The following is a 105,722-nucleotide window of genomic DNA, read 5'->3' on the forward strand; positions in this document are numbered from 1 at the left end:
ATAAAGAAAATCTGGGTAAAAGATCGGGCTCCCCCCTTCATAACACCCCTCCTACTTAGGTGCATTTTAGAAAGCCCCCCAAAATTCTGAGATGACATGTGTGCGTTACTTTTTTTAATCAGAAAAAGCAATAAAGATCATTTTTACCTTCAAGGACTGAATCCTTATCAGAAAGGACTACAGTGGGGCACAAGAAGGAATTTTTTTTTTTTTCCTTTTTTTTTTTTTTTTTTTTTTTAGATTTTATTTATTTATTTGACACACAGAGAGAGCGAGAGAGCGAGCGAGAGAGAGAGAGAGAGAGAGAGAGAGAGGGAGAGAGCACGAGCAGGGGGAGCGGCAGGCAGAGGGAGAAGCAGGCTTCCTGCATGAGGAGGGAGCCCGACGTGGGGCTCGATCCCAGGACCCTGGGACCATGGCCTGAGCTGAAGGCAGCGGTTTAACCAACTGAGCCACCCAGGCGCCCCGGGGCACAAGAGAAAGAAGCAAAGTAACTCCAGAACATGTCTGTCAACACCAGTGACCATTGTGGAACTGGGATCTGATACAGAACATCAAAACGTCATGCCCTGCTTCCTGAGCCTTTTCCCAAGAGTCCTTCATGAGCTGTAGACAAGATAATTCCTTTTACTGGAAAAACATCTCCAAATGATCTACATATCAGAGGCCACAGTCTCTGTGAAGGTAGTTTGAATTGGGCTGCTGATAATCTACCAGTCTTTCAGCATCACATGAAAACAATTGGGAAATTTCTGTGCATACTCTTCTCTGCCATATTTAAGTGTGAGGCCATCAGAATCCTGTAGAAGCTTTGACTCAGCCTCTGAACATCTTTATAGGGTACAAGGAATACTGGCAATTTCACCATCACCAGCTGACTTGTCACTGACATTAGGAAATTCCAAGCTGTGGAGCAAAACGACAGAGGCACCAAATGTATCATGGGATAGGGAATTGTGTTTCTCAATCACTGAGTAGGGAGTGGTTGGGAGCAAGGCCTTCGCTGCCAAGAGAGCTCCTGACTGCTGAATTCAGTCCTTCTACTGCCTGAAATGTCTCCCAGCTGGTTGGATGGGTCGTTTTGAAAGAACTCCTCTGCTGAAACCCAAGTCACTCACTGCTTACGTTAGATTTTAGGCGTTGGGATTGTACTACTACTTTCAGTTATATTCCTTGGCATTTAAGCCATGAAGACAGTCCATTTGTTGAGGTTCTTAAAAGTTGTAAAATCCGTGATTTGATTTCCAAAGCTATTGGTCTGTCCTGTCACCACTCTATTGGGAAATGTTCCCCCAGAAATTGTATTAATACTCTTCACTAATAGGGGCATCATATTCTTTGGGGATATGGGTGATGAAGAAAGGCTAAAAACATATGGAAAATGTAAAACCATACTATTTCATTGGAACTGTTAAATCATATTTTTATTTCAGCATTTTAAAAATACCACAAAAAATAGAGATTTATATTCATTCATTCACGTATTCACTATGTCTGAGTTCCTACAATGTGCCGGGCACTGTTTCAGTCACTGGAATATTTTAGGAGAAAAAACAAAGTCTCTGTTCCCAGGAGCTGACATCCTAGTAAGGAAGGAGACAGCAAGCCAACTAAACACAAAAGTATATATAGCTTATCAGGTGGTAATTGAGTGTTGGGAAGAAAAGTAGAAGAAGGAAAAGGAGCAGATGGTGGGGACAGGGATGCTGTTTCGGCTCAGGTGGCCAGGGAAGTGACATTTGAGTAAACAATCTGAGTCAAATAAAAGAGTAACTGGGGGAGGATCTTCTAAGCTGATGGAATAATGGCCCCTGTGAAAGCCTGAGGTGAACACATGATTGCCACGCCCAGGGAACATGGGAAGGAGGCCTGTGCCTGTGTTCTCTAGAGCAGAGTGACTGAAAGGGAGAGGGAGGAAATGGGTTTGGACACAGAGAGGAGAAGAGCTCTTTAGGTCACATTATGGGTCATGGGATTTGGATTTTACTCTGAATTGGCTGAAAATGTATTAGAAAGCTTTGAGAGTGTGTCAAGATAATAGGTTAAAGCATCTCTCTGGCCACTGTGTAGGTAGCAGAATGGCATGGGGGTAGGTGTGGAGTGAAAGCAGGAAAACCAGTTCGGAAGCTTGCAATACCCTAGGAGAAAATAAATAAATGTGGTTGATACAAAGCTTGGCACATGGTGTCATTCGACAAGTACTTGTTGAAGGAGTAAATGGACGAGAAAGTAAAACTAAGCTTCATAAGTTATTCGTCTCCTAAAGATTCATTCAATTCATTCTGCCTCTAAATATATGTCTTACATGCGTATACTCTGCAGTATAAGAGCTAACTTTTATATTTTCAGTATAACCTATAAAATTTGCTCCTGAACCTACTATTCTGCTTTGTCTTGTTAAAGAATTATCCACACTCACTCCTCCCTTCTGAGAAGACACAATCCATACCCAGTGCCTTGTGTTATAATCACACACACACACACACACACACACACACACACACCTCCTGCCACTTCACAATCAAACCATTAGAGTTCTAAGTTAGCATAATAAAACCTTTGCCAAGGATACAGCTGAATGGATTCTCATATTGGATTCTCATATTTGGGCATAAGTTCAGTTTCTCGCACATCAGGACAGGGCTTCTTTGTTGCTATCGCTAACTATAATTCTTTGTATCTAGGAAAGCCACTTGATGACAAAAAAAATTTTAACCAACATTGGTCTGGCCAAGGAATATCGAATAAATTCAAGGAAGAACATCATGGAGACAGGAAAGCCACTTAGAAGGTAGTTGAATGAATACAGACATGAAAATCCAAGAGCAGTGGAGTGTCATGAAAACAACTGTGTCACCTTGGGCAAGACTCTTCTCCTGTGTGTCAGTTTCTAATTAAAAAAAAAAAAAGGAAATAACAGTGATATCTGTTTCATAGTGCTATTGAAAGACTTACTTAAGGAAATACACGCAGATTTCTTAGAATTCTGCTTCCCTTACACGGTAGGCAGAATTCCAAGATGGTCTCCAAGATTCCCAGACCCAGTGTATCTACTACTCCCCCCATTTTTTCAGTCAAACACGACCCCAGGTGCTGCTGTAAAGGGAATTTGCCTATGATATTAAGGTTCCAAATCAGCTGACCTTGGAATAGGGAGATTATCTAGATGAGCCTGACTTAATCACATGAGCCCTTTAAGAGGAGAGTTTTCTCCAGCTGGTGGCAGAAGTCAGAGATTCGAAGAGGAAGTGAATTCTGTCACCCTGAATGAACATGGAAGCAGATTTTTCCCCAGAGCCTCCACAGGGGAAATCAGCCTGGCTGAGGTCTTGATTTCAGGCTTCCAACACCTAATTCACTGAGCAGAGAGCACAGTCACCCAACTCCAGACTTCTGCCCAGCTAATAAGCTAATAAACCAGTGCTGTTTTTAATCATTAAATGTATTGTAATTCCAAATATGACAATAGGAAACTGATACATCTTGTATACACAAGCTCTCGATTAATGTTTGTTCTAGCTATTACATGGCAGGAGAGGGGATAGTAGAAATGTCAGTACTTAGTGAATGGTTACCCACAAAGGATGAGGGAGGGGAAAAAGCCAGATGTGGCTCTAAATGTCACCTAGAAGACTGGCAGAAAGATTGCACCATTAGTCACAGTGAAACAGGCTTTGTCTGGGTAAGCAAGAAGGAACAAAGAGAAGGGACTTGACTATTCATAAGAATCACCACAGTAGCTTGTTTAAAATTCAGTTTTATGGATTCCTCCCACAGAGGTACATACAGGTATCTATATTCCATTGGTTTTTATGGCTTGACTCCTTACCAGTGACTCCAGAGATCCGTGACTTGCGCAGATTACTAGTTTTGATGAGGCAAAACCTTAAAACTTCCCCCCGCCTGGAGGCTGGATTAAGAACATGTCATCCAGCTTGGAAGTGAGCCTAGGCACCAGCTAGGATTCGCCCACTCAATATGCCTCTGACATTCTTTCCCCTTCATGTTTATGCACATCGTGGGGAAAATATTGACTGGTATTTGAGAATTCACCTGAGTCACTGGACCTGTTCCTCCTAAACAGCAAAGGACAAAAGAAGTTGGGGTTTGGACAAGCAGCATTTGACTGGCAGTGAAACATCCAAATAGGGGTGACCTGTGGTTGAAAATATTAGATCGAGGGGCGCCTGGGTGGCTGAGTCGTTGGGCGTCTGCCTTCGGCTCAGGTCATGATCCCAGGGTCCTGGGATCGAGTCCCGCATTGGGCTCCCTGCTCAGTGGGAAGCCTGCTTCTCCCTTTCCCACTCCCCCTGCTTGTGTTCCCTCTCTCGCTGTGTCTCTGTCAAATAAATAAATAAAATCTTAAAAAAAAAGAAAATATTAGATCGAAAGGGTGGGGGAAATAGAATTGGGTATGCTGGAGCCCTACAGGTACATGAGGACTTTGAGGAAGGAAGAATATAGAACGAACAGAGGGCTTCTCCACTGTCCCACTTCAGCCCTTTGGGCTGACTACTCTGACTGACCTCTTTCTCTGGCTCTCAATCCTGCTGCTTCACCCCTGAACCTAGGCTTCCCTGCCCACTCCTGCCACTTCACTTACCTTATTTCCCCAGCCTGCCCTGAGTCAGTGACAGCTTGATTAGGAGCCTGTCCCATTCTCGGTTCCCTCTCTGTAGGCTTAAGCTCTGGACCTCCATCAAAGACCTTCTCTTCCATTTTACTGCAAAGGCATCAGATTCCAGTTCTAGCCTCAGCAGAATTACAAATCAATACATGCTACTGAACTTTTGGGTAGCTCCCAGGTAGTCAAATGATAAACCCCAGTATCAGCAGATCAATTGTCTTGACCTGTAGCACCTAAGCTCACTTTGAGGAAACATCTCAAAACTAGGATGACATCCATCATCTGCCTTTTAAAAAGATTCATTACAAATAGCCCGTGAGATAGCAACTGCAGTTAATATAGACAAGGAGAATTCAATTTACCAGAAAAGTAGAGGAGGGGGAGAATGGGCAGAAGTTTCAGAAAACATGGCTGCCAGGTCTCACTGCCGCACACTTGTAAGTCGTGCTTACTGCCAGGTAAGCTCTTTGACGGGGTGTTTCCTGCAGCAGCAGCAGAGGATGCTGGTGGCCAAGCCCTGTGGACCACCAACGAACATGAGAGCCCAGAAAGGGAGAAGTGGGGCAGGGTGAGGCTTTGGAAGCCAGAGCAGGGGTGAAAACGAGACTGCGCGGCAGGAGCTGTAGCAGAGCTGTAGCAGAGCAAGGAAGGTCTGTGAGCTGGGGTTGGGGCCGGCTGTCTGTACAGCTTGAGCCCTCTTGAAGGGCTATTGTGTTTGCCTACAACACCGCCGCTTTTCTTTTCTTTCAGAGTCAAGAAGCTGAAACTAGCCTGGATACCTATTTTAAAAAATCATTTTCAGCACTTGTCCTTACTAATGATGATTATTTTATATTTTGTATTTTTCTTTTCTTCATTCCTGACACAGATCCCCTTCTTCACCCCTCCATCCTTTCTCTCACTCTCCTTCCTTTCTTCTTTCTCTCAACTTTTCATTGGTTGTAACATGTACGACAGAAGCACACCCATTATCTGTAGAGGGTTTGAGGAATGTTCACAAACTGAACACACCCTTGCAACCAGCACTCCAATCAAGAAACAACATGGCCAGCACCCGTGCCGACATTCTCACACCCCCTCTGGTCTCCACCCCCCAAGAATAATTGTCACAGGTCTTTGGCTGTGTGAGAAAAAAAGAAAGAAAGAAAGAAAGAAAGAAAGAAACAAGGAGTTTACCCCAAACCAAAAAGGAACAGGAGCCAACTCACAGATTGCTAGGAATTTAGTCCATCTACATGGTAATCCAAACACCAACTATGAATATGGAGCGGGAAGGGATCAAAGGATTTCATTTAGTGGACAAAACGCAGCATTCAGTTTCCAGCTTGATTGGATATACCATTTGTGACTTTTCATTTAAAATTAAAGAGAGACTTTCTAGACATTCAAACCTGTTTGACCACATTTTCTTATCTAGCTCTCTCTGGAAAAATCTCTGATTAGGTTGCGCCTGGAATTAACAATGGGACAATGTTTAGTTTAGTTTTCTTTTGTTTTTTACAATAAATTATCAAATGCACAGTTTTTATTCAAGATCCAAGGAGGGAATAGGAGGGAGAGTGTCCATGCAGATTTCACTCTGAAGTGGCCCCCCAGCCTGTCCACACTCCGGAACCCTCAAAACTTATGAAAACACAGAGGCCAGTCCTGACTCCAGGACCCCTGAAAGTAGATGCTCCGCAGAGAAGGGACAAGAGGCTAGACCGCCTAGAACCTAAACCTGAGCACACCTCATTGTTACGATCCAGCGACCAATTTTCAGGAAATGCAGAGGGTAGGAGACCATGGGGGGTTGCAACCAGCAAAATCTGGAATGTGGGAGAGTCTGCAATGAGCAGGTATTTGCAACTGCAAGGAAGAGGGAGAGTAGAGGATGGAGGGAGAATCCAGAAGACTTGTTATGTTGGAAATTTCCATTTTTAGAAGTTTTTTTTTTAAATAAGGGAAAAGAAAAAAAGCATTTGACCGTATCCAACATTCATTCCTGATTTAAACACACACACACACACACACACACACACACACACACACACCCCTCAACAAATCAGAGAATAGAAGGGAGGTTTCTCAACTTAATAAGAATCTATGAACACCCGACAGCTAACATCATAATTAATGGTGAAAGAGTGAACACTTTCTCTGCAAGATCAACAAGACAAGGATGTCTGCTCCCATCAGTTTTTTTTAAATGTTTTATTTATTTATTCATGAGAGACAGAGAGAGAGAGAGAGAGAGAGAGAGAGGCAGAGGGGGAAGCAGGCTCCCAAGGAGCAGGGAGCCCGATGCGGGACTCAATCCCAGGATCCTGGGATCATGACCTGAGCCGAAGGCAGACGCTTAACCATCTGAGCCACCCAGGCGCCCAGCTCCCATCATTTTTATTCAACATTGTGCTACTGGAGATTCTAACTAGTGTAACGAGGCAAAATACATACATAAACAAACAAACAAACAAAAACAAATAGCATCCAGATTAGAAAGAATAACTAAAACAGTTTTTTATTTGTAGACCACATGATTGTCCATGCAGAAATTCCCATGAGGTCTACAAAATAGCTGCTAAAGCTAGTAAGAAAAGTTTTTCGCTTCTAAGCCTGCATCCTATCACAACCTGGGGGTCCCAGGTGGGTTGCTTTTCTTCTCTGACTGATGTCGGGAGTGAATACTCCAGTCCTCATTTAATCCTATTCCCATGTAGACAGACTTCTTTAGGGTAGCGGTTTTCAAACCTGTCTGCACACTGGAATCAATTGGAGAGCGTCAAAAACTACTGATGCCTCAGGGCACCTGGGTGGCTCAGTAGGTTCCGCTCAGGTCATGATCTCAGGGTCCTGGGATCGAGCTCCGTATCAGGCTCCCTGCTCAGCAGGGAGTCTGCTTCTTCCTCTGCCCCTCCTCCCGCTCCTGTGCTCTCTCTCTTCAAATAAATAAATAAAACCTTAAAAAACAAACAAAAAAACTACCGATGCCTGGATTCCTCTTCCATACCTTGCACTTTAGTTGTTCTGGGAATGAACAGCCTGGGTATCAGATTTTCAAGAGATTCTAATGTGCAGTCTAGTTTGAGAAACATTGCCCTGGAGGCATATTTCTGGCCTTGGAACTTCTCTGAACAGTGAGCCCTGTTGGGTTTTCTTTGGGATCTGCCTGCCCACAATGTTGACCAAATCTGTTCCGCTACTCTGAACCACCACTTTTATAATAATAGGCCCTGTGGCAAGGGGTACAGGGAACAGGAGCTGGGAGAAGCCTGTGGTTGTCACGGGGTGACTAGGACAAGGTAAGTCTATCTGATCTAGGGATAAGGAAGTTTCAGCAAGCCCTCTTAGTGAACAGGCTTAAAGCCATCTTGTCTTAACATTTACCTCCCCAACTTTTGTTTGAAAGTATTTCAAACCTGCAGAAAAGTTCATAGATTAGTCCAATGACACCTACATACTCTCCACATACCTTCATCAGATGTTAACATTGCGCTTCATTTACTATCCCCCAGCTTCCCCTGCTGAAGCCCCGTAGTTCATTGTCATCTCCTAAAAACAAGGGTATTTGTCTACTTCGCCATGATATAATTTTACCCTCAAGAAGTTTAACATTGATACATTAATATTACCTAATCTATAATCCGTATTTAAATTTCTCCAATTATGCAAAATTTCTTTTATACCTATTTTAAGGACCCCACTCTGCATTTACTTGTCTCTTTACTCTCCATGATCTAGAATAATCTCCCTCCTTTTTACAAGACAATGACAAACGTGAAAAGGCCAGAGTGTGTTGCAGAATACGTCAAAGGTAAAGATGCTTCCTTATGATTAGATTCATCTTAAATATTTAGCAAGAATACCATATTGATGATGTTGTATGCTTCCAACTGCATCCCATCAGGAAGATCAGGTCAATTTGTCCCATTTTCTCTGATGCAGGCACCCACCTGAACTCTTCATTTTAAAGTATCTTTTTCCTTCATACTTAATAAATAAATAATCTGTAGGGTGAACCTATGAGACCATATGACTACCCTGTTCCCCTACAAACTTATACCCGATGGTTTTAACATTCCATGGTAATCAGTTATTACAATAGTGGTTGCAAATAGCAATATTCTAATGCTACCATTCCTTCCACATGTTTTAGCCGACGTTCCACTATAAATAAGACCTTTTGTCCCCTCTACACCACTTCCGGCTTTTTTCCCCCATCTGCTGCTTTTTTGAGTATCATTATGGACTCATGAATCTTTGCTTATTCAACAAATTATGATTCATTATTGTTATTTGTCTTTTTGAAACCAGCTTTTGTGTTCTTTCAATATGTCCTCTTTAGCCTTTAAGCAGCCTTTATTTTTCCTGCAAGATCTGTCAAGCTGACTTTGTATACTCTGTGCAGGGTTAAGCTAAGCACCCAGGATAAAATCTGAAAAAAAACAAATGCCCCTGTGGCTTTCATGGCGCTTACAGTCTAGGGTGGAGGGCAAATATAAACCAGATGATCATACAAATATATAAAAATACTGTAAGTGCACTAAAAACAGGCACACTATTCTAGAGTTCTAAGCGTACAACAGGGAATCTGATATACTCTGAGTAGTTGGGAAGGCTTCCTTAAACATGTGAACTGAAAAATAGGAATTACTCAGTTCAAGGGTAAGGGGTTTGTGTATATGCTGGGGGCAGTGGTGGTGGTAGTAGAAGGTAAGGGAGGTAGTCAGTTGAGGGGGTTCCAGACAGAGAATAAGAGAGGAACTTGAGAAACCAGAAGAGGGTGGAGGTCTTTATTCAGCCAAGAGCTAGGGTAAGGAACTATCTGTGTGGCAGGAAGGCTGGGCAGATGCTAACTCCGTAGAGCCCTGAAGGCAAGTTAGAGGTTTTCGTCTTTATCTTCCAAGTAATAGGAAGCCATTAAAGGGCTTAAGCTGGAGAGAGAGTCATAATTAGATCTGCATTTTCAAAGGAATAATGGCTAACACAGAGAAGATCGACTGGGGAAAGGATGCAGGTTAGCATCCAAATGGAAGGCTCTCTGCAGTAGTTCATAGAGAGCTGCCAAGTCATGCGTTATAGAGTGGTGGCTGTGACACATCACTGTCACTTCCTGCCACTGTAGCTCGCACACACCCATTCTGGGCTCTCTAAAGATTTCTACAGACAATGGGGAATCTAGTTATTGGGCTCCTCCCTAAGCTCTCCCTCCCAGTCCCCACTCTCTCTGCTCCCTGTTTTTCTTTTATATCCAGTAGGGAAACATAAAGGTGAGATTAGAGTTGATTAAGCTTAGAGAGTTCAAGAGCAGAAGGGTACACAAAGGCAAAAACCAAACACTTCAAAAGTAGGGTGGAGGTCTCTGGAGGAAGGGAAAGAGACGGGATAGAGGCCAAAAATCTGGCTCTTTTGTGAGGGGAAGAATGGATGAGAGGTTAACAGGGGTGCTGAGCACCTTTACCCAACCCTTACTCCATAGGACCTGCTCTTCTGCCAAAAGAAGATGTGGCATCATCCCAAACCCAGTCCGTCCCAGCTGTGGAAATGGTTTGAAATAGAAAGCAGGGGCAATGGGAAAAGAAGAGCAGGAAGGAATGGGGTCTATAGTAAGCTGGGGGCAGGGAATGTGTGAGAGATGAATTTTAGCAGTGATGGCTAGGAGGAAGGGAGCCAGAGAATAACCTGAATGATTCCTTCAAACCACATACAATTCATAAGCTATTTCCAAGTGTTGTAAAAGATTTTTAAAAGCTTTCCAACTCCTTTAAGAACACTAGTGTAACTCGGACACCAGATCTGACGGGCATAGTAAATGCAAAGGGGAAGGAGGCAATATAAAAGTTTTATCTTCACCATTTTGAGCATACAGTTCAGTCGTGTTAAGTATATTCACAATGCTGTGCAACCAATCTCCAGAACTCTTTTCATCTTGCAAAACTGAAACTCTGTACCCAGTAAATAACTCCCCAGTCTTCCCTTCCCACAGCCCCTGGCAACCACCCTCTGCTTTCTGTCTCTGAATCTGACTCTTCTAAGTACCTCATATATGTGGCATCACACAGTATTTGCCATTTTGTGACTGGGTTATTTTACTTACCATAATGTCCTCAAAGTTCATCCGAGTCATTGCATGTGCCATTTTTTCCCTTTTTAAGGATGAATCATATTCTACTGTGAATATGTACCACACTTTGATTACCCATTCATCAGTCAATGCACACTTGTGTTGCTTTGGCCTTTTGGCAGGTATAACAAACAAATGCTGCTATGAACATGAGTGTGCAAATATCTCTTTGAGTCCCTTCAATTCTTTTGTGTCTATACCTAAGGGTGGAATTGCTGGATCACAGGGTACTTGCATTTTTAATTTTTTGAGGAAATACCATCATTTTCTCCACTGGAGCTACGCGAGGTTCCACTTTCTCCATACCTTCACCCACACATGTTATTTTCTTAATAGTAGCCATCCTCATTGGGTGTGTGCCTATTTTCTAAAATTATAAAAGTAGATATGTTTACTGTGAAAATTGTAGCTTCAGAAAAATAAAAATAAATGAAAGTGGAAAGTTAAACTTTTAAAACATGTTTCATTTCAAAATGAAGCAAAGTGTTGCTATGTAGATGTAAAAAACAGGATTTACTTAAAAAATACAAAGATATTAATAGAAAAATGGGCCAAGGATGGGTACAAGAAGGGCGCCAGGGATGAAATAGAAGCAGCCAAAAGAAATAGGATGGGAGCCGGGGTAGTTCTCTGGCTACTTCCAGCCAGTGAGGACACAGAGTGCAGGGGCCTCGTGTGGCTACTGCAGCAGGAGGGGTGTCAAAAATGCTTCAGTTCTGCTCTGCAAGGACTAGAACCCAAATTGGCTTATCCATTTAATATGAGAAAATGGAGGCTGGATGGCCAGAGGAAACATTTCCTTCCCTACCGTCAACACCAGTGATATATTTGAAATGCTCCAGAGACGTGGAAGAAAATTGAACCCTTAAAAAGTTCTGAAAACACAAGTAAGATGGTTGAACTACACATTTTGTTTCAGAGAAAGAATGCTGGGATCATTATGGAAAAAAAGAAAGACTCTTAAAGCGTTCTGTTCAGACTTCAGTGTCAGAGGGCAGTTAAGATGCACACATGTTGGTTATCATGCCCATAGCAAAGCACCTCCCCTGGGGAGTTCCAAAGGCACAGGAGCTCCCACTGAAATCTGAAGCTATGTGGTGGTTTTAAAACATGCCCCAAAACACTTTGAAACACCTCCCACCAAGAGGTGAGTTCTATGTCTCCTCCTGTGACTCTGGTAGGTTTGTGACTTCCTTCAACCAACAGTATGGCAGAAATGATACCGAGTGATTTCTGGAATTAGGTCCTAAAAGGCCTCACAGCTTCGCCCCAATTTTCTTAGACTGCTCACACTATGTAAGTCCTTTCACTGGGTACTCCCCCTTGGGCCCCAGCCGCCATGCTGTGAAAAGCCAAGCTGGAGGGAGGTCAAGTACTGGTGCATGAATGATGGTCCCAGCTGAGCCCAGCTCAGGAGTTGTCTCAGCCCAGGTGCCAGATGTATGAATGAAGAAGCCTCCAGATGATTTCAGCCTTCAGCCTTTCAAGACATTCCAGCTTTTTAAGTCTTCCTAACTGAGGCTCCAGACATCAGAGTAGACATGAGCAATGTATGCTGTGTCCTGTCTGAACACGTGATGCTCAGAACCCGAAAGCATAACACACAGTTTGTTGTCTTTCAGTGCTACAGGTTTGGGGCGGTGTGTTGTGCAACCGTAGATAACCAAAACAAATAGTTAAATTATTAGCACTACAAAGAAAGTAACTTTCACTACTGATTAAACATATTGATTCACCTGTGTCTGGTAGAAGACTTGAGAGTTAGAGGTGCTTCACAAATCAAAGAACTTAGAATATCCAGCTAGTCAAATTTTCTATGAATGCTGTCTTCATTCCACTGGTAGAATTATTCTTATGGATGAAATCCTGATAGGATTTGGAGGCAGACCCTTGTTGATCTTATGACTGAGGTTCCCATCAGTGGAAATGTCTGTGGGATTTTACAATGTTTGATGACAAACAAGATGCCCTATAGGATTCTGCATGTGGGAAAAAGGAGATATGGTCCTACTGGCTGTGAGCTCCTTAGAGCTCAGACTGGAAGACCGTGTGATGATATAGTCCCTCATTAAGGACTCGATATCTCCTTGATGCAGTTGTAGTTGGAGTAGGGTTGGGTCAGAGTAGAGGGCCCAGTCCCCACTTACAGGGGTTCTCTTGAGGCTTAGCAGAACGGAATGACTAGTTATAGTGCCAACAAACTCTGGGATTCTGTAGTAAAAACATAGGGTAGCAGATGGGGTATGAACAAACCATAGAATTACTTTGGATATGATTATTCCTGGGAGAGGTGGAGGGGAGAGTGGCTTATGTAGTGATCCTGATGGGTCCACCACTAAAACACTTTCCACAGATCTGTCTAGCTCTATTACTGTAAAATACAGTGAATCAAACAAATATAAGTCAGGAGCTTCAATACAAATTGCTGGACCTTTGATGGGCCCTTTGGTCTGAAGAGTAGCTCACGACCATTAGAGGATCACAGACTAGATAACTGATGTAGAGTATTTAACAACAACAACAACTACTACTACTTCTACAGTATATAGATATTAAAGATTGGTTTAAAAGAAACTTTTAACAGTAAAAGCAGTATTCTGGATACAAATTTAGCCTTTTACTATGTAAAAGTTTAAACATATACAAGAGTAGAAAGAACACGATAACAAACTCAGTGTCAGTAATTATCAACCTAAGGCCAATGTTGTTTCACCTACAGACCCAGCCACTGTTCCCCAGCCCAGCTTACATCCCATCAGATCATCACCCTGGAAAACTGTAGTACCCTTCAGTTCTTCAGTCTTATTTGGGGCCCCAAAATAAATCACATGAAGGAGACCTAACCCCATCTGCGGCTTGGCGCCAAACCTAACTGAGTCCAGCCAAAATCAGTCCAACCAATCCACAGACCCAGGAGTGGAAAGATAAATATTTGTTGCTGCAAACTGCTGAGACTTCGAAGTTGATTGATATGTAGCATCATTTGCCAATAGTTATCTGAAACTTACAACAAAGTACTAACAGTGGATTTCTTTTGATGAATAGAATATGGTAGATTTTTCACTTTGCATTTGGGCTTTTTGTATTTTCCACATTTTCTACTTTTAGCCTGTGTTACCTTTTAAATTGAGGTGGGCAAAAATAATATAATTTAAAAGTCAAATTAGGAGAAAAATAAAACAATGGAAATAATTGTGTTTCTTCTCATGCTACAAAGTAGAACAAAATTGCTTATTTTCCACAGTGTGTGCAAGGTTACTTACAATCAGTCAAGCATCGGAGGTACGACAACTAACAACAAATGTTATAAAAAGGTATGACAACTAACAACAAAACCATTAGGGGCCTGTCTTGGTGTTCTTCTCCTTGAAGGCTTCCTTAATTAGGCAGATGCAGAGACCCTTCTTTTTTCCACTGCCTCTAAACACACAAACCACACATTTCTGCCTTGTCTAACAACTTTTTTCTTCTTTTATTATAAACATAAAGTAGAAACTGTGAAGGATCAATACATTATTCAATCATCAACTACTTAGAGGGAAAGAATTAAAAATGTAGCTCTCACAAAACTGAAGAATTACACCCACCTCTTCATAAGCCATGGTAATTCTCTGGCCCATCTTCTCACTTCATGTATCAAAGTAAAAAGTTATTTCTCTGTATAGTCCATGTCTTTTTCCATATTAGCCCATTTTGTCTTTGGTTGTAAGACCGTCTTATGTATGTTTGCCACCTGGGTATGTACAGCCATAATAACATATCCCCTATGAGGATACATTTGAAAAAGTTAATTTAAGAACATTCTGTAATCTGGGACACATGGCTGCCCCTCCCCACCATTCGTGCTCTCTCTCTCTCTCTCAAATAAATAAATAAATAATCTTTAAAAAAAAAAAAAGAAAAAAAAACTCGGGGGTTTCTGTGTAGGTCCTCAGCTTCAATCTGGCTCAAACTGGCTCATATAAGGGATTATCAGGCAAAACACCTAGCAAGGGGCTATCAGGTGAAACACCTAGCTGGGCATTTCCTTGGCTGGAACTGTTGGGTCTGCAAAACAAAACACATTCCTTCCCTGCTTTTACCCTTTCCCCTCCTCTCTTCTGCTGAGAGCTTTTAGCCTTGATTTGTGTAACTTCCTTAGTTACATCCTGGCTCATAATATCATTGTGCAATTTTTAGAACGGCTATTATCAAAAAGACAAAAGATAACAAGGGTTGGCAAAGAAGTGGAGAAAAGAGAACACTTTCACAATGTTGATGGGAATATAAATCGGTACCACCATTATGGAAAATAGTATGGAGTTTCCTCAAAAAATTAAAAAAAGAACTACCATATGATCTAGCAATCTCACTTCTGACTATATATTCAAAGGAAACGAAATCATTATCTCAACAAGATATCTGCATTCCCATGCATGTTCACTGCAGTATTCACAAGAGCGAAGATATGGACACAACTTAAGTGTCCATTGATGGATGAATGGGTAAAGAAAATGTGGTGTGTATATATACAATGGAGTATTATTGAGCTTTAAAAAAGGACTTCCTGTCATTAGTGACAACACGAATGAACCTGGAAGATATTATATAAACTGAAATAAGCCAGCCACTGAAAGACGAATACTGCATGATCTCACTTATATGTGGAATGTGAAACGGTCAAACCCAGAGAAGCAGAAAGTAGAATGGTGGTTGCCAGGGGCTGGGGCTGGGGGTCATGGGGAGTGGGGAGATATTGGTCAAAGGGTACAAAGTTTCAATTATGCAAGATGAATAAGTTCTAGAGATTTAACGTACAGTGGGGTGACTATAGTTAACAGTACTATATTGTATACTTGATATTTACTAAGAGCATAGATCTTAAGTATTCTTACCCCAAAAAGGAAAGAAAATGGTAATTATGTGAGATAATGAATATGCTAATTAGCTTGATTGTGGTGATCTATTCATAATATACAAACATCAAGGGGCGCCCGCCCGGGTGGCTCAGTCCGTGAAGCGTCTGCCTTCGGCTCAGGTCATGATCCCAGGGTCCTGGGATCGAGCCCCACATCAGGCTCCCTGCTCAGTGGAGAGTCTGCTTCTCCTTCTCCCTCTGCTTGCTGCTCTGCCTACTTTTGCTCTCTGTCAAATAAACAAATAAAATCTTAAAAAAAATAAAACATCAAGTTGTACACCTTAAAGACGTACAATTCCTATTTGTCGATTATACCTCAATAAAGCTGAAAAAAAGGAAAAAATTATACAAGCATACAATAATGAATTAAACAAAGATAAAATTAATTGTAGTACAGGTCTCACAACCCTAAAGTATTAGAGACTATTAAGAAATGACAACAAAGACTCCTGTACAAAATGACAGTGTGATTATTAATCACAGATAACAAAAGATTCTAAAAGCAGTGGTTATATTCAGTTTGGAGATGTATGTGTCCCACCCTGGGAGAGAAGACCAAGAAGAGTCTGCATCATTCGTCCACAGTAATCAGGAGTAGCCCAGAAGGAAGAAACTGGAAGTTACCAAAGTGGGGAAGGAGGCCACTAGATATGAAAAACAATTACATATCACACCCTTACCACCATCACCACCACCACCACCACCATCCAGTAGCAACAGACACTCCCCTTCCTCTTGTACCCAGGAACAAGAAATTAAATGCTACTCCCTCAAAGTAAACCTTTGTTTGATTTGACTAGGACAAAATATATTGCAGTTTTAGGCAAAAGTGCTCTCCAGTGAATGAAGTAACTAATGACAAAGGAAATGTTGCAAAGATTTGTTTATTTATTAGAAAGAGAGAGAGAGAGAGAGAGTGCACAAGTGGGGGGTGGGGCAGGAGAGAATCTTCAAGCAGACTCCCCTCAGAGCCCAACTTGGGGTTGAATCTCACGACCCACGAGATCACAACCCATAAGATCACGACCCGAGCCGAAACCAAGAGTAGGACACTCAACCAAGTGAGCCACCCAGGCGGCCCCGGGTGTATTTTAAATGAGGAATTGCCATGCTAGGCTACTTTGCCTGTAGGTATGACACTGATTCATACTCTTAAAATCACAGTCTTAAAGCATCTTTCCTGGCAACTGTGATTACTCTTACAATGAGTAGGAGACTTATGGAAAGAATTTATCTTGATTCACCTGCAAAATGGTACAAGGAAGAAAGTTGGAGAGTTACACAGTACACAGGTGGAGAAAAATACATGGATAAGAACCATAATGTAAATAATCAGTCCACAGGACACCAGAGGGCTATGAACTAACAGAAACCAGAAGAGACTGCATTGAGCTCTCAGTCGGTAGCCTCAGGTTTGATTCAAAGACCTTCAAGACGTGAGACCCAGAGCAGTTTATTTCAATAAAATGGAAAAAATAAGACCAAGAATAAAATCCTCCCTGTGAGGACTAGATGTAATTTTACCTTTATATGTCAGACATGATTCTTACTCCACAAATTCACGATTCCAAAAATTTCTTTAAAAAATTTTAATAGTTCAATTTCTAACCCTGATCTTTATTCTTACTGGCTTGACCTTACTTATTTTAACAAATGAAAATATACCCTCAGTCCTTTCCAGATTTCTCAAGGTATGGGAAGGTGGGCAGTAGGGTGGGGAAGAGGGGTGGACATGTGCCTTTTGTCATCTGACTTTCCAGATAGTCCTTGTGATGTCTATTGACCTTCCCTTCCTCTCCCCATGAATTCAACAGCTCCTTTCTACATTAGGACTAGTCTAAAAGTCCAGGTTCTTCCTCGCCCTGTTTGACCAAATGCCCCTTGCAGCCATTTCTCCTGGAGTACCACCTTTTCAGAAATACTATCAGAAGAAAGGTGAAGGTCCTCTCTGCTCTCAGGAGCCAAAGGTAGCTCTCATCCTCTTCAGATTCATTCCCTACCTGTCCTTAGAAAATTAAAATACTTCCATTGCCCTGAGGATTACTAAGTGCATTCTAGGATTTTTCTGAGAGGATTATGTTGTACATATACCATATATTATTCAACATCACAGCAGGGTTCAGGCAGCATCCCCCAGTTAAACACATTCATATTTCTGCAGTGAAATATATTAATACTTACTTTATGTGGATGAATAAAAAGACAAATGGTCTCTCAGTGCCAAAGTCAGGCTTGGCAACCAAATATTTGTGCTGCCAACTTATAAACTCTGGGTTTCAGGGACTTTGGATTTCATAATCACAGGAAAAGATTGTGAATCTGTAACTGAGTTTGAGTAAGTTACATATGGGATGACTAACCGTGGTATAGTGCAATAGAAATTCCAAAGAGGAAGGTGTTGCTAAGAGGGCTAATATCTGTAAAGATTTCATGGAGGAGAAAGCGCTTAAACAAAGACTGGAGAATCTATGGAAATTGGCGAAGATCAGAAAATAAAAGGCATCCCATGTGAGGAATAAAAAGAACTCAATTTTATTACATCATTTGTCATGGGATAAATGCAATAAAATAAATAAAATAAGAACAATAAGAAACAGACCCTTAACTACAGAGAACACACTGATGGTTACCAGGGGGGAGGTGGGAGGGGTAGTGGGTGACACAGGTGATGTGGATTAGGGAGGGCAGTCGTAATGAGCACCAGGTGTTATATGGAAGTGTTGAATCACTACTATACACCTGAACGTAGTACTACACTAAATGCTAACTGGAATTTAAATAAAAACTTAAAACCTTCCCATTTATACGATGTTTTGGAAAAGGCACAACTATAGAGATAAGTAACCAGGTCAGTGGATGCCAGGGGCTCAGGGTGGGGAAGGGTTGAACCAGTGAAACACAGAGGATTTTTTTTAGGACAGTGAAACTATTCTGTATGATATGGTAATGATGAATATATGACACCATGCATTTGTCAAAACTCAAAGAGCTTTAGAGCACAAACTTATAAGATGCAAAACTTGTAAAAATCATTTAGAAGGTGGGAGAGTCCTACAAAGGAATGTAGAATGATAGAAGAACCTAACTGTATTATAAATATATGAAACAACCTCATTGAAGCGGGTGAGAGGGAAAGGTGCTGATGTAAGTAATTTTGGAAATGAGTAGAGTCTGTAAATAAAAAACAAAAGGAACTCTAGTTGATAAAGTGTGCTATGGGTTAACAATTCTGAAATCATTACACATGTATATTAGAATTGAACTATTAAATAAATTCCTGGCAGATGTGAGAGCCAGGTTTCTCACTACAGGAGTTACAGGCAAGCAAGAGGCAGAGGCTAGAATGATCCATGTGGTAATAGATTAGAAATGGAGGTATCAACATGAACTCATGTTTACCTTAAAATATATACAGATGGTTATATATAGAAATATTTACAGGTATGTGTCTATGTACGAATTAGTATACACACATACAATTCTTTGCTGTCAGCTAAGAGGGCCTAGAAGCAATGACACTCCAGTAGCCATGAGCACAGCTATGGCCAGCTCTGGGCTTCTAATACCATTCCCCAGTGAAAGGAATCAGGACCCCTTGGAGAATTGGCTCATTCTAGAAGTAGGGCAGGAAATATGCAAGATGAGTCTGGAGCATCTTGCAGTGCCAGAAGGTAAGGACGTGGGAATACATTAAAATGACACAGAAACTATGCAGAAGACTCTCAAAGGCTAAAGCCGGAAGAATTTGAGCAATTAAATAAGTAATGTAGTATTAGATTATATCCCAAAGTAGCAAATAGATATTCATGAGTCCATACTAATGTAAACAGATCACTGAATAAATAAATGGGAGAGAATAGGCAACTAACCTAGGCAGAAGAATTCCAAATAATTTGTGTAGATACTTTGCACTCAAGGAGCTATTCTTAAGTGTGACTGCAGAGTGACTCCCTTCCAAAGAATAAAGTATAAAAGGAGAAAAAGAGTAACATTACCTCAACCAGGTGATTCAGGTTAATATCAACAGTGAAAAGTCATAATAATAGTATATACCCTTGATATAAGAATGATAGTTTACCTCTACTGTCTTCCTCCTAAAAACTAATAACCCCTGTCTAATCATGAGAAAAACATCAGATAAATTCCAATTGAGGGACATTCTACAAAATACTTGAGCAGTATTCCCTAAAACTGTCAAGGTCATCAAAAATAAGAAAAGCCTGGGGCAGCTGGGTAGCTGAGTCGGCGAGTGTCTGACTCTGATTTCGGCTCGGGTCATGACCTCAGGATTCTAAGATGGAGCCCCACTTTGGACTCCCCCCTGGACATGGAGCCTAATTAAGATCTTTCTTTCCCTCTTCCTCTGCCCCTTCCCCCTCTCTCCCTCACTCTCTCTAGAATAAGTAAATCTTTAAAAAAAAAAAAAAAAAAAGGAAAGTCTGAGAAACCATGACAGCCAAAATGAGCTTAAGGACACAGGACAACTAAATATAGTGGCATCCTGATGGATGGAATCCTGGAACAGAAAAAGAACATTAGGTAGAAACTGAGGAAATCTGAATTAAGTATGGACTTTAGTTAATAATAAAGTATCAACATTGGCACATCAATTGTAATAAATGTATGTATTTATGTAAGATGTTAGTAATAGGGAAACTGGGTATGCGTATATGGCAATTCTCTGCACTAACTTCATAATTTTTCTGTAAATCTGAACTATTCTAAAATCAGGTTTATTTTTAAAAAAGAACTCCATTCATGCACAATCCCAGATTTTGAGGCTTGTGTCACATTGCTCTTCTCATTATTATCACCCACTGTCTTCTTGGAGATATACCCATATTCAGAGTACTTTATCATCTAGCTCATCTTCATTCCAAGACTCATCATCACTGAGGCTCTTCCACATTCATGTGGACATTCCGTCCAACACCATGCCTAACACTTCACCTGTTCAATTCCAATAACCATCATACTTTCTGCATCAGCCACTCACTTACAGAGCCATAGAGTACCTCTACACTTTGAATTGCTGACCAGACTACAGCCCTCTATTCCCATGCACCTCCTTCCAGAGTCATAGAATTCCTGACTTTAGCTTGAGAGTCACCTAGGACAAAGTATACTTCCCCGATTTCCTTCTGCTACATTGTGACCCATATGACTAAATTCTGGCCAGTGATGTATCACTTTTGTTATAGGTCCTGAAAGGAGAGAATAGGTCCTTCTCTTACCCTCTTCCTCCTTCATACTGACTGAAAGGTGTATTAATGGCTGGAGTTCCAACATCCATTTTGGATCATGAGGTGACTATGGGAATGGAAGCCACATATGGGGGAACTGCGAGGCAAAATTCCTGGGTCTCTGATACTATAGTACAACTGACCCAACTCTGCGTACCTCTGGAACCTTATATAAGAAGAACTTCTATCTTAAGTAACTGTTTTTAGGTTTTCATCAATCTTAGTTAAACTTACAAATCAGTTTACTCCCTTGTTCCATCAACCTCTCTTGGCAGTGTAGCACGATGGTTGAGTAAGAGCTTTGAAATCAAAGAAAGTTGGTTTGACACCCAGCTCTAACAGCTAATAACTTCCTGATCTTGGTCAAAATTTATGTAAATGGTATAAGCATCAATTTCCTTATCTGTAGCTACCTCATTGTATCTACCTTGTAGGGATATTGTGAGGATCTTATTGCATGAGACATATAAGGAGCTTAGTAAGAACCATTGTCCTTTGAGAGTCTCAGTCTCAGCTCCCATAATACATCACTGCATCCTGTCTTGCTGGCATTGTCAACGTCCTCCCTTGTCCTGCTGCATCTTCCTTGTAAATCCCCACCTTGGTCAGTGCAAGTCTTCTCCATGCCCACATGATGGGCCTAACAAAATTATGCAGATTGGGACTACTACAAACGTATGGTCTCCAGCCTCAACGGGGCTCTGCTAGAGGCTGGGAAATATTTGAAATCTGTGTCTATCCCTAAGCACATCCATTTCCCAGTTTATGTAACTTTTTCACTTGTCAAGTCATTCCTAAAATAAACACATTTATGCTGCTTCTTTAAAAGAAAAAAAAATTTCCCTCGATCCATTTATCCCATGGCTGCTCTACAATCATCACATACCTTACCCCACCTAGAGAGAACCATAAACTTTGTTCTCTTTTGAGCTAGGGACTCACCTTCTTTTCCTCCCCATTTAAATCTGCTGAGTCTATTTTCTCTGTGCATATGTTCATATTTTTACCAATTACTACAAAAGGCTTCATTATTTCATTTAAGCCACTGAACAATCCAGCAAGGAAAACTTATACTATTGTTCTCATTTTATAGATTTAGAAACAGAAGCTGAGAGAGGTTAACTGGCTTGTCCAAGGTCACCTGGCATCTAACATCCATGCCTCATGGCTTTAGATTTAGCCCACTTTCCACACCACCCCACCATTTCCTTGGATGCTGCTAGCCATCCCATCCATGGTTGGTCTCGATGAGACTCTCCCTTCAGAAATGTTCACATCCCCCTTTCTTTCTAGGCACACATGCTGGCTCTCCTCCATCATCCTTAATCAACCAATTTAGCTCTGCTGTTAGTGTCTAAAGCCACCACCCTAACCCACCCCAATCCACCCCACCAGATGACTTTTACGGTACTGCTTAGATCAAACCTCACTTCTCTTAAAAACCATTTAATGCTCTCAATTTCCTGGAGAATCAAGCCCAGATACCACAGCCAAGTGCCTCCAAGGTCTGAGCCCACCTCCCCTTCTGGTCTCATCTCTCTGTATCAAATGCAGGAAGCCTTGCTCTAATTTGGTCTATTGGCCATTCCTTCCTTTCCCTAGACCTTGATTTGTTACTTCTTTTCACTTAACAGTACCTTGCCCACTAACCCACCACCTATTTTGAAGTTCCGTACATCTTAAACACACAAGTTCTAATTCCTTCATAAAGCCTTCCCTGCTTTCTAAGTGACAGAACTTTCACACATATGGCACCTAGCTGCCCTATTACATAGCTTCCTCTGTCAGTCTGTAAGTTTCAGGAGGCCCCAACTATGTCCGAGGCATCTTCGTATCACTCTAATATCTAGCAGGGGCTCTGAATATACCAAGTGTGCAACAAACGTGTAAAATGCTTTGGTTAAATGGGTATTCAGGATTAAAACCACCTACACATGCACACATATGCAGTTATATTCCAAAATAAAAGACACACACACACCCACACTACCACAAATTTATTATAATACACACACACACAAACACACACACACACAGACTTTGACAATATTCAGTTTTCCATAGTCTTTAAAAATTTAACAGAAATAAGATAATTGAGGAAACTCATAATTTTATAATTTAGGTAACAATGTAGTCCATTCAATTAAGAATTCAACTCAATTAAGACTAAACTGGCAATGTCCCATAGAGACTTAAAATTTTCTATTTGTATTTTACAGTAGACATTGGTTTTCAAGGATTCATAGAACTTCATGTCATAAACCAGATTTTATAACTGGTCTCTTTATTTGTTAGGTAAGCAGACCCAAGGGCAATAAAGTCCTGAAAAATGGATGAAACCCCAATAGAAACTCTATGTGACCCACAGAGCCCTTTAATAAAATACTGTCCATGCACATCCTACATCCAGTGATATGCATTTTGATCTAATGATGTTCATATGGAGGATACTTTTGTTAGCTGTGATTTCTTTTCACATAACATTCCAGCTCTCCACTTCTATTCACATAATTTAGAACATAGTTCCATCACACACTGCTGCGAGTTCATAGGCAAGTCAGACATTTTAAAGACTACAGTGATGTTAGGAGAGGTTGTACAGTGCAAGACAGAAAGTATTGCAAAAACCAAACTCTCCTGTTTCATCTTCTTCTCTTTGTGCTTCCTTTTGGTCTTTGCCTTTCTTGGGTCTTCAGGAATTTTGTGCACTGTGTAACAGCACACACTACACAGTCTCATTTTAGTGCAGGTTGGATGTGAAGAGCCAAAACCGGAAAACACTTTAGGAACGCTGAGGTCCTCAGAGAAATAAATTATAACGGCTGTTCTTTTAGCTCTGCTTTCTGCTTTTTTTTTTATTTGAGAAAAATAAGATATTTCCCCCATATATCAAATCTTGTCTTCCCATATTGTAAGCAAGTGAAATCAGTAAAGGTCACTTAAAGGCAAGTAACATTATAAATCTGATAAGTGCGAGAGAAAAGGCCATGGTATAGATTAAATGCCTGGGGTGACACATCGAACTACAGGAGTTTACAGTGAGGAAAAACTCAGGCTCTGATGGACAATGCTATCACTGTGTGTTACATAACTGAGACCCATAAGTACTGATTGTTTAAAGTCATATAAGCATAAGCAGTCCTTCAAAATCAAGTATAAATATAACAAGAAAGAAAAGCAATAGGGAAAAATTCAGAAATGTCCAAATATCATTGTTTCTGGGACAAAACTCTATTGACCAGTAGTTTTGGTTAGCCAACAAGAAAATATGAGAACAAGAGAATTTCAGAAAGCAGTAATTGTGAAAAAACAAAAGTAGGCAAAATGAATTTCAGGTCTTCATTATATAGTTTATAGGTTTGAAAAAAAGAAATCCAGGCTATTAATTAATTAATTCATTCATAATTCTGGGAAATGTCTTTCCATGCAGTGTATCTATAACAACTATTAAATAGGCTCTCTCTTTCTCTCTTTATTAAGAGACCCCTACAAAACCCAACAGTCTCTGGATAATTTCTGTGCCACCATTTTCCTCCAGTTGCTTCACAAATAACTCTAAGCCATCTCTGGAAACTGTGTATAGTGAGAGGTCTGAAATCATTTATGATTTAAAGGTACTTGCATGAACATTTATATATCTAACCAATACATATTTAACAAGATAATCCTTTAAGCCACGACAATATGAGAAAGTGACAATATAATACAACAGACAACAGATTTTTCCCACTGAACTACAGAGTACTTTTTCCAGTGACAAATTTCACCTCTTTCCAGAAATCTACAAAGTTAACTACAAAGTAGTAATAGCACAGTGCTTGTTAATTCACAGAACAAATCATCTTGTTTTCAAAATATTAACTTATACTTAGTGTCAAGTGCATGAATGTACTAACCAAAAGAATTGTTACTTTTAAACAGTATATACAACAAAAATGTTGTAGGGAAGTCTTATCAGTAAAGCTGGTGGTGGCTACACAAGAGATCCATTAACAATTTTTGTTAGTGATGTTAAATGACAACTTATCAAAAATTCACTTAATGTCCACCAGTGTTAACTCTTTAGAATGGGCATTTAACTTTAGAATAAATATAGTGTCTTCTGAATATAATCAACAAGCAACAAAGCCAAAACCCTCAGTTTGAGGTTTTCAGAGCTGGCAGAAGGAATCTATAGTAGGGCGTGGATCTCTGTCCACGGTCAAAATATCTGATGATATTTTTCATCTATACTGGACTTCTTTGAAAAGTACTATACTGTTTCATATTCTTCTTTCACTGTAACAAAATGTATTAAATAAAACCTTTATATTAGGTTTAAAAGCAGCTGAAAAACTGCCTGCTTTAGGCTCCAATTAGACTCTGTTATCTGGGATCTTTGGGCTCTCAAATATCAGAAACTCCAGTAACTTATCATAAAAATACAAGCTCTTGGTTTTGAAAAATATACAAAATGCACTTCACATGGAAATAGCTCTTGATTGTCAAAGAAAGTAAGATACCAGTCTCATTCATAGATTCATGTCGTGCTTGCATTTCAGTGATCTTTGTTTTTGCAGATTCCATTTTTCACAGTTTTGGGCAGTCTCTGGCCTTTGGTGTAAGCACGGTACCAAAAATGGAGAAAGAGCAGCAGAAAGATGCACCCATAACTCATAATGATGTACAGAAAGACTGGAAACTGGTACTTGCAATCTTCCATGAAAAAGAACTGGCCTATGTGGATGGTGACAATAATGAACTGGGCCTAACAGATGAAAGAATGAAAAATATTATTCAGATATGAAGTCACAAAGGAGCAATCATTTAATGCATTCTTTGGCTGCTTATGCTTAAACACTCTGCAACCACATCTAGGCTACTGTTGGGTAGGGAATTTTATCTTTAAATCTAGCCTCCATGGGTGTGAGAGTGGGTGGGACAGTGTCAAAATCCACTATTCAGTCCTGCCCAACTGTACAACTCCAGCAGCCCTTCATAAATGGCCCGGGAGCTGTGTGGGGCAGCAAGCCTTTCGTACCCAGAGAAAGAACCATCAGAGCAAATTTTCTTGGTAAGTCTCTGTCTTGAGTCCTTGACTTGATGAAATACACATGGGACCACTATCTTATGGCCTCATTTTCTAGAAGACTTTTAGTTTCAAATATTCTGTCTTGTTATTAGACAAGGTATTTCAATTTTGGGGAAATACAAACATTTAAATTAGAGTCCCAGCAATTCTGTAGGAGACAAAGCACGCCTGAGTCCTGGTATCTGCCACTTGTCACCCAGTTATATCAGGGTAAAAATCTATCCTGCCAATGGCAGCAGAGAATCTGTAAAGAGTAAAACAGTATTGATGACCTTCCTTGTAATGCCCAAAGGCTCTTTGTTCCAGAACATTCTACACAGTCTTAAGAGGAACACTTCCCAGGCTAATGTCCAGATTTTTTGCATATCTTTCTTCTCCTGATTAAAAGGCAACATGTGCTCTGCGGGAATGTTAGACAAGTAAAATTCCATAAATAAAAATAAACAACAATTACCTATAGTCTTCTAGTTATAACCATAGTTAAGCTTTTCACAGTTTCTTTTATGATCATCCTCAACTTTCCTTGCATTATCTTAAGAAACTTCTATGACATCCCTGTGCAGTAGCTACCCTTATTTCTCTCATTTTACAGACACAAAGATGACACCTTTGGAAGCCTTGGTGACACCTTCAATATCCGACTCAGGCATGTTTGCATATAACCAGCATGTTCGAGATAATAAATATCTATTCTTTCTTCTATTTTAGTATTTTGCCACATCGTTAAAAAGCTTTTATAACATTTAAGAGTAGGCAAGTGGGGAAAAAAAGCCCAATACAAAATTGTCTATGCAGCATAATGCAAATCATGCAACAGGTATACACATATATGTGGAATTATGCTTATTTTTCTTTCTCTTTGCTTAATTAGATGTTCTAATTTCTCAGCGATGAGCATGTTACTTTACAATTAGAAAAAAATACTTAAAAAGAAGGCAACTGTGAATAATTTTCTTGATTTCATAATATTGCAAAGTAGGAATCAAAATAATTTATTTCACTATTTCCTTACACTTGGTTATTTAGAGCATTGTCAATTCTGTCAGTAAATACAATATGCCATCCCCCTACCTCTTTCATCCGCATGTATGTTTACCATTTGGAGGAAAAACAGACTTAGAGGCAGGCATAGAGGAAGACTCATAATGCCCTCAAAGTTACATTCCCTCCCTCAAAGTCATTTAGATCTAGAATATGGAACTTCTAACTTCTAATTTAATATTATGCCTGCTGCAGTTCAAATAAATTTGATATTATCTTGATCATAAGTATATTTATTTTATAGAAAAGCATAAAATATTATAAAGATGGCCTAAAGATACACATTCTGCTTTACCTGTCTGAGGCTCTTGGCTACCAAATAGACTTTGTTTTCAACACAGTTCTTGACAAGAGTTTAAATAACATGGAAAGGGGCGCCTGGGTGGCTCAGTCGTTAAGCATCTGCCTTCAGCTCAGGTCATGATCCTGGGGTCCTGGGATCGAGCCCCACATCGGGCTCCCTGCTTGGCAGGAAGCCTGCTTCTCCCTCTCCCACTCCCCCTGCTTGTGTTCCCTCTCTGGCTGTGTCTCTCTCTGTCAAATAAATAAATAAAATCTTTAATAAATAAATAAATAAATAAATAACACGGAAAGGATAATGATGGGATGCAATATAGGGGCCACACACTCTATATTCCTATTGTTTTGTAACTTTTGTTCTTTAGTTAGTATTCTGATTCACAGGGAAGAGAAATGACTCCAGTTTAGTTTTACATCTGGTTTTAAAGAAAATTAATTACTCACAAGCTGTAATGATGTCAAATATTTTTTCCACCACAGATATTTCTGGAAGGCTGGTCCCAGTGCAGATAGCCCATAGTAGGAATACATTACTACATGTACAGCTGTATTTAGAAAGGCATGGAATGTTCCCAAACCACCTGGAAAATAAAATTATTGTAAAATGGGGGAAATGCTCCTTAAAATGAGATTCATTTTTGTCTGAACTGAGATTTTAGAATAATTATTTCTTTAATTTTAGTAGAAAGAAAAACACATACAACATCAATTTGTTAAACAGCTACCAAATTAGAGGGAGCCGGATAACATATTCATTCAGTAAAATGTAAGATGCACATCTTCAAAAATAAATTAGAATGCCTTTATTTATTATTATATCTTAACCTTAAGATGGTCTTTTGATTTGAGTTCACTTTAACAAACTAAGTTATTTTTTTAAATGGTATATATTTAATAATAGTAATCAAATTCATTTTTTTTAGCGAGGGTTCACATGTATAAAGTACACAAATGCAATCTTAAGTGATGATTGTGTACATAGGTATACACCCACATAACCATCCACCAAGGTCAAGATATAGAACATTTCCAACATCATGTACAGTTCCTATGTCCCCCTTCCAAGAATATACCCCTCTCAACGCAACCTTTATGCTGACTTCTATCATCAACTATTAGCTTTGCCTGATATTAAACTTCATATAAAATCTTTTGGTCCTAAATTCTTTCAATCAACATAATGTTTTTAAGATTTGTCCATGTTGCTGTGCATATTAGTAGTTTGCTTTCTTACTGGCTGTGTAGTATTATAGTATTGCACTGTATGAATGCATCACAATCCATTCTCTTGTGCTATAAAACTTTGGCAGTAAAACCACTGGCTTTCATTAGTAGGCTATGCTAAGTTTGCTTTAATTATTTAAAAACAATTATTTTTCTTCCAAAATAAACATTTATTAATTGTTAAGCTGTCTTTGTTTACTGCCTCCATTTATTATCAATTGTGTCTTCCTATCTTGATTTTCCTCTTCTAACCACTACATCTCCTACTGACCACATTCAATTTAGAGTAGAAGCAAAGAACCCTGGGGGAACAGAAGCAAAGATCATTTCAATTATCTTTAGCTGAACCTGTAGTACAGTGGAAGGGGTAACAAGGTGACCAGCTGATAGCAGGAGAAAAAAACCGAAACACTCTTCCTTAGCATTTTTCCTAAGAGGCACAATCTAGAAGAAGCTGCATTCTTTATGTATAGCCTGATTCAGCTTAGTGATGTTGATCTGGGATTTAAATTTTTCTCCAAAATATTCTACTTTGTTTATTCCAGTATTCTTTAATTCCAGAAATAAAGTGAAATCTCAAAATGTGGAATTACATTAGAAAAGGGACCAAATTCATAAACGCTATGTATTACAGAAAGTTTAAAGCAAAATAAAAATTGCTGCACAGTAGAAACTAATTACATTTTAATAATCATTCATAATTGCGGAAATTCCAGATACTTCTAGATACTACCACTGCTAAAGTACTCCTTTAAAATAACGTGTTTTAAATAATTATTTTTTTAAAGATTTTATTTATTTATTTGACAGAGAGAGACACAGCGAGAGAGGGAACACAAGCAGGGGGAGTGGGAGAGGGAGAAGCAGGCTCCCACAGAGCAGGGAGCCCGATGCGGGGCTCGATCCCAGGACCTTGGGATCATGACCTGAGCCGAAGGCAGACGCCTAACGACTGAGCCACCCAGGCGCCCCTTAAGTAATTATTTTTGTGTAATTTAAATATTCCCCCAATGCCTCATTTATGCATTTTCTAAGTAGAATAAATAAATTGCAGCCAATTCTTTAATTATCATAAATTTCAAGTCAGAAGAAACTGAATTAGTGAAGCTTATTAACAACCTCCCGCCTTTTATTATTTACATTTGGATTAGTCTTTTTTCCCAAAAGAAACTTGAATAAATAAATTATAGTGGTGTGAAAACACCTTTTCTAGGTTGATTTAAAAATATAGTAGTTGTCTATCCTGATAGTTTAGGAGTCAAGCTGCTTAATAGGGGCATAAGCCAAATACCTCTCATGTCCATTTATGTCTTGTGATTATATAAACACACAGGAAACAAACACATCAGAGACTTTCTCATTAAGACACTTGTCCCACTTTTTGGTAGAAGAATATTTTCCATCCAGAATCTTTCATTATTTAAATGTCCTAAAATGCGGATTTTAAGGACAGGAATTTAACAAAGCACTAGTGTAGCTAACAGGGTTTAGTAAGGATTACTAATCAAAATCAGCTATCAAATAAAATTAACTTGCTGGTTTTGTCTAGGTATTATTTTCTCAGATATATTAGTAAGTTTGTTCATAGAACATTTTAATTAGTAATGTTTTTCACATCTTCTTTGGAAGGCTTTCCTGATAAAGTATTTTCTAAGCTTGCTTTCTTCTTTACAACAATAGTTTTGCAAAGCTAACATCTCGTAACGAATTGCAATTAGTACCATCTCATTTTATTCCTGTTTAGAAAAATAAAGGGATCACCTGGGTAATTACCACAATTCTCCATATCTCTGGAAGGGAGTATGTGCAAAATGAATATAAAAACCTGCCAGAGAAACATTCGCATCATATTCCAAAGAAAAGTTGGAATGTTTTTTTATGCCAGAGAATTGTGCAACAGGCAAACAGGAAATTAAATACTAGATAGAGATTAGCTGTGCTCAAGTTTTTGAAAGAAAAGTGTAAACTGGACAGTTTCAATACAGGAATGAAAGCCAATGCCAAACCACATTTCTGGAAATATCTCAACTGTTATTGCTGTACTTGTCACTAAATAAATATTTAGGTGTCACTAAATAAATATTATAAAAAAAATAACTAAAAGAATAAGTACTTACTAGATCCCACATGCAAGACTTAACAGAAATGCCAACTCATGGGACATATGACAGAAGAAAGTATTTACATTTTGTAAAGCAGAAGGGGGATTAAGGTGTGGACAATGAACCCACTACAAAGTGTTTGATGTCCATAAACAGGGTAACATTAAAAACCAAGGAGTTTCATGTTTAAATTTTCATTATTGAAAGCAATGCTTGTTAGAAAATGGAAGTCAGACTCTCAGTGGGCACAAAGATAGACATTAGAAAAGTGCTCAACTCTATTCTTCAAATAAAGTTCATTTTTCCCATTATAGAACTTACAGCTATTCAATATATAAAAATTAGAAAATACAGAGAAGGATAAAGATGGAGAGAGAAAGCACTTTTTGTGTTAGTCCCTCTAAGTCACTGTATTTTGGGGTAATGCCTCCCAATCTTTTTCCTATTTATATTTATTTTTCAGTGTTGTGATGCAATATTCTGGTCTCAGAGAAGAAGTCTGAATCAATAAATTTAAGAGTGTGAAAGAACTTTTTCTAGCATACTTTAAAATAGAATAGACACCTATTTCTGATAATTTTGGAGTCAAACTGCTTAAAAGAGAAGACAAGCTAAATGTCTCTCAGTATCATTTGCATTTCACAATTATATATACACAAGAATTCATAACCATTTTATTAATGGATGGTTAGGTATTCTCCCATTTTTGGCCAACACAAATAAGATGTCAATGAATATCACTATACAGAGAACTGATGTGCATGTGAGAGAAAACATAAACATATAAAGAGAAGTAAAATAATGGAGATTAAATAATATGGCTATCCTTGATTTGTAAAATGGACAGATGAGACTATCTTATCATAACGTGAGTTAAATTTTTACATTAACATACATTATCAGAAAAACCAGCGACATTTACTTTTTAAAAGTCCAACATACAAAGGCCAATTTGAGAAAAGGAAACACCTCATATACTGCAAAATCTGATGCCCACAGGCCATGGTAGGGACAGTTCTTCTGGCTCCTCTAGGTTCTGGTATCTCTTTCATGCCAATGGCTTATTCATGCCCTCTCATACTCTGAGACATGAGGATTTTTTCCCCGTGCTTAGAGACTCTAAAACTCAAACAAGTGTTCCTCAGTTGTGGTTTCTCTTTTTTGTCCTACAAAGTCAGAATGCCTAATATAAATGAGCTCTTCACAAAAATTTTAAAGCTTTGTCTAACACGGGCTGCAGATCTACTCAAAGACTTCTCAAATTTAGGAAACTCGTATTAATTAATCTCCCAACCAATGTCTGCTAATAAGTATATGTCCTTGGGGACACCATTTATTTAACACTTTATGATAGGGTAAAATTACTTACCCCGTTTTTTCTGATTCTAGATGTTCAGAGGCATAAAGCCAAAATCAAAGGAACAAAAGAGGCTGTTTGCCAAGCTTTTGCTTTAAACCAGTTTCAACTTCCAAAAAGATCAAAACAATATCCTTCAACCACAATTTGACACATCTTTAAAGAGTTGGTAGGGGATGAGGTGTGTTCTCAGTTATTGGAATTTTTAATACAAAGAAGACTGGAACTTGAGATACACATTCTAACTTTCTGGAAACCTATAAGGAATATATATCTAACTATATTTCTATAAAACTAAGGCTTCTACCATATTATTTGTTTATTATTTATTTAATGCTATTTAATAGAACTATATGGGAAAAGAGTAAAATCCAAACAAACTAACTAAAGGATATGGGTAGAAGACTGTATGCAAAAGTCATGTGTCTCTAAAGAATGAAGGGATCTAGGTTAAAGCCTTACATTTATGTTTCAGGTAATGATGAAAGTCAGACGTTCGAACAAAGTCATCCTTTGATGTTTTGAGTTTCTTCTAAATCACATTTAAGGACAGAATTTGTGTTTACAACATACAGAAATGTAATAGTTTATAACACATGTTCCCAACTCTCCCTTGGCTACCTGCGGCAAATTTGACTCCAAACCACCAGGTCCATGGCATGATGGTATGATGGAAGACATGCAGGAAAGTCACTTGGCTATTTTTCTTACGCAGAACAAAAAAGATCTGAAATAATTTTAAAAAAATCAAGTTCATAGAAAATCATGCAATGACTGAGCTACTGATTTATCTACAAAAATACTGGCAAAGTACAAACTATTTCACATCATAATTTGCATTAAAAGGGCTGCCTTAGAGAATGCTCATAGAAGCAGCTGATTCTCCAAGGGGCAGCTGAAAAGCTAATTAGTGTGAAGGAAATTAGGTACGATGACTAGTCATGGGAGAATCAATAAAAAGGTGTTAAAGAAAATGTATGCAGATTGGAAAATCAAAAATGGAAAGTGAAGAACATAGCCAAATACTACTGAAAGAAATGTTACTGGCAGGAAAACATCCATGTGGATTTTGAAGTATATGGGAAAGCATAGAGTCTCAATTCTTAGGACAGAAATCATTCTATATTGCTAAGACATCCTACTAATTTAGATAAGGGATGAAGCAAACTGAAAAGAGGACTTGCAACAAAGCAAAAGTTAGCATATTATTAGTAAAGAAAGATTTCTGAAAAGGGAAAAACTCAGGATTTGGAGAAATAGGATGAGAGAAAAGAAGTGGCCTAGGAACAAAGGCACCATCCAGACTGAATGTATCTGTGGTTTGCAGAAACCCTACAGACAAACAAAGAGGAGAACACGAAGGCTTTGGCAGGGGGAAATTTTTTTCAAAAGCAGAATTAAGTGTTCAAAAAATATTCAAAATTCAGAATACCCGTGATGAGTCAGACTTCTAAGTATAGGACTAAGCAGAGCACCACAAACAAAAGTATCCATAATGGTATTTAAGAAATGTGGTTTAGAAAAGGACACAGAGGTAGCAAGTTTCCTTATGGAACCTGGAAATGAGAACATGCAAAGCAAAAACAATGAAGCTAAAATGCATTTGCTTATGCACATGGAAGATGGCAGCATCATGCAATGAAAAAGCCCCAAACCAACTCTCTGGGGTCCTGGTCCCAAGCAGTAGTGGCATTCCTCTGGGTGAGTTACTTACCTTCCTGGCTTCAATTTATTTTCAGATTGAGAACTCTGGCCCAGATCAGTGGTTCACAACCCTGGCTGCATATTACGGTGTCCAAGAAGCTTTATAAAAGTAGCCATGCCTAGGCTCTAACTGTAGACCACCTGGCACCAAATCTCTGGAGGTGGGGCCCAGGTTTTGGGGGTTTTTCTAATGCAGTCAAGGCTCCTGTACCATGATGGCTGAGAACCAGTGAACTATAGCAGGGGTCTCCAAGTGTGGACCCTGGACCAACAGCAATAACAACACCTGAGAACTTAAAAGAAATGAACTTCTTGAGCCCAACACACTGAATCAGAAACTCTAGGGGTGGGGTCCAGGCGTCTGCATGTTTAACAAGCCCTCTAGGTGATTCTAAGGCAATCCCAAGTTTGAGAACCACCGTACTCTATGCTCACTAAAGCCCTTTCCAATTCTAACATTATGTGATTATTCAGCTGAGAAGGTGAAGCATGTTGAGATTTGCGGCAAGAAATGTGTAGTCTGTCACCGACCTCTACCTCTGAAACTAGTAATACATTATATATTAATTCATTGAATTTAAATAAAAAAATAATAATTAAGCAGAAAGAAAAGAAATATGTATTCTGTAATATGTAATGAATATGTACCCTGAAGAGAGAAGACACTTGTCTGTCTTAGACCCAGAACTGGTTCCAGATATCTGAGACCCACATGTCCCAAATATATGATAAATATCCAGCTTTCCTAGGCTACTACGAAAACAGAAGTACACGCCTTTCTCCTCTCATCAAGGACCCTAATCCATGACACTGGCTTCTCCCAGAGCCCATCACCCAAATCCAAAGTTGATCCTCAACAGGATCTTAAGTTGAAAGAGAGAAGGTCTAATAAGCATAAACTTGAGAAAGGCAGCTGGAGTTAGTTTTGATATTACCTAAATTACTGATATCCCAGGGATAACATCCTAATGTAAGTTTATGAATTTTGAAGCACTTATCCTCTTAAAGGAATATGGATGACATAGTGCTTTGGTTTATACCGAAAGAATCCACAGTAAAATGTTCTCTGCTCTTTGCTCCGTGAACTTGCTTTCCCAAACACCTGTCATCCATCTCCATAAAGATGCAGTTTTGCAGCAACAGTTACATGCTTATCTTAGGTGGTAGATACATAAGAAAACCTTTTGGCATTTGCAAAAGACTGAAAAAAAATGCTTATCTTACCTATGCTCTAAAACTACTGATAATAAAAGGTAAAAGATAACAGGAGGTCGGCCTGAAGTGGAGAGATAACTAGAGTTATCAGACAACTGAACTCTAGCAGTTTATTGCTTCTAGTGATACATCAAACATTCACCAAATGTGGTGACCACATACTCACAGTATCTAATAGCTCAATAAATTTGGAGAAGTAATAAAGCCAGCAGGTGCGTGCCATCTGCAGAAACACACATAGATATGAATTTATTTTATTTTTTATATGGAGGAAAATTTCATTTTTTTAATTTTGGCAAAATATACGTAACCCAATTTACCACTGTAACCATTTCTACGTGTTTGGTTTGGTGGCATTTAGTTCATCAACACTGTTGTGCCACTATCTCCATCCATCTGTAGAACTCTTTTCATCTTGCAGAAGTGAGACTCTGTATCTATTAAACAATAACTCGTGATCTCCCTTCCCCACCAGCCCCTGACAACTACCATTTTACTTTCTGTCCCTGAATCTGTCTACTCCAGATACCCCATATAATAGAATCATACAATATTTGTCTTTTTGTGCCTGGATGATTTCAGTTAGCATAATGTCCTCAAGGCTCATCCATACTACAGCACATGTCAGAATTTCCTTCCTTGCTAAGGCTTGATAGTATTCCATTGTATAAACATACCACATTTTCTTTATCCATTCACCTGTCCATGGACATCTGGGTTCCTCTACTTTTTGGCTATTATGAATAATGCTGCTATGAATACAGGTATACAAATAACTCTTTGAGTCCCTGTTTTCAGTTACTTCTAGGTATATACCCAGAAATGGAATTGCCAGATCATATGGTAATTCTATTTTTAATTTTTTGAGGAACAAGATATGAATTTATTTTTAAATCCAGGAAGTTAAACAATAAAAGCACCAATTTTCATTTAACAGAAAACTATGCCCCTGACTTTATTTGATTCTTTCTGATAATTTTTAGCTTTTTTTCTCTCAGGCCATGTAATTTGATAATTGTGTCATTTACTTCTTCTGAGTTCACATTAAGTGTTAAAAAAAAAAGTCTAAAAGTTTTAACATTTGGGTTACAAGTTTTTCCAAAGAAAAACTCACCCTCAATGCTGAAGGTGACCGTGAGTAGTCAACAATTTCGCATCGAAGTGAATAACCTGTACCCCAGCCAGACATCACAAACTGTAAGAGAGCACATGTATATTAAAGAAGGAAGAATTTGCTCAACAGCTACAATGGTACCTTTGACTGTGTCTCTTTACCACAATCTCAGCTGACTCAGCATGCAGTGCGGAAGAAAAGGCAGGCTAGCACAATCATAACTGGGAACTCGGCTTGATAAAACAACAGGAATTTTCAAAATCATACAGCTATATATTACTTGTATCAACTGTGTTCTGACTCAAATATCCATGGAGAATAAAATGCTGGGAGTGTTTTGCATAGATAGCAAATACTGGTAGGTATATGCCAGTATATGTACATATATGTGTATCTATATATGCCCATGAATAACAGAGTCTGAAAACAGTCTTTTCTGGTAATTTCTAATCTTCTCCATCAGCCAATAAATAAATGGGCAAACCAAAATTCCTTACTGTACTATTAGTGGCTGCCACACTGGGTTTTCCCGTCCTTAGCTAGTGCGTGTAAAGTGAAGTGGTAGCCTATGGCTCTTAAAATCAAGATTGATCAAACACAAGACTCAGAGACTAGTTCAGTTTGGATTCATGTGACAAGGAAGAGACAAAAATGTTAACAATAAGAGTGCAATCTGGCATGCCTTAATTCCAGCACACCCACAAAGTGACCTTAGACTAGTGGTGACAACAAAGAGGCTATTGTTGTTATCTGAACCTTAACTCAAAGATTATATTGACATTCTTTTAGTATGATGGTGAGAAGTTCTTTTAAAACAGTATCTGATTCAAATAAAAACTCCAAAAAAGGTAAAAAAAAAAATAAAACAGTATCTGAAAATGAAGAGCTAAGGGTTCTAATTTTAATTTAATGTATATATTAAATGGTTGGCTTAACTGAGTGTTCTGACAATATGATCAGCTCTTCTTTGACATCCTGTTTTCACAAATGCCAACATCTTCCCCGGAATGTCTTCTTTCTCAGTATAATGGTTATATCATTTTCTGCCATTAGTACACATTTTAAATTTCTATCTTTAATTACTGTTAAAGCTAAAATGAAAACTTTACCATAAATTAATTTTTAAAGGCAAAAATTTATGAGGTTTATCAGAATGATATTTTGAGAAAGAACAACTATTTAGACTGTGGTATTCAAAAATCACACCATCCTTTCCTGATACTAGCTCCTAGCTTGATTCACAAGATATTTAATCCCACTGTTAACCTGATAAACGATGAAATCTTTAAAAAGATTATCTTAAGATTCAGGAAAGTATAAGACATATTTTATGGGTAAGAAAAATGACTTACAAAAACAAGGTCAACAAATATTTCTCAAAGGATCGAGGGAATGTGGTAGAAAAACAGCTGATTCTACAAAATCCTGATCTGCCAGTGAGCGTCATATTCTCTTCCATTCAGACCTCTACTGACTGTGGCAAGTAAAACAGAAGGTCCACTTACTTAACTGGGATGATTGGTTCTCCACTATACCCTACCCCAAATAAGGACTGAGCTGAACAGGAGAAGCTCTGTGACATGGCCTTCTGTGAGATCTTCACGAGTCTCTCTTTATTGATGTCTGACTGGTGCCAATTAACTAGCACATTCAAAACCACTGCTTTACAATAAGGCCTGTGGGTTCCTTTAGTCTACGTACTTCCCTTTCATCTTGTTCATATTTTCCCTAACATCCGTAAGTGGAGGTGTTTCCTCTGTATATCTAATGCAATTGTGCTCTACCCAATAAACCATGTGATGTGTTCAGTGTCCTGGAGATGACATGCTGACTGGCTGCCAAAACTGTTTGTTTAAAGAGATAGTGGAGGGGCGCCTGGGTGGCTCAGTCGTTAAGCGTCTGCCTTAGGCTCAGGTCATGATCCCAGGGTCCTGGGATCAAGCCCCACATCGGGCTCCCTGCTCCGCGGGAAGCCTGCTTCTCCCTCTCCCACTCCCCCGCTTGTGTTTCCTCTCTGCTTTGTCTCTCTCTGTTAAATAAATAAAAACTTAAAAAAAAAGAGAGAGAATGGAAATTAGTGCTTTCCTGATATTAAGTTTAAGAACATTCTAATAGTCTATGAAGCTTTTGACATTTCTGTATTTCAGGCTATCAAGAAGAACAGCAATAATTTATATTTGGCAGGTAATCAACCCCAACACTGGCATATAAGTAACTCTAGTATGAGTGATTAATAAGTTACAGAAACTGCCAAATTCAGATATTTTCACAACTTCTTTTATATTGTATTTGCTAAAATAGGAACCCAAATTTACCGGCTATAATTAAATTCCCTCCTGAGAAACATATTTAGGGACATTACACTGAGCGACATAATCAGACACTGAGCATAAAGGGATGTGAGAAACAATTTGGTTTAATCCTGATTCTATAAAATGGGAGAACTAAGGCCCAGAGAGGTTAAATAACTTGCTCAAAAATCAGGCAGCTGGTTAATAGCATAACTGATACTAATTAGCCCCTAGTCTCCTGGCTTCTAGGTCTGCGCTTAACATGGTCCTATAGGCTATTTCCTCTCTGTCATAACTTGATAAGAGCATGTATTATTTTTTTTGGCTCCCCACCTCTGTTACTCCTTCCCTTTCAGTTACTCATGATCCAGAAGGGATAGTACGATAGCTTGTAGTTAATTTTGGTAATAAAAGGAGAAATAGAAGATAGCAAGGTAAGTCCAGACTTGAGGGGGGGCCGGTGAGACATGAGGTTACAGCAGAATAAGGTGACTCAATCAGGTGGATCTGAGCAGGAATCAAGCTGGAGGGATGCACGTGGAGAGGTCACAGTGTCAAGAGGGGCCAGAGGGGTCATGGTGGGCCCCCGAGAGTTCCAGTTATGAGGAAGCACAAGCTATACTGCAAATAAGGAGTAGAAGATGAGGAAGCCAGCCGGTACTGGAAAAGAAGCAAGGAATCCCAGAAAAGCAGGTAAGTGAGGCTAGGTGAAGATTGTTAACAGCACAGTGGGTGAGAGAGAATCCACGAGTCTCCTCTTGGGTCCTGGAAGATCCCCATCTCCCTTACTGACAAGGGACAGGCTCCCTCACCTACTGCTTTCTATGAGTCTAAATTCTCTGTCCCCTCAAGGCCCAGCTAAACCAAACCTAAACAGTCTACCATCTTACAGCTCATCCAAGGTTCCTACCATGATGATGATAACTCATTACAGGGTCAAGATGAGCTCCCAATGTCAGACAGACCTGGATTCAAATATCAGTCCTCCCATAACCAGCTATGTTACTTCAAGTAAGTTACTTAATTTCTCCATGTATGAGTTGCCTTAAAACACAGATTCATTCAATCCTCTATTAAGATTAACTGTGTGCAAGTTCCTGGACTTAATGTTCTTTTTTCTCACTACTTGTGAGGTAGACTATACTGAGATCCTCTAAATAGTTCAATATCAGGTCCATATATAACAATTTTTTGGCAAGAATTTTCGCTAAATTTCTAAAATTCCTTAAATCTCAGCATTACCATTATAATCATAGCAAGAAACGTAATGACAGAAAAACAGGAAGATTCAGGCAAAATTCTCCCATTAGGAATACTGAAGACACTTACCTCATAACACATATACACAGAAAAGAGAACTATGGAAAAATTGTATGTTATCATCGCTTTCTTGAGTTCAAAGGGCTTTCGATTCTCCATGAGCTTTGGTCCTAGAGAAGTGACAAAATAGACATAGAGTCCCAGGATGATCGTTTGTGGCAGAGGTGAGGACATGAGGAACCAGTCTTCAACTCTTGGATCTAAAAACAAAAAGTAAGTGCACATCCATTTAGCCAAGAAATAACTGACAGCAACCAGCATTCCTTTAAGCAAGCACCTAGATCCTAATGTTGACAGCAGTCTATTCAGTCAATGATCTACTATCTTTGGGAAGGATAAAGGGAAATCACCACGGACAGCGATGGGGCTAGGAAGAGTGGGGCTCTTATCACCACAGGCCTCAAAGGACACAGGGACATAGTGGTTACTAGAAACCAGGAGTCAAATGGAGAAACCCTCCTGGAGAGGCACTGTGATCTTCTGTGGAGGGACTGGGCCAGCACAAGGCAATTCTGGAAGTAAGTGGCTGGGTAATCAATATCTCAGTACCACCCCAATCTCCTACGACTCTCCAATGGCTGAACCCAATCAGAAACCAGAGGGTAGGGGAGCAAGCCCACAGTTACAGTCTATACTGGTCATTCCCCAGGGTCCGGCACAGGGTGCAGAATGGATCTGGGGAACAGAAGACACCCAGCAAAGTTCCACCATTCATCTATAACCACTAGTAACATTTTAGAGTTTCTCTATCCAGACATTCTTTTATATAAAAAAATATGCCTCTGTTTGCTTTCCCCCCGTCTTTCCCCCAAGGAAATTAGGACATTTCCATATATACTGTATCACAGAATCATAGAATTGAAAGGGACCATAGCATCATCTACCTAAAGTATGGGTTCTAGGTGTCCAAAATAGGCTAATCAATGTGAGTACAACAAAAAAACACAACAAAAAAACTGTATTAGCCTCACAACCATGTAAGAAGAAATTCACTGGTCACTGCTCATTCCAATTACATCAATTAAAAATTGCAACTCAGGATAAAATGTGACTTGGAAATGAAAAGCACAGCACAGGGTATATAGTCAATAATTCTGTAATAATACTGTATGGTGACACTTATGGTGAGTGTTGAGTAATGTACAGAATTGCTGAAACAATATCTTGTACCCCTAAGGCTAATATAACATTGTATGTTAATTATTCTTCAATAATGAAGTTTTTTTAAAAGTATTTGAGAAAAAAATATATATGCCAAATAAACAGGGGACCTGCAAATATAATAGGTATTCCTGAACAGAAGTAAAATGAAGAGAAAAAACAGAAAAGTATTCAAATAGATCATAAAATATTTTTCTGAAAAATGAAAATCAAAACTAAATCTTTATATCAAAGTACTTACCATGTATCAGGAAGTAAATACTAATGAATAAGCAAATCTAGCTGCATGTAGGTAAAATTCTTGTATTGCAAAGATAAACAAAAATTCTATAAGCATGATGAAAGAAGCAACAAATCTCAAAATGGAAAAATGTCAGACTTATCCCAGAAGACTCTTAAGACCACTTGACCACAAAAAAAGGATCCATGTGTACAGAGACATATAGAAAAATTGATGTAATCTAAGTATTCTTAATATACTTAGAACATTGTTCAAGTAGAAAAGGAAAAAAATAAAGTCGAAATTGTTATTATTATTTCTGACATGGGCTATTATTAAGGATAAATCATTTGAGTAATTATTTTAATGCCTCAAATATAAAAAAATGACCAAACTAGCAGTTAAAAATACTCTTATGAGATACGTGGGAAAATATGAATACTGGTGAAATTCTTGATGATGATGTTTTATTATGGTGTGATTATAATATTATGGCTATGTTTTAATGTCTGAAAATATTTTTTAAAGATTTATTTATTTGAGAGAGACAGAGAGAGAGAGTGAGCGAGCACGAGTGGGAGAGGCAGAGGGAGAGAGAATCTGAAGCAGACTTTGTGCTGAGCGTGGGGAGCCCCACACGGGGCTCGATCTCATGAGCCTGACATAACAATCTGAGCCCAAACCAAGAGTCGGATGCTCAACCAACTGTGCCACCCCTGAAAATATTATTAAAATAAAGAATGACACAATAAAAAAATAAGATATGATTAATTCTATAATCTTAAGTAGTTCAGGTGTAATTTTACTAAATTGCCTCCTGAAACCAGAGCATTACAAAGGAAGACAAGTATGAACAGTTTTCTAAGTATATCTGACTGAAAACTGAGTCTTGACTAACCTTACGTTGCCAAACACCATCACTTTTGTCGATTGGAAAAGAGGGGTGAGAGGAATACAGCCCTTGCTCATTTAAACTGCTAATGATGTAACCAATTACCAAAACACTTTGAATACCCCCTCAAGTCTGACTTCCTACGCAGCGCAAAAATTTCTTCAACAGACTTCATGGCTGAGGACTCACTTGGCCTCAATTTTATTGCTGCAGAGCTCATATCTGATACTCGGGTATACTAAGGCATGGCTTTAGCTATGAAAGATGATGTATTCTATATACAGATCGGTTTCCATCAAAAATACCAAGAGATGCCCTATCCTTTTTTTAAATTGTAATGTAATTTATTTAATTTTTTAAATTTTATTGTTATGTTAATCACCATACATGATTAGTTTTTGATGTAGTAGTCCATGATTAATTATTTGCCTATAACACCCAGTGCGCCTTTCAATACCTGCCCTCTTTAATACGCATCACTAGGCTAATCCATCCCCCCACCCCTCTCCCCTCTAGAACCCTCTGTTTGTTTCTCAGAGTCCATAGTCTCTCATGGTTCGTCTCCCCCTCCGATTCCCCCCCCTTTATTTTTCCCTTCCTACTTTTTTTTTTTTAACATATAAGGTATTATTTGTGGCAGATCTTGAAAAACTAAATAAAAAAGCCAAACGTCAGCTCTAAAACAGACCCCAAGATATTTAGGAATTTAATATATGATAAAGGAAGACCCATAAACAAGCAAGGAAAGGAGAGATTATTCAACAAATGTTGATAGGAAAAATGAATATTTGGAAGAAAAATGAGCATGTTCCTTACCTCATATCCTATACAAACTTGGCCCAATCTATACAATGGAAGCAAGACATTTAAAATCTGTCCACAGAAAAAGTAGGGTGAGGCTAATGAGAATGCTAAACAAGCAAACTGTTTTTCTGCAGGATTTTCGTGCTTTGTGTTCATTGTGAATTGCCAAGATGAGAATGATGGTATGCAACATTCCTCAAACTTATTTGGCCATTCCTCAAACTGATATTGTGTAGAATACACTGTGGAACAGAGTTTGGGAAAGAGCTCTCTGCTGAAATAAATCTTTAAGTTAAGCCATTAAAAATTAGGTAGTGTTACAAAAATTAGGTAGTGATAGGGGATTCAGAGTATACTTATTATGAGCACTGAGTAATGTATATATGTTGAGTCACTATATTGTACACGTGACACTAATATAATACTATATGTTAATTATCCTGGAATTAACATTTAAAAATCAGGTAGTGATGAAGATAAATAGGATCTGATCATTTTGAGATACAGTAAGGAGGCAGAGTACATAAAATTTTGTAAATGCTTAAACACAGAGAATGAGAACAGGTGGAAGTTAAGGAAAAACTGAGATTTTTGTTTAGATAATTGTACTATCACTGAGACTAGGAATGCAGGATATGGAGCAACACTGGTCAGGGAGAGATGGCTTAGGTTTTCGAACATCTTACATGTCTAAAACATGTCTACGGAGACCCCTCTAGGCACCTGGAGATTTGAATGTGGAAGCAGGAGAGAGATCTGGGCCAGAGATGTACTATTTGGGATCTTTATCACATGAAAGGTGAACAACCAAGCCAGGAAAGTGGCTTAGGAAAGTGGGTAGAGTAGGGAGAGTAAGTGGTTTAAGTCAGAATCTTGAGGACTCAATCTTCTCAGGAGGGATGGTAGATGAGAAAACTGTTTAAAAAGAAAAAAAAAAAAAAAAAAGACCAAGGAGTGACCGGAGAGAGAGAAGGAAAACCACAGAAGTGAGCCATCCTGAGGTTAAGGGAAGAGTGAATCTTTGGAAGGAGTCAAAGGATAAAATGAAGCAGAGAGAGAAAGTTAAAATGTAGTCTGAAAAGGGACACTGGCTTGAACAAAAGGAAGTCACTGATGCTCTTAGCAGGAACAATTTTAGTCAAGTATCCTGCACAAGATAGAAAATTCAACAGAAGTCTGCTGACAGATATTTATAAAAATACAAAGTTCTCAAAATTAATTTTTCCCCTCGTATTAAGATTGTCACAGCTTGAAATCAGAACAAGTTTCAAAATCAGCGATCCAGGTACACAGCACTGAAATTTTTTATTGCTTCTATTAGGTACCCTCCTTCCTTTCCACACGTTCCCCAGGACATCTGGGCGCCATGTGCAGTTTCAACAGCCACAAGGTGCACTAGCCACGGGCCGGTAACTCACCAGGGAAGTCACAGGAAATAAAAGTTGCCACACAAATGGGGACTAAGGGATAGAATCAGAACTGCTCCAACTTTGTTGAATTTCTTCTATCAGTGGGTAATCTGAAGTTTGAAAACAGGAACATCATAAGCCATATGGATATGTCTAGTTTCTACCTCCAATGAAATAAGGACTTTCAGCCAGTACCAAAGAAGACCCCTGGTAGGATGTTAATTAACATGGTTACCTTTGGATGGTGATGGCATGGATGATTTTAATTTTTTTTCTCCTCTTTAAGCAATTTAAAATGTTTCTGTTCTTAACAGATATCATGGGTATGACTGAAAACTAGGGTTTTTTTGTGTGTGTATGTCCTTAAAGGAATTCCTGAATTAAAGACATATTTTATTTTATTCTTTTATTGACTCAGCAGGGGGAAAAAATATCAAATGACATCATCTTTCTGTTCTTCCTCTGGTAGCAGTAGAAAGAAAACAAGCCAGGAAAAGCATGCTGGGTTGGCTCAGGAAGCAGAAAAAAATAACTTTAAAATAAATATTTTTTTCCCATAATTTAATATTTTAAGCATACACCTTCTTTTATTTTTTTTTAAATTTTATTTATTTATTCATGAGAGACAGAGAGAGAGAGAGAAGCAGAGGGAGAAGCAGGCTCCCAAGGAGCAGGGAGCCTGATGTGGGACTCGATCCCAGGACCCTGGGATTATGACCTGAGCTGAAGGCAGACGCTTAACCATCTGAGCCACCCAGGTGCCCTAAGCATACACCTTCTTTTAAAACCCTACATGTATGTGACTTCTGAGTTCTATAAATTTGAAAATATCACTGTATCTTTTGGGAAAAGCTGGCTAATTTCATGTTATTCTCATAAAACAGTACATCAGGTTTGTTTGTTTGTTTGTTTTTAAATCCTATTTTAGCAAAGCTTTGGAATCAGCCCGCCTGGGTTCTGATCCTGGCTCTCCCACTGACTCATGGAATCTGGGGCCACTGACTTCACTTCTCTGTGCTTAGTTTCCCCATCTGTGAATTGGGCATAAAGCAGCACGTATCTCATAGGGGATTTAATGAGTTACTATATGTAAAGAGCCCAGCACAACCCAAGGGCTCAGTAATTATGCACTGCTACTATTACAGCAGATGTGAATTCTGTCAGCATAGCAGAATCAGCTCTGCAGTATTTAAAAATCAAATGGTCCAAAAATGACCCTGTTCTAACTGCATCAGAATTCTAGGGCATGGGTCCCAGGTATCCATAAAAGCTGAGGTAACCACAATGAGCTGTCAGAGTTAAGAACCAGGGGTTCAGTGCTTCCCTCACCTACACTGGGGGCCTCAGCATCCCTCACTAGGTGCTCTGCAGTTGTCTCTTATGTGTTTTCCCTACCCTGATCCAATCTGTTACATCTTGTCTTCCACACAACCTCCAAATTCACTTTCTAAAAGTACAGCTCTGCCCAGATTATTCCTCTGCTTACATCAGCTCTCTCTAATGAGCAAATGAAATTCTAAGTCTTTAATACGATGTTCATGACTCCGGCTATCGTTAATGAGTGACAACTGTTCATGTTGCTTGCCTTCTTGCTCAGTAACAGTTATACCTTTCTGAAGAGAGAGCCTACTTCTACGTGAGGTAGGGGGCTCCCCCTGACAAGCTGTCTACAAGTCAGGTATAGATGGTGACTTGATCAGGGAAGTTGTAGGAGGGCCTGCTCAATGACATTTAAAGTCTGTGATCAGACTACATTTAAAGTCTGTGATAAAGACTCACTCTGTGATGCCACAGATTACAAAAGATTCGGGGTGAGCTCTGTTTTCCCCAGACACAATAGGCTGAGGAAAGAGTGTTTCATGTACCTTCTATTTGGCATCAGGGTTGGGTTTAAGTGTCATGAGTCGAGACAAGATGACATAACAGGATGGGAAGGCAGGTTGTCTGAAGTCCATACCCCACTCATTACCAAAGTTCTGACTTATTGCTAGCCTAATAATTCTTTTCTAAGAGTGTTCCAGAGAGAGTACAGGGAAAGTAGAAGTGCCACAAACATAGAATTTTAATGAGTTTTTCCATCAGCTACTTGTAAGAGGGTGTTCTCTTAAGTAGCATATACTAGCTCAAGTACACCCTTTAAAATTCAGTGCACCAACAAGATAAAGGCTCCAGCCTTTTGTGAAGTACTAAAGGTTCAGAATGGCAGCATCCCGACTCATACTCCATCTTCTTGTAAAAAGATCATAACTAGGTTTGAAAAGTTATTACTAACCAAACACAAGGAAAATTGCTTTTAAAACATTAACAAGTTTCCATTTCTGTACAGTCCAAAATGCTACTAGAGCATGACTTCAAAATTTGACATCTCATATCCAGGAATCATAATAAATCCTCTTATAGCTTAGGTGTTAATTAAACCATATTTAAATCTGTAGCTGTGGAATTTTCCACATGAAATAATTATGTATGACCACTACTTCTTCAGCAATCAGGAAACCAATGAATAAGAGTAAGTTTCCCGAATGCTACTCAGAAATACGGCCAAAGCCAAGAATACACTTGAAATTCTTGGCCCTTGACCATGGGTTCAGACCCTCCAAGGGTAAGCAAAATTAAACTGGACTAAGATGGCCAGGAGTGATTTCTAATGGCTCTCCAAGATCAATACCACACTGAACAGAAGGAAAAAAACCTCTCCTATTATACCTGATAGTGTTCTCACAAAGTTGTAAATCTAACACAAAACATTTTAACTCTCTAGACCCCGATTTAAAAAAAAAATTATATATATATGAATAGACATTTTTAAAAAGCATATGCTATGTTAAAAGTATTTTCAGATGACAGCACTCTTTCCATCATCTGTAACAACTACCACCATCTGTGTTGGATTACTTCCTAAGTCACAGAGCACTTTCATGCATATTGGTACCATCCTCACCTCTGTTTTCCTGAAAAAGAAATGCCTTTTTAACACAGACAATAATTAGTTCAAGACCACCTAGCCAGTCCATCGAAATGGTATAACTGAAATCTAGGTCTTCTCATTATACATCCCTGTACCCTCTCCCCTCTCTCATGACTTCAAATTAGCATAACAGAGATGTAGCACTGCCTGCCCCGCTCGCTCACTTTCCCTGTACTGTTTGTAGTGCTGTTCTGGGGGCTCCCTTTGTCTCTCCCTAACCACCTCCAGCCCTTCATCATTCCTTTTTCTGACCTAATATTGCTCAACTTTTCAATATAAGTATTCCTAATAAAAAGCAGAGAGTCATTACATGGATAACAGTGGAAGTAGAAATCAGAAGTTGTTCATTTAAAAACATCTTATACTTCCAGCTCTATACAGATATTCATCATCATCTAAATCAATTTGGCTCTTGAGTTAGGATACTGATTATCTGCCTCTCTTGAGTTCCTGCATTTGGTATAGTGAATAGCAAGGGACCTGTGCTTCCAAACAGGTCCATTTCTAAACATGCAACCAGATCTACTTGGCTCCCAAGTTCAAATCATGACATTTCAGGTAGCAAGCCATACCTCTATTTGAAAAGCAATTAAAATATTAATATTTTTAAAAATACAAAAAAGTGAAAGCCATTAAAACAAACAGTATTTAAGTTAAATACTGAATTTATGAGAACTACTGTAAACCTTCAGAGAAGGCGGACCTCTAGAGAAATATACACGTTCTTAGCATCATTACATAAGTTGAAAAACTAAGAAAAAAAGGAAGAAACATGGAAACAGTCATTCTCCATTTCCCTACCAGATAGAAGCTTCACTATTTACAGGCTACTAAAAAAACCCTCGGTGCTCTTCCAGGGCAAATCTGTTGGGACATTTTTTAGTGAAATAAAATTGGTCTTTAGCAGTCTCCTAAGAAAGACAGCAACGATGACACAGTGTATCTTTGCTGATATCTGCATAAATTGGAAAATAATTCCAGTTGTGTTAAATGCCAAGAGATAGCACTTTTTCTTCCTGAATTTGGAGGACACATGATTTCTGGTTGATAGGGAAGAGCTAAGCTGATGTGGTGATGCTGACGAATATGTGTAAAACAATTCAAATGTGAAATACCAGAAATCTAATCAAAATCAGGAAACATAGGTTCTAATTTTTCCTGCCAACAACTAGCCACATTCTGAACAAGGTCACATCTCTGAGCCTCAGTCTTTAATTCTAAAATGCGCAGTTAGCTTTGATGATACCATCTTTGATGAGGTCTGCCTCAGCTCTACAACACTCTGACTCCTTGTTTATTTAAAAATTGGTTTACCTTTGTCATATATATATGGGTGTCTGGGTGGCTCAGTCTGATAAGCGTCTGCCTTTGGCTCAGGTCATGCATGATCCCAGAGTCCCAGGATGGAGCCCTGGATTGGATTCCCTGCTTAGCAGGGAGTCTGCTTCTCCCTCTGCCCCCACCCCACTAGTGTTCTCTCTTACTCTCTGTCTCTCTCACAAATAAAAAAAATCTTTAAAAAAATTGTTTTACCTTTCTCATATATATATATATATATATGGGAGAGGGGCAAAGGGAGAGGGAGAGAGAATCTTAAGCTGGCTCCGCGGGGAGCCTGGCACAGAGCCCAATGAAGGGCTAAATCTCATGACCCTGAGATCATGACCTGAGCTGAAATCAAGAGTTGGATGCTCAACCAACTGAGCCACCCAGGAGTCCCATCTTTGTTACATTTTTAAAATGTTCTGTGATGGTTATAAAAGCAACACACATTTGAGTGGTATTAAAAAAAATAGATACAGATAAGTAAACAGAAATTACCCATAATCCTATCACACAGAGACAATGGCTCTCACAAAAGTAATGTAGGTGGTGTTTTATAACCTGTTTTTCATTTAATGTATTTAAACCTGATGTGGCATTAAATTGTTCCTAGAATACTGATTTTTTTTTTTAATGGGCACAGCAAGAAGGCAGACATTTCAGAATTACTTAGGGATGCCCTATGAAACGCTCCCTTTCTGATACACCCCTAAGGGTGCAGCCCCTCCCATTCAAGAATCATCACTGTTGGCATTAACTGCTATTTCCCTTAGGAGCATTAGGGCAGGAGCAAGCCTAAGAGCACTGTGCCTCCAAAAATCACTTTTAATGACTACTGAGTTGGAATGTACCACCATCTATTAACCAATTTCCTTCACTGGATATTAAAGCTATTTTCATTATTATAAACATCATAATAAACATCTGTGTAGCTCTATCTTTGAACATATTTGTAATGAGAAATTTGATACTTCTCCTTTGTTAACTAGTAATAAAAATTAATATTTGAGGTGTCTATGAGGGAGTGTTAACTTGCAATCTCTCATTCTGTTTCAGTGAAATCCTATTAAATACTGGAATCGGACATAAAAAGAAAAGAAGTGCCTTAAGTAGGAAGTTTGGTTACTTACCAGCATCTTTGATCCAATTATCATAAAGACGCACGGTTCTTGATGTAAGATCACTGAAGGCCATTTTCCACAGGATTTACTGGCTCTTACAATGGGTTCTTCAGTACAAGAAAAAAAGAAATGAGTTTATAATCTATAAATGCAAATAAAGCCAAGTTCTAATAAAACAATATGACAAATGCTAAATATTTAATAGGAATACTTGGCAAAACAACAAACCTGTACTAAGGGTAAATGCATTAGTGAACCACATTAAACCCTGATACAGTGGCAAACATTTAAGATTTTTCATCATTATAAGAACAATGCTTACTTTGCTGAAAAGGGCTAACATTCTATGTGCAAGATATAAAAGGAGTAAATGATTCTAAGAATGTTCATAAGTGCATCTCCTTTTTATAGCAACAATGCAGATCAGGAAAGGACTACCTTCGATGGCAATTCTAAAATAAAAACCCAGTAGAAGAAAAGTCAAGAAGATATACAAACATTCAGAGAAGCTACTCTGAACCAGGACTTATAGCTGATCCTCAGGCATAACAAGGTCTTCTATATGCAAGTCTTTACAATTTAAGTGGAATACAGATAGAAAGAGGAAAGGAAAGAAGATCTACAGTAGCCAGGGAAAAGTTGCCTCATTTATCTGGACAGATGGGTAAGAATAGTTGGAAAAAGAAGTGTTCTGAAAAAAAAACAAACTAGTGAAAGGAAACGAGCTCTATTATATATTAAAAGATAATCTAAATCTTTAATAATTAAAACAATGTGACACTGACACATGAAGAAGCAAACCAATGGAATACAGCAAAACATCCAGAAATACATCAAATACAGTTAGGAACTTAGAACTGTATTTTGTGGGCGCCTGGGTGGCTCAGTTGGTTAAGCGACTGCCTTCGGCTCAGGTCATGATCTTGGAGTCCCGGGATTGAGTCCCGCATCGGGCTCCCTGCTTGGCAGGGAGTCTGCTTCTCCCTCTGACCCTCCCCCTTCTCATGTGCTCTCTCTCTCTCATTCTCTCTCTCTCAAATAAAGAAATAAAAATCTTTAAAAAAAAAGAACTGTATTTTGTAAATTCTCAGATGTACACTCTCCCACATTTTAACATCTCTGAAATCAGCATACGTCTTACAAATGTATGGCATCCCATAAAATGAACAGTGTATTTGATTCAAAGTCATAGAGTGGGAAGATGAAATAGTTCTGGAGATGGATGGTGGTGATGGTTGCACAACAATGTAAGTGTACTTAATGTCACTGAACTTCACACTTAAAAATGGTTAAAATGGTAAATTTTACATTATATAGGTTTTATCACAAAAAATAAATCCTTTAAGCCTGCAACAGGAAAATTCAAACTTTCTTCTAGCATTCTAAAAGTCATTTTAGAATACAAACATATATATATATATTTAGAATATAAAATATTTATTTTTAAGACATATAGTATATGATAAAGGTGGCATCTCAAACCAGTGGGCACTGAATTACCAGCAGTTCTTCAAAAAATGGTGTGATACAACTAAATAGCCACCTGGGAAAAAGAAGTTGGATCCAAACATTACACTATAAACCAAGATAAATTCCAAGTAGATCTAAAATTTAAATAAGAAAAACAGAAAAAAAGAAAAGAAAAGAAAAACAGAACCATGAAAGTATTAGATGACAACAGAGAGAACACTTTTCTAGCCTTCGAGTGGGAAAGGACTTTCTAACTTTGACTTAAAATACAAAAGATGTAAGAGAAGACTAACAAATGTAACCACATGAAAATCAAGAGGAAAAAATTAAAAAGTAAAAAATGACATACAGGAAAAAATATGTTCAGTTCATACGACAGACAAGTGCTACTCTCCTTAATATATAAAGAGTTCTAAGAAATTGGTAAGAAGACCTATAAGCCATGAAAAGCATGGGCAAATTTCATAGGAAAGGAAATACGAATGGCTCTTAAACGTATGAAAAGTTGCTTACCTTTAATCATAGTAAGAAATTTACAATATTTTATTGCAGTGGATGTGCCAAAGTCCAAACATTTTTATCAGTCCGATTGGCCTAAATCCAAAAATGTGTTGAGAAGACTGTGGCAAACTCATACATTGCTGGTGGGAGTGCAAATGATCATAACCCTTAGTAATGCCAATTTGGCACTATTAGGAGAAAGTATAAATGCCTATTTTTTAACCTAGCAATGCTACTTTTAGAAACTCATCCTATAGATACACATGCACATATGCAGAATGACAGATTCAAGGTCATTCATTGCATCAGTTAGTAACAGCAAAAGACTGGAAACAAGCCAAATGTCTAATAAAAGTGGACTGGTTAATAAATGATAATACATCTAAACCATGAAATATTATGCTATTTTAAGTAAGAATGAGGAAGTTCTCCATGTGCTGATATGGAAAGGTATCCAAGATAAATCTCTATGTGAATAAAGCAAAGGAAGTTACATAATTTTTAAAATGACTTTTATATAAAAAAGGAGGGAAGGAATGAGAATATAAATTTGCATTTATTTATACTAGCACAAAACAAATTCTGAAAAGATATCCATGAGTAAGGGAATGAGGTACAAAATGGGCTGAAGGGGTAGAAGGCAGAGCTCATACTGTTTGGTTTTTAACTCATGTGAATATATTATCTATCCAAAAATAAAGATTTAAAATATTTCAAAGAAAAAAAAATAGGATCAGCAGCACCTTTGCTGGAACATTCCTACTTAAACATCTATACACAAATGCACATACACACAAAAGAGAGATTTTTATCTTAATTCCTCAAGGGTCCATCCCCTCCAGAGGATGTCTCCAAGTTCAGGGAAGTATCTCAGCATGGCTTTGGTATATCTTATGTCCTCAAGCTAAGCTCAGACTCAAGATTGGCTGTGGTGAAGCCAGGGTCTTACTTGAGTCAGCCTGGGCTCTTGCTTCCCTATAGATCTTTTCTACAAAGAAGGTGTGATGTGGGTCCAGGAGTAGGGCCTGTAGGGTCACAAAGGCCTTGGTTTCAATCTCACCATTTAACAGCTGTATGACCCTGAGCAAACTGAAAGCTCAATTTCCTAATCTGTAAAATGGTGATTCTACCACCCACCAAGATAAGATAAAGTAACTCAGAGTTGTTTTGAGGACCATGTGAGATAATATATACTTGTGAAATTGAGAGCACAGAATTCGATAAAGAATGAACATTTAATCAAAGTCAGACATCATCACTTGCAGAGATAAATTGTGCCAATTTTATCAGAAAGTATCTGCCCAAACTCATTATCTAGTAGAGCTGAATGGCATTTTATGCAACAAATCTAGAGAAAACTCTACTACTTTTATTTTAAGAACTGGAATGTCAGATTATACATGATTCTTCCCTTGATGTTTTCCAACTATTTTGGTGTGAGTGCTTTTTTGAAATTTTTTATTTTATTTTTTTAAAAGATTTATTTTAGAGAGAGAGAGTGAGTGAACGAGCAGGAGGGGCAGAGGAAGCAGGAGAGAGAATCTCAAGCAACCTTCACACCGAGGGCAGAACCCAATGTGGAGGTCAATCTCACCACCCTGAGATCGCGACCTGAGCAGAAACCAAGAATCGGATGCCTAACCGACTGCACCACCCAAGTGCCCCGATATAAGTGTTTAGACCATGCTAAAAGCTACTTACCCATGCACCTTAACCACAGATAAAACAGACCTCAATTATTCTTTATTCTTATAATTAAACTCCCAAAATAATGCTGTTTAAATTACTCCAAACCAGAGTAAAAGATTCTAATTATATATGGTATATGGTGAGGTTACATTTCAAAGTATTATTCTGTTTTCTGCGCAATTCCCTCCTCTTCTTTTTCCCCACACTCATTCCACACAGGACATTTTCCTCTCCCTAAACTCCCAAAAGCACAAAAAAAATTCAAGAAACCACAGTCTAACACAGGTCAGAAATATTAACGGGCAGTAAACAGAGCTGGTTTCTCTAAACCCAAACACTACACAAGTCTGAAATGAAGGGAGAAGAGAAAGGCAGTCAGAGGAGCAGCTCATGCTGGATGGGAAGCAGGAGCAGATGTTCTCCAGGGAGGTGAGAGATGGAACACTGGCGAGGTAGGAAAGGGATCCATTAGCCCAAGTTCCTGGAGTGTGGACTCTCTCATTGATCCTTTACTTTTATATAACCTGACATCCAACAGTCCTTAACACTTTGTGGGCCCACCAGAAGAGAAGGAGTGTGCATAGTGTGCATCACTGTGTGGGGATGGGGCATGAAAAGAAAATCTGATCCTTTAACCTTGTTGGAAATGACAGCACACAGCTGAGAATTTTCTAGGTTGGACAGTACTCGACTGGATGCCAATATGACATTGTAGGGGTTGGTCTAGGAAACTGTTAACAACCGAATTTGGGGCAGCCTGGGTTGTCCTGCAAAAGATGGCACTTAGACTAGAATCAGGCATCTCATTGACCCCTAACTACAATATGATTTAACATGGACACTTGACTGCTAGACAGTGGTACACAGAGATGAGAAGAAACTTACTCCATGTGGTGAAGGTATAGAGATATCTTCTAGCTAACAGCAGAACTGGGGCATTGATGACCAATTTAAAATGCTTAATAACATAAAATTTCAGGGCTAGTGATGCCACAAAAATCAGGGTTCTCCTGTAGGTGAAGCAGACTTAAAACTCAAAAACGGTAGACAAATGACCACACTTGCATCAAGGGAAGAGACAAGGGAGGCACTGGAGGGGTCCACCTCCAAGGGCCTCAAAACTATGTAGCAGTCAACAGGAGCTTGTTGATGGAGGACTGGTACTGGAATTCTACTACCTACAACTGACCCATGAATTCGTCTTGTTTTTGACAGCATCACATGGTGACTGGGTCACTTGGTAAAGAAAAGGCTGAAACTGTCCAGACTAACTTCGTAGGCCTACATTAAAGATGTCAAGTTAAATATGAGAAATGTGCCTGTGGCCAACAGAAGGCCCTTTCCATGGGCAGCTTCCCTGGAGACTACTCAAAGCCACAAGTGGCTTATGTCAGTGCAGCATGGATAGAACACCAGAACACAGAGGGTATGCTTGGGGTATCTGATCACTTCATCCATTTGGCTCAAAGTTATCTTAACAGTAATCGCAAGGCAGAACTCATCTGAAAGAACTTGGTGGAATGCACCCAGACAAGGATGGGACCTTAGAATTGCCTGTGATAGGAAGTACCTAGCAGGAGTCTAGAAATCTAAAACTGTGGCCCACCATTTCCAGGTTAACCCTTATGTGTAGAGATTTATCCAAATCCTGTAACATATGTACGGGACACCTTCTCTGGGGGAAAGGAGTGGTAGAGTCAGCATATGGCTTTCCTAGGGCGTGTCTATGATCCAGGAACAAGGCCATATGGTTTTCCCTTTCTCTTGGCTGTTTGGAAGGTTTTGGGCTCCCCACTGATCTTTTCTTTGGAAATCAGACATCAGGGACAAAACCCGCAAGAACACATCTGGCTAGCCGCAGATACTGCTGGGGGACACACAAAAGGAGCTACAGGAAGGTAGGTCTATGGTGGAGGTCTATGGTGGAAATGACGACAGCAGGGTAAGAACAAAACAGCTGGCCTTCCTGTGGAAAGCCATACCTGGCCCCATAATGAGGTGGCAGTTTGAAACTTTACCCTTGTACAAAGCAAGGAAGGAGAGAGGGACAGAGCAAATCAGGCTATTCCATAGAAATCATAATTGCTCATTGGAGAACTGATAAGGGAAACGTGTCTTCAAATGCAGATGGTATTTCAAAGGAGGACAGCAGAGCCAGCTTGAGAAGCAAAAGGAAAAGGCACTCAATCCTGACTCATTAGAAGAGGACAGGGGAGTTTCAGCAGTAAGTCCAGAACGGGGCAGGGGGACCTCAGGCTATCGGGTGGTAAAAGGTCTTCAAGTGAAAAGTGCCAGACTCTCTCTGAGTAATGACGCTGGAAAACCAGAGTTCACATGGAGTCTTGAGAAGAAAAAACACTGAGATAAGAAGTAAAAATCTCAGGAAGAATTCAAAGACTGCTGGGGAAACCTCCACCTAGATATTAATCTGCAGGTTTCCTGTGTATTCCCCGCCCCGCCTGTTTCCTCCCTGGATCCAGTTTCCCTTTCCACCCCCATCCTCTGTATGTAAGCAGAAAGCTAGCCTCAAAGAGCTCATGAGTCTGTGGACAGAAAGTTTGGGTGCCTGAGTTTGTTCCATCCCAATGGTTTAGTTAGACTGAGGTTCGGGGAAAGGGATCAGAAACTTTTAAGCACATTAACATGTGAGGAATGACTATAAATTTGTTTAAACCTGGATTTCTCAACCTTGGTTGTACTGACATTTGGAGACAGACAATTCTTAGTTTGGGAAGCTGTCCTAAGCAATGTAGTATGTTCAGCACCGACCCTGGCCTCTACCCACTAGATGCCAGGAACTCCCCAGTTGAGACAACCAAAAAATTTCGAGAAATTGCCAAATTGCCAATCTCTAGTTTAAACTAAACTACCAACATTTATTCATCCAGATAGGAGTAGTTAGTTCAGAGTCATCACTTTAGCAATTATACATTTATTTCGGTGATGCTGTCATCGAGCTTTTCTTCACAAAATGATTTCAGAGTTTTTCAGAATGTCATTTAAGTGGCTCTAAGGGAAAAAAAATCTTTGCCTACTACTTCTAAGATCAGGTGATAACCAATCATAAGTTAAGAATGATTCTGGGGGAAGCGCCTGGGTGGCTCAGTCATTAAGCATCTGCCTTCGGCTCAGGTCATGATCCCAGGATCCTGGGATTGAGCCCCACATTGGGCTCCCTGCTCAGTGGGGAGTCTGCTTCTCCTTCTCCCTCTGCACCTCCGTCTGCTTGTGCTCTCTGGCTGTATTTCTCTGTCAAGTAAACAAACAAAATCTTAAAAAAAAAAAAGTGATTCTGGGGGTGTCTGGATGGTTCAGTCAGTTAAGTGTCTGACTTTGGCTCAGGATCTCGGGGTCTGAGCCCCAAGTTGGGCTCCCTGCTCAGCAGGGAGTCTGCTTCACCCTCTCTCTCTCCCCCCTCTCTGCCCCTCCCCCAACCCCCCTCAAATAAATAAATACAATCTTAAAAAAAAAAAAGAATGATTCTGAAGGTAAATGGATGAAGCTGAGCTCCACCTTGTTAAGTGGGGTGGGACGCAGGGGCAACAGAGTCGCTTTACTCATAATTTACTATTAACATTTTCAACATGCTTTGTAACATTAAGACAATTAAAAAAAATCCAGAAATGTTTAGAGTCATAGCAATATTAGTGAAATAAATGTATAGTAGCCTGAGGTAACTGAGGAAACATTCATTTATATGTATATTCCAGCATATTAGTTTAAATCTTTTTCTCTATCATCTACTGTGAACTCCAATTAAAAGAAAGTGAATTTAGAACCTGAAATAGACTCAGTGAAAAATGATTTCAAATGAGATTTTCAACGTTGCTGATTACATACAAGTATGTGTGAATGTACTACAATACATACATACCTACACACACACACACACACACACACACACACACACACACACACACTGCAGAAGCAAAAATACATTCCATACAGGATGTCAAACATGTATTTTTGTCTACTACAAATCTGTCATTTAAAATATATATATGCTTCTTCTTGGGATTTCCTTTATCACTCCCCCCACCCTTTGGGGCCATTTCTATTCCATAGCTAGGTTGTATAAATTGTCTCAGGAATGAAACAGAACAGGAGAAGGCAGAGAAACAGAAAGTTTTATCCCAGCTTTGGCGTTAGGAAAGCTTAGGCACTTTAGCCATACAGAAGAGCAGAAGGACATAAACAAGAGATCTGAGAGGAAACATCTGAGGTTTCCATGCCTCCGAGCACAGAAGAGCAAGCTTCAGGACTGATGGAGGAGGAGTTGGAGGGAAAGCAACTAGTGCCAATCTCAAAGAGAAGGGCAAGAAGTCCTGGCAAGATGTCAGGTAGGCTTATGGGAAGAGAGAGCAGGTGTGATCAGGCTCAGTTGCCTGGGTAGAGGGGCAGGTGGGTGATGGCGCCTCAGGGTGGCACAGAGAGTTTCTCTCACTCGGGCATAGAGAGGAGCAGCAGAGACACTTCCGAGCACCCTCGACAGACCCGGAAGAACCGCAGAGGAGCTGTAGAAAATGAAGGGGTCATGCAGCCATAGCAACAACACAGATCCGTGGGGACAAGTGGCCGAAGAGTTGACGCGACCCTAGATTGTCTCAGGGGATAGCCATGTAGACAAAGGACATCAAGGACTAAAGGGCTCCTCCTTCCAACGAACTTGATCTTACATAAGCTAGTTTTAACTTGCTGAGGGGGATGGAGTGGGGTAGTCATATTTAGAATTGCTTGAAATAGGTTCCTGCCACCCAAGAGAATAAAGAAACCTTTATTAAAAAAATAAAAATTAAGCTATAAAAAAATACAATTTTGTTCTTACATAGCTGACTTTGTCAGCTGAGGTTCGGAACCATTTACTTTAGGTATGGAATCAGGTCACTACAATTTTTCCCCTTTTCCTACCCCTTATCTCAGTGGTTGACAGGCCTGGTTGAAAATCAGAATTACCTGGAGAGAATCCTGGATTCAATTAGTATATTTGGGGAGATTCTGATGATGGCCAGATTTGGGAACCTTTCTCAATGCTGCATAAGCCATTCTCAGACACAACACCCACAACATGAGGAAATGGCCTAAAATTCATGACAAAGGATCCGGTTAATGAATGTCACCTGGATATGATAAGACATCTGGGTCAAGAAGGGCAGGAACAGGCGGCGCAATCAATACTGGAAAGTCTTCTCTGGTGATGCAAAACATCCCATAAGAGATGTGAAATCTGGTAGACCTTTTAGTCAGCACATACACCCAATATACAAGGAAACTAACCTCCTATTTTGAGAGTGAAATAAGCTTGAAGTTCCCAAACAGTTGGGAAAGGGAAAATCACTGCTACATTTTAGGTCTTGGTAAATCACAGAAAATTAGAATATTAGCCTTGTCTTTTAGGCAAACAAAACTGACCACAAATATCAAATAAAGAAACTAACTTTCTGTTTTGCACACAGGAATGTTATTGTATCAGGGAAGAGATATTTGTCTGTAAGAGAACGCTCAATTCGAAGTGGCTTAAGCAATAAGAGGATGAGTTCTAGAAAAAGAGGTCTAAAGGTAGGGAAACGTCATCTTCTGAGTTGATCAATATCTATCTTGTCATTTTGGTGGAAAAAGATAGGTGGCAGTCATTCCAAATATCACATTCTCATACACCTTCATCCAGATCAGTAAAGGGGGCTTTTCTTTGTGTCTCCTTTTTAGGAGCTTCAAATCCATTCCCAATGCTCCCCAGAAGCCCTTGAAACGTCCCTTCCCAGAGGTGCATCCCATGCCAATATCTAAGCCAAGCATGAGAGATGACAGGGACCCCAGTGGTTTCTTTAGGGTAACTGGTAGTGCGCTTACCACACAGTGACATGGGGAAGCACAGGGCTTCAGAGAGGAAGAGGAGGCTGAAGTAGGAGTGGAGAGTGGTAATCCCACAAGGAAGAAGGGATTAACTTTGAGAAACAATGTCTGCTGAAACTGTGCGCTGAAGAGATTACTCTGTAGTGACATTCCTAATATGGACCGAAGCTCTGAGAGTGAGCCCAGCCATCTAAGTGCTGCTTGTCCCGCTGATAGGTGCTCAGGATAAGCTAATCATGACTTTGTTTAAATAAGACATAATTACTATGTTAAGCATGCTTTGCAGCACCATACAAGACTTTCTAGTGGCTTTTATATATCTGCTATTTAGAATTATCTTGTGCCACAGTCTCTTTGATGATGCAGATGACACACACTTAATTCATAAACACAGGACAGCATAGGGTTGAACTCACAAGAGTAACTGTTAGGCCACTTTCACGAACTTATGTTTTTCTGACTGCTATACAGCATGTTTAAATAAAATGGGTGTTTCTCACTCCCAATAACAATGACCTGATAGTACATATCAACACTCTCTCTATATGGATAGACTCAGGCCTGCCCTTCGATCAAGTTTAAGAGTTGTAATTTCCATGTCAAGCAGGACCTCAATACAAGTATCTTTACCAGCCACTCCATTTCTTACTGTTCCATTATTTCATCTTGATTTCCACTTCTTTACTTACCCTTAATAGAGGTACTTTTTAATATCAGATGCCTCAGGAAAAGATAACACGATACATGCAAGACCCACCAGACGAATTCAGATTACATTTCTGTTTGGCTTGAGCTCTGCAACTTTATCAGTACTCGTGAGTTTGAGCAAAAAAGCAGGTAAACTTTAGACGTTCATTCAACAACTTCAATGTATTAATATGACAAGAAACCAGTGATATTAGCAACAGGCTCCAGCAGGAAACAGAAGTCATGCAAACCGTTAGCACAATGTTAAGCATGCTATATATTGCGCTTACTGTCACTCTTGTCGTAACAGAGGGCTTCCCAATCTAAGCAGAGCCATTAGTATCCTTGCCAATCTCTGGCTCCAATCCAGCATTTATCACTGGAAACACCAGGCAAATTTAGACAAGACTCAGAGAACATTTAGGGTAAATAAAGAATCTGCTTAAATTATTAGCAGGTATAAAACTCTGTCCAATGCAGTAGGGAACGGGACAATGAAGACGGGAACCCTGCCCTCAGATAGCCTCAACCCATGGAAAGATTCTAGAAAATGGGATGAGTAAGTCTGAGAAAAGCATCCAAAAAACTGTACAGATGGAAGTGACCACCAGGACCAATAGGACTTGATTCTCTGTCACAAGAAGAGAGGAATACCTCAAGGACAGTTTAATTCCTATTTGTAACCTGCGTCCTAGAACAATGCCTTGAGTAAAATCAGTGCTCGATAAGTATCTGCTGAATGAATTTTGAAATGTTGTAAACTCAGAAAAAAAAAAAAAAAGGCAAGGCAAAGGGGCCAGACCAAATACCCCACCCCTTAGGTCTTCTCCACTTCTTTCCAATGAATGCCATACTCCCCTCATTCATTTTCTCTTCAAACCAAAGGTATTTTTTGAGCATTTGTCACTGTGCAAGAAGTGCTGAGCAGGATACAATATCATTTTAAAACCGTGGTCCCTCACTCTGAAAAACAAACTGAGGGTTCTGGGGGGGGTGGGGGGATGGGTTAGCCTGGTGATGGGTATTAAAGAGGGCACGTTCTGCGTGGAGCACTGGGTTTTATGCACAAACAACGAATCATGGAACGCTACATCAAAAACTAATGATGTAATGTATGGTGATTAACATAACAATAAAAAGAATAAAAAATAAACCGTGGTCCCTCAATTCAAACAACTTTCGATTTGGCAGGAAAAATAATTGCCTACACGGATATCTAAAATGCAAAGCAGAACACAGGGTCAGGCAAACAGCTGACAGAGAGTACTACACCTTCTAGGAATGAAGGCTCACTTCCGGCCCATGTGACCAGGAAGAAAGGCATGATGGAGGGGAGGATACATGACCTGAACTTTGAGAATAAGATTTCAATAGGCAAAAATGTGTGCACCTGGCAGAGAGTAGGGACATGCACTGCAAGCAAAGGGACCTCCAAGGGAAAACTCATTCGTTTACTCAACTAATACTATTGCTTTTTTTCTTTTTATTGGATAGGATTGATTGATTTTTACTTATTAAGATACATTATGTTAGTTTCAGGTGTACAACCATAGTGATTTGACGTTTCTATACATCATGTAATCGTTACTACAATAAATCTGGTTAGCCATCTGTCATCTTACAAAGGTAATACAATGCTATTGACCATATTCCCCATGCTGTACAGTATATCCCTGTGACTTACTTATTTTATAACTGGTTTGTACCTCCTAATCCCCTTCACTCATTTCACCCCCCCATTTCCCCTCCCTGTGGCAATGACCAATCTTTTTTCTGTATCTATAAGTCTGTGTTTTGTTTTTTTTAGATTCCACGTATAAGTGAGACCAGGCAATATTTGTTCTTCCGTGTCTGACTTATTTCACTTAGCACAGTGCCTTCAAGTTCCACACACACAAACACATATATACACCATATCTTCTTTATCCATTTACCTGTTGATCATTGATGAACACTTAGATTGCTTCCATATCTTGTTTTTTTTTTTTACTGGATATGATTGATTTTTATTTATTGTGGTATAATTGACATACAATATTATATTAGTTTTAGATGTACAACAATGATAAGTAATGCTGCAGTTAACATATTTTTTTTTATATTAGTGTTTTTGTTTTCTTCAGATCGATACCTGGTAGAATTGCTGGATTATATGGTAGCTCTGTTTTTAATTTTTTGAGGAAGCTCTACTGTTTTCCACAGTGGTTAAACCAATTTATGTTCCCACAACTGTACTCAAAGATTTCCTTTTCTTCACATCCTGGCCAATACTTCTTATTTTTTGTCTTTTTGATGATAACCATTCTGATAGGTGTAAGGTGATACCTCACTTTTGTTTTGATTTGAGTTTTCTTGATGATTAGTGATGTTGAGCATCTTTTCTTGTGCCTGGTGGCCATTTGTGTGTCTTCTTTGGAAAAATGTCTATTCAAATCCTCTGCCCATTTTTAATTGGATTGTTCATTTTTTACTGAGTTCTATGAGTTCTTTATACATTTTGGATATTTATTTCTTATCGGATATATGATTTGTAAATATCTTCTCCCATTCAGTAGGCTGCCTTTTCATTTTGTTGATGGTTTCTTTCACTCTGTAGAAGTTTTTTTTTTTTTTTTTAAGATTTATCTATTTTAGGGAGAGAGACAGAGTGAGCCAGGGAGGGGCAGAGGGAGAGGGAGAGGGGAAGCAGACTCCCCACTGAGCAAAGAGCCCAACACAGGGCTCAATCCCAGGACTCCAAGATCACCACCTGAGCCAAAACCAAGAGTTGGACGCTCAACCGACTGAGCCACCCAGCTGCCCTCTGAAGAAGCTTTTTAGTTTGATGTAGTTCTGTTTGTTTACTTTTGCTTTTTTTTTCCTTGCCTTTGGAGTCAGAACCAAAAAACGAAACAAAACATAGCTAAGGCTGATGTCAAGGAGTTTACTGCTGATATTTTCTTCTAGGAGGATTATGGTTTCAAGTCTTACATTCAAGTCTCTAATCCATTTTGAGTTGATTTTGCATAAGGTATAAGATAGTGACCCAGTTTTCCCAATACCATTTATTGAAGAGACAGTCCTTTCCCCATCATATATTCTTGACTCCTTTGACCATATATGTGTGGGCTTATTTCTGGACTCTCCATTCTGTCCCATTGATCAATGTGTCTGTTTTTATGACAATATCATACTGTTTTGATTACTATAGCTTTGTAGTATAGTTTGATATCTGAATGTGCGATAACTCTGATTTTGTTTTTTCTCAAGATTGTTTTGGCTAGTCAAGGTCCTTTGTGGCTCCATACAAATATAATTATTTGCTCTAGTTTTGTGAAAAATGTCATTGGAATTTTGATAGGGATTGTATTGAATCTGTAGATTGCTTTGGTAGTATGGACACTTTAACAATATTAATTCTTCCAATCCATAAGCACAGGATATGTTCAATTTCTTTCTTCAATGCCTTATACTTTTTAGTGTACAGATCTTTCACCTACTTGGTCAAATTTATTCCTACATATTTTATTCTTTTCGATGTGGTTGTAAATGTAATATTTTCTTGATTTCTCTTTCTGATACTTTGTTATCATTGTATAGTAATGCAACAGATTTTTGCATATTAAGTTTGTATCCTGAAACTTTACTGAATTCATTGATCACTTTAGTAGTTTTTTAGTGGAGTCTTTAGGGTTTTCTATATACAGTATCATGTCATCTGCAAATGGTGGCAGTTTTACTTCCTCTTTTCCAATTTGGATGCCTTTTATTTTTTCTGGGTTAGGTGATGTGGCTAGGAGTTCTAATATCATGTTTAATAAAGTGGGGATAGTGCATATCCTTGTCTTGTTATTTACCTTAAAGGAAAAACCTTCAGCTTTTCACAGTTAAGGTAGATATTAGCTATGGGTTTTTAATATATGGCCTTTATACGTTGAGATATGTTCCCTCTATATCTACTTTGTTGAGAGTTTTTATTATAAATGGATGTTGAATTTTGTCAAATGCTTTTTGTCCATCTACTGAGATGATCATATAATTTTTATTTTCATTTTGTTAATATGCTGTATCACATTGATTGTTTTGTGGATGCTGAACCATCTTTGCATCCCTGGAGTAAATTCCACTTGATCACAGGGTATGATCATTTTAATTTATTGTTGAATTCAGTTTGCTAATATTTTGTTGCTAGTTTTTGCATCTAGGTTTATAAGGGATATTAACATGTAATTCCCTGTCTGGCTTGGGTGAAATGAGTTTGGAAGCCTTCCCTCCTCTTTAGTTTTTGGAAGAGTTAGAGAAGGATAGGTATTAAATCTTCTTTGAGTGTTTGGTAGAATTCACAAGTGAAGCTGTCTGGTCGTGGACTTTTGTTTGTTGGAAGGTTTTGATTAATGATTCAATATCCTTACTAGCAATTACTCTATTAGGACTTTCTATTTCTCCCTGATTCAGTACTGGAAGACTGTAAATGCCTAGGAATTTATCTCTTCTAGACTGTCCAATTTATTGGACAGTTAATAGTCTCATGATCCTTTGTATTTCTACGGTATGAGTTGTGACTTCTTTTTCATTTCTGATCTTTTATTGGCATCCTCTCTTTTTTTCTTGGTGAGTCTAGTTCAAGGTTTGTCAATTTTGTTTATCTTTTCAAAGAACCAGCTCTTAGTTTCATTGACCTTTTTGGCCTTTATTTATTTCTGCTCTGATCTTTTTTTCTTCCTTCTACTAACATTGGACTTGATTTGTTCTTTTTCTACTTCCTTTCAATATAAAATTAAATTGTTTGAGATTTCTCTTGTTTCTTGAGGTAGGCCTGTATTGCTATGGACTTCCCTCTTAGAACTGCTTTTGCTGCATCCCAAAGTTTTGGTAGGCTGTATTTTTGTTTTCATTCTAGGTGTTTTTATTTCTCCTCTGACTTCTATCACTTAGTAGCTGTTCAGTAACATGTTGTTTAATCTGTGTTATTTGTAGTTTTCCAGTTATTTTATTTTATTTTTATTTCTTTGAGAGATAGATAGCAAGAGAGAGCCTGAGTGGGGAGAAGAGGGAGAAGCAGGCTCCCCATGAACAGGGAGCCTAATGCGGGGTTCAATCCCAGGACCCTGGGATCATGACCTGAGACAAAGGCAGATGCTTAACCGACTGAGCCACCCAGGCGCCCCTCCAGTTTTCTTCTTAAAATTGATTTCTAGTTTCATACCATTGGGGTCAGAAAAGATGCTTGATATGATTTCAATCTTCTTGAACTTACTGAGACTTGTTTTGTGGTCTAACATGTAATCTATCCTGGAATTGTTCCATATGCACTTGAAAAGAATGTGAATTCTGCTGCTTTTGGATGGAATGTTCTGTATCTATCTACTAAGTCTACCTGGTCTAATGTGTCATTTAAGGCTGATGTTTCTTTATTAATTTTCTGTCTAACCTATCTATCGATCAAGTGGGATGTTAAAATCCCTACTATTATTGTATTGCTGTCATTTTTTCCCTCTTGATCTGTTAATATTTGCTTTCTATATTTTGGTAATCCTATGCTGGGTGCATATATATCAACTAATATTCTTAAGAATCTGTTAGATGTCAAGCACTGTTTTAGGCGCCAGTGATATAATAGAAAACAAACAAACAAACAAATCCTGCCCTCATGCAATTATAGAAGAGCTCCTGGCACATGTCCAAAATGTTTGTTAATCTATTTTGATAATACATAGAATTAAGGAGGGCAACAAAAGAAAGACCAAAACAGGAACGGTAGATTCTAATGGTGGTACTTGATTGTGGAGGCACCAAAAGCCAGGATAAAGAATTTTTTTGGAGTTAGTTCTGTTGATGATAAGGAGTCATTAGAGGTTTCTCAACCAGGGAATGTCTTAACTAAGGTGGTGGTTGGAAAGATTAACTGGGTGGCAGAGTCCAGGGCTGGGTAACTGAGGGTGTGGTTTGGAAGCAGGGAGAACAATTATGCAGCTATTGCATCCTATTGGGAAGGATCCAGCATAAACTCTTCCTCTGAGATGCCATCCCTGATCTAATCAAGTCAGGATTAGATGTCTCATGGAGGTGGACTCATAATAAGTTGGCTTACCTATGATAGCATTTATTGCATAACATTGCAAATGCCTGTTTATTAATTCCTATCTTTCCATTCACCAAAAGGGAAGACACTGAGCCTCATTATCTCTGTGTTCCTAGTACCTAGATTAGTGCCTGGCATGTAGCAGATAATATTTGTGGTGTCAGTGAAAAATCAAGGGTTACACATTGAACTGAATCCCCTTAAAATTCATATGCTGAAGTTCAGGCCCCCAGTACATCCGAATGTGATCTTATTTGGAGAAAGAATCTTTACAGAAGGCAAATTAAATATATCCAGAAAATATTCACACAACACCTATATACATATGTTTATGGTGACTTTATTCATAATCACCCCAAACTGCAAACAACCCAAATGTTCTATAACTAATAAACGGATGAACAAACTATGGTATATACTTTCAATGAAATGCTACTCAGCAATAAAAACAGAGACTATTGATAGTCACAGCATGGATGAATCTCAAATACATTTATGCTAAGTAAAATATACCAGACTCAAAAGACCACATACTATGTGATTCCATTTGTGACATCCTGAATAAAAGCAAGGCTATAAAGAGAGGGCGTATTAGTGGTTGCCACGGAATGGAGTTCGGAAGAAGGAGTGATTATAAAACACAACACAAGGAAATGTTTTATGGTGACAGAAATATCTATCTTTATTCTGATGGAGGTTACATGACTCTATGAGTCAAAAGTCACAGAACTATCAACCAAAAAAACTGTGAATTTACACGATGTAAAAAGAGTTAATTTACTGAGTATTAATTTAAAAGATTTTAAAATCCCCCCAAAAGCACATCATATACAAAAGAGAATTTAGGCTGCATCAGACTTCTCTAAAGCAACATTCAATGATAAATGAATTAACACATTTTGAAAGAAACAAATTATAACCCAGGAATATTATACCTAAGACCTTGCTCAAGTATAAGAGCAGCAGAAATACCTCTTCAAAATTGGAAGTACTTAGGGACTGTAACATCAGCTTTCTTGAAAAAATTATATGGTAACAAAATCAAGCCAATATAGAGATGAATCAAAAAATTCAGAAATAGAGAAGCCCTTTTAAAAAGACTGGTTGGTCGTGGGCAGAATCCATTTAAATATGGAAAGAATATCAGGATTATAGAACAGAATGTAAGTATTATAAATCCCTACAACATAAAGGCATAACTATAAATAATGTTTGCTGAATGCTTATTATACACCCGATTCTTTATGTCTATTAACTCATTTACATTCCCCAACAACTCTATCCTTCTTTACAGATGAGGAAAACCAAGACATAGAGTTGAGTAACCTGGTGGTCTGGTCACTGAACCCAGGGTTCCACTAACCACCATGTTACACTGCCTTCCCAAATTAAAATAACTTAACTGACAAAAATCTGAAGGTGGGGATAAGGAAGGGGAAAGAAATGTGAGATGTCAGTATCCTCATATTTTACATTAGTGAGTCAATTAATATGGCCCCAAATTATGATTGTCTAAAATTTTTTAAAAAGAGTAACTCCAACCTTTTCATGTTTTTCACAATCTCTTTTCATAATTTAAGGGCTCATTTAAGAAACCTGTGTGGAAAAACATTTGTTTGAAGTTCAGCAATCTCTTCAGGTTCACTTCAGTTTCTTTTTTGCTTCATAAAGTCAAGCAGAATTAACTTGAATATGTTTTTATTTACAGGTAGCATAAATGATCAACTTTGTAAAAATGTATCTGTCTAACTATCCAGCTAGTCAGCCAGAACCAGCATTTCATCTGTACACACGTCTAGAACAGTTATCTGGAATGATGTTGATATAATAATAACATTTAATAATATTTCTATGATTATTATAATATTTCTGGGTGGCTGGATTTGAGGTGATTTATTTAAAAAAAAACACATATTTTTCCTTGGGTTTTCCTCCATTGCTTAAATCCTCTAGAATGAGTATATACTATTTTATGAGAAAAAGATGATTTTTTTCTTTAAAAAATGATATTAAGAAACTGGCAAAATGTTGATAATTTTTGAGGAAACATGGTGGTACATGGATATCAATTATATATCTCTTCTACTTTAAAATATTTTTTAAAAAGAAAGAAAATAGGGGTGCCTGAGTGGCACAGTCAGTTAAGCAATGACTCTTGGTTTCAGTTCAGGTCACGATCTCAAGGTTGTGGGAATGAGCCCCATGACAGGCTCTGGGCTCGGTGCAGAGTCTGCTTGAGATTCTCTCTCCCTCTGCCCCTCCCCACCCCTCTCTCAAATAAGAAACAAATCTAGAAAGGGAGAAAGGAAGGAAGGAAGGAAGAAGGAAGGAAGGAAAGAAGGCAAAGCAAAGAATGTTAAGCCAACAGCTAGTATTGGCAGTGTGCAAGAAGCTACAAAGGAAAACTAGTTCTCCAGTGTGAGAACTAGTCAAAACGAATTAAAATGAAGAAAAAAATAATGAATTCTGAAACTAGCACATAATTTGGAAACTTTCAAGTATACTGCACAGTTGAGTAGTAAAAATCAAATCTAGGTCTCTAAGTGTTAAGGAGGAACTGAAACTAGTTAGCATAAATATACATAAATTCTATCCTTGAGGAAGGTTTAAGCTGGAGGGACCCCCAAGAGTTGGTCCAGTTGTGAGGACTGAAGCTCTGAAAATTTTTCCAAAGAAGAGTTTGGCTCAACTCTCTGGTCAAATGATCTCTGGGCTCTTTCCCATCCTATGCTGTCTGTTACTCAAGATATTTACTTATAGGAGGAAGGGGATATAATGTGGTAGAGTGAAAGATTTATTTCAAACCCAAAAACATCCTGAATACATTTGTAGGACCAGGAAAAGCTGGTGGTAGAAGAGAGGCTGAAATCATGTGAATACATGTGTATATGTATAAAACGAGAATTTGGACTTCACAGGAAGTCAGAACAAAGTAGGAAAAAAATGAAACCACAGCCCCAAGTGAAGATGCACTGGCCACATCCGCATGGAAGTCCAGCAAGAAGTCTCTATTTCAACACCTATAACTCAACCTGTAAGGAGCTGGGTTTCTAAAGTGCATTTATATTTGAGTTGTTGAGAAATTCAAAGTATTCCATCAAAACAAAAGTATAATGGACACTTAGTTTTCTAGAAAAGCCACAAATACTGATTTAGCCCACCAAGTGAGTAAATATAGTTTTAATTGGAGTTCTGGCTCTGAGAAACAGAGACATCTGGTACAACAGAGGAGAGAGAATACCTTCCTTAGGTCCTCCAGATAAACCATATTTGGGTACATCTTATGCCCAGAGCATTCTGCCGTTAAATCCCCCAGCACAACTATCTACCAGGGCCTTAACTCCACCAAAAATGTTCCAAGTACACAATTACCTAATTCATTAAATTGCAACTCATGAAAGAAAATTCATCATTTAGAATAAGAGAGTAATTCTTGGGACACCTGGGTGGTTCATCGGTAAAATCTTTCAAAAAAATTAAACAACAAAATGACGAAAAGTTGACATTGTCATGTGAGTTATTTACAGATAAGTATGTATTATAGGCTTGTGCTTGTAAGATAGATTTGAAACTCTGAAAACTGGATCTTCCTGCTAGCCAGTACCACAAAATGTGATCACCAGCTATGGGAGTTTTCTTTACTTATTGACTGATTGATACCATAGGCATTTCTTGCTTCACCACCCCTCAGTTAGTTCAGTATAAGGTATAAATTTGTATGCAACATCCCTCTCACCATACCCCACAAGAACTTAGAGTTTTAGGTGATGTAAGACAAGTTTACAAGTAACATAAAATGCAGAATGGTGGCTACCAAATATAGAAGTATATGCATGAGTGAGAACCAAAATATTAACAACCAGTGTGGCATGGATGTCCAACCTACCAGATAAGATGCCAGGCATGAAAAACTGACCTGGCTGTCCCAAAGCAGAAAAGCAGAATGTCAGTACTGGTTATATACACTGTGCCCTAGGACTGCATATAATTTGTATAATTTAGTAATTTATTCACCTGAATAATAATATATGGTACTAAACTAGTCTGTCATCAGTTTTAGACAGAACAGTATTCTCCACGGAATCTCTTTAAGTAGAAGTTGAGATAAGCTAAGCAAGCAGGGTTAGAAACACCCATGTGTGTGAAAAGCCTCTAATGAATGAATGAACTCATCTTCTGCCTTTCCCTTTCATATGGAATCACCCATGAATGTGAAATGAAGGTGTGTATTAAGTATTAATACCTAGCAGGAAGAGGATCCTAGGGGCACTACCCTAGGCTGGGCCAACCTGCTTCTGTAGTTCTGTCCCAAAACATTTTTCTTCACACTATAAGAAATGCTTTATTTCATTTTCCTAAGTACCTAAAACACTCAGTTAAACATTCATTTGTGTTAACAAGCATTATCTTAAAACAAGTCAGAAAATAAGAGTGTAGTGTTTACCTAAATATGATTGGAGGCCCACTGGAATGAGATTACCATGGCAGTGGTAGAGGCAGGGAGTCCTAGAAATATGCCTTTTCAACAAGTATCTTAGGAAAGTCTAAGGCACATTAAAGTTTAAGAATTACTCTCTCTCTCTTTTTTTTAAAGATTTTATTTATTTATCAGAGAGAGAGCACAAGCAGGGGGAGCGGCAGGCAGAGGGAGAAGCAGGCTCCCCGCTGAGCCGGGAGCCCGATGCAGGACTCGATCCCAGGACCCCGGGATCATGAGCTGAGCCGAAGGCAGACGCTCAACCGACTGAGCCACCCAGGTGCCCCTTGTTGTTTAACTTTATTCTGCTTGCGCTCTTGACTTTTACTAAGAAGCTATATTTGATCTTCTCAAAAGATTTCCTTTAATGGGATTTGATTCTGAGAAACTTGAGGAATGAGTTTTCATTAAGATCAGTTGCACTTTTTTTTTTTTTAAACTATAGGGATAAGATTAGTTGCATTTTACTCATTTGAATTACGACCACTTAACTAAATCCTCATGGATTAGAGGGAGACAAAATGCATTTATTTTATTTTTTTTATATTTTTTAATGTATACTATTTTTTTAATTTTAATTTTTTATTGTTATGTTAATCACCATATATTACATCATTTGTTTTGGTGTAGTGTTCCATGATTCATTGTTTGTTCATAACACCCAGTGCTCCATGCAGAATGTGCCCTCTTTAATACCTATCACCAGGCTAACCCATCCCCCCACCCCCCTCCCCTCTAGAAACCAAGTTTGTTTTTCAGTCCATCATCTCTCCTGGTTCGTCTCCCCCTCTGACTTACTCCCCTTCATTCTTCCTCTCCTGCTATCTTCTTCTTTTTCTTTTTTCTTAAAATATGTTGCGTTATTTGTTTCAGAAGTACAGATCGAGACAAAATGCATTTAAATTACAGTGTGTATGTATGTATCTATATATATATACTATAATACATATGTACTATATATGTATATACCATATTATAATTAGTAATAATCATACTGTATAATATAATAATATATACATATACAATACTATCATATACTATATATGTATTTAATCTTGTATGCTTAATATTATGTATAATAATAGTCTAGAAGATAGTATGTTGAGCTACTGTACTGGGAATTCTAAGCTTTCTCTTTACTGGCTCCAGTGTCTGTTAGTTCATTTAAAATGGTTCCTGATAAGTAGCAGGACTAATCTGAGTTTTCTTTCTCTCTTTCCCAATATACTCTGTTAGAAAGGCTAATGAATAACGAAATACCAAGAATAAAGATCAGAAACTGAGAAACCGGGGCCTGGATAACTTGTACAGGGGTAGTCAACCTTTGTCTTCATTGGGCTTTACCTTTGAGATTTACTTGCAAAAATACAAAAAGGTACCAAAATTCAGTACTGCTACACATTGGATTTATCAGAAACACATTCCTTCCTATTGCCAATATAAATTTCCCCCAAATTTGGTGTGTTTTCCCCTTTGAACAGTTAATTGAAGGATAGTGTACTGTAAATCTAAAGAATTCATAATTAACCAAATTGTACATAAAAACATTTCCTTACCCTTTGTTTACTGTATATTACTAAGTGGACCAAACATAAATCCAGGATATATCTAAAATTTTTTAAGTGAATTAAAATCTACAAAAATAATTTTGGCATAAATAAGTTACAGAATCTTCAGAGTAACCAAAGCCATACAAGATCTTTTCAGAATAGCTTTCTACAGAGATACTTATCACCTACAAATTCCCAAGTTTCAGATACCCACATAGCATAGTAGCTAGCTACTTTTTTGTCATCTACAACTTCTTGATAGTCTTCAGTAGCTCAAAAAATCAATCATTATATAAAATAATCAATCATTATATAAAAATGCAGCCCTACCACTAAGCCACACCATTTAAACAACACCTTTGCTCTTTCACTTTTTTCCCACGCAAGACAGGTGCAGTATTTATTGGATTCCCTCCGATGTGTCATCTGAGCTATAGGGTTTGTAATCCTTCCAAATAAAATTTAGGAATATAACTTTGAATCACACTTATATGAAGTGTGTTGATTTACATCTCTCACTCAAACATCATTCATGGAGTTCTTAGAAGGCTGAGCTATGGTTTTAAGGATAGTAACCATGCAAACTCTTCTCCAATTCTATAAAATCTCTTCTCCAAGCCACCACTGTCATCCTACCCTTCTTATGACCCCAGCTCCCCTTTATTCTCTACTGAGAATGCTTCTTTATTTACCTAGTCTCAATCTTAATCTAAGACAAGTCCTAGAAAAAAGCAAAAATGAGAAATATAAACAACAAAAACTGATCTTGAGAGGAAAGGAAAGAGCATGAAGTAACAGAGGGGTCCTTGCCAATAAGTTTGACAATGGAGAGCCAAACTTATTGTCTGGTATATATTTACTTTTCATTAGAAAACATAGGTCGTGACATGACAAAGTTTAACTGTTTGTGGCCTATGTTGGTAACTCAGTATCAGGGACAAGACCCTCACTGGGTTGGAGCAGGCCAGCTGCTCAATCTAAATGGAAAAACTAAGAATAGGCATACGATGATAAAATAAGGGAAAGGGATTATTCCTGAATAGATCCAAAATAACTGTGATTCATAACAGTGGGGATTCTGGACCCCCGCATCTCTAGGTGGTACTTAGAGGAGGGTGTGACTGTCCTCAGATAACCATCTTGCTTGGTTAAAGGTGTCCTCCGTCACTGGAGTTGTACACAAAGTTTAGGGACTGCCCTCTTGCTAAACTCAAAGGCTTTTCCAGAGTTCTTACCTACCCTGATTTCACTGCAGTCCCACACTGCTGATCTCTCCTTCCTTTCTGAAGCCTTGACTTTGGCTTTCAGAACATAGCATTCTTCTAACTGGCCTCGGGCCTGTCCATCGGTCAGCCCTTTATTATTTTGTTCTGCTGGGTTTGTTCTTCATACTCCTGCACTGGGGCTTTCTCCCCTCAATTGGTGGCATTTTTTTTTTTTTAATCTACTTGCTCCTACTACTATAGTAACACTCCAAATCTACACTCTGAACCCCAACCCTGTACCCGTGCCAGAGTCCACCATTCCCAACTGCCAATAAACACTATAACCTGGACATTCCACTGTCACACGAAACTAACTAATCCCAAAAGGAACTCATCTTACCCAACTCCTCCCACCAACTGGCTTCTTTGCCCACCACCAATATTAGTGCCTTGATTTTTCTTCTGACCCACAACATGACAATCATATTTGACTCTGCTCTTTCACCTCTAACCTGTGAACTGTTACAAATTCTGACTTTTCTTAGATGAAACCTTTCCCCACCATCCTCACTGCTAACGAATAGAACCCTACTGCATACCTGTCTTACTGCAACTAGGCCTGGATAACTCCTGCCTCTACTCTTTTATTTCCTTTAAATTCATGCTTATGGTTAATATTATTCCCAGGGAAAAAAAAAAAAAACGTTTATCTTCTTTTCCTTCTTTTCCAGAACCTACAATGGTGCCCTATTATAAATCACATCAAGTCCCAAGTTCTCAGCTCCATTGTCTGAGTCCACTCTCCCCATTCACATTTACTTTCCACAACTCTCTTCCACTCTTTGATGTTAAAACCCCCCTTTTTCCCCTTTTTTTTCCAGTGAGCTATTTCCCACCTGTCCCTACCCACCCTTCCCAACCCCAAAAGTCATCAACTGTTTGGTTTTGTTCTTATCACATTTTTTCTTCTTAAAAAATGCGGATTTGGAAATTTCAGAGGGTGCCTGTTCCCAGCCCATGAGCCCAGTTGTAGCACATGAGGATCTGGAAAGAGAAGCGGCAGCTAACCTGGACAGGCAGATTGGGGCTGAATAACGAAGAGGCAAATGTGTCACATTTATTTCTCTTAGAGACTTAGCTCTCAGGTGAAAACACTGATACAATCACAAAATCACAATAAAGCACAAACAAGTAAACCAAAATATCATCTCCTTTGTGACCACTACATCTGAGATTGGTATGAACAAACACTTCCTGCCATGGGCACTTGGCCACTGTGTGCCTCTGATGAAAGCAGTTCCTCTGCTTTCATAAGTTAACCAAAAGCTTCAAAAGCAAGGCAGCAACAAGCTGTACTAGTCAAAGCAGACCTTTTCTCTGACAGAGGTCAGAAAGACTTTTCTCCATTTCCCAAATCAACCTATGACAACCTGGACTCCTTCCTGGGGATTTTTGCAATTAAAAAGCTATCTTGATTAAAGTTTTAAAAGTTGGTACTCCTGAAAAGAATACCATTTTAATAATGAGTTAATAGATGCAAGCAAATTTGTGAAACAGTTGGTTAAAGCCTGAGTAGGGACTGATAAGAAGCAGAACTATAGATGATAATGGGCTCTCTTGTCAGGCCTCGGGAGTCTTGGAGTATTGCTCAGAAACCCAAGAGGTGTTAACAAATCCTGTGAGGAGGGAGTCTTCTTGAAGAAACAAAGACGTCACATAACCACTAGCAGCGCAACCAGGCACGTCTGAAATCAAATGTTGCCTCTGTTTCCTGAGACAAGGGAGAGCTGGGTGCCACCCAAATAATCCAAGAGATAACAACAGCGCCCACTTATCAGGGCTCTGTATCAAGTACTACACTAGGTGTTTCACTCATATTATCTAGTTAATCTTCACAGCAACACTATGAAAGAGATCTCATTATTTCAGTGTCACAGATAAGGAAACTGAAGCTCAGGGGTACCTGGGTGGCTCAGTCGTTAAGCGTCTGCCTTTGGCTCAGGTCATGATCCCAGGGTCCTGGGATCGAGCCCCGTGTCGGGCTCCCTGCTCCGCAGGAAGCCTGCTTCTCCCTCTCCCACTCCCCCTGCTTGTGTTCCCTCTCTCGCTGTCTCTGTCAAATAAATAAATAAAATCTTAAAAAAAAAAAAAAAGGAAACTGAAGCTCAGAAAAGTTAAGTAACTTGCTCCCAATCACACAGTTATGTCGCAAAGCAGCTGTTCGACACACAACAGGACTCTAGTCTTTGCTCATCCATTATTGCACCCAGCTTTCCAGTGTTGAGGGTGGTAAGAGGAGCAAGACAGCAAAAAAGACTTAGCCAATCAACTAACATTGGTTAGCCCCATAGTAGGTCCTATGCTGGGGATTCCAAAAGTGGACCAAAAAACCACTTCATACTCACCAGGATGACTGTAATAAAAAAGACAGACAATAATTAGTCTTGGCAAGGATGTGAGGGCATTGGAACATTCATATATTGCTGTTGGGACTGTAAAATGGTGCAGTCACTGTAAAAAGCAGTTCGACATAGAGTTACCACATGACCCTACTCATAGGTATGTCCCTAAGAGAACTGAAAACATGGGTCCACACAAAAACTTGTATCTAAATGTTCATAGCTGCCTTATTTGTAACAACCAAAAAGTAGAAACAACCCAAATGTCCATCAACTGAGCCAATAAATATAATATGGCATATCCATACGATGAAATATTATTGGGCTATAAAAAGGAATGAAGTACTGACTCAGGCTACAACATGGTTGAAACTTGAAAACATGCTAAGTAAAAGAAGCAAGTCACACAAGGTCCATATCTTATGTTTTCATTTACATGAAATGTCCAGAAAAGGCAAACACATAGAGGTGGACCACAGACTGGTAATTTGCTCAGCTGGGGAACTGGAGGGGGAAGTGAGGAGTGACTGCTAATGGCCCCTGGGTTTCCTTCGGGGGTAAGGAAAACATTTTAAAGTTGACTGCAGTGCTGCTTGTACAACTCTGTGAACATACTCACAACCACTGGTTTGTGCTCTTTGAATGGGTGGATTGTGTGGTATGTGAATTGTATCTCAATGGAGTTATTTTTTTAAAATGTAGACTAGACAGGGCGCCTGGGTGGCTCAGTCAGGTGTCTGCCTTCGGCTCGGGTCATGATCTCAGGGTCCTGGGATTGAGCCCCGCATCGGGCTCTCTGCTCAGCGGGAAGCCTGCTTCTCCCTTTCCCACTCCCCCTGCTTGTGTTCCCTCTCTCGCTGTGTCTCTCTCTGTTGAAAAATAAATAAAATCTTTAAATAAATAAATAAATAAATAAATAAATAAATAAATAAATAAATAAATAAATAAAATGTAGACTAGACAGAGTGCTTGCCCTCTTGGAGTGCATACACAAGTAAACAGTTCTACAGCATATGGTCTACAATAGCAATGAGCCTAGAGTGCTTTTGCAGCAAAGAGGAGATTGTAGTTAATCCAGGCTGGTAGCTAGACTCATGGGCAGAGATGAAGAAAGTCTTCCTGGAGGAAGTCATGTCTGAGCAGATCTTTGAAAGGATAAGTAGGAGCGAGGCTGGTGTATCCTGAAGAAATGTAACCTGGGGATATCTAGTAAGAGCAAGTTAACACAGACTAGTCCAGCTGAGACTTTTACACTTGAGATGGCTTGTGGTTCTCCGTACTGCTAACCTCCCTAGTCCACCATACAGAAAAGTCTCAAAAAGGAGTAAAGGTAGACTCAGGGAAAGAAAGTTCAAGTCCCCTAGTGGGACAAATCTCCAAATTCAGGAACAAAATCTAGAAGTGTTGACCACCCACCTTCATAGAGAGGTTAACACAGAGCCAAAAATCATTGCATGAAGAGGACTGTCCATACAATAGATGGGGAAAGAAAGACAGCCTGCCTATTTTAGCAATTAGATGCCACCCTTCATATAAAAGAAATAATTTAAAATTTATATGGTGAGTAAACTTTAGTAGACTGTGATAGTTCTGTTAAAATTACAGAAGCTGACGTGAAACTGAATGCAAACTGTAAGGCAGAAATCTCTTTAAAATCACAAAAACAAAGGGGCACCTGGGTGGCTCAGTCGGTTAAGTGTCTGACTCTTGCTTTCAGCTTAGGTCATGATCTCATGGGTTGTGGGACTGAGTCCTGTGTTGGGCGCCGCATGGAATCTGTTTAAGATTTTCTCTCCCTCTGCCCTTCTTCCCCCCTCTCTAAAATAAACAAATCTTTAAAAAAAAAATCTCAAAAACACAGTTGGTTACTCACCGGAATTTTCTAGCACTGCACAGAAGGGTGTGCAGGGTAAAGGTTTTAAAAGACAGAATGACCTCTAGAGAGGAGAACAAGATTAATCAAGCTCTTTTTGCTTTAATTTCACCAATTTTCCCATCTAGCTCTAGAACTCCTAAGCAGAATTACCTACTTGCAACTTTGCTCAATCTTCACTTTGTCTACATATATAAACAATTTTAAATGAATGACTGGGGTATTCTAGTTTATGGACCAGTTTCCTGAGTGTGGCTGGCCTTGCATTAACTCACTTAGGCCCTAAGAACATATTTTTCCCTTCCAAGCACACTAAGTGACTTTTGTATCTAGGTATCCAAATTGGCCAGTTTGAGGACTATCCAAGGAGACCTTAGACACAGCTTCCAAGAGAAGTGGGTAAAATTCCCTGAAAGATCTTACTTTGCTATAGCGATAACTCTTAACACTGAAGTAGAAAATTCAGAGCTGGAGACCCACCTGCTTTACTTATCCTAAAACCCCTGTCCTGTGAAAAGCAACACATCGACTACACTGCAGCTAACAAGAACCTAGAGGATCTTAAAAGGGTGTGTGAACTGATAACCTTAGACTCAAAGTGCATACAGAATTTTAAGTGGTGGCCTTTAAATATAATCTTAACAAGCTGATATAATGAACTAAAATTGAGAGTACTTTTTATTATACAATAACCAGCCTACATGACTTCTCCTAACAGATGTGATTTCTAATTGGATTAAAGAATTTCTAACATGTTTTCCCTCTAAATAACCCACATGAAAATACTTGTCATTCTTTAAATGCTTTTGTTCACTCCCTCCTATATGAGAACATAAAACTACAGAAAATACAAGTGAGACAAAACAACAACAACATATATCTAGAATCACAGAGCTGGGGAAGCATTTAAGAATTATCTAAATCTACCCCCTAAATTCAGACAACCAGATGGGCAAATGAGTGTTGTATTTTTCCTTTAGCATTCTTCAGAGCAAAGTAAAAAAAGCCTTAGAGAAGTCATCTGTCTTTCCCTGAACTTTCCGCTGAAAAGGAGGAGCTAAAAATGGTCAAAGCCTTTAGGTTTGCTAAAGGAGAGATGGAACAGTGGAGTTATGTTCTAGCCCGGAAGTTAACAGTAGTTTTTATTTCAGATCACTGGAGGGAAGAGGCATCTCAGGCAGATCGACAGCATGTCCTGCAATACTGTGGGCTGATACCAATCACAAGGCCAGGACCTGTCTGAGTTCTGCCAACTTGCTCTTAGACCTGAGTTCTGGGCAGTTTCAATATTTCTGAGTCTCTATTTTCTATCTACAAAAATGAGGATAATATACACCCCTCTGAAAGGTTTTGTAAGGATTAATTGCATGGTTAACCTTAAGCACTAAATAAGGTAAAGGCTTTACCTTAATAGAGTGAGATCAATAAGCTAAGATGCACTCCTGGAGGCTAAGAACTGAATTATTTACCTGTACCCTAGCATAACCCACAACACCACAAAGTCAATCCTAGACAAATAGGCCAAATTACACCATAATACAATTTTGAAAGAGGGCCAGTCCTAGTCATCTCAACACAAAGCTCTTGGAAAAATATACAGTGACATTTCACCTTCTTTGCAAGCTGTGGCACTTTAAATATTTTTTAAAAAATGACCAGTATACTTAGGAATTTAACACATGATTGATGTACATTCATTTTACATTATTGGAGAAAATGTAGCTTATTCAGTAAATAATGTTAGGGCGAATAGGTAACCAAGTGGAAAAAAAATAAATTGGAATACATATCTCATCTTATACCAGAATAAATCTTCAGGTGCATCAACAATTTAAACACAAAAAATAAAACCTTAAAAATATCTGGTGGTTAGGGGAACTGAGTAAAGAAGAGTACATGGAATCTTTCTGTACTAACTTTACAAGTTCCTGTAAATCTATAATTATTTCAAAATAAAAAGGTAAAAAAACATTTTAGTGAAACCTGAGGTAATTTTTTTTTAATACTGAAACAAGGAAGGCCTTTCCAATAATGACACAAAACAAAGAAGAAAAAGATGTTAATTAAATATGCCCACCTAACGGGGCACCTGGGTGGCTCAGTTGTTAAGCGTCTGCCTTCGGCTCAGGTCGTGATCCCGGGGTCCTGGGATCGAGCCCTGCATTGGGCTCCCTTCTCAGCGGGAAGCCTACTTCTCCCTCTCTCACTTCCCCTGTTTGTGTTCCCTCTCTCACTGTGTCTCTCTCTGTCAAATAAATAAATAAAATCTTCTAAAAATATGCCCACCTACAATTAAATGTTTATGCATGTCAAAAGCCTAAGCATACAAAATCAAAAGACAAAACACAGAAAAATATATGCATCTTATATTCCATCTCATATCCTGAAATACATGCTTCTCATAAGCTAATTTCCTTAATATATAGGCTACCAGCAAATTAGTAAGAAAAAAGCCAATACTCAACAGAGAAATAGATAAAAGATATGAACAGTTTATAGAAAATGAAACAGAAATGGTGCTAAAAAACATACAAAAAAGACAACCAACCTTAGTCAGCCATGTGACAAATGCAAATTCAAGCTAGAAAAATAGAAATACCACTTTTTCCTGATCAGATTGGTTAAGACCATAAAGTTTGATGACATATTTTGTTGGCCAAGGTTTGGAGAAACAGTTAGTCTCCTACATTGCTGACGGGAATGTGAATTGGCACAACCTCTAATTTGGCAATAACTGTTGCAATACAATTGTTCTATGTGTATGCTTAATATTTGTGTGAAAGATGCATGTACAAGATTTTGTACCACAATCTTCTAATAGCAAAAGAAGTAGAAACTATCCAAATGTCCACCAAGGTGAGACTTCTTAACAAGCTGGTATATTCATACCAGGTAATCCTATGTAGTTATAAAAAAGAATGAAGCAGCTTTATTTATCTGCTATGGTGTAACTGCTACAATGTATTATTAATGCCCAGTACAAGACAAATATTTCTTTGTTATATGCATAAAATATCTCTGGAAAGACCAATAAAAAACTGGTAACATTGGTTACTTATTTGAATACAGTTAAAATTTAAAGCAATGATATATATTTATTAATGTTTCCTACATATTATGGCCAAACATGGAGGGAGTGAACCAAGCAGCAATGATCATAATTAAATACATTTACTGAGTCCTTGGTACAGGCCTGAGACCACATCATACCTAAAAACAGATTATTCACTAAATAGGGACGGTAACATCATCCACACAAGCCAAAGTCATCAGAAGATTGCATGGATTTAAGAAAATTTGATGGGAGACCCCAAAATATTGAAAATTAGCTGACACAAATCAGGTGTTATTTATCTCTGTAGCTCAATTTCTTCCTCATTTCCCAAACTAGCACAGATCCTTGAAATAAAGCTCATGAATGAATGAATGACAGAAAGGATGAATGGATGGGATAGATGGATAGACAGACAGATGGAATGAAAAAAACAGATGGGTGATCAGAAGAAAGAATAGAACTGAAGGCCGTGATCTACCTCTGCTCCTATTTCCTTGTGACAGTGGGTAAGACTTACCTGCCTGTACTTCCCTGTACAAATAGGAGGTGCCAGAATGTATACGTGTTTAAGAACCATGATGATCCCAACATGACTTGATGGATAATTACTAATATGGTCGGCAAAATAATGCTCAAAATAATGCCCCTGAAATGTTCATGCCCTAATCCTTGGAATCTGTGACTGTGTTATACTGCAAAAGGGACTCTACAGATATAATTAAGGTTATAGACCTTAAGGTAGGGAGATTAGTCTGGATTACCCAGGTAGGCCCAATGTAATTACATGAGCCTTTATAAACAGAGAACTGTTTCTGGCTGCAAGAAGAAAAAGACAAAAGAGATGTGGCAGAGGAGGAAGGCAAAGAGATTCGAAGCATGAAGATTCAAAGCACCATTGCTGGCTCTGAGATGTAGGGGACCATGTTTGAGGAGTGGAGAGAGGCCCCTAAGCATATCCTCTAGCTGACAGCCAGCAAAGATACAGGGACCTCAGTCCTAACAACCACAAAGAACTATTCTGCCAGAAACCTGAATGAGCTTGGAAACAGATTCATTCTAGAGCCTTCTGAGGAAAGGCCGGACGGCCAGCACCTTGTGAAACACACAGCAGGGCAATCACCCTTGCCAACCTGGACTTCTGACTTAGAGAAGAAAAGAAAGAAATAATATGAATTTTAAATTTGTGTTGTTTTAATCCACTAAGTGTGTGATGATTTGTGACTACATGTTAGGCCCTGCGCCAAGTACTGAGGATAGAAAACTGGGTACAGGTTCTCAAGGGGTTCGCAAATACAGAAACTCACTGACCAGTACAAGGATAGAGGTTGGCACAGCACACTCCAGACTGCAGAGGGCAGGCACCTAACTGGTGCGACCTCCTCAGACTGTTTGCTTATCACTGCTTTAATCCCCTCCCCATTGAAAAAGCCCTTCCCCCAATGAATTAGACCATCAACCTTATCACAAGTCAGAAATTGCAAGCCATCCTAAACTTCACTGACCCCTCAAGACCTGTGGTTTATATATCCCCCTAATAATATTTCTCATAAAAGTCCCTTTCCCTACTACTTCCCTCAACCCCTGACCGCTCCTTCCTGACACTGATCATCTCTTACCTGGCTTACTTAGCTCTCAACTAACTTTCCAGATCCAGTAGCCATCATTTCCCATAATCCACCTGAGCCACCTCTCAAGAATTAAATTGATCGTGCTGTGCGCCAGGTCAAAAATCCTTCGAAGATGGCTTACAAGAAAAAGTGTAACTCCTTAACTACCCTTAGCAATGCTGCTAAACTCCAGTAGGGCAAAAACTGTCTCTTCTTGGCTTCTAATCCCAGGGCCTAGGAAGGATCTGCTACATAGCTGACTCTTAGAAACTATCTGTTGAGTTAATAAAATCAACCCCTGACTCCAGCCTCATCCCTAACCTTATAGTGGCCCCCTTGCACTATGCACCTACTACAACAGACTTAGCAGTCCCAGTCTGCTCCAATGGCCCTCACTCTATGCTCTAATTTTTCCTCGTGGCTAAAAAGCCATGTTCCTCTAGCTGGTAAGCAGATCTCATTTTTTTTTTAAGATTTTGCCCTTCTCTAATAGGGTTTCTCCTGCCCTTACAGCTCAACCAATCAGGAAAAGTGTCTGGTCTCTTCTGAGCCCCTGATGTAAGCTGCCCCCTCTTCTACCATTGCACTGACAGCAACCCTCTAGTGCAATGCTACTCAAAGGTGGCCTGTGGACTGGTGCTAAAGCACAAATGGTTTATTACCTGTCTGGATCCAGCTAAGCTCAGAAATCAAATGCAAGCATTTAGAAATGTTTATGGCAATTGGAACTGCAGTGACATCCAAGTATGTAATACTCGTTAAACAAGATATAGACCAGTTTGGGTGTTGCTGAATTTGTGTGGTGAGTCACATGTGGCACAAACTGCATTTTAATCATGTACAACAAGACCACTTCTTGGTCCATGATAGAGCAAGACCAAACAAACAAAAAACCCTATTGGTCCACTACTACAGAGAGTCTGAAAAGCATTGCTCTAATGTGCTCAGTCAGGTATGTTCTCATCTCCCACTTTCTGGGATGTTATTGGCTGCCTAAAACAATGCAGTTGTCCAATAGACATCAGTGAGTAAATCAATAAGGACATGAATGATTAGAGACTTCCTGAAAGACATGAGATCTAAGCTAATTTGGTAAAACCTTAAGTATGTTTACAGTGAGAGGAAGAAACAATAGAGAGATTCAGCAACAAAAGCTTCAATTTTTCTAGCAAAGTAGGAAGTGAGGCCAATTGCTGAGAGTTTATAAAATCAGGTTCAGTGGGGTGGTTCTGGAGAGCATGGGAAGGATAGGGTAGCTTTTGAGAGGAATGGAAAAATGAAATCCTTCAAGGACAAATCTAAAGCAGTGGTACTCAATCTTGGTTGCACAATGGAATCACCTGGAGATTAAGAAATACTGATGTCTGAGTTCCACCCCCAAAGTTCAGATTTACTAGACCTTGGCAGCCAAGGCATTGGGTTTTTTAAAGTTCCCAAAGGCTTCTGCTATGCAATCAAGGTTGAGAGTCACTGAGTGGAAGGATGAGGTAATTGGAGGTCAGAGTTAAATTGCTGGAAACCATGAACTGATAGATTCACCATTCCACCCAATTTTCTGCAATAGTGTTCAGCTGCCTGGATATATGTGCAGAGGACGACTGGAGGGTCAATTTGGAGTGGGTGCTTTGCCAGATACATATGAAAGTGAAAAAAATATATTGCTGAGAAACTGAGGGAAAACTAAGGTCTCTCTGAATGTGAAGAGAGGGAAGTGTAGGACAGCTGAAGGGAGTGTCACTATGGTTGGAAGAGGCGTCAGTATAGTTACTTCTTCTTGACACATGTTCAGATGATAAGGCTCAGTGACTGGTCATGAAAACAAGTGGCCCCAGTGCTGTAGACATGATCACAGATGGGTCAGACAAGGAACTCTGTCTGACAAAGCTACTCACACGCTGGCATCAAAAAGGATTTTTGAAGTCTCCCAGCGTGAAAGTAGATGTGGGGATGGAGAGGTGGACAAGCCAGATGCTAAAATCCACAATGCATTATTGGACTAAAGAGGAAAATGATAAACAAAGAGGGTTAAGAGATGCAGGGCGCAGAGAGCCTGAGAGGGAGACATTCAGAAAAGGAGAGTTTTGTTTTGTTTTATCGTGGAAGTGAAAAAGTAAGTTTGATTCAGATGTGGCAATGGGAAGAGAGGCAAATTCTGGCCAGTCTCGCTTAATACGTTTCAATATGGGAGAAAGCATCCATTTCTCTCACCTCCTCATCAAACCCATCAGGAAATCCTGACAAATCTGTCTTCCCTAAATATATTCTAGAAGACACTAATTTTTCATTCCAACTGTGGTCCAAACCACTGTCATCCCTTATCTGATTTACTACAATAGCCTCCTCACTGGTCTTCCCAATGTCACCTTTGTCCTCCTTCAACATATTTTTTTTTTCAAAAATTTTTTTATTGCTATGTTAATCACCATACATTGGTCAACGTATTCTTCACTAGAGCAAAAAAACAAAATAAAAAATACCCAAGTCCTACCACTTCTCTGCCTAAAACATGCCAATGTCTTTTTACCTTGCAACGGGGCATCCAGCGCTCCACAATCTGGGCCCTGACAACCTCTCCTCTCCGTCCTCCTGTCCTTCCCACCTCTTTTCTTAGCTTCAGCCACATTGGGTTCCTCGCCCTTCCGTGAACACATCAAGAATGCTCTTGCCTCGAAGCATTTGAAACTACTACCCCCACCACTTGGAATTTTCTTCTTCAAGATATCTGCCATGGCTGTGGCTTTCCTTCTGTCAGATCTCTGTTAACACGTCACCTTCAGCACCTCACTACTATGTACTTCCCTAGCTGTATTGCTTTATTTTTCTCCCTAGCACTTTTTAACGTAATTTATCTGTATCTCACCAATATTCTATATTTATCTGTTTGTGTGATCCCCCCACTCCTCCATAACACTCTAGAATATAAGCTCTTCAGAGGAAGGGACCTTTATCCATTTTGTGCATTGCTGCCTCTCTAGCACCAAGACAGTACCTGAGATGTGGCAGACACTCAAATATTTGTTGAGTGGGTGAATGGATGAACCTTCTCCTGCAGTGTAGGGACACGGGGTAGCGAGAAAGAGCCATATTCAGTTATGCATGGAAGGTGATGGGACTGGGGACCGAAGAGAATTTGTAAAAACAATGGAAGATGGTTTCAAAGGATAGAAGACAAGAGATGAAAGTGTAGTTAACAGTAGGAGACAACAGAAAGGCTGTAATACCCAGTAAGGGGTTTCTCTTTTAGGCCATAACTGAGAATCACAAGAATGAGAGGAAGAGTGGGAGTCAACTGGTCTCCAATTACCTTGCCTTTCAGACAAACCAGAATTGGCAATAACAGATTCAGTCCAGGTAGGAAGAGGGATAGGGTAGGAGCCCCATTAGGGGAGGGAGATGGTACCCAGAGGTGGGTCATGTGGATTGATGAATCCTAGAGAACACAACAATCATACTTGTCTTTCCCATTACCTATTTAAACATGGAGAAAGTATCATACAATACATAATACTCATCCATGAAATATACAGATAAGCCCATAAAAGGAAGAAAAACAAGTGGTCCCAAAGAAAACTGTGAATAAGAAAAGTAACCAATAATAAGATTAAATTACTTCATCCTGCTTTTCTATTTATGGGTGCAATTCATTTATTCAGCCTTATCCACTGGAATACAGTGTTCCATGGAAGTAAACATTTTAGATAACAGAAATGCTTATCTGTAGGTGTAATTACTTTAAAAAGTACTTCTGGAAAAAAAAGAAAACATCTTTTGAAAGATTACAATCATCTAATACACTGCACTTGCCTGGATGATTTGGGGCTATTACTGAGAGCAATGGTATTAGAGCAGTGCCCTCTGTGACTACCAGGGCTGGAGCTCTGATCTTTGCCCTACACTAACAATTTCCAAATTGCCAAGCATTTCAAACACCTGCATCTACTGTAAGTAGATTTCCTGTCTCCTCCCTATCAGCTGGTTAGCCACCACACTTGGCTTGTTACCAGCGTTCCCATTTCTATAAGATCATACTTATTCTCATTTGCTGTCCCTAATCTGCTATGGGACAGGAAATAAAATAACCAATGATGTTGGAATATTTAAAATAATGCTAAATAGACTATGATTAAACATCAGAGGCTCTCCCTATGGGTCAAATACAGATTTATTCAATGGACTTCAGGATACAGTTTCCTCTGCTCGGGGATGATTTCTCTGCTTTCCTACTGATTTCCAACAGCATTTTAGGTACTGAACCTTCATGATAAATGTCCTCTGAGTTAGCAGCTGTTCCTGTATCTACACAACCTTCTTCATTCAGTTTTAATAAAATGATTACTATTAAGGTGTCTCAGTTTTGTTTAACAAATTAAAAACTAATATAGAGATAGGACAAGACTTGCATTTATTCCATGTCTGCGAAAGACATCTCCAGTTGAGGACTAAATCTATAATTTGGTTATTTTAACCAGAGAAAAGATTTTCCCAAGGAAAGTGCAGTTACACGGAGACATATTTATTTAATGCATAATGTATATAAAATATATTTGTAATAAAGATATTATTGCTAAATAGCATTACTTAATTTTTAGGTAAAATAATTTTGGTATGAAAGATTCCAGAAGCAACAACTTAAACTAATATTTCCCCCCACTATTTATCTGGACAGAAAAATAAAGCTTAGTTCAATACTGTCTCAGTGTGAGCCTTTCCAGCTATAGCCCTTGCAAACAATAGCCCAGTATCAGCCAACAGAAATGGCAGGTAATACAAGATAAGAACAATGACTGCCCTATAAAAGTGGTCATGGCGAATATTTACAAATGTATTTCTAGGGAAACAAAGAAAGACTTTTCTTCCTAGTTAGTTTTACATGAGATATTTAAATAACTTCCATGGATTCTCCTCCTGGTGGGAGAGGAGGTAGACAAGGGAGAAATTCTAGTTCTTCTGGCTTTAGCTACCATTGTGAGTTTTTTTTTTTTTTTTTTTTTAAGGGTAGCACTAGGATTTACTGAACTGTGCCTAGTACAGGCGCTGGGGCTTGCCCATGGTGCTCTTGATGTATAAAGCCCGGACGTTCTGCCAATTCTTCTTGAGCAAGGACATCAGGAAATTGACCGCTAAGTGGATGTTGTACACAAGCTCGTCATCTGTCATCTTCACATGGCCAACAACCACTGCCAGACACAGCACTTTCTTCATCTGGAATTTGATGGTGGACTTCACTTCATCCACTTTGGCCACATGTTCTCATTGTGGGTCAGCAAGGAAGGGAACTTGCCAGCCTTATTCAGGCCTGAGCCCAGGATTCGTGGGATCTGCTTGATCAGAGATTCTGAAGCCAAAAAGGCATCATACTTCTTGGCCAACTTCTTGACTAATTTCTTATTCTTGTTGAGTTTCTTCAGCGCCTCAATATCCATGTGGGGAATATCCACTCCCTTGGCCTCATCACAGTGCTGCTGATCCCCCAAAACACATACGGAGAACTTGGGGCAGGGCATGGACTTAAGCCTGACGGTGCCCGAGAAGCGTTTGTCCTTCTGAGGGTCATAGTTCTTCAGACTGATCTGCAGCTCCACCGTCTCCAAAAACTTCCGGCACTTGCGCTGGTTCCCGTGCAGGATTCCCCGCACCGCCTCGTACAGGGTGTCGCGGGAGACTTTGCTGCTCATGGTTCTTTGCGCCGCAGTCACCACTGTGAGTTTTAACCACCTGATTTGTGAAATATCTCACAAGTACAAATTCTAACTGCCCCACCATAAAGGAATTGCCTGGAAGAGGCTACCTTGGTTAAAAGTCTCAAATTCTACAAATGGGCTTTTTCACTAACCTGCAATGATTACCAATGAATAGAAATGAAGAAATTCCCAGAGTCTCAAAGCATTTCCCAACCCAGTTTCTCCGAGACCAATTTGGGCATCACAATCCACCCATGTTTCTAGGCTTGGAACCTTGACCTCCTAACTTTCCCTCTTCCAGATCTTCTTTTCCACTCTGCACTATCTCTGCCCTTCTCAGTCCATCAAGGCTTTGTGCTGCTTCAAGGGAATCAAGCTCCCCCATTTTACACCCTAGTTTCCTCTCCACTGACAGTGTGACAAGCCAGCAACCTGAATTGCCCAATTCAGAACGCTCTGACCAGGTCTTTTCTCTTTTCAGAACCCTCTAGCAATATGTAATGGAATTTTGAACCAAGTTGGAATTCCTGATCATAGACTAGATTAACTAGACCCCACTTATCCTTTACCCTCCCCTCTCACTCTGATTCCTAATCAAATATTCTCTGAGCCAAGTAGATGTTCTTGCTGTTCCCTGAATTCTCTCTGATACATGCTCACAATAATTGAAACAGATATAAGTTATTCAGAGATTCTCAGGATGTTGCCTTTTTCTTTAAAAGTTATCATGTACCTTTAAGAGCATTAAATTATTATTTTATTACAAGGTGTAATAATTGTAGTAATTTTTTAAGTCCTTATCTTTTGAAGATATACTGAAATATTTATAGATGAAATAAGATTAGTCATGAGCCTGGGTGATGTGTTTATCCAGTTCATTATATTATTCTCTCTACTTTTACAAATGTTTGGAAATTTCCTTAATACGAGTTTTCTTTAAAGGAAGAAATAAAACTTCCATGTTGCAAATGCTTGTAAAGGTTTTTTTTTTTTTTAAAGTATACCAGATGACCCTTATTCTTCACTTAAATAGCTGTCAATTCTTTTTCCTCAAGAAAAACTTCAGCGTTTTAAAAATGCCTTTAAGAGGCTGCAAAGCAATTTATCAAAATGTTAGCAATGGTAATTTCCGGTTGGTGGGATTATGTGTGAGGTCTGTTTTTTGTTACAAGTTTTTTTGGTTTTGTGTTGTTATCTTCTGTTATGTTTTTCAATCTAAAATCAGCATATACTATTATGATAGTCAGAAAATAATCTGATTTTTCTGATTATATGAAAGTATGATTTTTCACAGTAGACAGAGAAAAATATACTTTTATATTTGCCATGAAAAATAATAATGAAAAACATGAACATGAAACTCCAGTTATCTACAAAATGGCCGGTAGTTTGACAGCAGGATGGAAAGGGTGAATTCTGACGGTCACTGGGGAAGTGTGTGCTAGAGAAGATAATTCTGGAATGATAGAAAGATTGGGAGGATTATGGACTCATTTTGGCAGGACAGTCTTATTGACTAACACAACTGAGGGCTCATAATGGACCCTCTAAGAGCAAATGGCCCAGAGGAGTCAGGCATTTCTGGGAATGTGATACACAATATCATATACAATTTTCATTTTAAGCTTGGTTTGGGCAGGGTTCATGACTGAATGCTGATATGTAGCTATATTTTTGTTTTCTCTTTGTTTTTTTTGTTTTTGTTGTTTTGTTTTGCTTTTTTTAGGTGAAGAGGGAGATAGAAGAGAGGAAAAGTTTCTCTCCAACCTTGAATGAGAGGAAATATTTCATGTGTTTTTGACTCTTTGGGCCCCAATGTCATTCTCTCCTCCTCCTCCTTCCCAACATCACTTTATTTGGTGCAGAACTATTTGCCCATTCTCTATATGAGACCAAGCTGGGAAGCTTGATACATACAGCAAGATCTTTATTTTCATGCAGTCTACTTGTATGGGAAGATACACAAGCAAAGACAAACACAAACATAAATAAGACAAATAGTGGTAAAAGTTTGGAAGAAAATGAAACAGAACAGAGTGATATGACAGGGTCACCAAGGGCAGAGGGCTGCAAGAGTACAAGTGTAGTCAGAAAGAGCTAGAACATTTGAGAGGATCTGAAGGGCAAGCGGTCCTGGAGAAGACAACGAGGGCAAAGGCCTGGAGGCAGGAACAAACTCACTGAGTCAGAGGAACAGAAAGCAGAGCACAAGGGAGAGTAATGCTGGATGCCTCAGGGGCCTGGACACACAGGGTCTCGAGGCCTCAGTCAAAGAGCAGGGGTTTTATTCTAGGTCCAGCTCGGGAAACCACCAGAGGTTTTTTTGTTGTTGTTGCAGATGATTTATTTTCCTTTTTTAAATTTATGGTAAAATACACATAACAAAATTTACCTCCTAACCATTTTTTAAGTGTATTATTCAGCAGTATTTAGTATGTTCATATTGTTGGTGCAAACACAGCCACCATCTATCTCTAGAAATCCACATCTTGCAAAATTGCAATTCTCATCAGAGGCTTTTGAGCAAAGTAGTGACAGGATCTTTTAAGCAAAGGAGTGACAGGACTTATGTTTTTAAAAACTAACTTGGTTGCTCAGTAAAGAATTGATTGTAGTGAGACAGAAGGATTAGGAGTTTACTGAAGTAGAGAGATTCAGGATACGTTTTGTGGATGTAGCTGACCAGTTGCTGCTAATTTGGATGTGGGCATAAGATAAAGACAGAAATGAGGAGACAATGTGACTTCTCTATGTTTACAACTCCCGTGTCCAGCCCATAGCAAAGAGGCAATGTTTAGTTCGTAAAAAAGTAGAAGCCTTTATTCCCAGAGAGTTAGGACAACAGAAATGAAAACTACCATGCATGCTGGAGATGATATCTTTTCACCAGGGTCTAACTATCTGTACTAATTGTATCCTTGTAAGATGGATAAAGTCCACACAGTTGGGTCACGTCAACATTATATGCTTAACTCCACATTCACATTAAAGACAAATCCTTAACCAAGTAGAAAAAAAATAAATTGGAATACATATCTCATCTTATACCAAAATAAATTTCAGGTGCATCAACAATTTAAACACAAAAAATAAAACCATAAAAATATCTGGTGGTTAGGGGAACTGAGTAAAGAAGAGTACGTGGAATCTTTCTGTACTAACTTTACAAGTTCCTGTAAATCTGTAATTATTTCAAAATAAAAAGATAAAAAACACTTAGTGAAACCTGAGGTAATTATTTTTTAATACTAAAACAAGGAAGGCCTTTCCAATAATGACACAAAACAAAGAAGAAAAAGATGTTAATTAAATATGGCCACCTACGGGGCACCTGTGTGGCTCAGTCATTAAGCGTCTGCCTTTGGCTCAGGTCATGGTCCCGGGGTCCTGGGATTGAGCCCCACATCGGGCTCCCTGCTCTGCAGGAGGCCTGCTTCTCCCTCTCCCACTCCCACTGCTTGTGTTCCCTCTCTCACTGTCTCTCTCAAATAAATAAAATCTTAAAAAAAAAGACAAATCCTTTTCCATGTACACAGTCAAATTTTATTAAGCATTTTACTTGAATGAAATATATTATTTCATGTCTTTCCTAAATCAATAGCTCTTATCCTTTGAGACTCAACTGCTATGGGCCATGTTTCTGATCACATGTATATACAAATCTGATGTTTTGGAGAGTTATGGACCTTCTGAATTCCATCCATAGGCCAACCTTAGATTAAAAAGCCCTACTCTACTTCATGTAAGTTATTATTGTCTATCATTATGAGAATCTAGACTTTATTAGCCCAGCCCTGGAGACTCTGGAGAAACGTTTCAAAGAGTTTACTTTAATTAACATCCACAATAAATGTGTTATCAAGAACCAATACTAATTTAAAAAATATCTTTGCATCTTCAGCAAAACTGTTATTCAAAGTATTATACACGGAGTTATTCAAAATCCTCTTTCAAAGGACCTACATGATAAATCCCTTCTACAATTCATTCCTGGGGGAAAATATTATCTGTGTAATGTGTAAACATTACACATTTACGTTTTATTTTTTAAAAAACAAACCATAAGAATTGTGAAAACATTCTCTTACTTTTTCAATATGAGCTCCCAGCTAATAGTTAAAATTTAGTGTTCCACTTACCACAGCTACATTACCTACATGTTCCCTTCTACACTTGGATCTTACTATATTTATTATGAGCATTTCAAATCCTTTTTGAAAAAGTGGAACGTAAATTATACATTATCACATGCAAACTTTGCCAACTGTCCTATTTCCTAAGCATATCGTCTGCCCTCCTCCATGCTGTTTTTCTAAAGTTTCTCAAAGGCCACACAGAGTCCGTGGCAGGATGTACAGTCAGAATATATGTACTGCAGACCCAGGTTTACCACTCACCACTTAGTGACCTTGGCAAAAATAATTTACATTTCCTGGAGTCTACTATAGTAGCCCCACAGATGTTACTTCCCTGAGATTGTCAGGCAGTCACCTACAGGGGATGAACTTGGGCTAACGAAAGAGAACAAGCACAGGAAGGGATTGCTAAATGAGACAACATGGCTTGTGCTGGATGGTTTAGTCATCTTTGCTAACATAATGTATTTTTCTTCCTTTACATTTCCAGTCATAGCTCAGGGTTGGGTTTTATAATACATGGGCCTGAGGACATCATTGTATTGCTTTGAGCTTCAGGTGTTCCACACATAACACAGGGGAAACATGATCCTTGCCCCATTCATATTCTACAGTAAGGTACAGGGAGTAATCAATATTGTTACTGATAGACAAAGATGGGGTGGGGTAATTTAGGTACTTCAAAATTCAGTAGTGAAGGCATGTTCAGAGTTAAGGCTAACAAAGAAAAAATAATGAGGAGGTTAGAAAGCACCTGAACTCTGATAAGGAGAAATTTGTTTCTGGCCCAGGATGATCGACAGGCCTGTGGCCTTGGCTAAATGACTTGGCCTCACTGGGCCTCAGGTTCCTCATCTGTCAAAGAGGAGGTTGGCCTAAATGATCACTAAGGTCCTTTCCAGGTCAAAACACTTTAATATGTTATTAATAAATTATCTACATGCTCATGTCCCAGCAAAGGTTCTACCTCTTCACCCCTTAGGTGCTAGGACAACAATGAGGCATAACCCGGTGTGAGTGAAGCAGGTGTCTACAGGAGTGTGAGTAGCATCTTCATGAACACATCCTATACTGGCTGCCTCCTTTCTCTCTTCCTCCTGATAATGTCTAGAATCACCTCTTCAATAAACTGCTTACCAAAAAAACAAAAAAAACCTTTACTGAAAATTCAGGTGAAAATACTACCTTATAAAGCGGTAAGAGCAGGGTCGCCTGGGTGGCTCACTGGGTTAAGCATCTGCCTTGGGCTCAGCTCATGAGCCCAGGGTCCTGGGATCAAGCCCTGCATCAGTCACCCCACTCAGTGAGGAGTCTGCTCCTCCCTCTGCCCTTCCCCCTGCTTGTGCTCTCTCTCTCAAATATTTTTTTAAAAAGTGGTAAGAGCATGGGCATATGGGCACTAGGGTTCAGAATAAAATGGATCTGATGCCCAGTTCTGTTACTAACCACTTGACTTAGGGCACATTACTTAACATCTATACTGCATCAGTTTCCTTGTCTAGGAAATGGGAACAATATAACCTTCCCAATAGGGCTGCTATGAAGATTAAATGAGATAAGGCATATGTAAAATTTATTCCAAAGCCTGGCATATAGCAAGTATTCAATAAATGCTATTACTCTAAAAATGTACTTTTATTTTTTTCCATTTTACAAGTTTGGTCTTTTTCCACTAACTTGTTATAATGCTTCAGAAAATACTTATTATGCTTCTAAATAGTATATTTAGTATTTGAATCTAGAATAAGTTACACCCTGCCTAATTCAACTTGTCCAGCTTAGTAACACTAAGAAATTTATTAAGTTTAACAGACTCTAGCTAATACTATACTATAGATTTTTTTTTTCAATTTTTGCTTTCAATTTTTATGGAAGTCACTTAAAGGAGGTGGAAATCAGCCCTAGGATCTACATACTGGTTCACATTATTAAAATAAACTTGAATGTTATATGGTTGCTAAAAGCTTAATTTAAAACAAGAAATATGAATTATGTGCCATTAGCGTGATATGGTAAGCAAAGAAAAAAAAAATTTCCATGTATCCTGCTTCTCACATTCTCAAAGGCAAAGTTTTCCTTTGTTAACGTAGGCCCATAGAATAACAACAGAGGCAAACGCTGTGAATGCTCACCATGCTATGGTATCAACTATTACAGTCAGACTAATAGCAGCAGGAATTTTGACTGGTTCTGGCTGGTTAATCAAAAAAAAAATTGTCTGGGGCTTGAGCGTCTGATTCTTGGTTTTGGCTCAGGTCGTGATCTCAGGGTTGTGGGAAAGAACCCTACATCAGGCTCCACGCTCAGCGCGGAGTCTGCTTAGGATTCTCTCTCCCTTTCCCTCTACCCCTCCCACCATGCGTGCACTCTCTCTCTCAAATAAATCAATCTTTAATAAAAAAATTTGTTTAAAGAATCAAAAAACTGTGTACACCCCATAACATTTACTTTACCTTAAGACATATATGAATTCCCCAATTTCCTAAAGTAATTCCAACATTTTCCTTGAAGAATTCCTCTCCCCAATTTTTCTTATACAAATCATAGTCAGAATTTATCTTCTACAATTTCTAGTTTTAATTTTCTAAGTGGACTGAAAACTAAAAAACAAAGACAATAAACTTGTAAAGCAAGGGCAGGATATTTTCTTTCAAATGTTCACAATTTTCTCTCTAATCTTGCACAGTTTTCCTGCCCACTTTTTTAGTTGCTCACTTTTATGGACTCTTTCTAAAGAATTCAATATTCCTTTCACAGAAACAATATTCTTTCCTCTTGCACTTACATTTCATAGATTTACACAACTATTACTGGTATTTAAATGATCTCATCACAATAACAAGTGTAACTGGCACCAACAGGTTTATGATAAATACAATAGACTGCTGTTGAGCCAGTAACCCAGAGGGGATCAGGCTACTAGCAGCCCGTGTTCACCAGGCCTGGCTGCACTCAGTCTGCTTTAAGGGGAAATGAAGAGTATAGGCTCAGCTCATTGGGTCAACCTGTTAGATGTCAAGAGGACTGTCCTTTATTAGGATAAACCAAATGCAATTGCCAACATCTAACTGTCTCTTACCTAGAGAAATGGCAAGTGCCTATGTCCAACCTATTTTTTAAGAAACATGAGCCACGTTTAATGTTAAGTTATTATCTACTACCTATTTATTTTTCTCCCTTTGAACAATGAATAATACTTCCTGCCACGTTATTTTTTAAATTCCACTCTACATTTACTCAGGAACTCATTCTAAGCTGCTGGATAATCGGTATCTGGACTCTGGTTTCCTAGGAATGTTACTTCTACCTCCTATCTTTCTTCACGTTAACGTCACACCTGTTAGAATTTCAGAGGCCGAAGGTATAAGCAGGTGCCTTCTGGCTAACCGAATGAAAAACAGCAGAGGGATTAAAATGTGAGGTCAGCACTAGTTTGTTTATTTGCTTGCTTCTGAGACACAAATCATTTTAACCCACAGGAACCAACACAGCACTGTCTGCCTAGAGAAGGCAGGAAAAAGCTAAGAAGGGGAGTGGGTAGAGAAGCCCCTGGACAGACCTAGGATAAGTCGTCCTTAAATATGAGCACCCTTTACTGTCCTTATGCTGTCCTTGTTCTATCATTTGATTGTAATAAACAAACAAATACATCCCAAATGTGCTATTAAGACAAAACCCAGACATTCGGGACAGAAAGGAGAACAGGCTGTATTTACGTAAGGAACTACTAGCCAAACCCTCTTGCTCTAGTTCCCTCCCATTTCTACCACTGACCCTAAACAATCTAAATCTTGTTTAACTTTAGGGTTGCCCTTATGCCCTCATCAAACTACCACATGATATCAGAACCCTAGTGTGTCTTACACCCTCTAAAATATCAACCCACAGAGTTAGTATGCAGAGCGCGAAGAGCTTAAATATTGCAGTTTTACCTGGGTTCAGATCCTGGCTGCACACTTTCTACAGTGTATGCTGAGCACCTTGTCTGCTTTCTTCACCTGAGCACCTTTCTTCACTTTTCTGCACCTATGTGTACTACGAGAATCATGGTACAGACCTTGTCAGCCTCAGGGGATTCATGAGAAAATGCATGTAAAGTGCCTTGTTGCAACTATCATGGTACCTAAAAAGATGCCTAAATATTCATCAACAGGAGACTGAAAACTTAAATGCAAGCTTGAGCATTTTATAAACATGTGGCACAAGGACAGTCATAAAAGCTTATTTTCTGTTCCAAAATTGTTATGCCAACAGAGCATAATCAAGACATCTAATGTAAACACTGAAAGTGGCTGTCCCTTTCAAAGAGAGATGAACCATGAGCTGGCTATCAGGTAGAAAAGAGAGAGAGCCTCCACCAGGAGGAGGAGAGGCTTCAGAAAGGTGAAGATACAAATGCCAGAGGGATGCTTTTAAAATTCAAATGTGAACAGGCCCCTCACCTCCTTGCATGTCTCCAAGGGCTGCCTGGCTGCCCACAGATTTTAGGAGAAAATCCAAATGCTTCAGGTGAAACAAGGCTCTCAGCAAACTGCGGACCTAGGCAACCTCACCTCACACCCTCCCCTGCACCCTCCGCAAGGCATCTGTCTTCTCTCAGCCTCAATCGGATTTCCTGCCCTCACCTCATTTCTCTGCTGCCCTAACTCCCACTCTTTCTTCTTTCGGCTTAGGAGGGCGATTATGCCTACCTTCTTCCACTTGGCTTCCCCAACACCCTGTGTTGCTCACAGTTGATCGCACTGCACCGGAATTGTTTACCTCCCTGAAACCCTGGCCATTCTGCTGATCACTTTGCCTGGCACAAAATGGGCACTCATTTAAATGTTTGTGGAATAGGCAACTTCTGAAACTCCCTAATTTCGGCTAGATTTAGTTCTATAACCTTATATCCAAGAGGACGAAGAAACTAGGCTGCTGTGTTCAAAGGCTGTGAGGCTGCTTCCCAAGATGGATGAAGGTTTTGTGTTTCACATGGCAGACTTGTATGTTATATATGATATGGTAACTTAGTTCATCTGAGTAATAGCCTGTTTAGAAGTATTTTTTTTAAGTTCTATTTTTTTAAAGATTTTATTTATTTATTTGACAGAGATAGTGAGAGCAGGAACACAAGCAGGGGGAGTGGGAGAGGGAGAAGCAGGCCTCCAGCCGAGCAGGGAGCCCGATGTGGGGCTCGATCCCAGGACCCGTGGATCATGACCTGAGCGGAAGGCAGACGCTTAACGACTGAGCCACCCAGGCGCCCCTGTTCAGCAGTATTTATGGTGGTGCGGCTACTTCTATCATTAACCAAACAGATAATTTTACTTCCCAATGTAATATGTGCTTTTAATACATTTAAATTAGGAATAATTGGAAATCTTGATTTTTTTGAAGATCAGTCTTATAAAATGCTAAATTTGCATTCATTTTCAACTTCTTCATAACTTGTGGGTGGTTCAAATTGGATGAGTGACAGAAACACATCTAAGATATACTCCTCTCTCAAAATGTATTTATGGCAGACTTCTTTCCATGCTATATGATGTGTCAGATTAAAATTCAAGGTTAGTTCTCAATTTAACATGCTAATATACAAAGCCTCCAAAATTATTTGTTTGGTAAATAGCATTCTCCTATATCCTAAAACTGATGTTTGCACACATAGCACACCAAGGAGAATAACTGAACAAATTAGGAAAAGTCTTATTTCTTCCACTCAACTATAAATGATTTGAGGACAGGGATTTTCTTTTATGTACGTTCCAATGTCTGACATAAAGAAACAAACCCCAATTCATAAAGTGACATAACTGCAAAGGTAAGTATTACTGTAACAGGTTGTTTATAATCGTTGCTAATACACCTGTTCAACAGTAGAGGATAGAGTAGACATTACAACTGCTGGAACATAACACAAACAGTAGGAGTTTTGCAAATCATATTTGGAAATCAGAAGGAAACATTAGCTAATAGTTAGAAAAAAATGGAGCGAGACAAAGGCAAAATCGCAAAACATCCACTGTGGTAGAATTACGCTCAGTGGGTCGAAACTCTCTTTGGTTCCCTAGTCTCACTTTAGGTACCTCCTTCGTTTTCTCTTCTCCTCACTTCAAATGTCGGCAAACCTCCTGACACCTCCTCTTGGGACTAGTCCAGGCTCACATCACCTTTACAGAGCTTTTGGGAAAAGGCTCCTATTAGGCATGTCTGCAGTCTCATCCCACTATCATCACATCTCCTGCCAGAATAAGACAGTCAATCTACTGCTAAGTATGTCTACTGTTGGTCATCTCTTCATTTATGTTTTATGTATTTTTATGTATATATTATATTTTGAAATAAAAGATGGCTTTTTTTTGTAAGTTACTGTGGTTGGTTTTATGTCTTGTTTCGCTAAGGTAAGATTAGGATTCATAACTATCCACCGACACGGTCCTACAGCTACATTACTAACTGTAATGCTTAGCCAGGATAACTGGATTCCTCTCCACAACAGTCAGGTCAGCAGAGGCTTTTCTCCTCTTCCACAATGTCTGCCAGCTACTCCCAAGTCTTCCAATGCAAATTACTTAACACCCTTTGAAACCTGGCTTAAAAGTTTCAAAACAGTTTCTACCATCATCCAAGCACACCTGTGTACTACCTTAATTCGTACTGCATCATATCCTGCAAACATTTACCAAGCAACTACTACATGTAAGACCTGAAGATTTAATGTCCTAAGCTGTTTACATTACCCAACAGGAGAAAATGACAAACGACAGGTGATAAATCACAGGGAGACTGGGGAAGAAGCATCAGGGAGGGTAAGGTTCGATGAAAGCTAGAAGAAGAGACAAGGTAGAAGTTGAAGAGATATCAAGATTCAGAGAGAGGTGACATGAGACAGGACTGCTGAGTTTTGCACCTGAGTGACTAGGATGATGATGGGGCCCCTGACATAAATGATGTTAACCAGAAATGCTTTGAGGCAAAAGAGGGCAAGTCCACAAGGAATATTACAATAGAAACTGACAGATGTTACTCGAAAACTAAGTAAGACACACGAAAAGCACAGAATCTTAAGTCACATAACTAGAGGTGATAACTTAAGTAACAGGGTTCTGCGAAATCTCTCAAAATAATGATAAATAAAAATTAAAAAGAACCTAAACTAGTACACAGCCACACAAGAGGGATCTGAGAATGAGAACCTGGTCAGTGATGCTTCCAAGAGCTCAGGTCAGGACTTCAGGAAATAAGGAGGAAGAAAGGAATGCTACTTGAGGCAGTATGCACAGTGGTTGGTCCAGGGCCCCTGAGTTGGAATCCCTTCCTGCTACTTGTGTGATCTTGGGCAAGTTATGAAGTATCATCCGTAAAATGAGGATAACATAATCCTTCAACCTCACGGGATCACTGCGAGGATTAGGAGTTAATGTAAGTTCTTAGAACAGTGCCCGTCACATAAACACTAAATAAATGCCTCCCTCTGAGGGGAAAAGATTTTTCTAGTCTTCGGTGACCTTGGGGAGAACAATTTCTGGCCAGTAGTAGGAGCAGAAATTACAAAGTAAGGGAATTAGTAAGCCCGTGAGCAGTAAGAAGCCAGGGGCAATCACAAAGTATGGATGATTCTTTCACAGCAGTTGAACGATAAATGGGAGTTGTGAAACAAAAACTAATCTGCGAGTATGGGGTTAAGTTAAGATGCTTTCCGAGGGGATATCTCAGCAAGAGGGGAAAGGCTTGGCTCGCCAAAACTATTCTTCAGTCGGCGTGGGACGTGTTTCCCCAACCCCACAGGGAGCTCTTCGGGGGCAAGACCCCGAATCCTTCCGGTCCCGGCTCCCCAGGGAGCTCGAAGGAACGCTCGCTCCGCATCCGGTAAGTTTCAATCAGCGCTGACTGATGGGGGGGGGGGGGGGGGCATTTCCTAACCAACGATAAGTTGAAAGATGAAACAACAGGCTTTCCCATCCCCATCTCCAGCACAACCTGTTCTACGGCTCAGTACTCATCACCCTCCTCAGCCAGGGGCAGTCGCCGGGACACAGTGCAGCTCAGGGAGCCAAAGAGGCAGCGCCACGCTGCGAGAGCAGCCCCCCGGCCCAAGTTCATTCCGGCCTCGAGGACACAAAAGCGCCCCAAAGGGGAAGGAAGCAGAAAGAAAGGGGCTCGGGAATTTGGGGGAGTGGAAGGCTAGCGAAGCCATATCCCGGAGCTGGGGAAGTGACCTCCGTGGCCAAGGTCGAGCAGGTCCTCTTCCCAGTCCCACCAGCGAGCCCTCCCGCCCAGAGTAGCAGGGTCCCCGCCCCGCAGGAGCGCTCGGGGAGGCTCAAAGCCCCGGGGCTGCCCGGGAGCACCGGCCCTTTGGGACGCCGGGGCGTCGGGGGGCTCCCAGGGAGCGCGCAGGTGAGCGCGGCGGCCCGCCCTCCCTCGGGAAGGGCCTTCGCCCTCCGCACCCACAGGCCGTGGTGCTAGAACTTCCGAAGCGCCTCCCCACAGCCCGCGGAGGGCCTGGCCAGGCTCCCCGGTCTCCCGCACCCGGATCCCGCTGCCCGCCCGCCGCGCCCAGGTCCCTCCATCCGGCTGCTCCGTACCCCTGCCGACCGGGTTTTTCTCCCTTCCCCCATCGCTTCTCCGCGCCCGGGAAAAGTTTAGCCCCAACCCACGGGCTTGGAGTCCCGCACTCACCCTGAAGGGAGCGGAGCCGAAGCGGCCGGCGCGCGCGGGAGCAGAGGGCGGCGGCGGGCGGCGGCGTGACCGCAGAGTTCCTCACAGCGGCCCCTGCTGCCCCAGCCGCCGACCGAGCTGGAAAAGGGGAGGAGGCCGCCGGGGTGTCACCTGCCCGCTCTCCCACCCCGCCGCGTGACGCCGCGCAGCACCGCCCCCGCCCGCCGCCAGGTACCCGCGAGGGGCGGGAGGGAGGAGCCAGCCGCTCTCCCGGGAGCGAGTGCTCCGCCTCCGCCCGCCTCCGCGCCCCGACCCCAGGACCGTGGCCAGCTGCTTTGGGATATGGGTTCTGTCCTTCGGACTGTTAATTTCTTTCTCATCGCCCCTGCCATCACCTGAGGTCATCTGGAGGCGTAACGTAAATAGTGTGAAAGTTGTCGTCATGCATGACTCAGGAATGAATTGTAGAAAAATGTGAAAGGAGGAAAACCTGGCCGAGGTGAGGCTGGAGTGGAGAGGGAAGGAAAAAAAAAAAAAAAAAGGAAATCCCTGCTTCTGATAAAGCTTTTCAGAGGGTTAACTCATATCTAAAATGGAGGCCAGACCCAACCAAGGAGAGCCCAATCTGGGTCAGCTCCATCCCTGCTTAGTAAGAAACTGGACAAAAATTGCTGCAAATATTGGGGAGTGGAGGGGATTTTTAGAGCAATGAAAACAAATAAAAATCTAAGTTAACTTTTTTCCTGGTTAGTCATACTAGCTGCTGCAGAGAACAAAGTCTAGCGAAATGATTTCTCCTTATCTGCTACTGTGGGCTTGGGGAGTGGAGTGAGGATGAATGTCAGGTATGTGTATGCGCGCTCCATTACTTTTTTTAACTTACCTGGCCTTGTGTCTAGTTATGATCCTCTTAACCTCTGTTAAGTTTTGGGGTCATGGCATCAGTAGCAGGGAGGCAAAATAGGAGTCGGAAGAAGTTACCTGCTTAGGAAGCAAAACCAAGAACTGGAATTGAGTTGTCTTTTATTTTATTTATTTATTTGTCAGCATAAGCAGGGGAAGCAGCAGGCAGAGGGAGAAGCAGGCTCCCCGCTGAGCAGGGAGCCAAACTTGGGACTCCATCCCAGGACGCTGGGATCATGACCTGAAGTGGAGGCAGACACTTAACAGACTGAGCCACCCAGGCGCCCCTTGAGTTGTCTTCTAGAAACTTGAAAAATAACCTTGGGCTGCAGTCTTGACCCCAGATCCTCACAAACGTGGCCTCTGGGTTTGTGCTGTAAGTTTCAAGCATGGAATCTTTTTTTTTTTTTTTTAAGATTTTTTATTTATTTATTTGAGAGAGAGAGAATGAGAGATAGAGAGCACGAGAGGGAAGAGGGTCAGAGGGAGAAGCAGACTCCCTGCCGAGCAGGGAGCCCGATGCGGGACTCGATCCTGGGACTCCAGGACCATGACCCGAGCAGAAGGCAGTCGCTTAACCAACCGAGCCACCCAGGCGCCCTCAAGCATGGAATCTTGACAAAGGATCCAGATGACCAGGTATGGTGGATAGGGGGAACATTCAGTGGGCCAGAAGTGTATTTTCTGCACATAGAGTTTGCCTTCCACACCTAACCCTATTGAATTGAACAAGAGGCTTTAAATGCTTTGTGTAAAAAATGTTGAGAACCCACATAGTAGCCATTGAAAGGAATGCAAAACACATGAAAGCTCAAGTTTAAGAGAATGTTGAAGTCAAGGAAACTGAAGATTTCTCCTTCCTTTTAGGTAAACTCTGCTTTCATAATAAAAACATAGTTTGGTAGATTTGGAAGATCTTTTGTGAATTGGAGATATTTGCTTAATTGTATTTCCTTTTGAGTCTATCTCTAGATAGTCTATCTCTAAATATCTACATATATTGATGAAATTTCAAATACACAGAATGTCAGATGGATTCTTTCATTCATTAAGCAATACTTAATAATGCGATATTCCAAGCCCTCAAGATTCAACACACAAGAAAACAGAAGAAAAAAAAATTTTCTCCTCTTCTGGAATGTACACTCATTCTAACTGGAGACCATAGATGAATAAATAAAATATGTGGTGTTCATGTTGTGGTAACTGCTATGAAGAAAAATAAAGAGGGGAAAAGGGATAGGGAAGCTGGAGATAGGGACGTGCAATGTTAAAGTGGTTAGGGAAGACCTCAATGGAAGGAGGCATTTGAGCCAAAATATTAAGGAGGTGAGGGGGCAAGCCTGTGTGTCCAACTGGGTAACAGCATTCTAATTGGTGGAACAGCAAGGCTAAAGGCCATGAAGCATGACTGTGCCTGGGATAGTCATATTCACAGAACAGCAAGGAGGCCAGAGTGGCTGAATTGGGGTAAGTGAGGACATTAGTAATATCTGAGATCAAAGAGTTAAGGGAAGCATTTTTTAGTTGAGAAGTGACATCATATGACCCAGATTTTAAAAAGAAATGCCCATAGTGAAAGGGTGAGGAGAATGAATAGTTGCTACACAATAACCCCAGCTTTTATTACAGCAAGGGAAGAAAGTGTTTCAAGGTGGAGGAAGTGATCATCTGTGTCAAATGTTGTAAACTGAGGATCAGAAATTGACTATTGATTTAGCAATATGGAAACCATTGGTTGACCGTGGGAAGAATAGGTTTGGAGAAGTCGAAGGAATGAAAATCTCATTTGAGTGAGTTTCAAGATTAAGTGGAAAGACAGAAATTGGAGAAAACAAGTTTAGATAATTCTATTAAAGACTTCTGTGGTATAAAGGAGCAAAGAAATGTGGTCATGGCAGGAAGGGGAATTGGATCTAGAAGAGTTTTGTTTTTTGTTTTGTTTTTTGTTTTTTGTTAAAGATAGTGACTTTTAAAGATAGTGGTTTGTATACTTCGGAAAATAGTAAAGAAGCAAAACCTTGTACAGCTAGAAAGAAGACCACTCTTGTAGCGACGTCCTGGAGTATGTGAGGGGTGGGATTTGGTACACAGGTGGAGAACCTGACCTTAGATCTGAACATGCACATTCACCCATAGGTAACAGAGGGAAGGAAGAGTTACGGGCATGTGTTGGGGAAGTAGGAGCTTGTGATAATAGATGGTCTTATCAAGTTCCCCAGAGGCAGACCTGATACAGAAAGTTGTGTATGAGTGCTCTATTGAGGCCATTTAGGGATCCAAGGGGATCTGGGTGAAACTGACATTGTCTACTATGCAAATATTATTTTCCAAATTTGCCTTTTTTTGAAGCAATAAAATGTTATTGTTAAAACTACCCTAACCCCTCTCTTTTTCCCAAAGGTATCCTGAAGTAGCTATGTATCATTTCCACGCATGTGTGTTTCTAATTTTATTACATATATATCTAAATACATACTATAATTTTACATATGGTTAAATTTTATGTAAATACTATCATAGTGTGTATTCTTCTGCAACTGTGTTCTTTTGTCACCACTGTTTTTGAGAATTTATTCATGTTGATACATGTAGATCTTGTTCACTCATTTAATTACGATATAGTATTCTATTGTAGGAGTAAAACCATTTATCCATTTGCCTGCTAATGAATGAAATTGGGTAACTTCCAATTTTTCCCTTTTGGAGACAATGTGGCAATGAATATATGAGTAAATATTTGCTTATACACATGTAGAAAAATTTCTAGGGTTTGCACTCAGAAATGGAATTGCTGGTCATGGACTATTCTCTTTTAAGGACATTCGGTATTTTTTCGCTGCCCTGAATCTGAATCATATTCCTATATTTGAGGAAGTTCCTATTATAAGACTTCATAGGAGGCAGAACTCACCTCCCATTATAGAAGCTGAAGTGTGTGATACTTCGCCAGCCCCTTGGGCAGCTAGAGCACAGGGCTGTGACCAAAGCTGGGCCAAACAGATACCACCCCCCCCCAATCCCTTCCCCTACTCAGGATGCTGACGTTGAATTTAGTGACACAAGAAATTGTGCTTGCTAGAGGCATGGATGGCTCCCCAGACTGGTTCACTAGCATAAAATTAGCTCTGGATTGTCAGCAGAGGATTACTTTGTTCTTTTTCCCAAGCCTGTTATCCAGGTTTTGTGGAAGTCTGTAAGCTTCTCAGTATTTTTTCAATAAACATAAACACCTTTTCTTTTTAAATTAGTCATTTAGTTTCTTTTGCTTGCAATTGAGGACCCTGACTTAATTTCCTAAGTGGTGCTAATTTACACTCCCACATTATAGAATAGTTCACACTTCCCCAAATCCTTGTCAACATTCCATGTTCTTCAACCTTGTATTTTTGCCAGTCTGATAGGTGGGAAATGGTTTCCCACTGTTGTTTTAATATATATTTTCAGGATTCCTTGTAATACCAAACATCTTTTCATTAAATATTTTAATATATATTTTCAGGATTCCTTGTAATACCAAACATCTTTTCATATTTTTCATAAAGACATTGAGATGTCTTCTCTGAATTGCTTTTTCATGTCATTTGCTTATTTTTATATATTTATCTTGTTCTTGTTAACTTGTGCTAATTTTGTCGGTTATAGGTTTTACAATATCTTCTTTTTTTAAAAAGTTTTTTTTTTTAAGATTTTATTTATTTATTTGCCAGAGAGAGAGAGAGAGAGCAAGAGAGCTTGAGAATACAAGCAGGGGGAGTGGCAGGCAGAGGGAGAAGCAGGCTTCCCGCTGAGCAGGGAGCCTGATGCAGGGCTTAATCCCAGGACTCTGGGATCATGACCTGAGCCGAAGGCAGATGCTTAAACGACTGAGCCACCCAGGTGCCCCTACAATATCTTTTCTCAATCTAAGTGTTGTATTTTAATTTTATGAGGATTTTTGTTGTTCGTAAGTTTAAAAATTTTTAATGTTGTTAAATTGATATCTTCCCTATATTTTGTGCATTTTGCCTCATACTAGAATTATTTCCTTTTTCTGAAGTCATAGATATACTCATTTTTGTTTTCTAAAATTTAGGGTTTTTTCTTATTAAAGTTAGATCTTTAATCTATCTGGAACTGCTTTAAAATTATTGTTTTGAACAGGTAACACATTCACATGACTTTCTTATCAAAAAGGCATACAGTGAAAAATCTTCCTCCACCTCTTCTCCCAACCATGCCTTTTTTTCAAAATAAAAATTTATTTGTTTGTTAGAGAGAGCAGAAAAGGAGCAGAGGGAGAGAGAGAATCTCAAGCAGACTATGCACTGGGCATGGAGTCCGACACAGGACTCAATCCCTAGGACCCTGAGATCATGACCTGAGCTGAAATCAAGAGTCAGCCACTTAACCAACTGTGCCACCCCGGTACCCCTCCATGCCTTTCTGATA

The 105,722-nt window shown here is 39.4% G+C and overlaps 1 protein-coding gene and 1 pseudogene across 2 annotated transcripts; both read right to left on the reverse strand.

Annotated features, from left to right (window-relative positions):
• Positions 1-23,707: 23,707 nt before the first annotated feature.
• ELOVL7 (ELOVL fatty acid elongase 7) lies at positions 23,708-100,683 on the reverse strand. Of its 2 annotated transcripts, none has more exons than XM_027605605.2 (8): positions 100,410-100,683; positions 49,517-49,614; positions 39,619-39,809; positions 35,999-36,079; positions 35,051-35,107; positions 32,587-32,692; positions 27,727-27,863; positions 23,708-25,617 (listed from the first exon to the last, which is right to left on the reverse strand). In XM_027605605.2, the coding sequence occupies exons 2-8, from the start codon at positions 49,578-49,580 to the stop codon at positions 25,408-25,410; spliced, it is 846 nt and encodes a 281-aa protein (XP_027461406.1). In that variant the 5' UTR covers positions 49,581-49,614; positions 100,410-100,683; the 3' UTR covers positions 23,708-25,407. The 2 variants fall into 2 exon arrangements, with proteins under 2 accessions (XP_027461406.1, XP_027461407.1); XM_027605606.1 differs by lacking the exon at positions 100,410-100,683 and adding an exon at positions 44,105-44,205.
• On the reverse strand, positions 86,954-87,606 carry LOC113929057 (annotated as a pseudogene).
• Positions 100,684-105,722: the final 5,039 nt, after the last annotated feature.

Source organism: Zalophus californianus, chromosome 5 (assembly GCF_009762305.2).
Source record: "Zalophus californianus isolate mZalCal1 chromosome 5, mZalCal1.pri.v2, whole genome shotgun sequence".
Taxonomy (NCBI): Eukaryota; Metazoa; Chordata; class Mammalia; order Carnivora; family Otariidae; genus Zalophus; species Zalophus californianus.

Bases quoted from the DNA above. Each gene is read 5' to 3' on its own strand.
- ELOVL7 (XM_027605605.2), bottom strand. From the start codon at position 49,580: ATGGCCTTCAGTGATCTTACATCAAGAACCGTGCGTCTTTATGATAAT. The intron at 35,108-35,998 runs GTGAGTTTTTCT...GTGTTTCTGCAG, and splicing joins GGTCACCTTCAGCATTGAGG to ATGGCACGCACCTGCTGGCT. The intron at 32,693-35,050 runs GTGAGTATGTGG...AAATTATTTCAG, and splicing joins TTATTGAGCTATTAGATACT to ATCTTTTTTGTTCTGCGTAA.